The following is a 140390-nucleotide window of genomic DNA, read 5'->3' as shown; positions in this document are numbered from 1 at the left end:
TGTTTGTGAGCCTTTTTTGTTTTCTTTGTAGAATTTATTTCTAGTTTTATACCTTTGTGGTATGATAAATCGTTTGGTAGAATTTCAATATTTTGGAGTTTACTGAGGCTCTTTTTGTGGGCTAGTATGTGGTCTATTCTGGAGAATGTTCCATGTGCACTTGAGAAGAATGTATATCCTGCTGCTTTTGGATGTAGATTTCTATAGATGTCTATTAGGTCCATCTGTTCTAGTGTGTTGTTCAGTGCCTCCGTGTCCTTACTTATTTTCTGCCTGGTGGATCTATCCTTTGGGGTGAGTGGTGTGTTGAAGTCTCCTAGAATGAATGCATTGGAGTCTATTTCCCCCTTTAGTTCTGTTAGTATTTGTTTCACATATGCTGGTGCTTCTGTGTTGGGTACATATATATTTAGAATGGTTATATCCTCTTGTTGGACCAAGCTCTTTATCATTATGTAGTGTCCTTCTTTATCTCTTGTTACTTTCTTTGTTTTGAAGTCTGTTTTGTCTGATATTAGTACTGCAACCCCTGCTTTCTTCTCTCTGTTGTTTGCCTGAAATATGTTTTTCCATCCCTTGACTTTTAGTCTGTGCATGTCTTTGGGTTTGAGGTGAGTTTCTTGTAAGCAGTATATAGATGGGTCTTGCTTTTTTATCCATTCTATTACTCTGTGTCTTTTGATTGGTACATTAAGTCCATTTTCATTTAGGGTGACTATTGAAAGATATGTACTTATTGCCATTACAGGCTTTAAATTTGTGCTAATGAAAGGTTCAAGGTTAGCCTCTTTAGTATCTTAATGCCTAACTTAGCTCACTTATTGAGCTGTAGTATACACTGTCTGGAAATTCTTTTCTTCTCTCCCTTCTTATTCCTCCTGCTCCATTCTTTATATGTTGGGTGTTTTGTTATGTGCTCTTTTTAGGAGTGCTCCCATCTAGAGCAGTCCCTGTAAGATGCCCTGTAGAGGTAGTTTGTGGTAGGCAAATTCCCTCAACTTTTGCTTGTCTGGGTATTGTTTAATCCCTCCATCATATTTAAATGTTAATCGTGCTGGATACAATATCCTTGGTTCAAGGCCCTTCTGTTTCATTGCATTAAATATATCATGCCATTCTCTTCTGACCTCTAAGGTTTCTGCCGAGAAGTCTGATGATAGCCTGATGGGTTTTCCTGTATAGGTGACCTTTTTCTCTCTAGCTGCCTTTAAAACTCTTTCCTTGTCCTTGATCTTTGCTATTTTAACTATTATGTGTCTTGGTGTTGTCCTCCTTAGGTCCTTTCTGTTGGGAGTTCTGTGTATTTCCGTGGTCTGTTCGATTATTTCCTCCCCCAGTTTGGGGAACTTTTCAGTAGTTATTTCTTCAAAGACACTTTCTATCCCTTTTTCTCTTTCTTCTTCTTCTGGTACCCCTATAATATGGATATTGTTCCTTTTGGATTGGTCACACAGTTCTCTTAATATTGTTTCATTCCTGGAGATCCTTTTATCTCTCTCTATGTCAGCTTCTATGCGTTCCTGTTCTCTGGTTTCTATTCCATCAATGGCCTCTTGCATCTTATCCATTCTGCTTATAAATCCTTCCAGAGTTTGTTTCACTTCTGTAATCTCCTTCCTGGCATCTGTGATCTCCATCTGGACTTCATCCCATTGCTCTTGCATATTTCTCTGCACCTCCGTCAGCATGTTTATGATTTTTATTTTGAATTCTTTGTCAGGAAGACTGGTTAGGTCTCTCTCCTTCTCTGGTGTTGTCTCTGTGATCTTTGTCTGCCTGTAGCTTTACCTTTTCATGGTGATAGGACTAGTTTGCAGAGCTGGGACGAGTGACGGCTGGAAGAACTTCCCTTCTTGTTGGTTTGTGGCCCTCCTCTCCTGGGAGAACAGCGACCTCTAGTGGCTTGTGCTGGGTAGCTGCGCGCAGAAAGGGCTTCTGCTTCCTGCCGGGCTGCTATGGAGTTTATCTCCGCTGTTGCTGTGGGCGTGGCCTGGCTCGGGCAGCTGCTCCAAAGTGGTGGAGTCGCGTTGGAGGGGGAGCGGCCGGGAGGCTATTTATCTCCATAAGGGGCCTCCTTGCTCCCTGCAGCCCAAGGGTTATGGTGCCCAGAGATCCCCGGATTCCCTACCTCTGGATTAAGTGTCCCACCCTGTCCCTTTAAGACTTCCAAAAAGCACTCGCCAAAACAAAACAACAACAACCAAAAAAGCCACTCACTTATCTTTGTTCTCCAGCACCGGCCCAAGGACCCCCTCACCAGTCTTGCTGCCCTGTTTCCCTAGTATCTAGACCCCACACATGCACTGTGTCTGCGCTCTGGTCTGGATGGCTAGGGTTGGGTGTTCAGCAGTCCTGGGCTCCCTCTCCCTCCCACTGTGCCTCCTCTCCTCCTGCCAGGAGCTGGGAGGAGGGCCGCTCGGCTCCCATTGGGCCGGGGCTTTTATCTTACCCCCCTCGCGAGGCACTGGGTTCTCTCAGGTGTGGATGTGGTCTGGATATTGTCCTTTGTCCTCTGGTCTCTGTTCTAGGAAGAGTTGTCTTTGTTATATTTTCATAAATATATGTGGTTTTGGGAGGAGATTTCCACTGCTCTACTCATGCCGCCATCTTGGCTCTGCCCCCAAAGTCTATATTTACTAAAAGATTGTTTGCTGAACTGTTTAGAATTTCCTTAACATTCTAGTTTGCATTTTGCTTTGGTTTTTTAGCATCTCCCTCTATTTCTATCGCTACCAATGCCTCAGGCTTACCCCTGTCCCCGCCAGAGGCCATGAAACAAATACTGGAATTACTGGGGAAACAATCCAGCAGTGTTGCCACCAGAGGCAAGGAAGAGGCAGAGCCAACAACAGGAGTGGGGCATCACTGAGCAGCAAGCAGAGCTGAAGGGTCCATCTGTATTCTGAATACAGAACAGAAGGGTCAGCACAGGGTCAAGTGTAGATGGTGGAGGAGGAGTTGTTACAAGAGAACTGGGACCTAATGGAAACTTCCTGAATAGTTCATTTTCTTCCTACACATAATGGTTGGTGTATTTCCTCACAGTGGATTAGGAGAGGGGTGGAGTAAACCTACAGATTACTTCAGGTTCATTATGGAGCTAGAATGAGTAAGGGAATGACAAATAATAAGGTTTTTTTCCCTTAACTTCTTAATTATTTGAAAATACATTTAAGAGTTATAAAACAGGAGATAGAATAAAAGGATTAGGATACACAAATTAAAGGATTAGGATACACAAATTACTTCTTTGTACTTTATTGCTAGGAATTATGATTAATTTTAAGCACCCATCTAAGGCTATCTCACCCACATACTGTCATGCTTGCTTCAGCAGCCCCTCTTCTGCTTTTAGCAAATCTAGTCAGTTATTTTCTGATGTGCTCTCATGAACTGCTTGGCTTCTGTGCAGACCTGGATTGCAGGTTTTGAAAAGAAATGCATGCTTGTTTACTGGACTAAGAATAGATGCTCATCAACATGCACATACAGATGCATCTCTTACTGAGGCATACACTGTAGTATATAGGTTCTTTTTGTTTTAACTTCACAACTAGGTAAGTAACTCAGAATTAGCTCATACATATATGTATATATGCATGGATACATATTTTCACTGTTATCTAATAAGAAATATTATTAGTCACATTTAAGTGTTCTTTAACTGAGTTTCTGTGAATATCTTGTTTTTTAAACTTATAAATTGCATTATGTTGAGGTATATTATATAACATAAAACTATAAATAGTTAAAGTATATAATTTAATGTCTTGACATATGTATATGCCTATGAAATAAATCATCACCACAATCAAGCTAATGAACACACACCCATCAACGCACAAAGCATCCTTAACTTTGAAGACCCTCCTTCCTGCCACTTCTCACCACAGATGCCCCATCCGTCTTCTCAAGTAAATCCTGACAGTGCTTCCTATTATTATAGATTAGTTTGCATTTTCTAGAAATCCATACAAAGGAATCATATTCATTGGCAGAGGATCTGCACAGACATTATTCCAAAGAAGAATTACTGATCCCCAGCAGGTACTTGCAAAGATACTCAGCATGACTGATCATCAGGGAAATGCAAATCACTGTCAGCATGGAAGGAAGGGGAATCCTCCTACACTGCTGGTGGGAATGTAAACTAGTTCAACCATTGTGGAAAGCAATATGGAAGTTCCTCAAAAAACTAAAAATAGAAATACCATTTGACCTGGGAAGCCCACTCCTAGGAATTTACCCAAAGAAAACAACCTCTCAGATTCAAAAAGATACATGCACCCTTATGTTTATGGCAGCACTATTTATGGAAGCAACCTAAGTGTCCATCAGTAGATGAATGGATAAAGAAGAGGTGGTACATATACACAATGGAATACTATTCAGCCACAAGAAAGAAACAAATCCTACCATTTGCAACAACACGGATGGACCTAGAGGGTATTATGCTCAGTAAAATAACAGGTGGTACCTTTTAATCATTTATTCACACTGCACAAAATACCTATTGCCCAAGAATGCATAGAGACAATACCTGTGCCCTACATTTATATTTTATTATCACAATGCAGGTGAAAGAAAAGTTCTTAAAAAAGAAACATTTCTAAAAAACTATTTCTAAGATTCTATTTTTAATGGAAATAAATAAGATCAATGCCAGTAAAAATCATCTTTCCATATTTTAAAATATCTAAATTGATATTTTGATACTAAAGCAATGTTCATATTAATTGTATGTACACGTTCACTGCCTAAGGTAAATTAATCTAAGTTTGAAATTGTTTCATTTCTCTTTTTATTTTTGCATTTTTGTTAATTCGTTGTTATGTTTGTTTCATTAGATATTTCACAAGTGCCTTTTTGCTACCTGAACACATTTGTGTTCATCTGGTTTAGCAGCAGGCTTAAGTAGTCATCACATTTACTTGTGTGTTAATCCAGTACAGATGTGGTAGCCTCGTGACATTTTGAGTGTGAACTAAAGTTGCAGCATATCTGCATTGGATTTATGCACAAAACATTTCGTCTGAAATCCCCTGGGCAAATAGGATGGTTGAAATGGCAGGACACAATGTTCCAAAGAGGAAAACAACAATGGAATTTAATGAGGGTTTGCTCCAGCAAACCTGTGTCTTTGTGCCTGGGTACTCCTGTTCCAATCCTCCTGACTAAACAGTCTATAGAAATTGAGGTACCATCTGGATAAATCAACAAGGAGAATTCATACTGGCCATATAGCCCTTTACTGGGAAGAATTAAACTGGATCTCAGATCCCGGTGACAAAAAAAAAAATAGGCATCTATATTCAGATGATGGCTCATGGGTAGTAGATGTGCTTTAGTTTCACATGTAGTTCTTCGCTCTCATATCCAGGACTGGCCTCTTGCATGTGGAAGGCTGCCTCAAGGAGCGACTCTGATGGCGTGCTTCCATTCCCCGGTGCTGCACCTAGGGCTCCTTCCCTTTCATTGCGAGGAACTGCCTTCCCTTTTCTCTTAGTCATTGTCATTTGGTAACCCCCGAGTTTTTAATGCTAAGAAAGAAATAATTAGGAATCTAGCTGAGAAAGGAAAACTGGAGAAACTCCAAGGGATGGGTTCTTCCTCTACTTACTGTCTCAACAGTAAGGCACACCCTCAATCTCCCAATCGAGCTTTCACCAGACTTCCCCATCCTTCTCTTCACTGGACTTCTAATGCAGACTTTGCAGAGAATTGCAAATTCCTTTTACAAATCACCTTTTACATAAAGCAGACCTAAAATCTGTAATGTTTACATTAAACCTTAGGGAAATTGATTGCAACTGATTGCAAATGAGAGAAACCAACTTACATTATGCAGATTTAAGCAGAAAGGAAATTGCCAGAAAAGCTGGAAAATCAGACACAGGCAAGAATCAAGAGAAGCCAGACACAATGTCTGGGGCTAATACACAACACCAAACACCATGTGATGGAGCCACTGCTCTCCTTCCAGCTGGATCCCGGGGGCAGCATCCGGCACACGGCTCCATTTGGCACCAGGCTGTGTGCAACGCTGCTCCACAGGGGCTGTGGCCAATAGCCATTTACGCCGCCAGATGAATTCTTACTCCAGACCACGTGCCTGGGTGGCTGTACTCATCTCCCACTTCTAGGGGGTGGCCAAAGAGGGTATTTGGGCAGTGAGATTTTGTAGTAGGAAATGGGCCCTGCCTCCCCAAGTAGGAGGAGGAGAATTCCCCCAAACACATGAACCAGCTTCAATACCCAAACAGCCAAAGGAAACGAAATGTCCAGCAGAGGGCCATTTTTTAGATGACTTGAATTTTTGTGAATTTCCCCTTATTTGTTAGTTTGAAGCTATTTCTTCTTACTTTTATTATTAAAGTGTTTTAAAACTTTCAAATAGGAATTCTTCAAACAGACGTAACTTATAAATCAGTCATGAAATCAATTTAGTAAGCTATGATGAACATTTTTTTAATACACAGAATGGGATAGAATTTATCAATGTGCACACTGCGGAGTATGACATGGTGTTCCATACTCTGTGGAACTTTTGCCTCCTATGGGTCATGGTAAAACAAATCTTGATAACTGCTGCTCCAAAGGACTATACACATGGATTTGGAGACTTGGAGACTAGAGAGTGACGTTAGGTTTGCATGGCAGTGACCTGGGAGAGGAGACCAACTGTGGGCAGAAGGGACAGGTCAGGGTGGTAGAATATGTGGGCCACTCCCAGGGTCCTATAAAAAGTGTAATGAGGAGCTGCCGCAGAGCCGAGGGCCTCTGAGGCCACCCTGGTCTCTTCCTATTGTCCCAGCGATTGAGGAGAGAGCACTGACGAGAGTTCCAGCAATGGGGCATGGTTCTCGTCACACATATTAGAATCCACTGTGAATTTGCCCTAAGAGAGCTTGGCTGACAATGCTGGAGTCGACAGTGTCAACACTGCTATCTTTAGGCACATCACGAGTTAGGTAGGCTGCATGTATATTATTTTTATAGAAAATATATTCAATTTCTAAAGAACTGGCACAACTTTCTAATGATTTGATAACTTCCTCCAAAATTCTAAGTAGAAGTGGGGCTGGTGCAAAGTCATGTGGACAATAGAGGAAGTGCCTCTCAGTATAAACATATGAATGGGAGGGGGAAGCCATGCAGAAACTGCGGTGTCATTTCTTTCAGAGTGAAACAATTCTTTTTAAAAAGCTCAAGAAGTTTAATTTGGCATTTGCACAAATTGTAGTAATATTAGACATTCTTAATGCTGCCATATTCTGACATGACTCACTTTCAGGTCTTCCTAAAATGGTGTCATCATTAACGTGAAGATATTGCAAGCCAGTCTGATTTGTGTGTTGAGGGGGGTAGAGGGGAAATCCCATGATATTATCAGGTTGATCTTCCTGTGTACCATCCCACAGCATCGTTTCTTGGCATAGGAGAGTGCACTGGGGTGTATTAATTTATTTGCTGACTAAACATTGTTCTGTTACTTAGACTCGCATGGTGTGGTGTGGTTCACTGGACACAGAACTGCAAAGAGAATCATCCTCAAGAATGCAAACACAGTTGCCCTCACAGAACACTACACTGTTATCTTGTAGAGAGTAAGGAATTTGATTCATTTAACTCTCTGTTCCCAGGTTGAGTGCCCAAGCCACACTCACCTTCAATGTGATGGTCCATTTCTCTCGAACATTCACTGTTAGCTGCTTTACTAATTAATCTTCACAAAAATTCTATGGACTGGGTTTTTTCACTGTTTATATTTTGCAAGGAGGAAACTGAGAAAGGTTAAATAATTGCTCAAGGTCACACAGCTTGTGGGAGTACAAGCTGGGGTCCTAATCATATAGTCTGACTCAAGAGTTCACCCCTCTCATCACTGACCTCAACTGCCTCTCTTGATGTGAAAGTATTGTTGGAAGGAAAGAGGACTACAAGAAATGCTATCAGAGGCTTTACTGGAATTATCAAAATGAGCATAAAGTTAAAACTACAAAATCCCCCAGTAGAGTGCTATTTCCTTTGCTAGAGCAACTTTTCTCTCTGCCTCCCTTTAGTGGAACTCTACGGCCTATAGTGTTAGGATCTGATTCAGCTGTATAGATGAGAATATACCTGAATAATAAGGGTTTACATAAATTAAGTTTATTCTTAAGTCAAATAAATCTGGAGGCAGGAAGTCCATCTCATGTTTTTATCAGAAACCTCTACTCCTGTCTTTCTCTCTACAAAACTAGCACAAGGTTTCCATCTTCAAGTCACTTTATGTTTCAAGATGGTCTGTGGAACTCCAGCCATTAGACCTGAGTTGTGGGCCAAAAGACCAACAAAAGGCAGAATGGTAAAGAGAGACTCCTTCCTGTAACACAGCTACCTTTAAGCAACATTCACAGAAATTACACAGAATACTTTCGCTGACTTATCATTGGCCAGTGCTTGGTGCATGACTTAGTACATGACAGTACCTGGTTTTAAGGGAGGCAGGCTGGGGAAATGTAGTCTTTCTTTTCACGTATCAACGTGCTTAGCTAAAATTCAGGACTCTGGACTGAGGAAGTACAGGGGCCATAGATACCCAGGTAAAAAACTAACAATTTCTGCTATAGTGCCTCACCTACACATCACCTATTCCAAGAAATCTTTCCTTTCACTTCGAATTTATATAATCTCTCCTTACTTTGAATCCCACAGCATATTATCTGCTCTACATTGTCTTCATCTTACCCCTGCAGCTTGATGATGTCTTGAAGGCAGACACTGTCTTTGTGTATTCCATGAGATACCAAGGTGCCTTGCATTGTGTAGATGTTCAATGAAATGGCAACAGGAATCTTTTTGTTGTTGTTGTAAGGAAACAAAAGTATGGTCATAGTGAATGGGTAAAAAAACAAGACCCATCTATTTGCTACTTGCAGGAGACTCACTTTTTAAACCTAATGACAAACACAATCTGAACCTAAAGGGATGGAAAAAGATATTCCATGCAAATAACAATGAGAAAAAAAAAAACTGGAGTAGCAATATTTATATAAGACAAAATAGAATTTAAAACAAAGACTGTAACAAGAGACAAAGAAAGGACATTACATAATGATTAAGCTCATAATCTAGTGAGAAGATATAACAACTGTAAATATCTCTGTACCCAACAGAGGAGAACCAAATATATAAGGCAAATACTAATAGGCATAAAGGGAGAGCTTGACAGTAATATACTAATAGTGGGGGACTTTAATTCCTCACTTACATCAGTGGATAGATCAACCAGACATAAAATCAAAGAGGAAACAATGGATTTGAAGGACACACTAGGCCAATTGGAATTAACAGATTTATACAGAACATTACATCCAAAACAGAAGAATACACACACATTCTTCTCAAGCACATATGGAATAGTCTCCAGAACAGAATGTTAGGTCACAAGGCAAGTTTCAATAAATTTAAAAAGACATCATACAAGAGCCTTTTTTGACAATTGTATGAAACTGGAAATCAATTTCAAGAAAAAACAGAGAAAGCACAAACACATGGAGGCTAACCAGCATGCCACTAAACAACCAATGTGCCATCAAGGAAAAAAATTTAAAAATACTTGAAGAATAATGAAAATAGAAATATAATGGTTCAAAAATATTTAGGATGCAGTCCTAAGGTTAAGTTTATAGCAATACAGGCCTACCTCAAGAAGTGAGAACTATCTCAAGTAAATAATCTAACCTGACATATAAAGGAACTAGAAAAAGAAGAACAAACTAAGCCAAAGTTAGTAGAAGAAAGGAAGAAACAATGATCAGAGCAAAAATGAATGAAATAGAGACTAAAAAACAATACAAATATTAATAAAAGTAGGAGCTGGTTCTTTGAAAAGATAAGCAAAATTGATAAACCTTTAGCTGGACAGATCAAGAAAAAAATGGCTTAGATAAATGAGATCAGAACTGGAAGAGGAGAATTACAACTGACACCACAGAAATAGAAGCAATTATCACAGAGTATTATGAAAAATTATATACCAACAAATTGTACAACTTAGAAGAAATGGATACTTAGGTGCAACAATCTTCCAAGACTGAACCAATAGACTAAACCACTTTTCAAATAGAAAATTTGAACAGACCGATTACTAACAGTGAAATTAGATATGTAATCAAAGAACTCTCAACAAACAAAACTCCCACCCAGATGACTCCACAGGTAAATTGTACCAAACATTTAAAGAAGAGTTAATACCTCTCCTACTCATACTATTCCAAAAAACTGAAGAGGAAGGAAAGCTTCCATTCTATGAGGTCAGCATCACCCTGGTATCAAACCAGAAAAGGACACTACAAAAAAGAAAATTATAGAGAAATATCACTGATGAACATAGATACAAAAATCCTCAACAACATATTAGCAAACTGAATTAAAAAACACATTAAAGAGATCATTCACCACAATCAAGTGGGACTTGTCCCAGGGATTCACAGATGGTTCAGTATCTGCAAATCAATCTATATGACCCACCACATTAACAAAGGAAGGATAAAAACCATGTGATATCTCAATAGATGCTAAAAAACATTTGATAAAGTTTGACATCATTCATGATAACAGAACTCTCATCAAAGTGAGTACAGAGGGCACATATCTCAACATAAAGAAGGCCATATATGACAAACCCATATCTAACATCATGTTCAATGGTGAAAAGCTGATAGCTTTTTCTCTAAGGTCAGGAACAAGACAGGGATGCCTACTCTCACTATTATTCGACATAGTCCTAGAACTCCTAGCCACAGAAATCATACAAGAAAAATAGATAAAAGGCATCCAGATTGGTAAGGAAGAAGTAAAATAGTCACTGTCTGTAGATGACATGATACTATATATAGAAGACCCTAAACACTCCACCAAAATCTATTAGAATTAAATGAATTCAGTAAAGTCACAGCATACAAAATCAATTAACAGAAATCTGTTGCATTTATATATACAAGCAATGAACTAGCTGAAAGAGAAATTAAGAAAACAATCCCATTTACAATTACATCAAAAAGAATAAAATACCTAGTACTAAATCTGACCAAGGAAGTAAAAGACCTCTACTTTGTAAACTATAAAACACTGATGAAGGAAACTGAAGACAACACAAATAAATGGAAAACTATATCATGATTATGAATAGGAAGAATATTGTTAAAATGGCCATGCTGCCCAAAGTAATCTGTAGATTCAGTGCAATTCCTATCAAAATACCAATGGTATTTTTTTCACTGAACTAGAGCAAATAATCCTAAAACTTAAATATAACCACAAATGACCCCAAATAACCCAAACAATCTTGAAAAAGAAGAACAAACTTAGAGGTATCATGTTCCCTGATTTCAAACCTTGTACTACTACAAAGCTACAGTTATCAAAAAGTACAGTACTGGCACAAGAACAGAGACATAGACCAATGGAACAGAATAGACAGCCCAGAAATAAACCTGTACATATGGCTAATTAATATATGATGAAGGGGGCAAGAATATACAATGGGAAAAAGACAGTCTCTTCAATAAGTGGTGTTGGGAAAACTGGACAGCTATGTACAAAAAAGAATGAAATGATCATTATCTTATACCATACACAAAAATAAACTCAAAATGGACTAAAGACCTAGGTGTAAGACCTGAAGCCATAAAACTACTAGAAGACAACATAGGTAGTAAAATATTAAACATCAACATTAGATTTTTTTAATCTGTATATGTCTCCCCACACAAGGGAAACAAAAGCAAAAATAAACAAGTGAGACTACATCAAACTAAAATTCTAAGGCACAGCAAAAGAAACCACCAGTAAAACAAAAAGGCAAACTACTATATGGGAGAATATATCTGCAAATTATATATGATAAGGAGCTACTATCTAAAATATATAAATAATTCATACAACTCAACACCCAAAATCAAATAATCTGATTTAAAAATGGGAGGGGACTTGAATAGACAGTTTTCCAAAGAAGACATATTTATGGCCCACAGGCACATGGAGATGCTGAACCTCGGTAATCAACAAGGAACTGAAAAGCAAAACCATAATGAGATATCACTGCATACCAGTCAGAATGGCTAATATCAAAAGGACAAGAAATAACAAGTGATGATGATGATGTGGAGAAAAGGGAACCTTCATAGACTGCTGGTGGGATTGCAAATTAGTGAAGGGAAAACTTCTATACTAGGGAAAACAGTGTAGAATTTTCTCAAAAACATTAAAAACATTAATATCATATGACCCAGCAATTCCACTTCTGGAAATCTACACAAAGAAAATGGAATCATTAATTTGAGAAGATACATGCACTTCGATGTTTATTGCAGCATTAGTTACAATAGTCAAGCAATCAAAGTGCCCACCAATAGATGAATAGATAAGGAAGATGTGGTACACATATAGAATGGACTATTATTCAGTCATAAAAATAAATAAATCTTGCCATTTGCGGCAACAGGGTTGGACCTACAGGGTTTTATGCTAAGTGACATAAGTCAGTCAAAGGAATACCACACGGTTTTACTCACATGTGGAGTCTGAAAATCAAAACAAACACAACAGATATAGTCTCACAAACATAGAGACGGGGTTTGGGTTACCATGGGTTGGGGGGAATGGGTGAAATAGGTAAAGGAGATAAAAAGGTACAAACTTCAAACTACAAAATAATTTAGTCACAGGAAGGAAAATATAGCATAGGGAATATAGCTCATAATATTATATCATCTTTGTATGGTGACTGATAGTAACTCCATTTATCATGATGAGCATTTAATAATGTATATATTGATGAATCACTAAGGTGTTATCTGAAATGATTATAATATTGTTTGTAAACTATGTTTCAATAAAAAATGATTACTTAATCAACAAAACAAAGGCATTCTACAGTATATGGGAGAATATATTTGTAAATGACATATCTAACGAGGTTTTAACATCCAAAATATATAAAGAACTTACACGCCTCAACACCCAAAAAGCAAATAACCCGATTAACAAATGAGCAGAAGATATGAAGAGACAGTTCTCCAAAGAAGAAATTCAGATGGCCAACAGACACATGAAAAGATGCTCCATCACTAATCATCAGGGAAATGCAAATTAAAACCACAATGAGATCTCACCTCACACCAGCAAGGATGGCCAGCATGGAAAACACTAAGAACAACAAATGCTGGCGAGGATGGATGCTGACAAAGAGGAACCCTCCTACATTGCTGGTGGGAATGTAAGTTAGTTCAACCATTGTGGAAAGCAATATGGAGGTTCCTCAAAAAACTAAAAATAGAAATACCATTTGACCCCGGAATCCCACTCCTTGGAATTTACCCAAAGAACACAACTTCTCAGATTCAAAAAGACATATGCACCCCTATGTTTATCGTAGCACTTTCTACAATAGCCAAGATATGGAAGCAACCTAAGTGTCCATCAGTAGATGAATGGATAAAGAAGAGGTGGTACATATACACAACAGAATTCTATTCAGCCATAAGAAAGAAACAAATCCTACCATTTGCAACAACATGGATGGAGCTGGAGGACATTATGCTCAGTGAAATAAGCCAGGCAGAGAAAGACAAATGTCAAATGATTTCCCTCATTTGTGGAGTATAACAATGAAGCAAAACTGAAGGAACAAAATGGCAGCAGACTCAGAGACTCCAAGAAGGAACCAGTGGTTACCAAAGGGGAGGGGTGTGGGAGGGTGGGTGGGGAGGGAAGGAAAAGGGTACTGAGGGGTATTATGTTTAGTACACATGGTGTGGGGGATCACGGGGAGAACAGTGTAGCACAGAGAAGGCACATAGTGGATCTGTGGCATCTCGCTGCACTGATGGACAGTGACTGCATTGGGGTATTGGGGGGAACTTAACAATATGGGTAAATGTAGTAACCACATTGTTTTTTCATGTGAAACCTTCATAAGAGTGTATATCAATCATACCTTAATAAAAAAAATGATTACTTAAGAACCAAAAGCCAAAGTCATGGTCATAAATGGTGTTAATATTAATATATAACATGTAGATGATTTCCAATATGTCACAAAGACATTGATATGTCAATTCCAACAGGTAGAATTATTTGCATGTCTACTTTGACCTAAGGAGAGTACTAAGTATTAGAGATAATTTTACTACATGATGCAGACATGTTTGAATAACACAGAAAATGCACATAATGGACTTATAATCATTATCATTCCTGCATTCTAGGAGATTTTACACAAATGAAGAGGTTGGATAGTACATAGATAAATAAGAGCCATTTGAGCAAATTCCCCACTATATGTGAAATAGAAAAACAATACTTTTTTGAAAAATACCATAACAATGATGGAGAAGCTTCCCTCAGAAACTGATTTTAGAACTGAATACACTGAATTTCTTTTTTCTATTTTTAAGTTGAAATACAGTTGATATACATTTTGTCACTTTCAGATGTGATTTGATATGTGAATATATATATATATATATATATAGCAAAATGGTCATGATAAGTCTAGTTAGCACCCAATGCCACACATATAGTTATAATTTCTTTTTCTGTGATGAGAACTTTTGAGATTTTCTCTCTTAGCAACTTTCACATATACAATACAGTATTATTACGTATGGTCACCATGCTGTATGTTACATCCCCAGGACTTACTTATTTTATAGATGGAAGTTTGTATCTTTTGAACACCTTTACCCATTTCACCCATTCCCTAAGCCACCCTTCAGGCAACCATCAATCTGTTTCTGTATCCATGATCTCAGTTTTGTTTTGTTTTGTTTGAAAAATCTTTTAATCTTATTTTTATAACATTATTTTAATTTTTAAATACTAATATTTTTAATAGTCCACATATGCCTTTTAAGATTCCACAAAGTGAGTTCATGCAATATTTGTCTTTTTCTGTCTTATTTCACTTGGTATAATGGCCTTGATTTCCATCCATGTTGTCACAAATGGCAGGATTCCCTTATTTTTTATGGTTGAGAAATTTCCACTGTGTGCATGTGTATATATATACACATGTGTCCATAGAATATCCATCCATTTATCTATGGACACCTAGGTTGTTTCTATATCTTGGATATTGTAAGTAATGCTGTATTGAACATGGACTATAGATACCTTTTGGAGTTAGTATTTTCATTTCCTTCAGCTAAATGCCCCGAAGTGGAATTGCTGGATCACACGGTATTCTCTATTTAATTTTCTGAGGAACCTCCATACTGTTTTCCATAGTGGCTGCACATATTTACATTCCCACCGACAGTGCACAAGGGTTTCCTTTACTCACATCTTTGCCAATAGTTCTTGCTATTTCTTGTCTTTCTAATAATATCCACTCTAACAGGTGTGATGTGATATTGTGATTTTGATTTACATTTCCCTGGTGATTAGTGATATTGAGAATCTTTTAATGTATCTGTTGGCCCTCTGTATGTCTTTGGAAAAACTGTCTATTCCGATTCTCTGCCCAATATTTAATTGGATTGTGTGCTTTTTCCTATTGAGTTGTTGCAGTTCTTTTATATTTTGAATATTAACTCCTCAATTGGATATTGGATGTGATTTGCAAGTATTTCCTCTCATTCCTTAGGTTGCCTTCTCACCTTGGTGGTTTTCTTTACTGTGCAGAAGCTTTTTAGCTTGATATAGGACCACTTGTTTCTTTTTGCTTTTGTTGCCTTTACTTTTAGTGTCAAATCTGAAAAATCATCACAATGATGGATGTCAAGGAACATACTCCCTATGTTTTCTTTCAGGATTTTTATGGTTTCAGGTTTAACTACTTAAGACTTAGTTTATGTCTTAAATCCATCTTGTACTGATTTTTTGTACATGGTGTGAGATAGGGGTCCAGTTTCATTCTTTTACAAGTGTCCAGTTTTCCCAATACCATTTATTGAAGAGATTGTTCTTTCTCCATTATGTAATCTTGGCTTTGTCATGAATTAATTGACCTTATATGCCTGGGTTTATTTCTGGGTATCCTCTGGTCCACTGATTTAAGTGTCTGTTTTTATGCAAATGCCACATTGGATAGCAGGGTAGATGGAACTGAGGTAAAGAATGCATACAGAACTTGTCAGTTACTTTGATGTAGAAGGAGAGGTGAGATCCAAAATGGTTTATCCGGGCCTGGATATCTAGGAATATTCTCTACATACATAAAAGATGTTAATGTGCCATTTATCAGAGTTAACAAAATAGTAAATGTACTCAAGCATCACTTTCAAAACTGGTAGAGCTTACCTTAGTAGAAGGAAATAGAGGTCATCAATAGTTTAATAATGAAAAAAACACCATAGATTTCTATCTATCTATCTATCTATCTATCTATCTATCTATCTATCTATCTATCTATCTGTCTGTCTATCTATCTGTCTATCTATCTATCTATCATCTATCTATACACACACACACAGTATTGGAAAGAAAAAATTAATATAAAATGCCAAAATGCTGTAAGTCCTAAACTCAGAATTTGGTTCAGCTCTTCTTAGATACATGATGGATCATAGAATTTTCTTTTTATCCTTCATTCTTGGCTTGAACTCAGAGGTAGTTCTCTTGGCTTTGCTTACATGCTCATGATTTTGTCCTTTGAAATACAAAGTGGAAAACTATTAACAGTCGCTTATTTAGCCTGTATTTTTTCTCTTCATTTAGCAATTCATGTCCAATAGCTAAGGGAGCAGTGGTTTGTTATTACGTACCTTTCAAGAAAAACTACAAAATCTCTCTACTTTATACTAAGTGCAATGTTTCTTAACATAAAAAAGAGAAAACAAATATAATGAATTGTTAGATATATCCTACAGAGATAGCTCAACTATTTCTAGGCATCAAGGAAGCTCTTTAGTTAGCTAGAGTTTGGGGAGGGAGTGAAACAAATTCTCTATGAATGGCTCAGTCATTTCTGCAAAGAAGAGCAAATTAATAATAATATTGACCTCACTCTCTAAACCTCTTCCAGGAATTGCGGGACCATATGGTTAACTCTATGTTAAACATTTTGAAGAAATATCAAACTTTTATCGAAAGTACTTTCCAAATTTCAAATTCCCATCATCAGTGTATGGGGGTTCCAATTTCTCCACAACCTCATTGGCAATTGTTAATATTGGTCTTTTTTATTGTAGCCACCCCAGTTGGTGGGAGGTCAAATTTCTTTGTGGTTTTGACTTGGGTTTCCATGATGAGTAATTATGTTGAGAATGTGCTTTAGGAATATGTGTATCTTCTTTGAAGAAATATCTGTTCTGATCTTTTGCCTATTTCTTCTTTGGTAATAACAAAAACATTATTACAGTTTAATAAATAAGTATTTTCTTATTCATTTTTCCAGTTTCATTGAAGTATAACTGACAAGTACAATTGTGTATATTTAAAGTGCACAATGTGATGATTTATGTCTACATTGTGAAATGATTACCACAATCAAGTTAATTTTATACTGTAGCTTTTTAAATAGGCTTTTACCAACTTAATTTTATTTTCCTAGCTGGTGCTTTATTTTTTCTTTCAGCTTTTACTTTGAGCACTTGAATAATCTTCCTGTGTTTTATATAAGCTGTATATAAACTTTGTTCAGAGTCAAACTTGAGTATAAATAAAGAAATAATTAATTTAGGTACTGTATTGACCTAGATGACAAGTTCCTTACCCAGACCTGAGAATATTTTGACTTTATTCAAGGTCACATAACAAATTTTTCTTTTCCCCTTACTCTTAAATCATTTTATATTTTCTTGAAAACAGAGTAATTGTAAATAAACTGATCCAATGTATACATCTGATACACTCTAACCTACTAAATGGCACATTTTGAAAAGCTTGTTTTCGTTTTACAGTTCAGTGAAGCAGGCTTCACAGCTTTTATTCCTTAAAACTGTTAGCTGCTCACAGTAATTTTTAAAGTTTTATTCCCTCGAAAACAGAGATAATAAAAATAATCATTGGTCTGTGAAAACAAATACATTAAAAAATCTTTTTCAATTCCTCCAAACACCATGTACTAATACCACTTCAGAAAATAGAATTATTAATGTAAAAGGCTTAATGCCGTCCCAAATTTACATTTCAGTTCATTTCGATTATCTTTGAATTTTAGAAATTGAACAAGTGTCTTGAGGCATTATTCATTAAACAAGGGTAGTTGTTAAGTATGAATTATTTGCCTGAAGTGGTCATTTCTTTTCAAATTCACATGGCATTTCCTGAGCACTAAGTAATTTAATACACTATCTCATCTCATTTCTCTATTTCTGACATTTCCAGTGTAAATCCTGGTGACAGCTGGCTAACCGTGAAGAGTGATTCAGTACTTGAACACTCACTAGGGCTCTGATTTTCCTGGAAAGGAATCCTTAGGATCCTAAAAATGTTATCTATAAATCTATCAATCTGTTTTATCTGTATCTATATTTGTTTTTAAAAGTTGTATGTACATAGATCTCTATATAGCTCTACCTATATATGCATCTCTAAGCTGATTAGAAGGACTCTGTGGCAGCCTTAAATTGAATATAAACAGAGATCCTGGTAAGACAAGCAAGCACTGTAGCAGACTCTGTCCTGTGGGCAAGGTGTGAACCCTAGCACTTCATGCATCTACTTGGGGGTCACACAGGCAGAGGAAATGAAGACAGTCTAAGGTTTGCTCAAGGTAGGTGAGCACTGGGGTCCTCAAGGCCAGCTCCAAACAAAGCCAGTGAAGGATACATCCCCAGGGGAAGGGAGACTGAGAAATAAACCCCTTCACAGGTGCATAACCTCAATTAATACCTATTGTGTGCTCCATAAAAACCATCAAGCTAAGAAGTCCCAACTGATAATGTTCCTGGGTGACTGGCAAAAGCAAATTAAAAAATCTCTGTGTGTATATTCAGTTCAATCTTGGCCATAAAAAAAAAAGAGTTAAGGTACAAGGAAACGGATTACCCAGTGAAAAATACCAAAAAAATGCCAAAAAAAAGGTCAACAAAACAAAACATACACATACACTGTGAAGAAACAAAGCTCCATGGAAAGAACCAGCAGAAAGAATATAGTCAATTTAGACTTATGAAAACAACATGTATTATAAGTATTAGCCTCAGAATAAAAGACAGAATAGAAAATGGGAGAGGCAACATTCAAAGATATCATACCTGAGCATTTTCCAGCAATGTTGACAGGTGCCTACATTCAGGTTCACGGAGCATACACGTGCAGTGCATGTGCACGCACACACGCACGCATACACACACACACATACACACAATGCTCAAAAATGTAAATTAAAAGAAATCTACACCTAGATACAGAATATAGTAATAAAGTGCTAGTAAAACAGAGGAACACCAAAGATAAAATGATCCTAAAATAATCAGAAAAGAAGTTACTTTCAAAAGGCAGAAATTATTTGTATGAATTGATATTTTATTCTTTCTTACACGTCTTCCAAAAGCAAAGAGAAAATCTGTCCTTTAAAAAAAAATCAAATTTCTTCTATCTTATTGAGACAGGGACCATGGGCTTAGACAGAGTAGGGTGAGGGCCCCCAGGAAAAAACAAAGCAAGATAAATCCATTGCGGGATTTGCTTTGACCTACTGAGGGGCCCAGCTTGTTTTTCTGACTTTACCCAGGTGCTGCTTTTCCTCCTCCAGTCCTAAACTAATGATTTGCAACCCGGGCAATGTAGCAAGCAAGCCCAAAACAATGTAATAAAAACAGGAAGGATTCCATCTTGAAAATAAGATTGCATTTTAAAACCCAATTAGTTAAAAAGTAAGTTTCTTAACATTACTCTTTAACAAATAGACAATAACTCAGCCCACCTTGGGAGCAAAGCAGGCTGTCTTAAGTGAATTGTTCCCAGACCAAGAAGCTGCCATCCTGGGAGGAAATCAGAGCAATACATTTCTTGTAAATAAACAGGAAGACTAATAAGAACCTTAATAAATGTCTCTTCAAATACAAACATTTTGGGACCACTTAGCAGGTGTACATCCCTAGCCCTTTGTCTCTCAACTGCCTATAAATCCCCTAGACAACACGCCACCCTGTCCTCTTGCTTTATGTCTAAATAAAAGCCTCTGCCTTGCTCTCCTACCTTGACTGTTTGCGAAGTTCATTCTTCAGCTCCGTGAACAAGAACCCCAGCATCATTATCACTACCACATAGCACCAATGGATTCTTTTTTAATACATAATATGGGATCTTACTGATCTTATTTTCCTTTACCTTGTGATATTTTGCTACTTCACAATCCTAAGTTTCATTCATTATTAATCAATTATTTCCAACTACGCCAAGAAAATATTAAAATAAAGCCAAAGAATGATGGAATCATCTGGAAGGATAATGAAATCAATAATAATTATATCACCCTTTAGTTGCATTGTATTGTTTTTAAGATGAAAGTCTTTAAGATTTTTTTGCCTGGTCATTAACATCAGGCTGCCTGTATTCTGTACAGTATAAGTTGGCTAGGCATGGGTCCCGTGTACACACCCTGGTGGACCCATTTGCTTTCAGTTTCACCGCTCACCTTGGCCTCTGCCTCCGCTGCCAACTCTAAGCCCAAAAGCTCTTCAACACAACCACTGGCAGGCTGCCTCCCGACCCCCTGCAGGCTCTCAGGGCTGAGTCCATGCTGCTGCATCTGTTCATACACTCCCAGAACATTCCATCTTCCAGGAAACTGTTAAACACCTTCCTTTGATGATTGCCTCTTTCCCCATCTACCCACTACTCAACTGTTGGGGCTTATTCCTTCTTAAGTTTTGATACTTTTATTTCAGTGGGGTCTCGGAAAGGATGGGAAGTCATCTCACACCAGGAGATAAAACTATTACAGAAATCATGTTTGATGGTCAAATCAGTATGGGAACCCCCACTCCTTTATCCTTAAGATTTTTCCTTCTATACAGATGACTGAACAAGGAAAACAGATACACTCAGTTTTCATACTATTCTAAATGTTCAGTTACAAATTTTAAAAAACCACTCATCTATTGATCTATCAAAGGAATTTGGGGATAGTTAATTAAAAATGGGATAGTTCATGATCATAAGGTCCTTTGCTTTGCTGTTATTATTATATCCTTAAATAAAACTGTATGTCAAGACGGAAAAATTTCTCCCGATTTAGAGAATCGGCAATGCATCATGCAAAGAGCCCATACCGGGAGATGAGAAACTAAAATTCCAGTCTCATGCCTTTAACTAACATACTCCAGAAGTGAGGCAAGTTTCTTGCCCCAATGAAAACCCCACAAAAGAAACCCCAAGTTTTTTCCTCCATCTCTAGGATAAAAGAGCAGTGTGGGCCACCTTAGAATATGGTGTGCAGAAGGTACCATCTTCTCCTTCAACAAGAGGAAGAGCTATTTCTTGGAGCTAATCCACCCATTTCAAGAGCTAATCTGCCTGTTTAATGGGTGGGAAACTGAAGCCAAAGGGATGACCACAAGCTGAAGGGAGGAGGCAAGCAGGACTAGGTGACATCTAAGATTCCTGGGAGCTTAAGATGCTGTGGGTGTTAACCCTTCCTCAGGTTTCTGGCCAGAACAAGGCCGTCCCACCCAGCTCAGACTGACGGATGATGGGTCAGCGGCAGGATGGTGCCTGCTGATTAGTGCTGCTGGCACTGAACGCTGGGTTCAGATGACTCACGGTGAGTGCCATTCTAACTGCAGTTACATAGCTTCAAGGCCAAAAGCTACCAAGAAATGACCCCTCAGCTGGACTTTCATTCCACTTGGGACTGATAAAGCATCCCTCTCATCTTTGTAATGCTCCACCCAGCTCGCCGTGCCTGCAATTACAGTTTGGATATACAATTGGATCAACAAATTGGATGTTACGTGCACAGCAGGAGACAAGCCCTCCCAGTCCTTCAGCCACATCTTTCAAACCCTACATGTGAGAGTAGAAAATTCTAAGCTCAATTTGAGAGTCACTGTAAACTCCTCTCTGGGCCAGATGATTATATCTGTATATTTATATCCAAAGTACAAACAACTTAAAATGGTTACACTGAGTAGCAATGGAAGTCATGTGTCCAACACAATGGGAGGAAAAACAGTCACGCTTTCTTCAGAATGAAACGCCAAAGACATACAGTATCTGTGGAAAATCTGTCTTACAAATACAAATGCATTGTTTACCTATTCCAGGTAACTACAGAGAAGATGCATTTTTACCCTTTGCTTACAGTGCTTTAGTCTTTTGTTTTGGTTTGGTTTGGTTTCAGGGTTGCTTGAAACTCTGGAAGTCCCATGGCTCCATATGGAGTCCCAAGGAGCACAGCCACACACTTAGCTATATTTTGTGGTCCCCAAGTCTCTTAATCTCCCACTCGGAGGGAGAGGCAGTGAAGGATCTATCCACCATGCCCCAAAGCAGATCAAAACAGAAAGAGAGCCCTCCCCAGATGTGCCTGGGGCCTCCAGCATGTCAGCCTTTCTATGTGAGCTCTGCAAGGACTAGGAAAACTACTGGGGCCAGCCATGGGCTCCTGGCATCTTTCTACTGGGAGAGAGCCCTCTGAATTTATCATCCACTCTGAGCCCATGGCAACAGCTTCCCCTCAATTTCTAGTCAGCAATCTATACAGGCATCTGTCACCAAATTCGGAAAATGTTGGTCATTATTACTTCAGATATTTTCTGCATGAATCTCTTCTTCTGCGACACCTGTGGCTTGGCATGAATTTCAGAACTTTTGGTCCCCCACAGGCCTTGGAGCTACTCTGTACATTCCTTTTTATGATTTTCTCTTCTTCCGACTGAACTTCTCCCTCCTTACCTTCAGATTCAGTGTATGTTTCCTTTGCAATCACAGTGCTCCTGTTTGGCCCAATGTATGATTTTTAAAAATCTAATCTGTTTTAATATTCAAGTCTAAAATTTCATTTTCCTTCTTATTGTTTGTACATCTCTCTGCACTTTCATTTTCCCACTGGTTTCAAAAATGTCAAAAAAGGTCTACTCTAGTGAAGTCCAATTATTTTGTATACATATGTAAACCTTTTCAACACAGCTTCCTAACTAATCAAGATCAAAGTGTACACACCAAGTGTAAGTATATACCCCTTGTTTCAGTACAAACTCAAGAGGACTATAGTGTGCTACTCCTTTCTACCCTACACCATTTCAATGATTAAAAAGAGAGAAATTATCATGTTAAAGCTAATTTGCATCCGTTAAGATACATTAAATTACAAACAACAGTAAATGTCTGGCTAATCGATGCAAAACAATGATTTATTGAAGGGATAATAAGGATGTGTAATCAATTAAAGTAACAGCTAAAACAGCCAAGTCCTTCAAAAAAGAGGCGGTGAAAGGGCCAGTAGTAGTGGCTCGGTAGAGGCTGGCCTGCTTCACTTTCACTTTTCTGGGGCCTGAAACGTTTGTTTACTTGCAGGAGGATGTCTTAGTGCGAGAACGCTTTTGGTCTGGCAGGGAAACGTTCTCCTGATTTTCTCCTCCCAGCTCTCGGGCTCTCTTCTTGTGCTTGCTGAGCATCTGAGCAAAGGCACGGTTGAAAACGTGGCAGCTGAAGTGCTCACGGGCCGCATTCTCCACGTGCGCCTGCAGGACCTCCAAGCTGCGGAAAACCAGGCAGCAGCCCAGACACCTGAAGCCGCTGTCCAGGGTCCCCAGCCCCTGGGGTGTCTTGGCCCTGGAGCCCTCCTGGGCTGGAGGCTCCCCTGCACTGGCAGTCGGCTCCCTCCCCTGCGGGGCGTTGTTATCCGAGCTGAACTCCTTGTCAGTGAAGCGTTTTGGTGCAGACACATAAGAGGGTCTTCTCAGAAAAACCGCAGTCTGGCTTTTTGGTGTTAAAAAGGCCCCAGATATATAGTGAAAATATTGTAACAACTTTGTATGGTGATAGCTGGTAGCTAGAATTATCATGTATATAAATGTTGAATCATTGTGTTGTACACCTGAAACTAATGTAATACTGTATGTCAACTACCCTTCAATAAAAAATAATTAACTACCAAAAAAAAAAAGGCCCCAGATATTTTTTGGGCCTCTTGAGAAAAACACATGGCACCATTCTGGTCTTTTTAGAGGCGGGCTCCAACACTTCCACCCCACCCCACCAGACAGTCACATCTCTTTTCAGAAAGACACGCCTGTAATAAATTTCTCTGATGGTTGCTGTGCCCGCGTGTTGTGGGAACAGAGAGGACTCACCCTGCTGACTCACAGGGACTGGAGAGGAGGAAGAGGAGGAGGGAGAGGAGGAAGAGGTGGAGGAGGAGGAATCTTCCCTCTCCTCCCAGACCTGGGGTGGAGTCATCTCAAGGGCCCCAACATGAGAAAAAGAAGTTTCAAACAAGTAAACTAGAATAAGTGCGTGAAGTCTGTAGGAGTTGTGATGGTCTTGAGAATATTCCGATGTGGGTACATGGCCCCCAGGTACATATGTATGTGAAGTCAATGAATGCCGTGTGTGGTATATTTTACCTGAGCTATGTTTGTGGTGTGATTCTGTGGGAATGAGGGTGTTGAGGTCTATGTATGTTCTGGGACATACCTGGTGAGTGTTTCTCACATAGGTAAGGGGGTGGGGAATGACAGTGTACATGTGTGTGTGGTGAGACAATACACGTGAACAGGGGTGGTTCATGTTCTTATTGTGAAACAGTTAAAGACGGAGCGTGTTGGAGGAAGTGTGCTTGAGCTTCCCAGAAGCGCAGCTCCCTGAGGGGCTGAAGGCTTTGAGCTGAAGGTTTTATGGGTGAGGTGGTACATGGAAAAGAAAGACTGTACATGAAAGTGCATTCCCATCAGGGCATTAGGAGTTTTTGAGCGCAGACGCTGGCTCTGAGAGAGCTAAAACAAGCTACCTGTGTGAAAGGGTGTACATTATTCATGGGTTAGTCTGTAGACAGCAGAGTCTGAGAATGATGGCGTGAGGAGGGAAGACGCAAGTGTGTATCTGTAACGCTCGTAGAGAATGGGAAGGACGCATCTGGAATGAAGGCTTGTGCATATGAGAAAGTGAAAAGGAATAATGCGGCTGTACCTGGTATGGAGGAATATAGGGTGTATGTGTGTGCTGGTGTGCGTGCGTGCGTGTGAGATTGTGCTGACCTAAGGGAAGAGGTGGTAACTGAATTCCCACCCTGTTATCAGCACAGCCCACTACCTCACTCACAGCTCTCCCAGTGTTCACATGGGGAACTGTTCTATCCTTGAAAGCACACCCCAATTTGTCCCTGTGCAGAGGCTTCAGTCTTAGTTCCTCTGCCCTGAAGCCCTTTCCTGTTTTTGAATGGAAAGTGAAATAAGTAGGGATTGGGCTGAGCCACCCCAGCTGTTCATCCTGTCCAACCTTTGTGATCTCCCTTACAGTCCTCAGCAGCAGCACGAAGCTGTCCTGGAGACGACACGCGGGAGAAATACTCAGAGTCAGAGGACTCTTCTCCCGGTGTCTGATTGTTGTCTCCGACCACCACATGTGCCTCAGGCTCAGGAGAATCCTCTTGAGTCTTCTCGAATTCTGAGGAAGGAATATAAAAAAACAGATGAAGCAGTTTCTGGGACCTGTATCCATTCAAAAAAGATATGCTGAGTGAACAATCATGTTAGGCATTGAAACCCCCCATGAAATTAAGCATTTGAAACCTCACTTGCTCCCAAATACAAGGGAACAACAATTATGAAAATTGTGTGTAGTAGATGTCAGTATTTTGGCAATCTTGTATGTGATATTTCTAAAGATGTATACAGAATATCAAAAACTAGTGACTAAAATTGGCTATTAGCTCCTTTGTCCTCATGTGAAATTATGTAATTAGAGGACATGGGTGTATAAGTTTTAAAAGAATTCTGCATGTCTGTCTGTCTATCTATCTAGATTGGTATCTATATTGATATATAGAAAGATAGTGATGTCAATATAATTATGGAGAGGTGTGCAGATACAGCATTTTTGCAGGGAATTCCTGGGCAGCAGCCATGGTGCTGGAGATGTTCAAATGACAACTTTACACACTCACCCCAGACTCCTCTTCTGGGAATGGATTTCTGTATTTCTCCAAGACTCTCAGCCTCCCTATTCAGGTCTTTTAAAAATTCTTTCAAAGGAGGCAGACACACCCACATGATACATTTCTGCCCCTGGATTGGAAGCGAACACCCTGGGCAGGTCTTGGACAAGGGGTCATTTATGGCCCCTGCTGAGGGAAGGGACTCAGTTCTGAGCCTGGGCCACTGAGTTGCCTTGTCTCCCCACCTGGCTCCTCCTCAGCCCCTTCTCGCTCTCAGCCCACACCACAGTGAGTAAGACCATCTGTATAAGAGGTGGGGCAGCGGAGTGTGTGCCAGGCTGGGGAGCATGAGCCGCCAGTGACTGCAAAGAAGAAAAGCCTTTCTCCCAACCTGCCCTTTTCCTGGACTAATCTTGGTTTCATCGGTTCCAGAGGGGGACTCGGCCCTGGGCATGGAATGCCCTTCCCCCTGGAGCCACAGTAGTCCTGACCATGTGACTAAGTTTTCTGCAGTGGGAAATGAGTGGCAAGGACACGTGCCCCAACCAGGCATAGGCATGAAGTCCTCCTCTGTGCCCTGCCGTGCTCTTCCCTTGTCCAGCTAACTGGCATGTTGGTAACCTGGGGTCTATTTGAAAGCCGAGTGTTAATGATAAAAAGTTTCTATCAACAGGGAGACTTGCCCTGTTCCTTCACATATACTCATTGTTACATAAGAAATAGGTTCCTTCATGTATTAGTTACTCAGGCCTAATCTACTTCAACTAATGAGTCTACTCCATTAGTGATATAATGAGTTTTGAAAAGCAAATAATTGGACCTGGTACATATTAAGAAAGCCATTACATTAGAAATTACTGTCTTCCCCTTTGGTTATTTATGCTATATGTGTGTGTATGTGCAAATTGGTGTGAATGTGTTTTACATGTTTCATAGTTTACACAAAAAATATCTCTGAACATGCACTATTTGTATTGAAGCTGAATTGCAGACAGACTCACTTCCCAAGCCTCCCTCCAAGGCCCCACTGGGGTATGCTGAAATTCAAATGTCACGTTCCCTTCATGAGCCCCCACTGGGACCCTCGGTTCTGGTACTGATCTGTCCCCTCCCACTGCTGAGCACTGGCTCTTCCTCACAGGACTTGTTTACTTTTTAAACCTCACAGTCACCACAACTATTTCAGTTTCCCACTTTTTCTAGAAAGAACCGAACTTTCTCAATTCAACCATGTGGTGTGTGTGCGCCCTGCTGGTTTTTTACTTACATTTCATAAAGGAGCCTCACATTTACCTCTCTATGCTCTGAGACAATGAAAGAAAGCTCTTCATGTTGGAGACAATCTAAGAAATCAAGTCATTTTCTATCTGACTTCACACTCTCATCCCTGCACCTCCAATTTTAGGTTCCCAAACTTTTTTCCTAATTATTTACTTACCTCTATAGCCACACGTTCTTCATAAACTGGAAAAAGTATTATTGGAAAACGTATAACAATATCCACTTACTTAACAAATGCCCTCAGTTTTGTAAAAATCAAATAAAGGGAAATACATTATATAAGAAAAGTTTTAGTAATCAATCACTACATCTGTGATACAGTACCCAGAGTGGCACGATGTATGGAACACAGGTCCTATGGGCACAGAGACAAGGACCTAGTCACAGGAATCTGCTCTTGACCCTCAGATGATCGGATCCCATAGAAAGACCGGCGCATGCACACCTTTTCCTCCCTCCAGCCTTCCTGCCCTTTCTCTCCCATAAGTGGGAATCCTTGCTCTTTTTCTTTAGAAGACAATTTTTAGATCCCCAATGCTCAGAGAATATCACTGACACACACCTCCTGACATCCTGGCAGCTTTGGGGGAATGTGTGGTTTCAAGATGTTTCCTTTTCCATTTGTGCTTCATGGCTGAACACTTCAGAGAAGTGAGCCTTCCTCCCTAGAACTCTGCTGCCAGAGGTTCGAGTGATGGCAGCCAACAATCAAGTCAGTATATCCAACAACAAGCAACTGGAAAGGCTCTCTCTGCACTCACTATCCAAGAACAACAAGCAACTAGAGAGGCTCTCTCTGCACTCAGTCACTCACTGGCCCGGCCAGTGCTTAAGTACACCAGGAGGGCCATTATGATGTGACACAGGGTTCTGGAGCATTCTGACACATGCATCAGAGCAGACCACTGATGGGGGGGCCTTTTACCCAACACAAACTCTTATCAACTTGAATTTTTATCTTGCACTTCATATCAAAACTTGGGACCAATGATATGGATTAAACAAAAGATAATTACTTTATGTATCTAGGGTAACCACATTACTAAATCTCCCCAAGGGTGAGAATAAGGCATTACCTGAACCAGGCTTAGAACCTTCCTGACCCATATAACATGGTAACTGTCATATCTTAGCAGTACCATATAATATGTACACATGTAAGTTATATGTGAGGTGTATGTGTATAGTGGGTTTGCAAACACCTTGTGATTCCACAGCCCCAACATTTATTGAATTTTTCCCACTATAGGGAACAGGCTCATGTATTTCAACAACCCACTGTCTCTTTTGAAACTCTCTTCCCATCACTTCCCCAGAGCCTTCAGGGAAAGAGGAACCCCCTGGCTTTACCTCCCATGGCCCTCATCATGAATCCTGTTCTTGTCAAGCATGAAGGCTTCATTCCCCGGCTTCTGTTCTAGGCCCCAGTCTCCTGGAAACCAATGGGCTCTGTACAGGTTTTGAACTCTAGTTAGCTCCATTCTGCTTCCACCTTCCCACTGACTGTCTGCTCCCTGAGGGGCAATATGTATTTCCTTCAAACCGAGCAGTTGCTCTAGAGCCAGGCACTGATCCAGCCAGCTTCAGCCTTCTTTACTTCAAGTAGGTACTGCCTCACGCTGTTCCACGCACATGGGCTCGGACTCTTGCAGCCACTAAATGGTAGGCACATTTCCCAAGACAGTCTCAACCTTGTCAGCTATTGGAAAAACCCAAATCAAAAATTAGATACTATTTTACACATACCAAATTGGTAAAAATTAGATCAACCTATACAAATAATTGTAAGGATATGGATTAAAAAAGGAACCTTCATGATATAAAACAAAGTATCGACATATGTAGCTGTGTTGGAGAACAATTAGCCAATATTTAATGAAATTAAATATACATATAAACTACAAGTCTATAATCTCATTCTATAACATGATCTTTACAAGGGTGATATTCACAGCATTATTTATAATGGAAGTGAAGGGGCATTTTAGTTTCTAACTCAAAAAGAATGGATAAGCAACATATGGTTGATAAATACAACAGAATACATTTCCAAGAATAAAAGCCATGCCCATTATACTATATGCCTACAGGGCAGGGCATCAGGAAGGAATTGGAGATCAGGAACAGAAAGAAAATATAAATCAATGAAATAACCATAAGCTAGTGACTAAGGAGCATTCTTAAGTTAGTAGTCAGTAATTAACTAAAGACAGAAAAAAATCTTTCTCAAAAATAAAATGGTTCAGATTAGGTCTAGAACTAAGAGAAAGGATTATTCTAAAGATACCCTATAATATGAGCTTCCTATTGCTGTTACAGCAAATTACCCCTGTGTAAGTGGCTTAAAATACAAATTTCTTATCTTGCAGTTCTGGGGACCATAACTCCATTATGGGTCTTACTGGCTAAAATCAAGATGTTAGCAGAACTGGTCCCACCTGGAGGCTGTAGGGGTGAATCTGTTCCCTTTTCCAGGTTCTAGAGGCTGCCTACATTGCTGGCGCACCTTCATTTCCTTCATCTTTAGCATACATGACTACAACATCCACTTCCACTGTCACGTGGCCACTCTCTCTCTCTCACCCCTACCTCCCCCCATAAGGACTCTTGTGATTACATCATTCCCACACAGGCAATCCAGGATAATCTGTCCTTTTCAAAACCTTGAAATAAATCCCACCTGAAAAGGCTCTTTTGACACTTGCAGTAACATATTCACAGGTTCCAGGGATGAGGAGGTTGACTTCTTTTCCAAGGGGGTGAGTGGAGATTTTTTCTCAGCTCCCACACCAAGACGAGCACAGAGAGTGTCAAAGTAAATTCACCAGCAGTAAAATACAGTAGGCTGAGTGAGAATGGAAATCTCTAATTAAACAAGAGCAATAGGAAAAAAAGAGAGCATAGCAAATGGGTAAACATATTGAGGAAAACCAGGTTGAATGAAATAAAGAAAAAAAAAACCCTGTTTGAAAAATGTAACCCAAGGAATAGACAAAGAAGTACATTAGAATTCTTCATGCCATAGAACTGGCAACTGGCTTCAGTACAACAAGGGTGTCAAGACAAGATGACAAGCCAAAGCAAAGAAATAAAAATGGAAAGCAGAGGGGGAAATAAAAACCTAAACAAGGTCAAAACAGGATAAATAAATAACTTAAGACCAGAAAGAAACAGAATAACAGAATAAATCTTCCAACTGAAAAACTGACATATCCACTTGAGAGCAGTTACAAAGGGAAGGACAAATACACAATGAGAAGACAGATAAAAAAAGAAAGGTGAAATGATGTAACATAACAATAAAAAGGTTGGCCAATAAACCAATTATGCAAGATATGCCACAGTAAAACACCCCTTGCAATGAAGACCTGAAACCACAAATTTCCTAAATTGCAGTTATTTTTTTTTTCTTAAAGGATAAAACAAACAAAATTCTTCTGGTATCCTAAGAGGAAAAGCAAGTTATGGCAAGTGCTAAACATCAAGCTAGGTTTACTCTTCCATAAAGCAACATATATTGCTTGAAAATAGTAGAGTATCCTCAGATGCTGAGAAAAAGAAGGTGTAATACTGCAGTATGATCTGCAGACAAGTTGTTTTCAAGTGTAAAAGCAACTGGCAGAAATTGTCAAATGTGCATCAAAAAAAATTATATGAGAGTCATTCCTGAAAAAGCCACTTAACTCTGCCATAGAGCTAACTCAAAACATGGGAAATGCCATGGAAAAGAAACAGAAACAAAACACAAATGCAATGCTTCATGCCAAAATACAGTACAACATTGACGATAAGCACCTGAGGGTGGAGATTGGAGTGGGAATTGATTGACTCAACTGCGTTGCACTAATTCCTATGATGAAAGTTTGGCTCTCGGGACAAGGGCCAATGTAGGTCCCCTGCTCTAGACTTTGTCGTCCTTTTCTGTCTTTCCCTGTGCATAGCACTATCTAAAATCTAAAGTTCCCTGTGCACCATGTTTGTCATCTCTGTGCTTTTGCTCAGTCAGTGTTCCTGTCTCAAACACACAACAATGGGGGCTTAATTGTTATTGTATTCAGTACAGTGTATGGTTTATCAGTCAGCTTTAAAGTTTTCCAGGTCAGGAATTTCAATGTATACATCTCTGTATCCCCAGTCAGGCATGGTAGTGGGTCCTCAGAAGTTAAATAAAAGCCAAGCATGAGTAACCATAAAGTTTTAAGAGCAACAGAATTCTCAGCCTTATAGCATCCAGGATGAGCCTTACTTGAAAATGCCTCCAAAAAACTTGACAATGAAATCCAGGCAATCAAGAGGTGATTAAAAAAAAAAAATCCCTCCTATACTGCAAATATGGTAAAACGACCAGAGGAGCACTAAATCCATTTCAATACCAAAATAAAACGTAAGTACAGAGATTATGATCACAGAGGAGAGTACAGATTTTAGACATTTTTACAAAGTAGAAACAGCTACACAAAGTAGGAAATAGGGAGAAAGGAGGTAGATAAAAATGTGCTTGTTTCATCCATAATGGCAGCATTGCACTGATGCTACCTAAAAATGAAACTTAAAATTATACCCATCTGTTTTCTTCTATTCTCAATCATAAGGGGTGTTTTAAGTATTAATAAACTTCTATGAAATATTTAAAGTTCAACACTCTTAGTTTCATTCCTATTTTTCAGTAAATTTAAGTATAATTAAACTTAGTATTTTATTGCAGTATGATTCAGTTTCGGAAAAATAACTTTCTGTTTCTCTTTCTATACTCCATTCCTTTTTTACACCCATCTATTCATTTATCCTTCTCTTTGTATTTAGGCACCACTATGGGTATTCAACTAGGAAGACATCCAACCAAATGTCAAAAAATGGTTATATTTGAGTAATTTGGAATAATTTTGAAATATAACTCTTAAGAACTTTTGGGTTCCATTTTAATATGTATTACTTATATAAAAACACTAAATTCATGCTAAAGTTCAATAATGTAATCTGAGGAAAATAGTTTGAAAACTTTGGATAATCAGTTTAGCACTCCTTGAGTACCCCCTCTTTTAGAAGTATTTTTCTTAGTATTGTCATCACATCTTTGAAAGTTTCTGATTTTTAAAGGAATCTACTAGTCTTGATTAGTACTTTTATGATTGTCCTCTTAAAAGTACAAGGTGGAATTTATGTGATAGCTGATTATATTTATGTAAAATAACTTCAAAAATGACCTATGAAAGCACAAAAACACATTCAGTAACATTACTGATTCAGTGTGGTACACCGTCCAATGATAGTAAAGTACATATAAATACAGTTATTTAACTATGACTGCCCAGTGAGGTTCCTTTCCATGAAGACGTTCTCACAGGGTCAAGATTTTTTTTCTGACCTTGGCCCTTTAACATTTAGTAGTCACTTAGGCCATGACATGAGTCTAAATGGACAACTACAAGTATATACAAAGTTGGGCTGAGTCAATGATATATTTTTTACTACTGAAATTTTAATAGGAAAAAAATCCCCAGGAAACAAGATGCCCAATATGTAAACCCTCTAAAGGCTGGCTCCATGACCTACCTTGTGCATTGGTATATCTCTACCATTAGCAACAGTAGTTGACACCTGAGATTTATTGACCAAAACATTGTATATATATTCATTATATATAACATATATAAGGAATAAACATGAATGAAATCAGATAATCACAAGTATGTTGAGCTCTTCTCTGGCTTTAATTGGTTAATTTACATTAGCTGAAGAAACAATGAATCTCATAATAGAACACGTATGTACTCTAACAAAATATTTTAGCTTTAAAACTTAAAATTCAAAAAACTGGATATGTCATATTTTAGATAGAAGAAAGGTTGAGAAAGTCTCAGACTGTCAAGCAATCCTCTTGACCATATGACTAGTGAATGTGGAGTCTCGCTACTAAACGAAGATGAAATGAAATGAAAACGGTCTTTCCCGGACCTAGAGAAACTGTGTTCTGTTGTGAATACTGCTCTTAATTATACAGTGTATAATCTTACTAGACGCATTTCTTATCAGGTTTCTACGTCAGTGGAAATTCTGATGTCGTAAACTAGGTATGGAATTTTTAATAATGCTTCACTTTTAAACATTCCCAAACAGCACACTGTGTAAAGGTCAAAACACTGAGACCAGAATAACGTCTGCTTGATGCCTGCTCTCATGAGGAAGCTTAGATAACAAGACTTCACAACCTACTGTAACATCCAATTTCTACCAAGTCTCTCTATTAAAAGTAAAGCTGTCCAAAGAAAAGTGTGAGGCTGTGGACAAGGAAGGAAAACAGGACATGAAAAGGCGGCTGTGAGTTACCTTCTTGTTTTTTGGCCACTTAGCCTCTGCCTCTGACAACTGGTAGAAGGTACATAGTAGGTCAGATAAGCAAAGAAAACAGGAGGGGGCTGATATCCCAAACCCTTCCTCCAATCTTCTCTTTTGAACTCCATCATAACTCCATATTGAATGTATAGCTTGAAAGGAAGAGAAAAGTGAGATTAATCCTATGATAAACTGGCTTGAGTCAGATTTATAAATGTAACTCAGAGTAGTTTAAGAGCACGGACTTGGGAGAAAGCTCTCAGCGTGAATCCCAAATGTGTCACTTAGTACCTATTGGATATTAGGCAAGCAAGTTGAACTTTCTCTGTCCCAACCTTCATATTAAAGTGGTGGCTGGTGGGCAGAGCCAACATGGCAGAGTGAGTAGGACAGTGGGAATCTCCTCCCAAAAACATATGTATTTTTGAAAATACAACAAATACAACTAATCCGAAAAGACAGACCAGAAGACACAGGACAACAGCCAGACTACATCCACACGTGGGAGAGCCCAGCGCCTGGTGAAAGGGGTAGGATACATCCCCCGGCCCGGCGGGACCCGAGCACACCTCCCCCCTGCTCCCGGTGGGAGGGAGAGGGAGCGCAGGACTGCTAAACACCCAGCCCCAGCCACCCGCACCAGAGCACAGACACAGTGCATGCGTGGAGGGCTGGAAACTAGGGAAATAGGGCAGCAAGACCTCTGAGCAGGTTCTGAAGCTGATGCCCTTGTGACAAAGAAAAGCGAGTGCTTTTTGAAAGTCTTAAAGGGACAGGGACTTAACAGCTAGACGGAAACAACACAGGTCACAGAGCAGTGGCTGAAAATTACAGGGAAAACCGGGTGCACTAACCCCCTGGGGAACAGCTCTGAGACCCCTCACGGAGGTGAACAGCCAAACAGCCCCCTGGCCCATTACCCCTCTGGGCGCTGCGAAAGCAGAGAAACTGCCTAAAGCAAACCACGCCCACAGAAAGGGAGATCACTCCATATCCGCCGGGCAAGACACAAAGACCCAGCGGACATGCAACTACCCAACACAAGCCACTAGGGGTCGCAGTTGTCCCAGTAAAGAAAGGCCAGTAGCAAGTGAAAAGTTTGGACCTCCCAGCTGACAGTCAATAGCACCTGTCAACATGAAAAGGCAAAAAAATATGATCCAGACAACACTAAACCAGACAGTTTCGGCATCTGCAACATCTTCCCCTGAGAAGGAACCTGGGGAGATAGATTTAACCAGTCTTCCTGAAAAAGAATTCAAAACAAAAGTCATAACCATTCTGATGGACTTGCAGTGAAATATGCAAGAAATAAGGAAGGAGAATACAGAAATAAAACAAGCTCTGAAAGGACTTCAAAACAAAATGAACGAGATGCAAGAGACCATTAATGGACTAGAAAACAGAGAACGGGAATGCAGAGAAGCTGATGCAGACAGAGATAAAAGGATCTCCATGAATGAAAGAATTTTAAGAGAGCTGAGTGACCAATCGAAATGGAACAATATCCACATTATAGGGGTACCAGAAGAAGAAGAGAGAGAAAAAGGGACAGAAAGTGTCTTTGAAGAAATAATTGCCGAAAACTTCCCCAAACTAGGGGAAGAAATAGACTCTCAGACCACAGAGGTACACAGAACTCCCATGACAAGGGATCCAAGGAGGGCAACACGAGACACATAATAATTAAAATGGCAAAGATCAAAGACAAGGACAAAGTATTAAAGGCAGCCACAGAGAAAAAAAAGGTTACCTACAAAAGAAAACCCATCAGGCTATCAACAGACTTTTCAACAGAAACCCTACAGGCCAGAAGAGAATAGCATGATATACTTAATGCAATGAAACATAAGGGCCCCAAACCAAGACTACTGTATGCAGCATGAATATCATTTAAAATTGAAGGAGGGATTAAACAATTCCCAGACAAAGAAAAGTTGAGGGAGTTTGCCTCCCACAAACCACCTCTACAGGGCATCCTGCAGGGACTGCTCTAGATGGGAGCACTCCTAAAAAGAGCACAGAACAAAACACACAACATATGAAGAATGGAGGAGGGATAAGAAGGAAGAGAAATAAAGAATAATAAGACCGCGTGTATAATAGCTCAACAAGAAAGTTAAGTTACACAGTAAGATAGTAAAGAAGCTAACCCTGAACCTTTGGTAACCAGAAACTTAAAGCCTGCAATGGAAATAAGTTCATACCTTTCAAAAATCACCTGAAATGTAAATGGACTGAATGCACCAATCAAAAGACAGAGAGTAAGAGAATGGATAAAATAGCAAGAACCATCTATATGCTGCTTACAAGAGACTCACCTCAAACCCAAAGACATGCACAGACTTAAATTCAAGGGATGGAAAAAGATATTTCATGCAAACAACAGAGAGAAGAAAGCAGGTGTTGCAATTCTGGTATCAGACAGAACAGACTTCAAAATAAAGAAAGTAACAAAAGACAAAGAAGGACATTACATAATGATAAAGGGCTCAGTCCAACAAGAGGATATAACCATTATAAATATATATGCACCCAAACAGGAGCACCAACATACCTGAAACAAATACTGACAGAACTAATGGAGGAAAAAGAATGCAATGCATTCATTCTATGAGACTTCAACACACCACTCACTCCAAAGGTCAGATCCACCAGACAGAAAATAAGTAAGGAAACAGAGGCTCTGAACAACACACCAGAACAGATGGACCTAATAGACATCCACAGAACTCTACATCCAAAAGCAACAGGATACACATTCTTCTCAAGTGCACATGGAACATTCTCCAGAATAGACCACATACTAGGCCACAAAAAGAGCCACAGTAAATTCCAAAAGATTGCAGTCCTACCAACCAACTTTTCAGACCACAAAGGCATAAAACTAGAAATAAACTGTACAAAGAAAGCAAAAAGGCTCACAAACACATGAAGGCTTAACAACATGCTCTTAAATAATCAATGGATCAATGACCAAATCAAAATGGAGATCCAGCAATATATGGAAACAAACGACAACAACAAGACTAAGCCCCAACTACTGTGGGACACAGCAAAAGCAGTCTTAAGAGGAAAGTATATAGCAATCCAAGCATATTTAAAAAAGGAAGACCAATCCCAAATGAATGGTCTAATGTCACAATTATCGAAATTGGAAAAAGAACACATGAGGCCTAAATTCACCAGAAGGAGGAACATAATAAAGATCAGAGAAGAAATAAACAAAATTAAGAAAAATAAAACAATAGCAAAAATCAATGAAACCAAGAGCTGGTTCTTCAAGAAAATAAACAAAATAGATAAGCCTCTAGCCAGACTTATTAAGAGGAAAAGAGAGTCAACACAAATCAATAGTATCAGAAAGGAGAAAGGAAAAATCACGACGGACCCCACAGAAATACAAAGAATTATTAGAGAGTAGTATGAAAACCTATATGCTAACAAGCTGGGAAACCTAGGAGAAATGGACAACTTCCTAGAAAAATACAACCTTCCAAGACTGTCCCACAAAGAAACAGAAAATCTAAACAGACCAATTACCAGCAATGAAATTGAAGCAGTAATCAAAAAACTACCAAAGAACAAAACCCCCGGGCCAGATGGATTTACCTCGGAATTTTATCAGACATAACAGAAAAACATAATACCCATTCTCCTTAAAGTTTTCCAAAAAATAGAGGAGGAGGGGATACTCGCAAACTCATTTTATGAAGCTAACATCACCCTAATACCAAAACCAGGCAAAGACACCACCAAAAAAGAAAACTACAGACCAATATCCCTGATGAACGTAGATGCAAAAATACTCAACAAAATATAAGCAAACTGAATTCAAGAATACATCAAAAAGATCATATACCATGACCAAGTGGGATTCATCCCAGGGATGCAAGGATGGTACAACATACAAAAGTCCATCAACATCATCCACCACATCAACAAAAAAAAAGAAAAAAACCACATGATCATCTCCATAGATGCTGAAAAAGCATTTGACAAAGTTCAACATCCATTCATGATAAAAACTCTCAGCAAAATGGGAATAGAGGGCAAGTACCTCAACATAATAAAGGCCATCTATGATAAACCCACAGCTAACATTATATTGAACAGCGAGAAGCTGAAAGCATTTCCGCTGAGATCGGGAACTAGACAGGGATGGCCACTCTCCCCACTGTTATTTAACATAGTACTGGAGGTCCTAGCCATGGCAATCAGACAAAACAGAAAAATACAAGGAATCCAGATTGGTAAAGAAAAAGTTAAACTGTCACTATTTGCAGATGACATGATACTGTACATAAAAAACCTTAAAGACTCCACGGAAAAACTACTAGAACTGATATCGGAATACAGCAAAGTTAGAGGATACAAAATTAACACACAGAAATCTGTGCCTTTCCTATACACTAACAATGAACCAACAGAAAGAGAAATCAGGAAAACAACTCCATTCACAATTGCATCAAAAGAAAATAAAATACCTAGGAATAAACCTAACCAAAGAAGTGAAAGAATTATACTCTGAAAACTACAAGTCACTCTTAAGAGAAATTAAAGGGGACACTAACAGATGGAAACTCATCCCATTCTCGTGGCTAGGAAGAATAAATATCGTCAAAATGGCCATCCTGCCCAAAGCAATATACAGATTGGATGCAATCCCTATGAAACTACCAGCAACATTCTTCAATGAACTGGAACAAATAATTCAAAAGTTCATATATGGAAACACCAAAGACCACGTATAGCCAAAGCAATTCTGAGAAAGAAGAATAAAGCAGGGGGGATCTCACTCCCCAACTTCAAGCTCTACTATAAAGCCATAGTAAACAAGACAATTTGGTACTGGCACAAAAACAAAGCCACAGACCAATGGAACAGACTAGAGAATCCAGATATATATGGTCAATTAATATTTGACAAAGGAGCCATAGACATACAATGGGGAAATGACAGTCTCTTCAACAGATGCTGCTGGCAAAACTGGACAGCTACATGTAGGAGAATGAAACTGGACCATTGTCTAACCCCATATACAAAAGTAAACTGAAAATGGATCAAAGACCTGAATGTAAGTCATGAAACCATTAAACTCTTGGAAGAAAACATAGGCAAAAACCTCTTAGACATAAACATGAGTGACCTCTTCTTGAACATATTTCCCTGGGCAAGGAAAACAAAAGGAAAAATGAACAAGTGGGACTATATTAAGCTGAAAAGCTTCTGTACAGCAAAAGACAAAATCAATAGAACAAAAAAGAACCCTACAGTATGGGAGAATATATTTGAAAATGACACATCCGATAAAGGTTTGATGTCCAGAATATATAGAGCTCACACGCTTCAACAAACAAAAAACAAATAAAAAATGGGCAGAGGAACTGAACAGACAGTTCTCCAAAAAAGAAATACAGATGGCCAACAGACACATGAGAAGATGCTCCACATCGCTAATTATCAGAGAAATGCAAATTAAAACTACAATGAGGTATCACCTCACACCAGTAAGGATGGCTGCCATCCAGAAGACAAACAACAACAAATGTTGGCGAGGCTGTGGAGAAAGGGGAACCCTCCTACACTGCTGGTGGTAATGTAAATTAGTTCAACCATTGTGGAAAGCAGTATGGAGGTTCATCAAAATGCTAAAAAGAGACTTACCATTTGACCCAGGAATTGCACTCCTAGGAATTTACCCTAAGAATGCAGCAATCAAGTATGAGAAAGACCAATGCACCCCTATGTTTATCTCAGCACTATTTAAAATAGCCAAGAATTGGAAGCAACGTAAATGTCCATCGATAGATGAATGGATGAAGAAGATGTGGTTCATATACACAATGGAATACTACTCAGGCATAAGAAAAGGGCAAATCCTACCATTTGCAGCAACATGGATGGAGCTGGAGGGTATTATGCTCAGTGAAACAAGCCAAGTGAAGAAAGAGAAATACCAAATGATTTCACTCATCTGTGGAGTATAAGAACAAAGGAAAAACTGAAGGAACAAAACAGCAGCAGAATCACAGAACTCAAGAATGGACTAACAGGTACCAAAGGGAAAGGGACTGGGGAGGATGGGTGTGTAGGGAGGGATAAGGGGGGGAGAAGAAGGGGGGTATTAAGATTAGCATGCCTGGGGGGTGGGAGAAAAGGGAGGGCTGTACAACACAGAGAAGACAAGTAGGTATTCTACAACATTTTGCTATGCTGATGGACAGTGACTGTAAAGGGGTTTATAGGGGGGATATGGTATACGGGAGAGCCTAGTAAATATAGTATTCATCATGTAAGTGTAGATTAATGATAAAAAAAAAGGAGATCCTGTGTGGTGACCCCCAATGAGTTCTATACAATGGTATAAAGGGCATATAAAAGTGTAGGCAAAGGGTCTGTTTGTGTTTATACAGAGGATGAAAGCCTAATTTGGCTACCCTGAAAATGAACTAAGATAGGATATGAAAAAGAACTTCCAACAGCAGCACTCTCTGGAAGAGTCATGGCAGAAGATGATCATCAAAAAACCCCCACAAAGATCCACGTGCTGCTACAGGTATAGATGCACTCATCCCACCAGTTCCTGGACTTGCCATGGGAATGAAGAAGGAGATATCTAAGCTGGCCTGTGCATACAGTAAAACAACAAATTTGACTGGATCTATACTGTTGGCACTCAACCAAGAATTAGGAGAAGTGCAAATTGTAGCGCTCCAAAATCTTACAACTACAGACTATTTACTGTTAAAAGGACATATGGGATGTGAACAGTCCCCAGGAATGGGTTGTTTTAATTTGTCTGATTTCTCTCAGACTGTTCAAGTTCAGTTGGACAATATCCACCATATGATAGATAAGTTTTCACTAATGCCTAAGGTGCCTAACTGGTTTTCTTGGTTTCACTGGAGATGGCTGGTAATTACAGGTATGCTTTGGTTATGTAACTATACTCCTATTATGTTAATGTGTGTGCGCAATTTTATTAGTAGTTTAAAACCTATACATGCTGAAGTTACTCTACAAGAAGATATGTCAAAGAAATAATCAATCTTCCCATGTTTTCTTCCGCCTGCTACTTCTATAGCTTTTCTTCTTCCTTCCTAATTACAACCCTTTAGTAGAATTTGTGCCTCATATCGAATTTATCGAGTATCATAATTCTTCCAATTGGTAAAGATACCTCAAGACAAATGCTGGGCATAGAAGCCACAGGGCATACATATGCAAAGAAGTAAAAAGCTAACCTTTTCAAACAATATTGCTTCTGTCTCACTTACCAACTTTACATTTCCCTGTATGGCCCCGGAAGATGACTGGTTAGCCAGAGACGGGTAAGATTCCTTAAGGGAGGAACAACCTAAGACAGGCACAGTCGCAGGGGGGCCATCAGGTGAGAAATTGGGGATCAACAGAGGTGAGGCTTAGAACCTCACCCCCCCTGTTCTGAGAGAAATCTTCTGCATCCGTGGATGTTTTATTGCCCTTGTCTAGCTTGGATTAACACATAGTCTACAGGCACACACCTGATCATGTACATTTGCTCTCTTACAACACTAAACTTTGTTTTCTACCTTTATCTTGTATCTACCTACCACTTCATCATTTTATTAAAAATAATAATAATAAATAGAAACGTTGTATCTACATATAAATCAAGTATAAAAATCAAATGAATATTCATATTTGAACTGATTGTTTATAGTTCATAATGCATGAGCAAAACCGAAAGTGTTTGTGATGACTTCCCTTGTACTGTTCACCATGTAACTTATTCACTATGTAAGAATTTGTTCTCCATGTAAGAACTTGTTCGTTATGCTTCAGAAGATTGGAGACTGATGAAAATTAGGCTTGGGGTGAATTAATGATTGTTCATTGAGTATTGACTCCCCTATACAGAATTTTATTGTTGTTAACAACCATTTGATCAATGAATATGAGAGATGCCCTCACAAAAAAAAAAAAGTACACACTTCCAATTGTAAAATAAATAAGTAACTGGGATGTAATGTATGGCATAAGGAATATAGTCAAAATATTGTAACAACTTGGTATGGTGATAGCTAGCTGGTACCTAGAATTATTTTGTTATATAAATGTTGAATCACTGTGTTGTACACCTGAAACTAATGTAATCTGTGTGTCAACTACCCTTCAATAAAAAATAATTATCTACAAATAAATAAATAAATAAATAAAGTGGTGGCTGGCAATCCTACAATTGAAGATTAAGGGATAAAAGTCTGAATACACTTCATGGATGATCAGTAACTCTCCTCCATGTATCTATAAAGAGGATACACATATATCAAGAGTTGATTGCCTATTGATTATTTTCATGTAAGATGTGTATAAGAAAGGACAAACCTATGTCAAATGCAAATTTAAGAGTTTAGCAAAGAAAATTTAGTAAAACCAATGTAAAGATCTTTGAAATAGCTAATGTACCTTCAGTGCTTATTCTGTCAAAATATATTCACACCCTACTTAATCTTAATGATGTTAGTCATTGTGGTCTATTTCTTTTCCTTGTTCTCGGTTATTAGGCCAAGAGGCAATTCTTACTTGCTTTTGACAGTCTTATGAAATAATTTCTTTTCTAACATTCTCCTGAGAATTGGCATTGTGCCGCTTTGATGAATATGTCACTGTTTTCTTCATTTAAATTTACTTTAAATTTGAACGTTAAATTGTGTGTGCTGACAGGTTAGGAACAAAAAGTTATGTTTTCTGGGAATGGCTCCCTTTTACTAACTGTGGTGATAAAAATGTCTCTTCCCATGGTGATAAAAGGATATTTACCATTTCATTTTGTCAAATTACCTGTAGTTAAGTTTCTTTATGGGAGTTTGCATAATAAGAAAAAGTAATGTTCCACAAGTTTTTAATAAACTAACTCAGTCACCACAAGAGGAAGCAGTTACTCACCAACAGATGATATGCAAACATACATCTTTTAGAAGAGGCATCAGTGCTAGATGCCTAGTGCCACTATTTGAGATTTCTTGGGGTTCTATTTTACTTTATTTTGTCTTACTTTTTAAAGTATAATAAAATTAATTTTTATTTGGATAAACCATTATCTGCATGCCCAAAGTAAGTTTCTATCCTAGTTAACAAGAATAACTTTTAACAAAGATGAACTTTTTTAAATAGCTACAATTGCCTCATAATTTTCTATTATTAAATGTATCTCAACATTTAATTTCAAGGCAAAAAAGCAGAGCTGAAGCAGTGAACTACACTTCATGATTAGCACAAGTAAGAAATATGAGGCAAGTATAGTCCCCAAATTATTTCATAGAGAAAACATTTTGAAGCATATTATTGAAAATCACTTTGCAAGTATACTTGACTTGTGAAAGGTTTAGGTAAACATAACTTGAACTAACATAAAAAAGGAAAGAAAAAAACCCCACCTTATTTCTTATAACACCTCCACAGAGACTTAGTCAAATGCATGTTGAAATAATAGGCTAGTTTAGAAACAAAACAAAAAGACAAGGAACGTTTAAGATGGAAATGTTCACAAAAAGAACTTACTAATACATCACTGATGCAAATTTTCCCCCTGAAGCAATAATTGTAGATTGCTTATGTTTTCACCTCTTGTTTTCCTTGAAGGATGCCAGGCAGCTGCAATTGCTGTGTTTTAGTTTTAAAGAAACTGATTTCTTGATTCATATTGCTGAAAACGTGGAGTTTCATAGTCCGCTCTCTGTAATTGCTTCTAGAATTTTCTATATTCAAATAAAGAACGGAAGAACACTGATTCCTTCCCGGCTTCTGTCCTTGTTTTTGTCATTTCTCACATCGGCATAGATTTCACGTACATCTTTTCCAGATAACCCTTTGTGGGTTTATTTTTTTTGTTCCTTAACTGAAGAATGGCAACCACTTTCCTGAATTTATAATGAAGAAGTCATCACCACTACCACTTCCTCAGAGGAAAGACTGTGAACCTTTCTTTGTGTAATTCTTATCAATCATTCTTACTGCCAAGAATGTGTATCAGATGCCTCCCTACACTGTTGTTGTTGTTGTTGTTGTTTGACTTCATGTTTTCATTTTCAGGTCACACCTATCTTTTGAGATTCATTGGTAACTACGAAAATCCTTTTCAGAAGACTATGGTGGAGAATTCCGAATCCCACTACTTTGGGTTAGAGTTCCATCTTGCCATTTCCTATTTTGAATTATTTACTGGTTTCTTTGCCAGTATTTGGCTTCTTTCTGTTTTTGCACACTGATACGGTTACTTCATGCTGTGATTTCTCCTTGCATCACCACAGGTAATGAAGGGGACCATCACAGGGTTGTCTAAGTCACATGGAGAAGGGTGGTTTTCTGCATCAAGTTGTTTCCTAAAACACAAAAAGATGGGGTTGGGGGAAGGCACTATGAATCATCAGTTTTCCAGGAGTAGGAATCAGGTAAAGTACAACGTTGCCAAAACACATACAGACTTATATTTTACCTCATAAATATCTTTTCAGCTTTCCACTCTCATCAGTAATATGACTATGAGCCCAGCGCCCACTCAGAGGATCTTTGAAGTGATTGCCTTTAATCATATAACACTCCAAACTGATGCAGGTATGGAACCATACATGCTCGGGATAAATGACTGGCATTTCCTCCCTCTCTCTACCTTCTTCTTGCCAATAACTCCTACATCTATAATAACCCTCCACCTTGGAGAGAAGATTGAATTTAAAATACTTTTCTGTGATCAAATATCTTGGTCTACCAGGTACCATTCAGCATCCTCATAGTGTTCTAGACTTGCTTTTCTCTGGCCCAACCTCCTTACTCTTCTAGAATCCCCTTCTGGAATGCTGCATTGCCACCAACTCTCTCTGTGTCCCTGGCTTCTTTTCAGTATATGCCCTGTCCATCATCTTGATGTCACTGCTTCCCCTGTGGTCTCTCAAGTGGAGACTGCTTTCTCCCTCCTATCCAATGTCCAATTTTCAGTATATCCAGGGGGAAAAAATGAAAGAATTCTCTTGGTATATTTATTAGGTTTCTGTTATATTTATAAATAAACTTAAAGATAATGGACATCTTTTTCATGCTAAAATTACATATCCAAAATATTGAAAGCATTTCTATTTCTTCAAGTCTCCTTTTGATTTCTTCTGAAGTGTCAGGCACAAATAAATGAGCGGATGAAAAGAAGAGAGGGCCCCCCAAAGATAACTCAGGGAGTTGATCAAATAGAGCCAAAAAGCCAGAAATGACTCAGAGAGTTAATCAGATGCAGCCACAGGGTCCAAGAGTGACTCAGGAAATGTCCAGGGTCTCCCCAGATAAGAAACATCAGAAGCACAGGCACAGGACAGCCCCTGTCCTCATTTCACCAATCAGAACAAGCCTAGAGAGCTGACAGCTGTCAATCAAGGACCTCTCTGCCCTGCCAAAACCACATCAAAGAAGCCTCAGCATGAGCATCTGGGCCTGTCTCACCATAGGCAGGCCCCTCTGTTACTGTGTGAAGTGTTAAAACTCACTTTGCTTTCTTAACTTAGTTTCTCGTCTCACTTTATCTAACTTCCCTGCGACACAGAGCCGAGTTTTTTCCATCCTAACAATTTTGTGACATGGTTTGTCAGGATTTGTCATATGGGGCTTATTCTTGGATATGATATGGTGAATTTTACTACTACACTTTTTAATACTGAATACTTGTGGTTCTTTGAATAAATCCCACCTGGTCATGATTGTCTTTGCTGTGGGAGATTTACTTGACCTTTCCTCTTAGTTCATGTATTTGTTCTTCAGCTGAATCTATTCTGTGATTCATTTAGTGAGATCTGTTTTTTTTTTTAGGGTAAAAGTGAAATTAAATTTATTAGTTTACAGTAAAAGCATGATAGATCACCTCGCATTCTCTCTTTGCAGGCAGAGGTGGGAGTACACACCTTTAACTTACCAATCCGCCTTCAAATATTTATACCACTAATACATTGTATAAGATTCGTACAACTTACAATAGAATCTCATAACTTCCATGAGCCCTGTCCCAGCCTTTATCCTATTATTGTCCCTGTGGATAAAATGAAAGTTCCTGTGACCAGGATTCTCACCTGGCCCTGGTTGGCCACCTCATCATACACGTGTGGGCAATACATTGCTATTGACTTTATATAAAGAGCTCTACCCAGTGCTCTGGGGGACACAGTGGCATGGTTGCAAGGCTGCAGGAGAGCAGAGACTGGAGGGGTGGCAGTGCTGAGGACAAAGCCAGCTGTGCACGCCTATAGGCCCAGAGGCAGAGACCGGCTTGCTGCCTGCGGACTCGCTCTGAGTAAACGGGATTCTAGTGATTGAGCTGCCACCGTGGAAATAAAGTTGGGTATAATCCTTTCACCCCAAGAACATTTTACTGTCATTTCTTTGGCCACATTGACTCCAGGGTGAACTTGCCTGGGGCAGAAACCCATTGGCAAGAAGTCCCACAGTTTACTTTTTTTTTTTTTTTCAGTCTTCTGGGAAACGTTTTATTCATTATTACAAAAAATTGTAAGAGGCTCCAATGTATCCCTGCTCTTTGGTGAAGTTGTATGTGGACAGTTATCTAAGAGTGGGATATTTTGTGACCATGAGGATACAAGCTGGACAGTGATGGCCAGTGTGGTATACACAGCAGAGTGGAAATATGGAAAATAACTAGATCTTTGGTAATGTTGTCATATTACTGAGCAAACTAATTCTATAACCAGCTGCCTCTAGGCTCATTGTGGTTTGCAGCCAAAAGCACCAGTGAGTTCTGTTTTTTAACCAGATATATTATTATGCAGACTCAGCATTCCAGTCAATACTTTTAATATATAATTTTTCTTGATTCATGATTCCAGTATCACCCCCTATATTTCTTCCACCTGGTCCTATAAAACTACTTAACCAGTTAAGATTTTTCATTTTACTGTGTTTCCTTTATAGCAGTTACTGTGTTAAAATACACTTTTACTTTTCTGAGCTCTCTTTTTCTTGGGGATACTGGACTGTTAGCCTAGTGATTTGAATCTGTGTAGAGAAACAGTGTCCAAGTCCTAGCCTCCAAGCTGGGACAATGGGCATGGGAATGTTTCTCAGGGCAGAGAGCTCCGATGCTTTTTTTCCCATGAGGTAACCTCTACCCTGTAAACTGGAGTTTGATAGCTGGAGATTACCAGCTGGAGTTTGATAGCTGGAGATTACCAACAGACCTCAGCTGATATGCTGGTTAACTCAGAATCTGCTCTCTCCACCAAGGTGTAAATTTACACTGGTGGTGGGATGTGAGATGGTATCTGCTTCCTTTCATTCACAGTAGAGCTCTCAAGATAAAATTTCTGTCCACAAATAATCATCCTATTCATTCAAGACTTTCCCTCACGCTCTTTGACCAGCAAGTGCTGCTCTGTCAGGATCTCACGGAGACTTAAATCCTCACTAGGCCAGAGCTTAAGTTTATTTATTTTTTTGGTGTTGAGTCATATAAGTTTTAGTACCCTTATTTATCTTTAAAATTGTTAAATATTACCTACCTCCTAGGCACCAAAAAGGAAAAGGAAAAAAGAAAGAAATTACATGCTAGTTTCTAGATCCATTAGTGTTCAGCAGTAAATCCTTCTCTTTCATTAAATAGGAAGATTGCCTAATGAAACTAATGGAGTTGTTTGTAGCTTGACATGGTTTTCATTTAATTTTTTCAAAAGCCAAACACCAGAATTTGAATCACATCACACATACACACATACACACTTTACCAGTAAGCCAACCATTTATCATACTCCTTGCTTCTAAATAATGTACAATTTTAGCTACACATTACATTGCACTATTACACATTAAGAAACAACATATTGATGTGTTATAATTTAAAATAATAACAACTATATTATATCTGTATTATTTAAAACTAGTTGGTAGGTTTTAGTAATCTTATTTGTAAGATTTATTTATTTATTAGTGGTTATTATCATATTCCTTGAAGTACGTATTAACACATTGGTGTAAAAATAGACTTTTTCTGACAATAAGTAATTCTGGTTTGACTTAATGACAAAGATAGGTGTTAACAGATGGATTATAGAGCAGACATTTTCCATCTCTTAAATGAGCTACTGCCGTTCCAGAGTTAAGAAGAAAATACATTTATTGTGTGACAATTGAGAGAAACCTCATGGACAAGGTATTGGGGGGCCTGCAGGGGGAGCTCTCATGCCCACTACGCCTTGTAAATCTCTGACCTCAGGGAAAGACTGACGCCATACTGAATTTTGTACTTCAAAATTCAAAATTCATACTGTCATAGCTACTTTACACCCCAGCAAGAAGGAAAGTTTCTGCCTCCCCTGCAACAGCCCAGCCAAGGAGAGATGGTCACAGCTCAGCCAATGAGAAGCCACAACATGTATGCCTCCCAGTTTACTCCAATGGGCTTTTTGCTGAAAACAGCCCTGCCAACTTAGCCCTTTTCTCTATAAAAGAGCATTTCTCTACCTCTCCTTTGTTTTCTGGACATGCTTATCGTTTTTCCAGAGCTTGTTTGTCCTGGATTGCAATTCCTTGCTATTTCCAAATAAACATGTTTTTGCTGGTAAAATAACTTTTATTTTTAAGGTTAACAATAGCATGTGCCATATTTTTTAAAACAAAATAGCTTCCTCAAAAAATTAAACAACTTATCCTCAAAAAATTACCATATGACCCAGCAATTCCACTTCCAGGTACATACCCAAAGGAAATGAAAGCAGGGATTTGGAAGGTACACGTACACCAATGTTCATAGCAGCCGTATTTACAGGACCCAAAAAGTTCAATCAGCCCAAATGTCCATGGATGAATGAATAAACAAAATGTGGATTATTCAGCCTTTAAAAGGAATGACATTGTGATACATATTATAAATGGAAAAACCTTGAACATATTGGGCTAAGTGAAATTAGACACAAAAGGACAAATATTGTGTATTCCACTTACATGAAGTACTTTACAGGCAAATTATAGAGACAGAAACCAGGGCCTGGGGAAGAGGTGGTTGGGAAGTTATTGTTAATGGATACAGAGTTTCAGTGTGAGATGATGAAAAGTCACAGAGATGGGTAGTGGTTATGATTGTACAACAGTGTGAATGTACTTAATGCCACTGACCCATACACATAAAAATAGCTAAAATGGTATGCTTTTATGTTATACAGATCTTCCTTGACTTAGCTGGGGTTAAAGCTGTATAAACACATCTTAAGTTGTGTTAAAAATGAAACAACAGGCCAAAAACAGAGTCACTTATGTTAAGTTCTACCAAAAGACTTAATACCTAACCTAACTGCAGTTTTATCCTCTCCCAGTAGGACAATTTTGAACCAATTATTCTGAAATTTCCTGATCAGCAGTGAGGTAATCTGCGTTAGACTCCCTGCCTTTCCCCTTAAGTGAAGGTGACCTTGCTTGAAACAATCCTTTTCTTTTGCTGCTAATTTCTTTGTCTGGCCTCATTTCTCCCTACGAAAGCCTTCCATTTTGTACAACTCCTTGGAGCACCTTTCTTTTTATGATGGGATACTGTCTAATTCATGAATCATTGAATAAAGCCAATGAAATCTTTAAAGTTTCTCCTTTGAATTTTTGTTCTTTAGCAGTTGAAAATACTCTAAGCTGAAAGTGCATTTAATACACCTAATGTACCCAACATTATAGTTTAGCCTAGTCTACCTTAAAGGTTCTCAGAACACTTATATTAGCCTACAGCTGGGAAAATCATCTAACACAAAGCCTATTTTGTAATACAATGTTGAATATCTCATGTAATTTACTGAATACTGTACTGAAAGTGAGAAACACAATGGATGCATGGGCACAGAATGGCTATAAGTGTATCGGTTATTTATCCTCATGATTGAGAACTGCAACTTATGGCTACTGCCCACTTCATGAGGACTATTGCACTGTATATGGCTAGCCCAGAAAAAGACCAAAATTCAAAGTATGGTTTCTACAGACTGAATATCACTTTCATACCATTGTAAGGCTGAAAAATTATTGTTTTGCATTGTCCATATCTGTATCACCATAATAAAAAAAACTGCCAAAGTATGCTGAAATTAACTAACTTATTTTCCCAACACTTTCTGAGCATATCAGATTAAAGAGTAACGGGATAATTCACGGTCTTTCCTAAGTCTTGGTAAAACTTTTTGGTATGTTTCCCAGAAATGGAGATAGCAGATGACTCCACTCTGGTGCTGGCTGCCATCAAGATACTCAACCAGCATTGATGTCACCTCCTTCCCTCAAAACCATCCCTGAGGAACTACAAGGGAAAAACACCAAGACAGACACAGGAGAAGCTCCTGGGAAGATGAGGGCTGCTTGGCCAGATCTTTGCGAATAGTGGTAGCTAAGGAAGGAAGCAAGGACTGACCACTTCGCACAGGCACTTCCTCACCCCACTCCCAAACCCCAAAGACTGGGATTTGCAATCTCAGAATCACTTCCTTCTAATCTCCCTGGGGATAAAGGTGAAGCCCTGACCTGAGAAGTTGTTTAGTGGGGTAAGGAATATGATTTACTTTTCATAGAAGTGAACCAAGAAGACTTCTTATTCCTAGGTTAAACAATACTGGGATCAAGTATACTTTTGCGTTCCTGCGTTCAACAATACTGAGAATAAACAAAAATAACTTAGCTGCTTGCTCCAAGAAACACCTGCTCCCAGAAGACAAGACTGACCTAACAGAAACAGCTAACTTATAAGGGGGTAACACGTGCCCACTTCAAGCCCCTGCCTTACTGTGCCTACCAATCCAGAACTGTTAGGTCCTAAATTGTGCCCAATCCGAATTCCCTGCCTTTATAAATCTTTCCTAAATTCACCCAGCCCTGGCCCCAAAGCCTTATAAACAGGCTCCCAACCTCCTCCTGGAGAAGTACTAAAACTCTGCAAAGGAGGTATTCTATGTTACTACAATAGGTCTAATAATCCTAATTTTGATCAATTGCATTTTTCTGTCATCTTTTGGAGAGTCTACAGTTGACAAGTGCCTGAGGATCTCTGAAAGATAAAGGCTATAAATGCAAAGATGTTTATAACACTATTTACAATAGAGAAAGGCTGGAAACCACCTTATAAGAATAAGGAAAGGAATAAATAAATTACAAAGAAACCAATCACTGAAATGAACATTAGTCATCAATGACAAACATTTAGGAAATCTGGAAACTTAGGTATGAAAATAATATGTAGCAATGTTTAAACATATAATTATTTACCCTTCTGATTACATTAATACAAAATAATCATAGAAAGACTGGGTGGCACCATTGCAGATGGCAAATATTGTAATGTTTGGTTGGTGGACTCATGATTTTTTTTTGTATGGTGTGAATTTATTTTTAAGCATATAGAGGCTGTACAAACCACACTACTGTGTAATGAAAGGTTGAAACAGTGGGAGTGGTGAGGGTTTAGGCTCTTCAGCTTTCAGCCAAAGGTTGGGTATTGCTAACTCAGGAGGAAGGCTGGAACTAGGTCTGGCACCCCATCTTTATATTTTTTTGCAAGTTCATCATGATTTGGGGCTTACAATTGAGACACAGAGCAGCCAGATTTTCAGCCCAACAGCAGTAGACCTTGTGTAAGGAAACAAAGCAGATGCCAGGCAGAAGATGAGGGACGTTTTACAAGTTGTTGACCTGCAATTCTCTGAGACAGTAGAGGGAGAATGTGAGTATTCAGTGTTCATGGCTGGGAGGATAATCAACCACACAATTTTTAAAGAGTGCTGGTGCTATGGTAAGGGCAAAAGTTGGGTATAGTGTGGAACTTCACAAGCTCTATGTCCTGTGAGAAGAAACCACAGGAAACTAATGAGATGAAGTTCCTCAGGGCCACTAAAGGAATTTGAGTGAGGCACCACAGCACCCACTTGTGCTGATCAACCCACCTCCATCGTGTAGGAGGTTCATGCAGCAAGTGCCAGTCTATCAGTTCTGATAAAAGCTCATGCTGATCCCATCTTCCAGAGGCCTGTGAGCTGCTCTAGGAGTTGGAATGATGTCTCAGCCTACTTCCATAGCCAGTGTGGCCTGTTGTTAAGATTTGGAGATGGATAGCAGGTAGACCTAGAGTTGAGTCCAGCTTTGTCTCTTTCTGTGGATCTTGAGCAAAAGTGCCAGCCATTCACAACCTTGATTTGCTTCTCTATAAAATGGTATCACCAAAAAAGACCCCGAATAGCCAAAGCAATCCTGAGGAGGAAGAATAACGCAGGGGGGATCTCGCTTGCCAACTTCAAACTCTACTACAAAGCCACAGTCATCAAGACAATTTGGTACTGGCACAAGAACAGAGCCACAGATCAGTAGAGCAGAATAGAGACTCCAGACATTAACCTAAACATAAATGGTCAATTAATACAAGATAACGAGCCATGGACATGCAATGGGGAAATGACAGTCTCTTCAACAGATGGTGCTGGCAAACCTGGACAGCTACATGTAAGAGAATGAAAATGGGTACTGTCTAACACCATACACAAAAGTAAATTCGAAATGGATCAAAGACCTGAATGTAAGTCATGAAACCATAAAACTCCTAGAAAAAAACATAGGCAAAAATCACTTGGACATAAACATGAGTGACTTCTTCATGAACATATCTGCCCAGGCAAGGGAAACAAAAGCAAAAATGAACAAGTGGGACTATATCAAGCTGTAAAGCTTCTATACAGCAAAGGACACCATCAATAGAACAAAAAGTTACCCTATAGTATGGGAGAATATATTCATAAATGAAAGATCCGATAAAGGCTTGACATCCAAAATATATAAAGAGCTCATGCACCTCAACAAACAAAAAGCAAATGATCAAATTAAAGAATGGGCAGAAGGGCTGAAAAGACAGTTCTCCAAAGAAGAAATTCAGATGGCCAACAGACACATGAAAAGATGATCCACATTGCTAGTCATCAGAGAAATGCAAATTAATACCACAATGAGATATCACCTCACAGCAGTAAGGATGGCTACCATCCAAAAGACTAACAACAACAAAAGTTGGTGATGTTGTGGAGAAAGGGGAACCCTCCTACACTGCTGGTGGGAATGTTCATTAGTTCAACTATTGTGGAAAGCAGTATGGAGATTCCTCAAAAAGCTCAAAATAGACATAGCATTTGACACAGGAATTCCACTTCAAGGAATTTACCCTAAGAATGCAGCAGCCCAGTTTGAAAAAGACAGATGAACCCCTATGTTTATTGCAACACTATTTACAATAGCCAAGAAATGGAAGCAACCTAAGTGTCCATCAGTAGATGAATGGATAAAGAAGATGTGGTACATATACACAATGGAATATTATTCAGCCGTAAGAAGAAAACAAATCCTACCATTTGCAACAACATGGATGGAGCTGGAAGGTATTATGCTCAGTGAAAAAAGCCAAGTGGAGAAAGACAAGTACCAAATGATTTCACTCATATGTGGAGTATAAGAGCAAAGAAAAACTGAAGGAACAAAACAGCAGCAGTATCACAGAACCCACAAATGGACTAACAGTTACCAAAGGGAAAGGGACTGGGGAGGATGGGTGGGAAGGGAGGGAAAAGGGAGGGAAAAAGAAAGGGGGCATTACAATTAGCATGTATAATGTGGGGGTGGTATGGGGCAGGCTCTACAACACAAGAGAAAACAAGTAGTGATTTTACAGCATCTTACTACGCTGATGGAGAGTGACTGTGAAGGGGTATGTGGGGGGGACTTGGTGAAGTGGGGAGCCTAGTAAACATAATGATCTTCATGTAATTGTAGATTAGTGATACAAAAATTAAAGAAAAAGAACCCTAAAGAATCCACTCCAATACTACTAGAACTAATATCTGAATTCAGCAAATTTGCAGGATACCAAATCAATAAACAGAAATCTGTTGCTTCCCTATACACTAATGATGAAGTGGCAGACAGAGAAATCAGGAAAACAATTCTATTCATAATTGCATGAAGAATAAAATACCTAGGAATAAACCTAACCAAGGAAGTGAAAGACCTATACCCTGAAAACTACAAGGCACTCTTAAGAGAAATTAAAGAAGACCCTAACAAATGGAAATTCATCCCATGCTCTTGGGTAGGAAGAATTAATATTGTCAAAATGGCCATCCTGCCTAAAGCAATCTACAGATTCAATGCAATCCCTTTCAAAATACCAACAGCATTCTTCAACGAACTGGAACAAATAGTTATAAAATTCATATGGAACCACAAAAGACTCTGAATAACCAAAGCAATCCTGACAAGGGAGAATAAAGCAGGGAGGATCTCACTTCCCAACTTCAGACTCTACTACAAAGCCACAGTAATTAAGACAGTTTGGTACTGGCACAAGAACAGATGCATAGACCAGTGGAAGAGAATAGAGAGTCCAGATATTAACCCAAACAGATATGGTCAATTAATATATGATTAAGGAGCCATGGATATACAACGGGGAAATGACAGCCTCTTCAACAGCCGGTGTTGGCAAAACTGGACAGCTACTTGTAAGAGAATGAAGCTGGATCATTGTCTAACCCCATAAAGAACAGCAAATTCGAAATGGATCAAAGACATGAATGTAAGCCATGAAACCATAAAACTCTTAGGAAAAAACATAGGTAAAAATCTATTGGACATAACATTAGCAACTATTTGATTAACATACCTCCCCAGGCAAGGGAACCAAAAGCAAAAATGAACAAGTGGGACTATCTCAAGCTGAAAAGCTTCTCTACAGCAAAGGACACCATCAATAGAACAAAAAGGCATCCTACAGTAGGGGAGAATATATTCATAAATGACATATCTGATAAAGGATGACATCCAAAAATACAAAGAGCACAGGCACCTCAATTAAAGAAATGCAAATAAACCAGTTAAAAATAGGGCAGAGGATCTGAACAGACACTTCCCCAAAGAAGAAATTCAGATGGACAACAGGCACATGAAAAGATGCTCCACATTCCTAAACATCAGAGAAAAGCAAATTAAAACCACAAAGAGATATCACCTCAAACCAGTTAGGATGGCCAGTATCAAAAAGACTATGAACAACGAATGATGGTGAGGATGTGGAGAAAGGGGAACCCTCCTACACTGCTGGTGGGAATGTAAATTAGTTCAACCTTTGCGGAAAGCAGTATGGAGGCTCCTCAAAAAACTCAAAATAGAAATACCACTTGACACAGGAATTCCACTCCAAGGAATTTGCCCTAAGAATGCAGGAGCCCAGTTTGAAAAAGACATATGCACCCCTATGTTTATCACAGCACTATTTACAATAGCCAAGAAATGGAAGCAGCCTAAGTGTCCATCAGTAGATGAATGAATAAAGAAGATGTGGTACATATACACAATGGAATATTACTCAGCCATAAGAAGAAAACGAATCCTACCATTTGCAACAACATGGATGGAGCTAGAGGGTATTATGCTCAGTGAAATAAGCCAGACAGACAGAGAAAGACAAGTATGAAATGATTTCACTCCTCTGTGGAGTATAAGAACAAAGCAAAAACTGCAGGAACAAAACAGCAGCAGACTCACACAACCCAAGAATGGACTAACAGTTACCAAAGGGAAAGGGACTGGGGAGGGTGGGTCAGAAGGGAGGGAGAATGGGGAAAAAGTGGCATTACAATTAGCACACATACTTTATGGGGGGTACACGGGGAAGGCAGTACAACACAGAAGAGACAAGTAGTGATTCTATACCATCTTACTATGCTGATGGACAATGAGTGTACTGGGTTAGGTGTTGGGGACTTGATAATTGGGGGAGTCTAGCAACCATATGTTGCTCATGTAATTGTACATTAATGATACCAAAATAAAAAGTAAATAAAACATTTTTAAAAATCAGATTTTGGAAGACTCCTAGAGTATGAAGAAACTGTTTCCATGAGGGTCCTTATGAAGCAATGTTACCCCTGTGATGAAATAGGACCTTCTCTTTCCATTGTACTAATCCTTGCCTCCATCTTCTACTAGCAGAATCGGAGGATAGCAGAAGATAGGAGCCCATGGCATACTAAGTGACTGAGTTCACTTACAAAGAGCAGCTGTTTGAGGAAGCAAAGGTTTGCCAGATATTTCTGTGTGATAATTACATCTGACTCAATGGCATGTGAGATACATCTTTTGGGGGATTTCCTGATATAACTGGGGTTTACCCTGAAAAGTAAACTCTCTTGCCTGAGGAATGGTGGGGTTTAGAAGCATTGTAACATGACAGGACCTAACGTGTGAGTGTACATGGATTTACATAAGTCCTTTTTGTAGCCACAGACAGGCAAGCTGGCTGATCTCAGGATTATATATAAATAAACCAAAGAGAAGTAAGAGGTGCTTCAATATTGTGTACATTGATTATGACTGTGGAGAGTTACCCATTTTGGAAGTTTCTTGGTAGTATAGATCAAATTGATGCCCTCCAAATAACTTGATATGGAAAATACCAGGGAGTCCATGTCTGCCAGAACGTCTTGGTTTCAGACACCAAACTGAGATGGTAAAATGAACCCATACTTATTTTTCATCATAAATTCTTAGAATATTCTAAGAGAGCAAAGTTAACAATCATCAATTAAAATTTCCCAAGTCATAAAAATCCAGACCCTGCAGTCGTGAAAGAGGTCTGCCATCTCTCTTGTGGGATGGGGTATCCCTGACCTGCATCCACTAGAATAAATGATTCTTGCTTCCAGTCAGCATTCAAAACCTATCTGGGATGTCTTCACATTACATTTGGGATAAAGGAAGGAAAGTTACTATTTTGTTTGTTAAGACATCAATTTGTGCTTTATGGAGAAAAAATCCATACAAGCAAAGTATGCAATCTCAGAAGGAGACAGAAGAAGACAAAAACAACTTTGCATAATAATGTCAAGGGCCATCTTCCTAAAGGCAATATAATTTTCAAAGGTTTTCACTCCCCAAAATGAAGACAATGATTTATCTTAAACTGATTTGTACTGTTATTTCTTTGATATATATATATATATATATATATACACATACATATATATATATATATATATATATAGGTTTTCCTTGGGATTGTATGTATCTGAATGTACAAATGTGTTTTGTCTAAGAGCTATCCACAAGCAGGGGAAAATATCAGAAATATCAAACTTAGAGCAGGACAGGGGGAAGGACAGGACCCCAGAAACTCATTGTAAACTCAGGATTTCTGTGAGGCATTTTGTCCAATTCCCTCTGTTTTGCTCAAGCTCCTATCAAACCCCACAGGTTGCTTTTCCAGACTTCATAATTCAGACGCTGCAAGCAGACTGCCATGGAGTATTATCCCGCTGGCTTCGGGAGTGATGTATGCAATTCTAACAGAGGATAAGCAAGGGTAGCATTTTCCTGAGGTACACACTTGCACTCTAAGAAAAAGAAAGCAGACTTTCTCTTAGGGTGACTACAAAAAAATGGAAAAAATAAAATTGTATGTTCCTCACAGGAAGCTGTATGATAGGTACAGTTTCTTTTATCTTTATTCCTTAAGACTCTAGAAAAGTCATCTTAACATCTAATTTCCAAGTCTACTTCCCCCCACTCAATGTTGTAATTCCCTATGGCTACTTATCCCCCAAATTTCCACTACTTATGTTATACATTAAAATCCACTGTTAGTGGCAAAAATACCATGTTAATTCTATAGTTGCAGGCAGAAATCATGGCAAAGAGTTGAAGCAAAGGCTGGTTGGAAGAGTGACCACAAGGAACCTACTGTCTGGAGAGGGAGAGACGATACTCCATCCCACTTCAGATCAGGAGGAAGACAGACTCACTCTCCTTTGTCCAAATGCTCTGGAAGAAGTGTTGTCAAAGGAAGACGCAGGTTTGGGGTGGGTAGCTAGAACCCAGCATGTGGTGGCATATGGGCTATCTCATTAATACATATTTGGGTTACAAAAAAAGAGTTACATAAATGAAATATTTAATTGAAAAATGATTTATAGTAAGTGTACATATATTTCAACAGATATTCAATAAAACTAGGTATTAATTTGGAAAGCAAGGCATTTGAAATATCCCCCTAAAATCTTTATTTTGTAGAATATTTTGACAGAATTACATTAGAGGTAAAATCTTCTTGCACAGCTACATATCACCCTGTAAGAGTTTCATGTGGTTTCTCCTCCTGCTCCTACCCTCTCTGTAAGTCCCTTAGCACATGCCTATTACAAAATTATGTGACTGGATTTTGCTGCTGTCCCATATTTAAATGACATCCCATAGACACCAACAAGGTCCCGGTCTTCAGCCAACTGTTAGACATGAGTCACCCTAACTTTCTTATTTGGAGGGACAGCAATGCTTCATTTATTTTCACATCATTGGTAGTTCTGTGGTAGAATCAACCATGAGTAGCTCATAACATGTTGACTCAGTCAGCCTCAAAATACCCTCACTTCCTATAGCCTGGTTAAAACAGCTTCTTTAAATGTCCTTCTATGTGACTCAGGGCTCTGAAACAGCAGGCCAGCTCTAAAGCCAGATGCTCATCACACAGCAGTCACACTGGTCATCTAAAACCTCCCTGTTTCTCATTGGTAGTCTTAAAATTATCATTTATTATTTCTCTTGCTGTATCAGTGGGGAAGTTGTAGATTTGTAAGAAAAAGAAATGAAATGAGCATTTGGAGATGTGAAATTGAAAATCTCAGATTCTGAGGTCTGGGGCTTTAAACACATATAGACAGTCCCCAACTTACAATGGTTCAACTCATGATTTTTCAACTTTATGATGGTGTAAAATCGATACACACTGAACTTTGAATTTTGATCTTTTCCTCGGCTGGTGATATGCAATACAATACCTTCTAGTGATGCTAGGCATGGGCAGTGAGCCACAGCACCCAGTCAGCCCGCCATGCGATCACAAGGGCAAATGACCAGTATACTTGCGACCAATCTGTATCCATACAACCATTCTGTTTCTCCCTTTCAATACAATATTCAATAGATTGTATGAGATATTCAACACTTTATGACAAAACAGGCTTTGTGTTAGTTGATTCTGCCCAACTGTAAGTTAATGTTATCTAAGCATATTTAAGGTAGGCTAGACTAAGCTGTGATGTACAGGAAGATAAATTAAATGCATTTTGACTTAAGGTATTTTCAATCTATGATGGGTTTATCTGGATGTAACTCTATCATTAAGTGGATGATCTGTACTCTTAAAAATGAGTTTCTGATCTTTGCATCTCTTCTTTCTAGGCCAGCAAGCCAGCAAGGGTAAATGTGTGTCTTCATATCTCCCACTGCACCCACAGCAGTGCTAGTCCTACACCAGTTCTCAGTAGATATAAACTGTATAGACAGATCCTTATAATAGAATTTAATCTGTACCTATCAGATTGGGATTCCTCTGCAAACTTCTCCACAAAATAGGAAGTTCAATTTCTCCCAGTTGCCAAGAAAATAACATAAGACCATGAGACCACTGTCTGTGGGGTCAGGGTCATCAAGGTTGTCCACCCTCTCCAAATGGATAGTGTCAGATACCTATGTTCATATACAGAAGAAACTGCATCTTCTGTTCCAAACTATATAGGTCTTTTCAGTAAAGTTAATGTAACTAGAATAAAGGCCAAAATTATCATCATTAGCCCTCCAGATTTTAATGGTATGAAAATTTTAACTGAAATAAGAAAACTTTACTTTGGTCAGCCAATTGCATATGAATAAAATATAACACCATTGCTACAGGCTCACAATAGGAAATCTACAGTGAACTGGAAATCAATTAATTTATTAGTAAACTAAGTGAAGTCTTCTGAAGTAAACTCTTCTACTTCTCTTTTGAATTGTGCTGGGAATGGCCAAAACTCAGGTGAATCTTTTGGCACCAGTTTTTTATTATGCCTTCCCTTCCCAAAATCTCTAAATAAAACACAACCGATCTTATACTGTGTGTGAGAAGAGCAGGATTGTGTCTTGCTCCGCCATTCCCCCACCCACCTGCCATAGCAACAGAGCAACACAGTCATGGGTTAGCTGATTCTCTTCATTAGAAACACAGTTCTTGAAAGGAAAGGCAGCTTGTCTCTCTAGTAACATTACCAGTGGAAAGTTGATTACCTGTTTCAAGGACAGTTAACAGGCAGATTCTAGATTTGGAGGTAGTCATCTGATTGAGGAGGCAATTTGCTGAGTCTCATAGGACACCAAAACTAAATCTGAACTCTTACCTAGACAAATTCCAAAGGACGTTTGGGTTAATAAAAGGTACAAGGGGACATTAGATGTGAATATTCTACATCTTATTTAGCCATGGCACATATTAACCTCACGGACTTAAATATTTATGTTTCCAGCTGTTTGATTTTAAAATTAAAATGTTCTTTTCCCTTCTTTCTCTGCAGCTTACCCCCTTTTCAGACCAAATGCTACCTTCTTTAAGGCCTTCCCTGGTGTACTTCTTCATTCTCATCCCCCAACCAACACATTTTTCTGTAATTACAATCTTTTCACTTCCCATAGATCATATACCACAAACTATGATTATATATTTCTTTGTTAACTATTTACTGTCTTTATCACTAGATTGTTATTTTAGGTTCTCAAAAAATGTATGTTGCATGAATAAGTACACTGAAACATAAAAAGTCAAAGACATACTCATTTTTAACCTTTAACCCTTCTGTTGAAGATTAACCCTTAACATTCATATAATCCAACTTATATTTGAACATAAGCAGGAAAACTTAGAAAATGATATAATTAGGAAATAAAGACATACAAGCACACTCCATACATTTACAGTAAAATGAGTTCACACTTCCTACATATTTTCTGATGAAGTATAATATGAATTTGCTTTATTGTTTGAGAATATTCAAATATTCTCTTACAGAGTACAAAGCAAATAGAATGGATGAAACCCAGATATGTGTTATGAAAAGAAAAATCAGTTCATAACACATGGTAGATATAAAGGAAATCAGAGCACAACTGCTAACTATTGATAAGATAGAGGACCTAACCTGTAGTATAAATATATAAGAGGCTCTCAATCTTCAAGAGGTCTTAAATCATTGGTAAAAATCATTCTCATACTACATCTCCAAGGCAGGCTCACAAAACTGCAGGCTTACTGCAAGTTTCATTTCTGGGTCAGAAGTACGTGCCCCTGCTTCTCTCTGAGTAAGCAGTGTGTTGTAGTCGTCCCAGTTTTGTATGACCACATCTACCCACCTTCTTTTTTGAATATGGCAATTTTCTCTCAAGTTCTAAAGACCCATTTTCCCACCCATTGTCATACCCTAAGCAAGAGATATTAGAAAAGAAAAGAACAAGGTTAAAAAATGTGAACTGGATCACGGGAAGATGGCGGCGTGAGTAGTTCAGAGGAAATCTCCTCCCCAAAACATATATATTTATGAAAATACAGTAAATACAACTATTCCTAAAAGAGACACCAGTGGATGCAGTACAACAGCCAGGATACATCTACATCTGTGAGAACTCAACATCACATGAAGGGGGTAAGATACAAGCCACGGCCAGGCAGGACCCAAACACTCCCCCACCCCAGAACCTGGTGGGAAGAAAGGAGTCAGAATGGGGAGGGAGTGAAAGCCCAGGACTGCTAAACAACCAGCTCTAGAAATCCGCACCCGGAGCGCAGACAAAACTTGCACGGGGAACTGCATATTAGAGAAATGGAAAAGCAAAATCTGTGGGCAGGTCCCTGCAACAAGTGCCCCTGAGACAAAAGAAAAACGAGTGCTTTCTGCAAGTCTTAAAGAGAGAGGGACCCCATAGCTGGAAGAAATCGTCCCGGCACACTTAGTAAGCAGCTGGGAATCCCGGGGAACCTTAGGCACCCTAAAACCCGGGAAGGCAGCACAGCTCTGAAGCTCCTCATGGAACTAAGCAGCCTGCCAGTCATTCCTCCAACTGGCGCGGACCCCGACACACTGGCCCAGTAGTGGGAGTGTGGCTGCGCGTGCCGTAGGCGGCAGCCCCGGAAGTGACCAGGAGAAGAACATGTGCACCAACGGCACCAGAGGGGACTAGGAGAGGCTTGTGTGAGTGCACAGCGGCAGCAACCAAACAGCCCAGGTGTGGCTGCGCGCACTGGTGGCGGTGGAGCCAGAGGAGCCCGGAAGAGGCCCGCACGGGAGAGACCCGCACGCACCTGCAGTGGAGCCAGAGGGAGCAGCTGCGATCCAAGCAGGTGACCGGAATCCCAGACCAACGCACAGACGCCCAGGCCAGACCCAAAGGCCGCTGGTGGCATACAGCAGCCCGGCAGGGGAGCCACTATCATGGAGGAGTGCACCTGGCATGCCTGTCATTTCCGCAGAGCTCCGTGCTGCTCTGACAGCGACCCCACCCACAGCAGCTTAGGGGATTAGCCTGGTGGCTGCTCCAGGAGTGTGGGTAACTGACACAGGCAGCGGAGAAGGGCAAGGCATCCAGCAAGCAGGAAAGGACTTTATTCTCCCAGCTGACACACCCGCAACCTGCCTACAGCCACGGCTATCACCATGAAAAGGCAAAAGAATTTAGTCCAGCCCAAGATATTTCAGACAACACCTGAGAGAGGATCTGCAGAGGCAGACCTAACCAGTCTCCCTGAAAAAGAATTCAAAATAAAAATCATAAACATGACGACAGAGCTGAAGAGAAATATGCAAGATCTAAGGGATTAAGTCTGGAGGGAGATTACAGAAGTGAAACAAACTCTGGAAGAATTTATAAGCAGAATGGATAAGATGCAAGAGGCCACTGATGGAATGGAAACCAGAGAACAGGAACGCATAGAAGCTGATGCAGAGAGAGATAAAAGGATCTCCAGGAATGAAACAATATTAAGAGAATTGTGTGACCAATCCAAAAGGAAAAATATCTGCATTATAAGGGTACCAGAGGAAAAAGAGAGAGAAAAAGGGATAGAAAATGTCTTTGAAGAAATAATTGCTGAGAACTTCCCCAAACTGAGGGAGGAAATAGTTGCTCAGACTACGGAGGCACACAGAACTCCCGAGAGACGGGACCCAAAGAGGACAACACCAAGACACATAATAATTACAAAGGCAAAGATCAAGGACAAGGACAGAGTAGTAAAGGCAGCCAGAGACAGATAAAAGGTCACCTACAAAGGAAAACCATCAGACTATCACCAGACTTCTCAACAGAAACCATACAGGCCAGAAGAGAGTGGCATGTTATATTTAATGCAATGAAACAGAAGTACCTTGAAACAAGGATACTGTATCCAGCACGATTATCATTTAAATATGAAGGAGGGATTAAACAATTCCCAGACAAGCAAAAGTTGAGGGAATTTGCCTCCCGCAAACCATATCCACAGGGTATCTTAGAGGGACTGCTCTAGATGGGAGCACTCCTATAAAGAGCACAGAACAAAATACCTAACATATGAAGAATGGAGGAGGAGGAATAAGAAGGGAGAGAAATAATCATCAGACTGTGTCCATAATAGCTCAATGAGCGAGTTAAGTTAGACAGTAAGGTAGTAAACAAGTCAACTTTGAACCTTTGGTAACCACGAATCTAAATCCTGCAATGGCAGTAAGTACGTATCTTTCAATAATCACCCTAAATGTAAATGGACTGAATGAACCAATCAAAAGACACAGAGTAATAGAATGGAAAAAAAAGCAAGACCCATCTATATGCTACTTACAAGAAACTCACCTCAAACCCAAAGACACGAACAGATTAAAAGTCAGGAGATGGGAGGCGGAGCCAACATGGCGGCGTGAGTAGGACAGTGGGAATCTCCTCCCAAAAACATATATACTTTTGAAAATACAACAAACACAACTAGCCCTAAAAGAGAGAACAGAAGACGCAGGACAGTGGCCAGACTGCAGCTACACCAGCGAGAACCCAGCGACTGGTGAAAGGGGTAAGATACAAGCCCCGGACCTGCGGGACCCGAGCGCCCATCCCCCCAGTTCCCGGCGGGAGAAGACCAGGCAGAGCGGGAGGGAGACGGAGCCCAGGACTGCCGAACACCCAGCCCCAGCCATCCGGGCCAGAGCGCAGACACAGTACGTGCCCAGGGGGCCCTGGATACTGGAGGAACAGGGAGTAAGACCTCTGAGCGGGTGCCAAAGCTGATGCCCCTGTGACAAAGAAAAGCGGGGGCTTTTTGAAAGTCTTAAAGGGACAGGGACTTAACAGCTTGACGGAAACAACCCAGGTCACAGTACAGCAGCTGGAAATTACAGGGAAAACCGGGTGCACTAACCCCCTGGGCAACAGCTCTGAGACCCCTCACGGAGGCAAACAGTCAAGCAGCCCCCCCATCCATTACCCCACCGGGTGCTGCGAAAGCAGAGAAGCAGCCTGAGACAAATTCCGCCCACAGAAAGGGAAATTTCTCCCTTCCGGCCAGGCAAGACACAAAGACCCACTCTACACGCAATTACCCAACACAAGCCACTAGGGGTCGCAGTTGTCCCAGTAAAGAAAGGCCAGTAGCAAGTGAAAATTTTGGCCCTCCCAGCTGACAGTCAATAGCACCTGTCAACATGAAAAGGCAAAAAAATATGATCCAGACAAGACTAACCCAGACAGCTTCGGCATCTGCTACATCTTCCCCTGAGAAGGAATCTGGGGAGATATATTTAGCCAGTCTTCCTGAAAAAGAATTCAAAACAAAAGTCATAACCATGCTGATGGACTTGCAGAGAAATATGCAAGAACTAAGGAAGGAGAATTCAGAAATAAAACAAGCTCTGGAAGGACTTCAAAACAGAATGGACGAGATGCAAGAGACCATTAATGGACTAGAAAACAGAGAACAGGAACGCAGAGAAGCTGATGCAGAGAGAGATAAAAGGATCTCCAGGAATGAAAGAATTTTAAGAGAGCTGAGTGACCAAACGAAAAGGAACAATATAAGAATTATAGGTATTCCAGAAGAAGTAGAGAGAGAAAAGGGGATAGAAAATGTCTTTGAAGAAATAATTGCTGAAAACTTCCCCAAACTAGGGGAAGAAATGGCCTCTCAGACCACAGAGGTACACAGAACTCCCATGACAAGGGATCCAAGGAGGGCAAAACCAAGACACATAATAATTAAAATGGCAAAGATCAAAGACAAGGACAAAGTATTAAAGGCAGCCAGAGAGAAAAAAAAGGTTACCTACAAAGGAAAACCCATCAGGCTATCATCAGACTTCTCAACAGAAACCCTACAGGCCAGAAGAGAATGGCATGATATACTTAATGCAATGAAACAGAAGGGCCTCGAACCAAGACTACTGTATCCAGCACGAATATCATTTAAATATGAAGGAGGGATTAAACAATTCCCAGACAAGCAAAAGTTGAGGGAATTTGCCTCCCACAAACCACCTCTACAGGGCATCCTACAGGGACTGCTCTAGATGGGAGCACTCCTAAAAAGAGCACACAACAAAACACCCAACATATGAAGAAGGGAGGAGGAGGAATAAGAAGGGAGAGAAATAAAGAATCATCAGACTGTGTTTATAATAGCTCAACAAGCGAGTTAAGTTAGACAGTAAGATAGTAAAGAAGCTAACCCTAAACCTTTGGTAACCACAAACTTAAAGCCTGCAATGGCAATAAATTCATACCTTTCAATAATCACCCTAAATGTAAATGGACTGAATGCACCAATCAAAAGACACAGAGTAATAGAATGGATAAAAAAGCAAGATCCATCCATATGCTGCTTACAAGAGACTCACCTCAAACCCAAAGATGCGCACAGACTTAAAGTCAAGGGATGGAAAAAGATATTTCAAGCAAACAACAGAGAGAAGAAAGCAGGTGTTGCAATTCTGGTATCAGACAAAACAGACTTCAAAATAAAGAAAGTAACAAAAGACAAAGAAGGACATTACATAATGATAAAGGGCTGAGTCCATCAAGAGGATATAACCATTATAAATATATATGCACCCAATACAGGAGCACCAACATACCTGAAACAAATATTAATAGAACTAAAGGAGGAAATAGAATGCAATGCATTCATTCTAGGAGACTTCAACACACCACTCACTCCAAAGGACAGATCCACCAGACAGAAAATAAGTAAGGACACAGAGGCACTGAACAACACATTAGAACAGATGGACCTAATAGACATCTACAGAACTCTACATCCAAAAGCAACAGGATATACATTCTTCTCAAGTGCACATGGAACATTCTCCAGAATAGACCACATACTAGGACACAAAAAGAGCCTCAGTAAATTCCAAAAGATTGAAACCCTACCAAGCAACTTTTCAGACCACAAAGGCATTAAACTAGAAATAAACTGTTCAAAGAAAGCAAAAAGGCTCACAAACACATGGAGACTAAACAACACGCTCCTAAATAATCAATGGATCAATGACCAAATCAAAATGGAGATCCAGCAATATATGGAAACAAATGACAACAACAACACTAAGCCCCAACTTCTGTGGGAAACAGCAAAAGCAGTCTTAAGAGGAAAGTATATAGCAATCCAAGCATATTTAAAAAAGGAAGAGCAATCCCAAATGAACGGTCTAATGTCACAACTATCGAAATTGGAAAAAGAAGAACAAATGAGGCCTAAGGTCAGCAGAAGGAGGGACATAATAAAGATCAGAGAAGAAATAAATAAAATTGAGAAGAATAAAAACAATAGCAAAAATCAATGAAACCAAGAGTTGGTCCTTCGAGAAAATAAACAAAATAGATAAGCCTCTAGCCAGACTTATTAAGAGGAAAAGAGAGTCAACACAAATCAACAGTATCAGAAATGAGAAAGGAAAAATCACGACGGACCCCGCAGAAATACAAAGAATTATTAGAGACTACTATGAAAACCTATATGCTAACAAGCTGGGAAACCTAGGAGAAATGGACAACTTCCTAGAAAAATACAACCTTCCAAGACTGACCAAAAAAGAAACAGAAAATCTAAACAGACCAATTACCAGCAATGAAATTGAAGCGGTAATCAAAAAACTACCAAAGAACAAAACCCCCGGGCCAGATGGATTTACCTCGGAATTTTATCAGGCATACAGGGAAGACATAATACCCATTCTCCTTAAAGTTTTCCAAGAAATAGAAGAGGAGGGGATACTCCCAAACTCATTCTATGAAGCTAACATCACCCTAATACCAAAGCCAGGCAAAGACACCACCAAAAAAGAAAACTACAGACCAATATCCCTGATGAACGTAGACGCAAAAATACTCAACAAAATTTTAGCAAACCGAATTCAAAAATACATCAAAACCATCGTACACCATGACCAAGTGGGATTCATCCCAGGGATGCAAGGATGGCACAACATTCGAAAGTCCATCAATATCATCCACCACATCAACAAAAAGAAAGACAAAAACCACATGATCATCTCCATAGATGCTGAAAAAGCATTTGACAAAGTTCAACATCCATTCATGATAAAAACTCTCAGCAAAATGGGAATAGAGGGCAAGTACCTCAACATAATAAAGGCCATCTATGAAAAACCCACAGCCAACATTATATTGAACAGCGAGAAGCTGAAAGCATTTCCGCTGAGATCGGGAACTAGACAGGGATGCCCAATCTCCCCACTGTTATTTAACATAGTACTGGAGGTCCTAGCCACGGCAATCAGACAAAACAAAAAAATACAAGGAATCCAGATTGGCAAAGAAGAAGTCAAACTGTCACTATTTGCAGATGACATGATACTGTACATAAAAAACCCTAAAGACTCCACCCCAGAACTACTAGAACTGATATCGGAATACAGCAAAGTTGCAGGATACAAAATCAACACACAGAAATCTGTGGCTTTCCTTTATACCAACAATGAACCAACAGAAAGAGAAATCAGGAAAACAACTCCATTCACAATTGCATCAAAAAAAATAAAATACCTAGGAATAAACCTAACCAAAGAATTGAAATACTTATATTCTGAAAACTACAAGTCACTCTTAAAAGAAATTAAAGGGGACACTAACAGATGGAAACGCATTCCATGCTCATGGCTAGGAAGAATTAATATCGTCAAAATGGCCATCCTGCCCAAGGCAATATACAGATTTGATGCAATCCCTATGAAACTACCAGCAACATTCTTCAATGAACTGGAACAAATAATTCAAAAATTCATATGGAAACACCAAAGACCCCGAATAGCCAAAGCAATACTGAGAAAGAAGAATAAAGTAGGGGGGATCTCACTCCCCAACTTCAAGCTCTATTATAAAGCCATAGTTATCAAGACAATTTGGTACTGGCACAAGAACAGAGCCACAGACCAATGGAACAGACTAGACAATCCAGACATTAACCCAGACATATATGGCCAATTAATATTTGATAAAGGAGCCATGGACATACAATGGCAAAATGACAGTCTCTTCAACAGATGGTGCTGGCAAAACTGGACAGCTACATGTAGGAGAATGAAACTGGACCATTGTCTAACCCCATATACAAAAGTAAACTCAAAATGGATCAAAGACCTGAATGTAAGTCACGAAACCATTAAACTCTTGGAAGAAAACATTGGCACAAACCTCTTAGACATAAACATGAGTGACCTCTTCTTGAACGTATCTCCCCGGGCAAGGAAAACAACAGCAAAAATGAACAAGTGGGACTATATTAAGCTGAAAAGCTTCTGTACAGCAAAAGACACCATCAATACAACAAAAAGGAACCCTACAGTATGGGAGAATATATTTGAAAATGACACATCCGATAAAGGCTTGACGTCCAGAATATATAAAGAGCTCACACGCCTCAACAAACAAAAAACAAATAACCCAATTAAAAAATGGGCAAAGGAACTGAACAGACGGTTCTCCAAAAAAGAAATACAGATGGCCAACAGACACATGAAAAGATGCTCCACATCGCTAATTATCAGAGAAATGCAAATTAAAACTACAATGAGGTATCACCTCACACCAGTAAGGATGGCTGCCATCCAAAAGACAAACAACAACAAATGTTGGCGAGGCTGTGGAGAAAGGGGAACCCTCCTACACTGCTGGTGGGAATGTAAACTTGTTCAACCATTGTGGAAAGCAGTATGGAGGTACATCAAAATGCTCAAAACAGACATACCATTTGACCCAGGAATTGCACTCCTAGGAATTTACCCTAAGAATGCAGCAATCAAGTATGAGAAAGACCAGTGTACCCCTATGTTTATCGCAGCACTATTTACAATAGCCAAGAATTGGAAGCAACCTAAATGTCCATCGATAGATGAATGGATAAAGAAGATGTGGTACATATACACAATGGAATACTACTCAGCCATAAGAAAAGGGCAAATCCAACCATTTGCAGCAACATGGATGGAGCTGGAGGGTATTATGCTCAGTGAAACAAGCCAAGCAGAGAAAGAGAAATACCAAATGATTTCACTCATCTGTGGAATATAAGAACAAAGGAAAAACTGAAGGAACAAAACAGCAACAGAATCACAGAACTCAAGAATGGACTAACAGGTACCAAAGGGAAAGGGACTGGGGAGGATGGGTGGGTAGGGAGGGATAAGGGGGGGCAGAAAAAGAGGGGTATTAAGATTAGCATCCATAGCGGGGTGGGAGAAAGGGGAGGGCTGTACAACACAGAGAAGACAAGTAGTGATTCTACAACAGTTTCCTACGCTGATGGATAGTGACTGTAAAGGAGTATATAGGGGGGACCTGGTATAGGGGAGAGCCTAATAAACAAAGTATACATCATGTAAGTGTAGATTAATGATTAAAAAAAAAAAAAAAAAGCAGTTCCTATGTGGTGACCTCTAATGAGTTCTACACAATGATATAAAGGGCATATAAAAGTGTAGGCAAAGGGTCTGTTTGTGTTTATACAGAGGATCAAAGCCTAATTGGGCTACCCCAAAAATGAACTAAGATACGATATGAAAAAGAACTTCCAACATCAGCACTCTCGGGAAGACTCATGACAGAAGATGATCAGCAAAAAAAAAAAAAAAAACTCCAACAAAGATCCACGCACTGTCACAGGTGTAGATGCACTCATCCCACCAGTTCCTGGACTTGCCATGGGAATGATGAAGAAGATATCTAAGCTGGCCTGTGCATACAGTAAAACAAAAATTGGACTGGATCTATACTGTTGGAACTCAACCAAGAATTAGGAGAAGTGCAAATTGTAGTACTCCAAAATCTTACAACCACAGACTATTTATCGTTAAAAGAACATATGGAATATGAACAGTCCCCAGGAATGGGTTGTTCTAGTTTATCTGAATTGTCTCAGACTGTTTAAGTTCAGTCGGACAATATCCACCATATCATAGATAAGATTTCACAAATGCCTAAGGTGCCTAACTGGTTTTCTTGGTTTCACTGGAGATGGCTGGTAATTACAGGTATGCTTTGGTTAGGTAACTATATTCCTATTATGTTAATGTGTGTGCACAATTTAATTAGTAGTTTAAAACCTATCCATGCTGAAGTTACTCTACAAGAAGATATGTCAAAGAAATAATCAATCTTCCCAGGTTTTCTTCTGCCTGCTACTTCTATAGCTTTTCTTCTTCCTACCTAATCACAACCTTTAAATAGAACTCGTGCCACACGTCGAATTTACCGAGTATCATAATTCTTCCAAGTGGTAAAGACACCTCAAGACAAATGCTGGTCATAGAAGCCACAGGGCATAAATATGCAAAGAAGTAAAAAGCTAACCTTTTCAAACAATAAGGCTTCTCTCTCACTTACCAACTTAACATTTCCCTGTATGGCCCCGGAAGATGACTGGTTAGCCAGAGACGGGTAAGATTCCTCAAGGGAGGAACAACCTAAGACAGGCACAGTCGCAGGGGGCCATCTGGTGAGAAAATGGGGAGCAGCAGAGGTGAGGCTTAGAACCTCCCCCCTCATGTTCTGAGAGAAATCTTCTGCATACATGGATGTTTATTGCCCTCGTCTAGCTCGGATTAACACATAGTCTACAGGCACACACCTGATCATCTACATTTACTCTCTTACAACACTAAACTCTGTTTTCTACCTTTATCTCGTATCTACCTACTTCAGCATTTTATTAAAAATAATAATAATAGAGAAATGTGGTATCCACATATAAATCAAGTTTAAAAATCAAATGAATATTCATATTTGAACTGACTGTGTATAGTTCATAATGCATGAACAAAACCGAAAGCTTCTGTGATGACTGCCCTTGCACTGTTCACCATGTAACTTATTCACTATGTAAGAATTTGTGCTCCATGTAAGAATTTGTTCGTTATGCATCAGAAGATTGGAGACTGACGAAAATTAGGCTTGGGGTGGATTAATGATTGTGCATTGAGTATTGACCCCCCTATACAGAAATTTATTGTGGTTAACAACTATTTGATCAATAAATATGAGAGATGCCCTCACAAAATATATATATACATATATATATATATAAACACACTTCCAATTGTAAAATAAATAAGTAACCGGGATGTAATGTATAGCATAAGGAATATAGTCAAAATATTGTAACAACCTGGTATGGTGATACCTGGTACCTAGAATTATCATGTATATAAATGTTGAATCACTGTGTTGTACACCTGAAACTAATGTAATGCAATACTGTTGTCAACTACCCTTCAATAAAAAAAATAAAATAAAATAAAATAAAAAAATAAAAAATTAAAAAAAAAAAAAAAGAAGTCAGGAGATGGAAAAAGATATTCCATGCAAACAACAGAGAGAAAAATGTAGGTGTTGCAGTACTAGTATCAGACAAAATAGATTTTGAAATAAAGAAAGTAATAAGAGATAAAGAAGGACATTACATAATGATAAAGGGCTCAGTCCAACAAGAGGATATAACCATTATAAACATATATGCACCCAATACAGGAGCACCAATATATGTGAAACAAATACTAACAGAAAAAAGGAAGAAACAGAATGCAATGCATTCATTTTGGGAGACTTTAACACACCACTCAGTCCAAAAGACAGATCCACCAGACAGAAAATAAGTAAGGACACAGAGGCACTGAACAACACACTAGAAGAGATGGACCTAATAGATATCTATAGAACTCTACATCCAAAAGCAACAGGTTACACATTCTTCTCAAGTGCACATGGAACATTCTCCAGAATAGACCACATACTAGGCCACAAAAAGACCCTCAATAAATTCCAAAAGACTGAAATCCTACCAACCAACTTCTCAAACCACACAGGCATAAAACAAGAAATAAATTGTACAAAGAAAGCAAAAAGGCTCACAAACACATGGAGGCTTAAAAACATGCTCCTAAATAACCAATGGATCAAAGACCAAATTAAAATGGAGATCCAGCAATATATGGAAACAAATGACAACAACAACACAAAGCCCCAACTTCTGTGGGACACAGCAAAAGTAGTCTTAAGAAGAAAGTATATAGCAATCCAGGCATAATTAAAGAAGGAAGAACAATCCCAAATGAATAGTCCAATGTCACAATTATCGAAATTGGAAAAAGAAGAAAAAATGAGGTCTAAGGTCAACAGATGGAGGGACATAATAAAGATCAGAGAAGAAATAAATAAAATTGAGAAGAATAAAACAATAGAAAAAAATCAATGAAACCAAGAGGTGGTTCTTTGAGAAAATAAACAAAATAGATAAGCCTCTTGCCAGACTCATTAAGAGAAAAAGAGAATCAACACACATCAACAGAATTAGAAACGAGAAAGGAAAAATCACGACGGACCCCACAGAAATACAAAGAATTATTATAGAATACTATGAAAACCTATATGCAAACAAGCTGGAAAACCTAGGAGGAATGGACAACTTCCTAGAAAAATACAACCTTCCAAGACTGACCCAGAAAGAAACAGAAAATCTAATCAGACCAATTACCAGCAACGAGATTGAAGCGGCAATCAAAAAACTACCCAAGAACAAATCCCCAGGGCCAGATGGATTTACCTTGGATTTTATCAGACATACAGAGAAGACATAATACCCATTCTCCTTAAAGTTTTCCAAAAAAATAGAAGAGGAGGGAATACTCCCATACTCATTCTATGAAGCCAACATCACCCTAATACCAAAACCAGGCAAAGACCCCACCAAAAAAGAAAACTACAGACCAATATCCCTGATGAACATAGATGCAAAAATACTCAACAAAATATTAGCAAACCAAATTCAAAAATACATCAAAAGGATCATACTCCATGACTAAGTCTGATTCATCCCAGGGATGCAAGGATGGTACAACATTTGAAAATCCATCAATATCATCCACCACATCAACAAAAAGAAGGACAAAAACCACATGATCATCTCCATAGATGCTGAAAAACCATTCCACAAAATTCAACATCCATTCATGATAAAAACTCTCAACAAAATGGGCATAGAGGGCAAGTACCTCAACATAACAAAGGCCATATATGATAAACCCACAGATAACATCATACTGAAGAGTGAGGCTGAAAGCTTTTCCTCTGAGATCGGGAAGAAGACAAGGATGCCCATTCTCCCCACTGTTATTCAACATAGTACTGCAGGTCCCAGCCATGGCAATTTGACAAAAAAAAAGAAATACAAGGAATCCAGATTGGTAAAGAAGAAGTCAAACTGTGACTATTTGCAGATGACATGATATTGTACATAAAAAACTCTAAAGACTCCACTCAAAAACTACTAGAACTAATATCAGAATTCAGCAAAGTTTCAGGATACAAAATTAACACACAGAAATCTGTGGCTTTCCTATATACTAACAATGAACTAATAGAAAGAGAAATCAGGAAAACAATTCCATTCACAATAGCATCAAAAAGAATAAAATACCTAGGAATAAACCTAACCAAGGAAGTGGAAGACCTATACCCTGAAAACTACAAGACACTCTTAAGAGAAATTAAAGAGGACACTAACAAATGGCAACTCATCCCATGCTCCTGGCTAGGAAGAATTAATATCGTCAAAATGGCCATCCTGCCCAAAGCAATATACAGATTTGATGCAATCCCTATCAAATTACCAACAGCATTCTTCAATAAACTGGAACAAATGGTTCAAAAATTCATATGGAACCACCAAAGACCCTGAATAGCCAAAGAAATCCTGAGAAGGAAGAATAAAGTGGGGGGGATCTCGCTCCCCAACTTCAAGCTCTACTACAAAGCCACAGTAATCAAGATAATTTGGTACTGGCACAAGAACAAAGCTACAGACCAGTGGAACAGAATACAAAGTCCAGATATTAACCCAAATATATATGGTCAATTAATATTCGATAAAGGAGCCATGGACATACAATGGGGAAATGACAGTCTCTTCAACAGATGGTGCTGGCAAACCGGGACAGCTACATGTAAGAGAATGAAACTGGATCACTGTCTAACCCCATACACAAAAGTAAATTCGAACTGGATCAAAGACCTGAATGTAAGTCATGAAACCATAAAACTCTTAGAAAAATACATGGGCAAAAATCTCATGGACATAAACATGAGTGACTTCTTCATGAACATACCTCCCCGGGCAAGGGAAACAAAGGCAAAAATGAAGAAGTGCAACTATATCAAGCTAAAAAGCTTCTGTATAGCAAAGGACACCATCAATAGAACAAAAAGGTATCCTACAGTATGGGACAATATATTCATAAATGACAGATCCGATAAAGGATTGACATCCAAAATATATAAAGAGCTTACACACTTCAACAAACAAAAAGCAAATAATCCAATTAAAAAATGGGCAGAGGAGCTGAATAGACAGTTCTCTAAAGAAGAAATTATCATAGCCAAGAGACACATGAAAAGATGCCTCACATCACTTGTCATCAGAGAAATGCAAATTAAAACCACAGTATCACCTCACACCAGTAAGGATCCCCATCATTGAAAAGACAAACAACAACAAATGTTGGTGAGGTTGTGGAGAAATGGGAACCCTCCTACACTGCTGGTGGGAATGTAAATTAGTTCAATATTGTGGAAAGCAGTATGGAGGTTCCTCAAAATGCTCAAAATAGAAATACCATTTGACCCAGGAATTCCACTTCTAGGAATTTACACTAAGAATGCAGCACTCCACTTTGAAAAAGACAGATGCACCCCTATGTTTATCACTGCACTATTTACAATAGCCAAGATATGGAAGCAACCTAAATGTCCATCAGTAGATGAACGGATAAAAAACATGTGGTACATATACACAATGCAATATTACTCAGCCATAAGAAAAAAACAGATTTTACCATTTGCAACAACATGGATGGAGGTAGAGGGTATTATGCTCAGTGAAATAAGCCAGGTGGAGAAAGAGAAGTACCAAATGATTTCACTCATATGTGGAGTATAAGAACAAAGGAAAACTGAAGGAAAAAAACAGCAGCAGAATTACAGAACCCAAGAATGGACTAACAGTTACCAAAGGGACTGGGGAGGATGGGTGGAAAGGGAGGGATAAGGGGGAGGGGAAAGAAGGGGGCATTACGATTAGCATGTATAGTGGGGGGGGAACGGGGAGGGCTGTGCAACACAGAGAAGACAAGTAGTGATTTTACAGAATCTTACTACGCTGATGGACAGTGACTGTGAAGGGATATTTGGGGGGGACTTGGTGAAGGGGGGAGCCTAGTAAACATAATGTTCTTCATGTAACTGTACATTAATGATACCAAAAGAAAAAAATTAACACATGTTGCTGTTAGTGTAGTCATAGAATATACAACAGCTAGTAGAATATTGCCTAAGTATTAATTAAATGTCTAAGTATTAATCATGAATGAAATAAAATTAAAAGTGTAGAGCATTGAATTTCTCATGGAAAAGAGAAAATTTTAATAAATTATAATATCCATTTCTTAAAGAAAAACCTGTAAAACGTTCATATCCTTGACAAAGCAATTTTGGTTGTCCAAGGAATTGTCATGAATGCACAGATTTAGTTGCAAAAGTGTACGTGGTAGTAGGGTTTATAATAGTGAAGATTTGAAAACAGTCTCAAAATTCAGTTCTAACAGATCATTTAAGTAGCAATGGAATATTCAGCATTCATTACAAATGATGTAGAACAGCTTTTCACCAGAGATATTCTGTAAAATATTAATTTTCCAAATGTGACACTACAGAAGGATTCCGTGATTAAATATGTTGAATACTTAAAAAAAAAAATCTCTTGAACCTAACCATGAGCAATTTTTTTCTGGGCACACCTTCCTGGGCAAGGGAAACAAAGTCAAAGATCAACAAGTGTCACTACATTAAACTAAAAAGCTTCTGCACAGCAAAAGCCACCATCAACAGAACAAAAAGGTAAACTATAGTATGGGAGAATATATTTTCAAACAATTTATCTGATAAGGGGTTAGCATCCAAAATATATAAAGAACTCATATGGCTCAACACCAAAAAATAAATAACCCAATGAAAAAATGGGCAGAGGACCTGAACATTTTTCCAAAGAAGGCATACAAACAACCAACAGGCACATGAAAAGATGCTCCATGTTGCCAATCGTAAGGGAAATGCAAACCAAAACCACATTGAGATATACCTCACACTAGTCAGAATGACCACCATCCAAATGACAAGAAATAACCAGGTTGTGGAGAAATGGGAACCCTCCTACACTGTCAGTGGGAATGTAAACTGGTGCAGCCACTATGGAAAGCAGTATGGAGATTAATCAAAAAACTAAAAACAGAAATAGCATTTGATCCAGTAATTCCACTTCTAGGAATTTACCCAAAGAAAACAAAATCCCTGATTCGAAAAGATATGCGCACCCCTATGTTAATCACCTCATTATTTAGAATAGCCAAGATATAGAAGCAACAAAGCATCCATCAGCAAATGAATGGATAAATAAGAGGTGGTATGTATACACAGTGAAATATTAATCAACATGTAAAAGGAAAGAAATCCTGTCATTTGTGACAACATGGATGGATCTAGAGGGTATTATGCCAAGTGAAATAAGCCAGGTGAAGAAAGACAAATACCACATGACTTCACTTATTTGTGAAATCTATAAACAAAACAAAACAAAATGAATAAAATAGCAGACTTACAGACATGAAAAGTGACTGATGGTTCGCATGGGCGAGGGCTTGGGGTGGGTGGGGAGGGACAGTGAAGGGGATAAAAGGGCACAAAAATCTCAATCATAAGTTGGTCACGAGGATGGAAGTGCAGCATGGAGAACATAGCCAATGGTTCTGCAACATCTTCCTATGTTGACAGACAGTTACTGCACTAGTTGGGGTGAGGATTTAATAATGCGAATAACTGTTGAACCACTATGTTATGTACTTGAAACCAATATAATATTGCATATCAACTATACTTCAATTAAAAAAGAAAAAATAGATCTTAAAAAGAAAATAAGATAAGAAAATACAAGGATTAATCTAAGAGGTCCATCATTCAGTTAATAGAAGTTGCAGAAAAAGAAAATAAAGAAAACAGAAATGCAATTATAAAAAAATACAAGAATTGCTCCAGAACTAAGGGGAATATATTCCAAGATCTTAAAAGATATCCCAAGTATATTCACCATGAATCGAACTTTAACTTTTCTTTTTCTTTTTGAAATGATCCCAAGGAATAGCATCGTGAAAGGTAGAACAAAGAAGTGGAAAAAAGCCTAAAAACTTCCAAAGTAAATAAGCAGGCCACATACAAACCTCAGGACCTGTTAGGGATCTGATGTTTCAGTAACAAGGAAAGCTAGGAGACAATAGAACAATGCCTTCAAAATCCTGAGGGAAAATTATTTCCAATCTGGATTCAGCCACACTATCAATCAAATTTGAGGTGAGAATAAAGAGAAACAAGGATCTCCAAACACTTACCTCTTAGTCACTCTTTCTCAGGAAGTTACTGGAGAAAGTGTTCTCCCAAAAGAAGGAAGAATCTAAAAGAGGATGATTTGGGATCCAGGGTACAGGGCATGTCCTAGAAGAAGGTGATGGAAAGCTCTTGGCGGGTGTTGCCTATAGTCTGGACAGGATGTTCAGGCCACAGGCTGCAAGTCGTTAAGAGCTGTCTGAAAAACAGGAAAAATAAGTCAATTGCAGGGTAAGTTTGAAATATTCAGAGATTTCATGTCTGTCACGGAGTCTGGGATATAATTTGCACATACAGAACAAAATAAAGGCGAGGCAGTTGCTAACTTCTGGGAAAACTAAAACTTGTATAAGAAACTATAATCATAGTAATACAAGCAGTTCTCTGTGGATAACAGTTATACAATATAAACAATGAATTAGCATAAATTTAAGCTTTAGCATTCTCAGAAGAATAGGAGAAGAGGAAGCTGGTGGCATGGGTCAGGAGAGGAGGCCATGCAGGTAATAAAATGAAAAATCCCTTCCCTTCCATGAAAGAAAGTCAATAGGTCATACCTACCATGAAACAAAAATCAAGAAATAGCAGTTGAATCAACTAGTAAAGAAATATGGAGAAAATACCAGAAAAACAAGTTCACACATGGAAAGCAGCTGATTTCTGGGACTGGGAGCAGAGAGGATGGCAGGGCACTGCCATCTGTCAGTATAAGCCCACTCATTCTATCTGGGTTCTGGACTTACATACAGAGAATCTGGATTTTAAAAGTGCAAACAACAACAACAACAACAACAAAAACCCCAGAAAGTGTCTTCTGACCTCCTGGCATATGGGCAGGTTCTTCGTCTACTTCCGGGAAACGGTCAGCCAGTTGAGACCCTGGCACCTGACCTTCAGGGTTTACAATCCAGCTGGGACACAAAACCAGGAATGACAACAGGTTGTTTCAATGTTACACAACAGTGCTCTGCAAATATCACTGGGTCCGCCTTCCTGCTCAGGTTTGCACATATTTCTCTAGGCTAGAGATCAAGAAGCTGGGCGGCCAGGACTACTGGGGTAGATTTAATTTTAATGGGTACTGCCAAATTGCCCTCCCCAAAGGCCCACCAGCAGTGGGCATGAGTTCTTTCATCCCTTTTCCATTTTTGCCAAACTGTCAGGTGAAAAAGCTGGATCTTTTTTTTTTTTTTTAATTTACATCTTCATGATCACTAATTGTCTTACTCTTCTTGGGGTGCTATAACAGAATTACCATAGACTGTGTGGCTTATAAACAGCAGACATTTCTAGAGACTAGTAGTCCAAGATCAAGGCGCTGACAGATTTGGTGCCTAGTGAGGGCCCGCTGCCTGATTCATAAATGATTTGCTGTGTCCTATATGGTGGAAGGGGCAAGAGTGATCTCTAGGGTCTCTTTTATAAAGGCACTGATCTCATTCGTGGGGGCTCCACCTTCATGACCTAATCACCTCCCAAAGGCCCATCTCCAAATACCAGCACCCTGGGGATTAGATTTCAACATAAGGGTTTTGGGAGGACACATTCAGTCTATGGCAGCAGTATAAATTTGGTAATAAATAAACTCCTCCCTACTGCTGTCTGCCTACTCCACCTGGGTCTGTGCCTCCTCTGGCTCCCACAACCCACTGCCCATCTGTGTGAGTGGTGCTTGCTTGCCTTTCTGCCTTCCCCACCACACAAGGAGCTTGAGGGCAGAAAATGGATTTGGGTTATTCCCAGCACCCAGCAAAGGGCTTAAATTAATTAAGTGCTCAATAAATATTGGTTAGATTAATGGGTAAATAGAGGGAGGGAGGGAGGGAGGGAGGGAGGGAGGGAGGGAGGGAGGGAGGGAGGGAGGGAGGGAGGGAAGGAAGGAAGGAAGGAAGGAAGGAAGGAAGGAAGGAAGGAAGGAAGGAAGGAAGGAAGGAAGGAAGGAAGGAAGGAAGGAAGGAAGGAAGGAAGGAAGGAAGGAAGGAAGGATACAGTATGGATGGATGGATGACAGATGGATGGAAGGATGAATGGATGGGTAGATGGGTGGAGGCTGAGTGCTGGGACAGGGAGATGGATGTGACACTACATCCACCCTCAGGGAATGCTCAGTATATAGGAGGAAAGACAAGCCAAAAATCAAGATGCAGGGGACTCAAGTGGTGGAGCACGTGATGGCCTGGTAGGCCCAGTCCAGAGGCTGGTTCATGGGGCACATGCTCAAAAAGAACCCCCTCCTCAGACAGAAGCTCTCATAGGTAGAAGCTGAGTCCTCTCAACAGTTATGGCACCAGTGCCACACTGACTTCCTTTCTCCAAATATACCTTAGAGGGTTCAGAACAGTCTCTGAGCTGGAAAGCATACTCAGAGCCAGCCCAAAACCTGAGAAATAAAAGCAGCTATTGTGACTATCTTCAACCAAGTTTGTTTTCTAAACTGTGAAGGGGGATTATATTTGGGTAAGGGCCAGTGGGCCCCAAGGAACTTTGAAACAAGAACCCTTAAGTGCAGTGAAAGCACTCCCATTAAGGCCACTGCATGGGCAACAGCGCAGAGCGGGTAAATGCATTCACACCAGGGAGCCATGGCCTGATTCGACTGGGCATGAGACAAGCAGAGGTTACAGGGCTGTAAAGCTAGTTTGGGTCCGGAAGATGATTTCCAGAAGAAGGAATTCAGACATTGTTCTGCAAACAACAGGGTGACACTGACATCGCTGGAGCAGGGGTGAAATGCTTCGGGCTGCACCTCAAGACAGTGCCTCTGGAGTGTGGTGAGTGCAGGAGCTTGCCCGAGTGGGGACGGGGAGCCTGTCAGGCAGTGGGCATCTCAAGAGTTCTCACTGGTCACAGGAAAGCTGTTCTTTTGGCCTGGAGGGTCAGGTGCCCACAGCATGGTAAGAATCAGGAACTGCACTCCCAAGGAGCTGCTGCCATTCTGGCACAAGTTTGTAGAAGGCCAGAGATATTTCTGGGAAGGAGGTCAGGGGAGTCGTTGGTGGGTAGGAAAGGGTGGAATGGACTGAAAATTACAAACTGTAAGAGAAGTTTTCTGCCTAGTTACACTATAGGAATTTGGATCTCCAACACTAATTTGAATATTAATCATTTTGAAAAAACATACACATGCAAATATTTTTCCTTTTAAACACCTGTCACCAAGATCCTGATAAATGGCCTGCTCAGCAGCCCTGCTTGCATCTGCAATCTCAGCCCGGCCGGCCCCCCTTTCTGTACAGCAACTCTGACTTCTCTTGCTCTCGGATCCCTCCTACCTGGGCAGGTCTGGTCCCCCCCACTCTGTCCGGGAGCTCCCTAAAAGACAGAACACCCCAGGACATCCCACCGATGCCAACTTGGCCAGTGCTGGGTGCTTCCATGGACCATCTCCAAACTGAATCACCAACGCGCCTGCAAGGTGCAGAATCTCCCACCTCCCCCAACGCACCCTGTAAATGCAGCACATACATCCCTCCCCCTGCACCTTGTGCCTGCCTGGCCAGGCCTCCAGGGAAAGCTCTGCAGTTTGGGGCAGTGGAGACACACCTGGAAACCAGGGACCATGATCATGGGTACAACAATAGGGTTGCCGCGGTCAATGATGTTTACTGAGCCCCCTTTACGCCAGGTACTTTGCCAACCGCTTCCAGGGCTTTAGCTCATGGAATCCACACCACAGTGCCCAGAGATGAGTGCCATTATCACTTGCACATTGCAGATGAGAAAATGGAAGTATAGGAAAGTCATGGCTCTTGGCCGTGGTGGCACCAGGCCTGACCCCAGGTCTGAACCTGTGTCATCAACCTCCCGGCTGCGCTCCCGCTGACCAGTCCCCTGCCCTCACCCTCCCTGACACTCAGCATGGCCCTTGCAGCCCTGACCTCTCATCCTGTCTCCAGTTTGTGCCAGCTTCTTTTCCTACAGCCTTATTCCTCCACTCCTCTGAGGGAGCTCCGGGACCTCAGCCTCACCCTCAGCCAGCAGCCCTGCTCACCCCAGCCTCCCACTCACTCCCACCCCCACAGACCCCTGCCGGCTGCTCCCTACACTCCCCCTTAAGCTGAGTTCCAGCTGGGACCCATGTGCGGATGAGGCCCACATTATCCAAGCGGGATGAAGGGACCTCTTCCAAAAGGCCTTTGGTTAGCACCTGCTGTTGCCAGCATTGTGTGAGGCATGAACAGACATGCTGCCAGGCCACCCCATCCCCTGTTCCCTGGTCTCCTGTGCTCAGGCTGCTCCCAGATGGGGCCTATGGGCACCTTACTCTTCTGCCTTCACCAGCAGAGCTTCTCAGACTGTTACACCAGAGCCAGCTCTGTCCCCAGGGCAGGAAGCTTTGCCACCTCTAGCACAGGGGACCACTTGCCACAGCCAGAGCTGTTCTGGGGAGCCGCACACCAGGGGAGCAAGGACAGAGGGCAGGGACAGGTCCTGACACAAGTGATGGCTCCATAGGTGGGGAACTGGGCATGTTCTCAAACACCAGAACGGGTGCTGGAGAGAGAGCTAGAATGGCCTTTTTTCGGTATTTGTTGAGGAGGGATGCAGAGAAGCGCCTGTCTTCCAGGAGGCAGGCACAGAGTGACCTTATACCCCTGCTGCACTCTGCAACTTGCAGTTTTTGCACATCCATTACTTCATTTTCATCTCTCACAAAAAGCCAGTGGGGTGAGGCATCCTGGGAATATTGTGCCAAATGTACACATGAAGAAACTGAGGCTCAGAAAAGGAAAGGAAATTCCCAAAAATGACACATCTAGTAAGGGATGGTGCCAGGGCACTCCCCCCACCAAATAAAAAATCAGGTTTCCGCCCATGCCCCACCTTCCTGAGGGGAGTATATATATGGATGTTCAGGGCAAGGGGACTCCGTGTGTCTCACTGCCGCATGGCAAAACCAGCTGCTTCACACCCACTGATGGAGACTAGTCTGCGTTTCTGAGCAGAAGAGGCCATAGCTGTCTGCAGGGTTGCTGAGCAGCAATACACATCTCCAACCCAGAACAGGATCCAGGGGGAGCTGACTGTCATTTGTGACTGACCCACTCTGAGCAGTCACCAAGCTTCTCCATAACAAATCATGCTGCCCATTGCCCCTCACACCCAAGGCAGAACTGGCCTCTTGAAGCCAAGTTCTGAGTGCCATGTTGGGCTAGACCCCCACTGCATGGCCAGCACCTCCTCTCCATGCCCCAAGGGAGGGAGAAGCTAATTTATTCTGATGTGTGACCACTAACAGGCTTATCTAACTACAGTAAAATAATTGTTTGAATTATTCATGTGATATTTGAAATCATGATTGTAGGAACAAATTAACTACCCAAAAACTGGAAATGAAGGCCACTTCATTAATAATGCATCGGGCAGAGCAAGCTGGATAGCAGGAGCTCAGAGGACTCTGAGCATGCAGGTGGGAGAGCCCATGCCCAGGGTCCCTCCTGTGACAGGCAGCATGCATGAGACCCAGTGAGGGGAGGGGGAGGGGGTCGACACCAGGACACCTCTGTCGTTCCTCTTTGAGGACAGGTCTGCTTAGGCAATTCGTCTGCCAGGGCGGCTGCTTCTCTCTTCAAGTATCCCCAAGCCTTGCCTTCCATGTCTGGCCAGGAGAGCTCCATCTGCCCCTCTGACCCCTTCATCCCTATCCAGGTCATGAGCCAAATGGCTTCACAGGGGCCAGGAAGCCTTGACACCGGCTTCTGGTCCTCAGCACTCCAGCAGGTCTGACTGGGAAGCCGTCACATTCACTGCTGGGCAATTCAACCGTTCTCTTGTCCTGGGAAGTCTGCATGCCGGCCATGGAACATGTAGGACCCCAAAAGTCACTCCTGCCTCTCAGGCAAGATCTTGAAGTGGTTCTGCCGGAGCAAGGTGGCACCAGCCTGCCACTCTCTGCGACTTTGATGATGGGAAGCCACGAGGGGAGGGGAGAGGAGGGGAGGAAGCACCTCCCTGTGTGTGTATTAGATCTGGTTTCTACAGGTGAGCAGCCAAGAATGTAGGCAAGAGCGTGCAGTCAACAGGGCCTCACAGCCCCACCTGGAACGGACAGGAGAACCTGGGCAAACCAAGCGGCCTCTCTGGTCTCAGTTTCCTCTTTGGGGAAATGTGATTAGTAGTTCCTATAAGTCATAGTATACTATGACACACAGAATTATTTTAGAGGGAAGTAAATGAACCAGAGAAGCATAAATGTAACATAGTAAAATCAGCATTGTGCAATTCCCTGGTTTATCTAATCACATTCTACTTGTTCCACAAAGGGTATCAGTAATATTAGTAGTGATGTCTTTAGCCACACCCCCAATGCCACGTTTTAGCCCTTAGAGATCTGGAGATTCCCCCCCAGCTCTCATCCTAGGTCTTCCAGGGGCTCCTGGACTAGCAGAACTGGGGAGGGCTTTGGAGGCCACCTCCCCAAGGCCAGTTTGGAAGGTTGAGTGTTTCCACAACTAGGCTGGGTGCAGTGTGGGAAATGACTGGCAGGTGGTGGGGCCAGCTCCTGTGTGAGGAAGCTACAGACCCCTTTGGACCTACATCGCAGGTGAGGTCCCTTCCAGGCCGGCACAGAGCTGACACGTGGGCACCCATTAAAATGTGGGAGGATGGGAGGCGCCATCACTGACCAAGGCATTTATGCCAGAGCATAACCTCCAGGTATGACGGCTGGCCTTCAGGAGGGACATACGGGTCCTCTGTGCTGCCTTCACCTTATCGCTGTGACCCCCTCCCAGGGTATGCAGAAGCATCACAAGGGCTCCTCCGGATGGTAGCCCCTGTGAGCCCACTGGCCTCCTCCCAGAGCCTCCTCAGGCCAGCCCCAGCCCCAGGGAGCACGCTGGACACCCACAGCCCAGACAGCAGAGCCATCTGATGTGAAAGAGTGGATTCTGAGCCATATTATGACCTCAAAGAAGCTATATAAACTTAGAGGGCATAAGATTAATAGAAAAAGTTAGAACTGCTCCTGAATTCAACCCAGCAAAGGCTTGCTGTATACCCACTGTGTGCCCAACTGCTGGAGGCAAGGGTATTAAAGGAAGAGGATGAAGGGGAGACAGTCCTGGTCACTAGCCCTTACACACTTCAGTGGGAGCCAGACGCAGCCCTGGTGAGGTGTCCCCAGGGAGGCTTCCCCAGATGACCTCTCACACTGTTTCATAGCCCACTCCTCCCCGACCTGGCTTACTCCCCCTCATCTTCAATCTCAGCAACCTTATCACTTCCTCCAGGGAGCTATCCTTGACTTCCATGACTAGGTCAAACCTCCATGCTGTAGACCCACCCAGCCCCACACCATGTGTGTTCCTCCCTTTCATGGCATGTGGAGTGTGTGTGTGTGTGTGTGTGTGTGTGTGTGTGTGTGTGTACCTATCTTTATCAGTACCTGTCTATACAGATAGTTGATTGGATATAGATATACAGATATAGATACCACACTTGTTGAACAAATGAGTGAAGAGCAAGCAGATATGTCTGTGTCTTTGGGCTCTCGACCCAGGGGAGGCCCCAAGGCAGGGGGTCTCAGAGTGATCACAGATGCGGGAGGAATGAGAACAAGAAGAGAGCCCCATTCTGCCAGGTCCTTAGCACCAGGCACATGAAAGGGAGATCACACACCTGGGAAGGCCTAGTTCCTCACGCCAGGGGCCCGAACCCCTGACAGTGAGTGGAGACAGGAAGAAACCCAAGGATGCCCCACTCAGATGCCCAGGGAACCTGTGTTCTGGAGCGCCTTGCTGTGTAGACAGGAGCCGAGCATGCATCCATGGAACATTAATCCATGAAAAGCACACTGCTTAGAGGCTTCCAGCTTCAAGAAGAGCGATCAGCCAGAGACCATGGGTTGTTAGGAATTTAAAAACTGAATGAAGGCCTGGACTTTACCTCTACCAATTTAGTGCCAGTCCATTAGGTATAAAGTAGGTCACTTGTTCCCTGGTGCGGAGCTGCTGTATATTTTTATAACTAGGTTTGAACATCATCAGGTGATGAGCTTATAACATTGCTGTCCCGTGAGGCATGGCCTCAATTTGTGAGCCTTATTTTTAACTGGAAGGGAACAGTGCTGGATCAAATGCCACTACTATGTTATGCTCCCCTGTGGATCAGTATCCAGCTCAGAGTGAACAGGTAAAGAGTCCAGGTGGGTGGCCTGGCCCTGGAAGACAGGGAGCACCCAGTGGATCATGCACATCGGGCCCCGGACATCCTCGGGGCTGGGCATCCACAGTCTTTCTGTGGAGTGTGCCCGACTATGACCTGCCTCCTTTTCCCCTCCCTCCAGCACTTTATTGTGTCTGGGTGCCTCCACTTGCTTCTCGGACAACTCTGAGAGGCAGGCTGGGCTCATCAGGTACTGGAGGCATCACCCATGGCCACCCACACAGCAGTGAGAGTAGGCACCCAGCCTTCACCACTCAGGGCCCCTGATCCTGCAGGGGCACCAGAACCTTCAGCAAGGAGTTCACCCAGCCTGAGCAATGCCCCAGGGAGCAGCAGGGAGACACACCAGTATCCTAACGCTACAGTCCGCTCCCAAGTAACAAAGCCCAGCCTTATGGCTTGTTTCCCTCTCGCAGCTGGATAGATTTCCCAGCTGCCCCTGTGGCTGAATATGGCTATGCACCAGAGTCCTGAGCAACGTAGTGTGGACACAAGTGATGTGTGCCCCTTGCAAGCCTGGCCCATATGAACCTACCAGAGGAGATTCACCTGCTGCTTCCATTCTGACTGGAGAGGAGATGACCACTGAGTGTCCTTGGGTCACTGAAGTCAGCCCAGTCATGACACGGAGGGGCCAAGGTCCCTCAGTCACCGAATCAGCTGCCTGACCAGGGCCACCCCTACTAGACCAAGTATGAGAGACAGACTTTATGGCATTACTGGTCTCAGTCACTGAAATGACAAGGACTTCCTGTCTCTGCAGCAAGTGTAGTGTTTGCCCTGGTAGACCCCAGGGACCTCAAGAGACTGTGACCAATGCCACCTGGCCTCCTCTCCCAGCTTAGCAGGCTACCGGGGTAGGTGCACAATGACAGTTTAAGGATCAGCCACTCAGAAAGGGAATGCAGACCCCGGTGGGCTTGGTGCTGAGAACCTTCCATGGGCAGGCACAGCCTGTCCCCAGACGGGGCCTGCCAGGGCACACCCCCACAGGAGGCAGGAGGGCCTGGCTGGGGAAGCTGGCTCCCAGTGGGGGCTCGGCACACTTCTGTGTCTCAGATCCCTCACCTGCAGAAAGAGAAGCACCCATAGCCGCTCAAGGTGTTCCCAGGAGAACTGAATGATTCACCAAAGGTAAAATTGCTTTCAGAAGACAAGTAATTAAAGAGCTTTGACCTTTTGTAGGAGGGAACCTGTGGCCCAGAGGACTGGCTCTCCCCGTGCCCCTGCCTTGCTTGGTGTAGACCCACGACAGGTGGTCAGCCTAAATTGGTAAGGTATCTGAAGCAGTCCTCACAGGGACTCGGCGCGGCCCCTCTCCGCGGGACGACAGAGAGGCAGGAGCCCGCGGGTGGGGGGTGGGGGGCGGTGGGGAAGCCCTGGCTGGGGCCCTCAGGCCGGGCCGTTCCCGCCCAGCTGTTCCGGGAAAGAAGACCCTTGAGAGTGATACTAGGCGCCCGTGCGAGGCGCTATGCAGCAATTAGCCTTACTAAGAGTTGCCAAATATTCTTAGAGGGAAGTGGGGACGTGGGAGGGGGCTGAGGGCTCCTGGTGAGCCATGGACGCCCCTGAGCCTCCGCCTTCTTCCACCTGACGAGCCCCAGAGGGGCAGACCACCTGGGCTCAGAGGCTGAGCTTGGCAGAGAGGGCGGCCTTCCAGCCCTTGAGTGCCCAGCTCCGGCAGCCATGCTGGCAAAGGGAACCCCTCACCTCTGGCTGAGGGCTACAGGCTCAGCGTGGCTCCACGCGTCCAGATGGTCGGGCCAAGTGCCGGCAGGCAGATGGCGTGGAGAAGTAGCTCTCAGGGTGGTCAGGAGGGCCGCGCCCTGAGGCGCAGCCGTGGCTGTTACTGAACTGCCCCAACGGCTGCAACCGCCAGGAGCGCTGCGCGCGGGGTGGGCCGGAGCCCGCGAGACCGGCGAGCACAAGGCAGGCCCAGGGCGCACGCGCGGGACGTGGAAGACTTCTGCCCGCCCCGGAGGCGGCAGCCGCTTCCGCTCGCTGCAGGCAGGCCTGGGGCCACCGGCGCGGGTGGGAGAGGCACCTGGGCACGGCCAGAGCGCGGGGAGCTGCTCTGAAGGAACCGCCTCTCCCTTCGCCTCACCTGGTGAAGCCCCAGCACGGATCACCTGGGGCCCAGGGGCAGTGCCCTGAGGGTTCCTGGAGCTTCCCCTTTGCCCCAGGGCTTTCCCTGGGTATGGAGAACACTGCCCCCGACAAAGAGCCTGGTCCCCCTCCTTTCTGTCCAGCCCCCTCCTCTCAGGAGCCTTCCATCCTCAGGCACTCTTCTCCCATCTCAGTTTGATTCAGGAAATGTTTAATGGTGCCCACATCCAAGGACCCCGTAAATAATTCCCCCTTCGCTGTCTGAGCTCTGAACCAACTGACAAATGAGACCCTAAGGAGGGTATTGAGGACAGACCAAAAGGCTACCTTTATTTCTGAACAGGCTGAATAGGGGGCATGACTCTCTCTTGCGGGCAAGTGCTTCTGTCATACTCTATCTCAAAATTAGGGGGGCTTCCTCCTCCCCCATCAGGTGGGGCACCCACAGGGCTGCAAGCAGTTAGGAGCAAGTGCGGTCTGGGTGCAGCCTGGCTCCCAGGACCAAGAGAATGGAAAGGGGCAGGGCAGGCACACCCACATCCTCTCCCTGACCTGTCAACCAGGTGCAACCACGGTGGGGCAAGGGGCAGGAGCAGCAGGGGAAACCAGAGGTGTGGACAAGTGGTGTTTCCCCCATTTCATGGTGAATGAAAACAAGCCAGGAGGAGGCGGCATAGAGTAGGAGTGGTAATGGGCACAGTGTTTGGAGTCAGAACTGGGTCTTTTGCCCCCACCACTTACCAGCTGCCTGACACTCAGTAAAGTTCATGGCCTCTGTGAGCCTTAGTTTCCTCCTCCATAAAACGAGAATAGTCACATACCTACCTCATGGGGAGACTGGGAAGTCAAATGGGATCATCCACATCAAGCACAGACCCCAATGCCCAGCACCTGAGGTGGCCATCACAGAGGCTGAGGAGCTTTCTCAGCCTTTCCCACAGGGCCTCACAGTCCAGCAGGCTGGAGGTCTCAGGACATCAGGCCGCAGGAGCAGGGCTGGGCTGCAGGGAATGCTCAAGGTGCTGTGACGTGGGTTAGGCCTATGGGAAGCAAGGTAGGGGTGGGCATCTAAGAGGACATGACATTTCGACTGAACTTTGAAAGCTAGGAGCTGGGGCAGTGGGGTTAGGAGCGGGGATGCTGGAGATGACAGGAAGGGGAAGAAGGGAGGGAATTCCAGGCAAGGGAACAGTATAAGTGAGGCAGGAGGGGTCAGAAGGACTAGGAAGTAGTTGGTGGCAAATGGCAGGTACATGTTGGGTGGATTGGAGGAGGTCTGGGCCCAGCTAGAGAGGGCCCAGGATTGGATTCTGAAAGCCACAGAGAACTAATGATGGGCTTTAGGCAGGAAGTAGGGACATTCACTCAGTACACACCAGGCGCTAACTGACTTAAGTTCCTTGGGGTCAGAACTGGGTCTGACATTCACCTCCGCCACTTACTAGCTGTGTGACATTCAGAAAGGTTCTTGGCCTCTGTGAGCCTGTTTCCTGGAACTGAGCATAGAGACCCAGTACACACACAGATGATCCCTGCCTCATGGTGCCTACACTCTACTGGGACACATGATAGTAAGCAAAATATGTTATACATGAAAAAGAGAAATAGAGCAGGGAAATGGAATAGTGTGTATAAGGAGAGGGTTGTCATTTTAAGTAGGATGTGCAAGGAATGGCTTCCCAAAGGGTGACATTTGTATAAGGCGTGGCCAAATTTGCATGCTCAGGAGTGGGGCTTGTGTGGCAAGTGGGAAGTGGGTGGGAGGGGAGAAAGGCTGGATGCCTGGGACCACTGGGGGGCCCAGACCATGGGCAGGGTCAGGGAGTCCTGTCCTCCTGCAGCTGAGCCCTGTGGCTCCACCAGGGGACCCCCCGGGTTCACACTGGCAGGGTAGGACTAGACCCTCTTCATTCTTGGGCACATCACTCCCTGAGCTGAGCTGGGAAGGTTCATTCCAGCAGGCCTGGAATTGGCCTGAGCTGTTACTGAGATCAGAGATGTACCTGCATAGTGCCACCCCCCCATCAATGCAGGAAGCTCACTGCTTTGCAATCACGGGTTTGGAGGAGTTTCAAGGCACTTGTACTAGCACAACAGCATTATTTGTTGATAACAGCAAGATCAATGATAAACACCTTGTCTCAATGAGACCCCCACACACAAAGGTTCTACCACTAGGCCAGTAGAGCCACAGGAAATATGCCTATGTGACCAGCAGGGTGTAAGAAGACTCCATTTCCAGTTTCCTGTTTCTGAGGTGTTCCAGGCACATCTTGGAGACTCCAAGAGAGGTCCAAGAGAGGATGTACATCCAGGATGGCCTTTCACAAAGGACACCTGGAGCTCAACCCGGACTCTGAGGCAGTGCCGAGAAGCAGCCTTTGGCAGGGATACATTCTCTTTTTATAATGCTGCTGCTGTATGATATCCTTGTCCTACAAAAATAAAACAGAGATTCTTATAGGTCCTGTGAATCTTCTTTAGCAATCGAACCCTGTCTAACTGCCATGTTCATGCTCAACCTGGTGCTTCTCCTGTTTCAAGGTGTTGGTAGAGTTGACTTGCCATTCTAAATTAGATCTTAGATCCAGGCCCCAACTGCAGCCCCTTTCATAGGGCTCTCCCTCTGAATTCCACAACAGTCACTCGCTTACTTGCAGGATGGGGATAAAAAATTTGGCAATGTTTCCACATTCTAAGGAATAAAAAAAAAAGGTTTTTTGAATTAAACCTTGTGGTCGTGGAAACTAATTTAAAATCAGATTTTCTAACTGAATTGAAGGCTATGCAATTAAGAAAATGAATGACTAATGTGATGATTATAAAGCACTTTGCAGGAATGTTATGTAAATACAGGCAGAAAATAACAAAATGTGATGACGTCCACATTGCTATTGCTCCTGATTTGGGAGAGCACAGTTCTGGGTCCTTCTGCAGCAACACCCAAGCACTGGTATTCAAGAAAATACATTAACATCTTTACAGCTCTGAAGCCAGGCCCTTTGGAAGAAGTTGAGTATCCTGACCACAAGGTTTGAGATCTATGTGTAGCCTAGGGGCCTATTGCATCCCACTTGGTGGGCATTTGGGGTGACCTTGGGCAGCACAGCTGGGAGAAGTTCTGCAGTGTGTCAGGAAATGGTCCCTCACACACCCCTTTCCCCAGAAAAGTGACCTGTAGCCACATAGATATATACTGTCTACCAAGGCTCAAGAATATCTGCATATACAGCCCAGCCAGGCGGGAGCAAGGCCTCTACCACCCCATGTCCTAGGTCGGTCCATATTCGTTACAGATGTGGCCGAGGCCCACGGGGTCACAGGGCACACAACATTCAGGAACGGAGCTCCCTGTGAGCAGCAGGACAGAGCAGTGCACCAGGCAGAGCTGGTCCCAGATCCTTTATCCAGAGAAAGCTTCTCAGGGAATCTGGGGCAGTCAAGGAGGGCCTGTTGGGGCCCACACCAGCTGAGCACCTAGGAGGGCCGCTTCTGGGGAAAGGTGGGGGTGAGAGCAGAAGGCCCCGTGAGAAAGGTCCTGCCCACACGGCTTGCTTCCAAGTGCAGGTTCCCATAGCTGCAGGGGGATGCCTGACATTCCCTTTCTCTGCAGTTCCGGGCTGACATTCAACCTCCACCGTGCAAGATGGTCGCTACCTCTTCAGTGGCAGGTTCACACAGTGCACAGGAGTAGAATCAGTGCAGAAGCAAGTTCTGGGCTCCCCCATCTGATTTCCTTCTGCTCTACCATTATCTGTGCTTGAGGGTGCCTTGAAGCAAGCAGTCATTTCATAGACCAACAATGCCTGGCCAAGATCATGGAACTGCTCTCGTACAATTAAATTTTCTAGACTGTAGTCACAAGTTGTCTATAAACACAATGCCATCTTAATTAAGTTTGCTCTCCAAGGGGCAAAAAGCACCCGGACTCCAGTCAGCATGGGTAGAACCACTGGCTTGTTCACAAAGGCTCCCGCAATAACGTGGAGCCCTTTCTTAGGAAAAGTATCCACTCAGAGGGGGCCTTGGCCTTACTTTCGGAGCTTTTACAGACCCTCAGTGAGCATGATAATGAAGGACTTTGGCGAGGCTCAGAAGAGATAAGGACAGTAACAGATGCTGTGGAGTCCATGCCCGGCTACAGACTGCAGAGAGCCTCATCCCAATTGGGACGATAATTGCTTCACTGGGTCATCGCTTTGAAAACTAATGTGGTAGGGGGAGCAAAGGCAGCTGGCTGTGAATTCCAAGCAGGAGAGCTCAGAACTGCTCCTGTGCTGCAGGCAACACCTAGAGCCAGAGGGCCCCTTGCCCCAGCAGGAGGGCAGCCCAAGAGCAAGTCTTCTCTCCTGACCTGGAGTGTGGTGCTGGGAATGTCCCAGTAGGCCCTGGGCCTGGGGCTGCCCCAACACACAGCATGCTTGCTCGTCGTGGCGGCCACCGCTAGGGAGGACTCACTCCCCAGCACCTGCACCAGTCCCTGAGCGAAGCCCCTTCTCCGCTGAATCCTGTTTTGTCCTCCCACTCTGTGAAGTGGCCATTACTGTCCTCATTTGACAGATAAGGAAACTAAGGTTAAAGGGAGATGAAGTAATGTGGCCAAGCCTGAGGCCTCGACCAGCCCAAGACAGCCTGTCCTGGATGGGTCTTGGCAAGACCTGAGCTTGGGATCTTTCTGGAGCTTTGTGGTGGGCAATGCATAGATCAGGCCAGATACCCTACCCAAGCCTGAAGCCCCCCTGTCCTGTCTTGACACCCCTGCCCCACCAGGCACCCAAGCTGCTTCTAGGTTTGGTGTCATCTGGGAGACCTATGGGAACACCTTGGAGCTGTGCCAAATTCTGGGCAGTTTTGTTTGTGTGCTTGTTTGTCTGGTCAACTGATACTAATACAATGGTGATAAAGCTAGCCAACAATGTGTGTTATGTGCCAGCTGCTGTCTTATATGATCCTCCTCATCGCCCTTTGAGTTAGATACTGATATAATCCTCATCTCATGGGTGAGGAAGCTGAGGTTTCTGCAGCAAGCCGCCAAGGGGAGGGACAGCCTGGAACCCGGGGGTCCACACTTTCAATTCCTGTGCTTTCACGGTCATCATCAGAAAACCCAGTTCACAAAAAACTGCTACTTCAGGGACAAATTATTCAAATACTGAAAGGATCTTTTACTTTGGGAAAAGATTCACCTCGCGTTTGAGCGAACATCCTAACTGCCTTTAAAATGTGATCTGATTTATGGTGTTCGGGGTCCTGCTGTGACTGGGTGGGAACCTCTGTCTGCCTCTGGGTGCCCTCAGCTGCTGCCCTGCTAGCCTTCCCTGCAGGGAAGGAGGCCAACTCCACCCTGAGCCTGGGACACTGGGCCACGGCCAGCGGTGCCCAGCTCTGCCCTGGTTGGGCTTTGGCTTCTACCCTTGGAGACGGGTCCAGATTCTGCTTTGGGGCCACACTCAGGCCCAGACCTGCTTGGTGACCTTGAGTGGGCAGCGCAGCTTCTCTTGCTCTGCTGGAGGTAACCCTGACCACAGTGCCTCGCCCTTGCTGGGGTTCCTGGGCATATCTAATTAACGATGTAAAGCACTTAGAGACATAAGTGCTCAATGACCGGGACCCATAAATTACCAGGATGGAGCCCTGAGTGTTATGATACTTCACCTGTGCTTATTCTCGTAATGAATAATTATCTTCTCAGACCCACAGTCAAACTCCACATCCAAACACCTCCCACCCCAAGCCTGGGGGAGTCACTGATCCTGGCTGCTGAGCTTCTCAGAAGGTCATAGGCAACAACCACATGTGATATTTGGTCTTTGGACACTAGTCTAAAAAAATTACTCTATAAGGTATATGTGGGAAAATGGGAATGTAGTCAGCACATTAGATGGTGTTACGCTACTATTAACTTCATTCGGTATGATTATGGCTGTGAAGGGTAATTTTCTGTCAACTTGACTGGGTCACCAGGCACTCAGACATTTAGTCAAACATTATCCTGAGCATATCTGTGCAGGTTTTTGGATGAGATTAACCTTTGAATAGGTAGACTGAGTAAAGCAGACGGCCCTCTTGCATGTGGGTGGGCCTCATCTGATCAGTTGAAGGCCTGAATAGAACGGAGGCTGATCCTCTCACTGGGGAAAGGGTCCTCGTGCCTGGTTGTGTGAGCGGGGACATTGGACTGAAACATTGGCACCTCCGGGGGCTCGAGCCTGCTGGCTTCAGCCTGGGGCTCTCCTCTCAGCTCTCCTGGGTCTGCAGCTTGTCAACGGCAAATCGCGGGACTTCTCAGCCTCCATAATCAGATGAGACAATTCCTTATAATAAATCTCCTTCTTTGTAGCTGCATGCATCCTGTTGGTTCTGTTTCTCTGGAGAACACTAATTCATATAATGACATTATGATCATGTATACGCATTACCTTATTTTTTGGAGGTACATAATTGAAATAGGTATGAGTGAAATGTCATAATGTCTGTAATTTATTTTTAAGTTATTCAGGAATAAAAAACAGGTGAGGCAAATATGACAGGATGTAAACAGTTGACTCTAGCTGATCGGCATAAGGCTGCCCATTATACTGTGCTACACTATACATTTTACTATATATGCCCACTGTACACTCCCTTCTACTTTTCTGTATATATGTTTTCATAATATAAAATTTAAGAACAAAACAAACATGCATGCCATGGTGATGAGGAGATATGATATGGTGATGAGACCTGCTCTGGCCAAGGGCACGATTCTCCCTCGTAAACAAAAGGCTGAGGGAGATGAGCAGTCACTCAGAAAGCACAGCCTGGTAGGGGCTGGAAATGGGGGTGGGGGGTGGCCTCATGCCAGGTCACAGATTGGAGAGAACAGACACCCAACAAACAGACCTAAATATGAGTAAAGATTCAGCACAATAGTAGCTGATTTCTTGTTCACATAATAGCCTAAAGCAAGGGTCCCAGGCAGGTGGACAGCATTCCTGCACACCATGATTCAGGGACCCAGGATCTTTCTATCTGTGGCTCCTCTCTCTCCTTGGGCTTTGTGGTCAGCTAATGAAAGGAGAAAGACTCTGGACCTAGAAGCAATACACTTCCCTTTCACTCACATGCTATTGTCAAAAAAACTGGTCAAAAAAAGGAACTAGGCACACAGCCCTGCTTAGATGCATGGATTGGAGGCAGGGAGTGGGAGTGGGGCTGGAAAATGTCCCTGGATGGGCTTTCCAGCCACTGCTCTTTGCTATAGCCAGGGAGGGTGGGTCTTAGTGGGCAGCCAGGCAGCTCTGTCACATGTGGCCTAGGCTTAGTTGTTGATCGACTGTGACAGAGAGAGTCCCTGTAGTTGAGAGGAGGCAGTGAGTCCCCTGGAAGAGGCAGAACCAGTCAAGGGGGAGCCTCAGCTCTGAGCCTAGCTCTGTGCTCACATGTGCTGCAGGGGACCATAAAAGAGGCAGGGAGGCCCCAGCCTCTAGGAACCCTCATGGCTGCTGGAACTCTGATGCATGAAATCAGCCGGCATCAGCCCGGGGCAGGGGCTAATCAAATGCCTTCTGGGCCTGGTGCAAAGATGAGGGTGTACATTTTTTGAGGAAAGGAACCATATCTGCAGATTGAGGACTGAATCCTCGGTGCTTGTCACAGGGACTGGTATAATGCCAAACCTCACGAGATCTCCACCCATTCAAACAAACTGCCTGCAGGAGATGGGGCAGAAAAGGCTGAAGGGGTGGCCCTGAGTGTTCTGTGACCTTTCTTTGAAAGGTTATTGGAGGTAGGAAGTTAAATAAAGGCCTGGGGCAGAACCAAATCCATCAAGTGCGATGAATTGGGGCGGTTTCTGGCCAGAGGGTAGCAGAGGTGCTGGAGAGCTCTGGGAAGCTGACTGGGCTCTTTTGCTTTATGACACTCAGCATTGGTAGTTATATATTTATTTCCATGCTCACTTCTTTGGAATCTGCTCCTGCACCAGACTGAGCCCCCTGAGGGCAGAGGCCGACTCATCCTAGGCACCACTATGTCCTCAGGGCCCTGGGCAGACCCAGGCCTGTGCTAGGTGCTCAATGAATGAATGCATGAGTGAATGAATGTCAGGCCAGCTGGTGGGGCAGCAAGCCACTGTCTGCACCATGAGGCTGCCCAGGGGAGGGAGGTATCCCCCCACAAGTGTGGAGCTCGACTTGATTTCCAGTCTGAACTTCCTTTGTTTACTCACTGACTGAACATTTACTGTGTACCATCAAGGGGCCTCAGAGGCCTGTGAGTTTTCCTTCTCTATAAAAGCAAACTCTTTTTTGTCTTAAATGACCTAATTTACCTCACAATGGACCCCATCCTGGTGCCCATACTGTCTCCTACCTCCCTGCACCCCTGGAAGCATAGCCTGCTATGGGTAACCCTCCATGTCTCCAGAGAAAATACAGGGACTTACCTGGTAGTGACTAGGGAACGAGGGGAAGCCAAGGAATCTGGGGTTCCTCTGGGGACCAGCGCTGCCATAAGGAATCCCTCAGGGCATGTCTGACCCAGCTGTGAGCCACTGGTCTGCTCTCTCATCTCTAGAAAGCAAATGTGGGAACATGATGTGTTTAGGAATCATTTTTTTAGTTTAATTAGAAAACATATAGTCAAACATTCATGATACTTGCAAGGGGGTCACTTATAAACAAACTTATTTAATCAAAATATGGCTGTGCCCTCTCTGTGTTGGGGGTAGGACTGTGTTGTCCCCCACATCCCTCTGGGCTGGTCAGTGAGGAAAACACCCTGCAACTACGTTCAGCCAGGCTGGCCTCTGGACCAGGCCCTGCAGCCGGCTTTGCCATTGGGCCAGGGACTCACAAGCCTCTCTCCTCTCTGACAATGGACTTTCTTTGGTGTCCACTTATCCTCCTATTGATTATGCTATAAACCCACACAGCACTCTGCTCCCAGGCCAGAGGGAGAAACCTCCATTGATTAGATTGGAAGAAGGTTTGTTGTAAAAAAGCAAAATGCCTAAAACATCAAAATGAGGTAAGCTTTTTGAGGGTCCATAAATCACGCAGGATAATACCTCAAATGAACAGGGCTTCTTAAACACCCGGAAAATATGACACCATAAACCAGTTCTGACAAGAAAATCACAGCCCCTCTCTCTCTGTAGCTGCCATTTGAAAAGCACCATCAATAATGGTTATTGCTATTTGGTAAGCAAAAGAGGGAAGTTGTGTCAGTCTTCTTTAGAAAGTTCCCTCAAAGTCACTTTGTCCAAATGACAGTGTGGCGTTTTTTCATGCAGTAAATACATCCCAATTATGAGCATGTCATGTTAGCTTTTACAGTTCACTAATCCCAAACTTCTTTGTATGGCATTGCCGACCAGCAGCTTTCCTTAATAGGGATTCACGGTTCTGCTGGGCTGCTGGTGGAGATCGGAGGGTCAGAGCAGTGGTGCTGGAGGGCCCAGTTCAGCCCAAGGGCATTTCCCCCTGCCCTTCCGGGGTCTGAAGGCCTGGGCTCTGCGTGTCCCAGGGACAGGGCTTGGCAGCTCCTATGGACTACTCTGGACTCCCCTCATTCCCATAGCCCTGGCCACAGATCCCACTTAGGTGCCCTGGCCTGGATCATTTCTGAGGACCCACCCAAGGGGCTAGGACCCATGCAGGGTGCAGAAACACTCAGCAAAGCTGACACCAGGCACACCTCGACGGGATTAGCTTGGGCTCTTTTCGCAGAGAAACACCGAGCCCGCAAGGACCCATCTCTTTCCTGGGTCAGACCAGGCAGCCGCCAGGGTGGGTTTGCCACAAGCCTGCCTTCCCGACCCTTTGCAGCTCAGCACCAGGCCCTGCAACCGATACCCCTCACCACATCTGTCAGGCGTTCTGGGCCTCTCGGCACCAGGCCTTCTCGCAGGTGCTTTCTGGCTCTCCAGCTCCCACTGGCTTTGCAGTTTAACCCACGAGCCTGAGCAATACGGGCTGCTCCCCAGCCATTTTCAGATGTAGCAGGAGAACGTACAGCTCTAGACCAGCACAGGGGTGTCATCTCAGTGTTGCCCCTGGGCCCAAGGCCTTCTGGGTTACCTCTCCAGTTCTGTGACCCTGGGTACACGGACCAGGGAACAGGCGAGGTAGTCCAGTACGAGGTGCCCTTCTGCACCACGGAGGGCTGTCGGGCTAGGGCGGCAGCCCCCAGAGCAGACTACCCCACACCTGGGCAGGGGCTGTGTCAGCCATTCTGCAGAGCATGGCAACCACCACAGAGCCACGGCCACAGAAGCAGCCATCAGCAACACGGGGCAGAGCTGGGCCCAGGCCATGGGGGATCCGAGCAGTGACTCCAGTTATACTGGAAGCGTGAGGCGATCCAACACCTCCCTGGTTCCCCAGGTTACCTGCTGCAATGACTTTCCAGCTTCACCTCCCAGCAGGGCACTGGGCCCCAGCGGGCAGGGCCCTGACTCGGCCACCCCCACCGGCTCCAGGGCTTCTTAGGCGTTTCCTGCCACTTCTAGGCATTGAGGAGGCTCACTCAGGGCCAGGAGCATTGGGCATCTCTGGTCTTCATGGCAGAAAAGTGACTTTTTGCCGTGCAATTTTCCTGAAAAGGACACAGAACAAGAGTCCCCTTCTGGGCCAGTAGAAAAGGAACCGGAGAGCTTGGGGCTGCAACACGTGGGGCAGCTCCCCCACTTCACACCCTCTTCTTCCCTCCCAGGGCCACCTCACGTGTCTCCCTGGCTCTCCTGGGGAGGACACCGTCTTGGCCTCTCTCCTCTGTCCCCTAGGGCATGGGCGCCCCAGTCCTCGGGGTGGGGAGGCAGTCAGCCACGCTCTTCAGCCTCAGGCGCAGGCAGCATGGGGTCTGTGTCAGGAGGGACACTTGGCCCAGGAATGCATCTTGCCTGTCCTCAAATGCAGTTTTTCTGCCTCCTATAATATTACCTCAAGGCTTGGGGCCGGTTCTGCCTTGTTCAGGCCTCGGGGCTGAGGTAGGGCTCATGTTTTGGGCAGTACCCCATCCTCCCAGCCCCAGACAGAGGGAGCAGCTGCTGTGTGAGACCGGGTCTGGACCATGATCATTTGTGACTTGTAGTAATATTTACAACAATAATATTTTTCATGGGTAATGTTTTTTTTTTGTCACTGCAAGAAATGAAATGCAAATGAACAACTGTAAAGATTATGACATAATGAAATAGGGCATAAATGATGAAGAACTAATGAATTAAGTGGCTTCTAGGCCTGGGGGGACAATGTCCTTCAAAAACAAAGACATAGAGATTAATAGTATGGGGAGGGGGTCTCAGGGGCCCAGGTCTGGATGGGCCCCTCCCAGGGCCACGCGCTCTCTGTTCACACAGACGCTTTTGTCAAAACAGAAAACAAAAATGAACAGGAGCCCTTCTTGACTCCATCTCCCTCCAGCCCCTCAGGTGCCTTCATCCAAGCTCTTAAAGCTTCCCAGTTCTCTTGACTCTCTCATCCCGACTGTTCCTGGGTTCAGCAGCTCATCCTCCTAACGTCATTCCCCAGCGCTCCCGGGAGGCTCAGCCCCTCCAGTCCACCTGTCGCAGTCCTTGGCATGGTAATTACAGGTACAGCCTGCAATTCCCCCTCTCTAAAAAATTTAAATAAAGAAAGAAAATAATAAAAATAAACATTCTAAATTAATAAACATTTAAGATACGAATTAATAATAATATCATAAATAAAATAAAACAAAATAAAATAAGCAAGTAATAAGCCAGCAAATAAAGAAAAAATCCTTGCCAGTGATTCTCCATTGCCTTCCCCTCAGTTCCCCTTTGTTCAGCCTCAGACAAAGGTGACTGCTTTGTAAGATGTCCCTGTGGAAAGAAGACACCATGCCACATGGATAGGTGCTCCCCTTGGGGCAGGGAGGAGCCTCAGAATGGCGGCGCAAGAGTGTGCCCCTCATGGGTGCTGTCAGAGTGTGCAGGCATTATCACTTTGGCCAGAACTTTCGTTTGCAAATGACAGAAATCCAGCGCAAATGGACAAACAAACCTGGGAAACTAAGTCCCAGGGGTTTCAGGCATGGTTGGATCCAGAGCATAAATTATGTCACCCAGGCTCTGTCTCCCTCTGTGTCTCAGGGGTTTTGTTTCTGTTCTGGCTGTGCCACCAACAGCCAGCCTCACCCCCCAGCTCAGCACCATGAAGCAGAAGAGAATTTGCTTCTTATTCTTTATGAGTCTAATAACAGCCCTGAATATACTCCAAGTAGACTGGCTTGGATCACGTGCCTGAAGAAGGCACTGTGGCCAGAGGAATGAGAAGCACTCTATGGTCCTCCTCCTTAAAATGCGTGTCCTTGCTGAGCCCTTTTCCCCTTTCCCATGGCTTACCATCGCCAGCTCGGAACACAAGCTTTGGGCCTCTTCTTCCACCAACCACCACCCACTTGTGATATTGTCCCGTCTCCCTCTGCTGACCTTCCCAACTTTACATCGCAGCCCAGATTCACCCTGAGCTCCAGGCTCACTTGCCTGCCTCACTTGGCTTTCTGACGGACCTCCCAAACCTCACGTTTCTAAGATGAGAATCCTGTCTTTTTGCTGCAAGCCTATTCCACCATCTGTCCACCTCTCAGTTAGTGGAAATTAGTCCTTCCATTTGCTTAAGTCAAAAGCAACCGAACCCCTCATTCTACAGCGAGATGGTCAGCAACTATCTTTAAGTCCAACCCCTTCCACTGCTTCCTCCGTGGTCCAGGCCACCCACTGCCCTTTCGCCATCTCTCTCCTGGACGACACCAAAGCCTTCTGACAGGCCTCCCTGCGTCCGCCCCTGCCTCCCGCTGTCTGTTCTCAGCACAGAGGGCCCTGCACACGAGAGTGAGGCATCATTGCTTCTCAGCTCAGACACCCCAGCAGCTTCTGGCCTCCCCGGGAGTCCCCTTGCTGTCCCTCCTCCAAACCCTCTCCCCCTTTCCTGTGGTTGCAACCCCCTGGCTGCTCTTCAGACCCACCCTCCCGCTCCTGCTGCAGGGGCTGGTGCCTCTAGGGCCTGCTGTCCAGGTGCTCTCACCAGACCACTGCAAGTCTTTTTCTCACCTCCTTCACTCAAATGTCACCTTTTTGGCCTGTCACCCCATTTCAATTCCCAGTCCACAGACGTCCATCTGCCTGCTCACCTTTATATTTATGCCAACCACTCCTCATCTTCTAGCACAGTCATTGTTGTTCTTTCCCCGCAGGAGCAGGGCTAGTTGCCTGTCTGTTCGCTGCTCTATCCCAGCACCTAAGTAGTATTTGCCACATAGTAGAAGCTCAACAGGCATTTGCTGACTTGGGCCTAAAGCAGTCCTGGGGGTGGGGAGGCCCTTCTGAATCCTACAGACTGAGAGTGAAGGGTGAGGTTTCCCAGGGCAGGGCCTGCTCTGAGCCTCATGGCAGAGTGGGTCCCCGTCCTCAGGGTGGGCGTCCACATCCCCACCCTCAGGGTCCCCTCCGCAGCCTGGCCTTCCTTGCAATTCCCTGACCCAATGCACTGTGCAAAGTTTGGAATTTGGAGCTGCAAGACCAGGCCTGTGTGCCCTGGGGCAGGTAAACCTTCTCCTTCTGCAAGCAGCAGTTCTCACTGTTAGTTCAGCTCAGGCTGCTGTACCAGAATATCACGGCCTGTGGGGCTTAGGCAAGACCCTTCTCACAGTGCTGGGGCTAGAGGTCTGAGCTCAGGGCACCAGCATGGCTGGGTTGTAGTGAGGGCTCTCTTCCTGGCCTAGAGATGGCCTCCTGTGCACTGTGTCCTCACATGTGAGGTGGAGAGAAAGCTCTGATCTCTTCCTCTTCTTGTAAGGGCACTGATCTTAGCATGGGGGCCCCACCTTCTGACCTCATCTAAACCCAATCACTCCCAAAGACCCCCTCCTAACACCATCACATTGAGAGGTGGAGCTTCAACATACAAATATGGAGAGACCCCATCACTAGCCCATCACACCCTTCCCGAAAACACCAAATGGAGGTGAAGGTACTTTGTGATGTTCCATGCCCCAGTGGACAGCGAAAGAGACGCCCTCACTGTTTCTCTTTGCTAGCTCTCACCTGGGCCCTGGCACCTCCCTCAGCGAGCTCTTCAGAGCTCTTCTCTAGCCCTGGTGTCCTGTTTACAGTCATTGGGCCCCAAACTCCCCACTGGCCCTTCCCAGCCCAGCAGACTAGCCCCACCCTCCAGCCAAGCACTGCACTGTGCAGCCTGCAGCCCTCAACACAACCTGCATCCCACACAGCCCAGGCCCAGGTCTGGACGTGTGCTTGGAGATGGAGCGATGGTGTTTCAATGTAGAGGCAGATGCTCCTGTGGCCCAGGGAGGCCCACTCAGGCCATAAATCCCAGCCGATGGCCTCCCCCTCTCTCAGAGGCCAGAGAAGTCTTGCTCAGGGATCCAGGGGCTGCGTGGGTGGGTGACAGGCTGGGCACAGGCCCCCCAGTGCCTCCTCACCAGGCAGCCTGAGCAGATGAGTCCTTAAAAACATGGATTCCATTTTCATACAAATGTCTGTGGTTGTGGCAAATACACGATAGGGAGACAGAAATGTTACATGAAAGCCAAGTCAGTTCTGCAGAAGATGTCTCCTTGTGTTTGGGGGCTTCTGAGAGCCATGTTAGCCACCTGTCAGAAATGGTTCTGGAACCAGATGGAGCTCTTTGGAGAAGCATCATACAAGTTGGAGATGAATCTGCATGGAGACAAATAATGTGATCAGGCCCAGGGAGCTGCGGGTTGGGGCAGGCAGTGCTGTTCAGGAGAAGCAATAACAACTGTAGACAGCACCTCTCAGCTCTAGGAGGGCGGCTGCCCCCCAGAAGTCATTCTTGCCCTGTCCCCATGCTCCCCGCTGCCCCCAAGGCACCCACCCTCCCAGGGGGCCCAGCCACCCTTCCCAAGAGGAGCCCAAGAGGATTTGTTACCAGATGGGGGGTGCTAGTCCTGAGGTTTCTGCCTCCCGCCCTCCTCTCCTCTGTGTTCACCTGAAAAGAGTGAATGACAGCTGTTCCTATAAGGAAGAAAACAAAGAATTGAGGGCACCCAAATTGTCTACTGCAGGATATCTATTTATTACTAGAAACAAAGGGAGGGAGAGAAGGAGGCTTCTAAGGTCCAAAGCCACAGGGAAACACCTGCTCACAGCAGTTAAATGGGCCCCCTTACCACAGGGCTTCACAGAGGTCCTGATCTATGCATGTTTGACATATTCCCTTTTACCCACTACAAGAGGGACCAGAGTTTGCAGATTTTTCACAAAGCTTCTTGAGGGCCTATAGTTTTTAGGATGTATTTTGGAAAACACTGGATGAGCCAGCTGTTTTCTTTTTAAATGTCAAAATTAATAAGTACTATTTTGGCACTCCTCACAGATCCAGGCTACCAGGCAGGGACTCCAAGCAGGAGAACCAGGTTCCTTCACCAGCCCTACCCCAAACTTGATCATTGTAAGCCTGTCATTTCAGCCTATGGAGCCTCAGTTTCCCCATTGGGGACATGGTGATCATAACACCTGCTCGACCCTCCTTATGCTGGTGAAGTTGCTTTGAAGAAGTTTAAGGCACTGAGAGTATACAGTATTGATTATTGTTTTATTTTGAAGAAAAGCATTTGTGCCCTCCTGTCCCCTTCCACATGGAGCTGAGCTCACAGTCAGTATGTGTCTCTGTAAAGCAACAATCATTTTCTAATTCATTAGTTCAATAAATATTTTCTGAGCACCCTCTATGTGCCAGGCATATTCTAGGCACTGGGGGCACAGCAGTGAGCCAAAGAGAACAGTCTCCTGCCCTCCAGGAGCTTACAGTTCAGAGTGGACACACACAATGAAAAAACCATGCAAGTAAATAAATGGTGTATCAAGGCCAATATGTTCTGAACTCTAAAGAAGATGGAGGGTTTTCCTTTTTTTTAATATAAAGTTTACATATTATATTATATTAGTTCAGGTGTACCACAGAGTGGTTTCATAATTACATACATTACAAAACGCTCACCATGATAAGTGTAGTAACATCTGTCACCTTACAAAGTTATTATGATATTATTGGCTGTATTCCCCATGCTGTACTTTTCACCCCTGTGACTTATTTATTTTATACCTGGAAGTTTGTACCTCTTGAAGGCGGCTTGAAAGAATTTCGAACAATGGCAAATGGCAAAATAAAGAAGGATAAAAACATGTACGCTGAGCCACATCATTCGGGCTAGTGGCTGACTTGGGGGAGGCGTAAGTTCTGTCCTCACACCCCTGCTCTAACTCCCTCTCCAGTCTGAGCTGGCTGAGGCTTTGAGGATGGTGTCTGTGAATCCCCGCGGACCCAGCCCAGGCTTCCTCTGCAGCAGTACAAGGCACAAACCACCGGGGCTTCCCCGCCTGGCCAGCTGCTCCTGGTCCCTACGTGCCCTTTGAGAGTGGGAGAGGAGGGAGAGGAAGGAAGGGCCGTGAGGGCTGATGGTGGCTCCCCCATTCAACGATGACTCTGACTAATTTGACTTTCTGGGTAAGAGAGAAAAAAAGTGCAGGGTTGAGGGCACTAGACAGGAACATAGAGTCCCTTGTACTGATAAACAGACTTAAAATTCTAGTCAGAAATGTCTAAGATGATCTAAAGAAAATTATTTTATATTCTCAGGTTTGGGCATACGGAAATCCAACCTCAGTCTTTATCCCAGAACATACGCAAACTCCTCTGCCAGACCAGGCCTCAGACATCAGGTGAGTGTGGCCAGGCCCAAGTAGGGCACAGCGTCTGCAGAGAAAGGGAGACCCCGGGGAGAGAGCATCAAGACTGCCCAGGGTGTGAGCCAAGGGGCCCAGCTCTGAGGGTGTCTTCTTCTGCCTGGACTCATGGGTAGGAAACCCTGCCCCAGAATCACCTCCTTCCACCCTCATGGACACCTCTCCAGCCTCCGGGAACGGGAGTGCCTCAGCGGGTGCAGCGCCTGAGTCAGCCCCTGGCTTAGTGTCCTAGGGCTACCGTAACACGATGCCACACACTGGGGGGCTCACTGCAGCAGATGTTCATTCTCTCACAGTCTGGGGGCCAGACATCCAAAACCAAGGCCTCGGCAGGGCCGCACGCCTGCTGAAGTCCCCGGGGGAGCCCTTCCTTGCCTTTCCTCGGCTCCTGGCGGTTGTTCTGTAGCTGCATCACTCCGATCTCTGTCCCCATTGTCACATGGACATTTTCCCCGTGTGTCCCTCCACATGGCCTTCTTATAAGGACACCAGTCTTTGGATTTAGGGCCCACCAAAATCCAATTACCTCACCTTAAGTAATTGTATCTGCAAATTATTTCCAAATAATATCACATTCTAATTTACCAGGGGTTAGTATCTTTTGGGAGGCACAGTTCAACCCCCAATAACTCCCAAGCACTCTGCTTTTTCTTCATTGGCACCTCAGGCTTTGGCAAGAAGAACATTCTAGAAAGGTAGCCCAGAAGCCTTGCAGGATCCTGAGACCGGGGAGAACCCAGAGTGCATGGGGGCAACTGAGGACTTGCAAGTGCCGCCTGCAGGCTGGATCTCTCCTCAGAGCACCTGTGGGAGAGGCTGTGGGGCCTGGTCCCCTGGGACACCACAGGGGGCCTCGCAGGGGCACCATGGGGTGCCCTGGAGGTCCTTGAGGCAGGGCCTTGGGCTCACAAAGTTCTGTTTGCCCAGTGACCCCGCCACCCTTGCCAAGGAACATTTCCAGAGGTTCAGAGTACAACAGTGAGTCATAGCAGGTCCCCCACGAGAGAGAGTGACGCTCCCACTCCGGTGGCATTTTCTAGTTTCCTTCTCACAGCTTCAGATGTGGCAGGTGGAGGTGGACAGCAGCTTTGAGCTAAACAAATGCAGAGGAAGCATCAGGCTCAACAGTACTGAATTGAGAGTGTTCTGAACAGCCACCAGAAAGATATGATGTGTAAAACTCGAGGCAGAGCCAGTGAAGCACAGTGGGTGGCTGCATGGGAGCTGGGCTGCGGGAGCCGACTGGATGTGCACTCAAGCCCAGGCCCCTCTCTGCACCCCAGGGTCTGCTCTTGTTTGGTTTGTCTTTAAGTCCCAGCAATGCCACTAACTGACCATGTCCTGAAGCAATTAACTGGCATCTGCCTGTGCCTCAGTTCCCTCATCTGTCAACTGGGGACAGGGAGTGTGTCCACCTTAAAGGCTGTGGGAAAGGCTTGATGAGGTCATGGAGGTGAAAAAAAGTTCAGCTCTAATCACCCTCTCTGAAGGGAAGAGACTCTGAGAATGGGGGCTTGACTCTGGCTTTGGACCTCTGAGTCTGGAGACCCCTCTACTCCCGAGGGGTCTTTGTATGGTGACCCTTGACAAATCACGTTACCAGAGACACACATAAAGATTGATGTGCAAGGATGCTTACTGCAGCATTATTAATAATAGCAAAAATCTGGAAACAACCCAAATAACCCCAAATAGGCAAAGTAATCATATGATTGCAGACACATAGTAGAATATTGTGCAGCTGTTCAGTCAAGGGCAGCAGGCAAAGCTCTCCCATCCTGTAACCCAGACATACCCACATCTAAATACATGTAAAGTATGCCTGGAGAGAAAGATACCAGAATGGCAACAGTGCTTATTTCTGAATGCTGGGGTTCTGGATGAGGCTGGTCGTCTTTGTGCTTCTCCATATTTTCCAAATTTCCTAAGACAAAGTACTTAGAAAAAAATGAGCATGCAGTATTTCAAGAGCATGCTCTCACCAAGGATGTTGAGAAGTCCAACATCTGGCGGGTTTGAGGGAGGCCTCTTTCCCTCCCTAGAGTCAGGCACTATTCTTTGCCCTGGACCGAGTGCAATACTCAGGAAGGATCCTAAATGTTGTGGCATCAAGGGTGGACTCTGCCAGGCCCAGCAAGCAGCCACAATCCCTACAGTCCTGCCAGATCTTAGGGAGCACTAGGCCTGGGGCACCGGTCTCTACTGTTTGCAAAACCTGCAAACCAAACCATCAGCCCCTTCCGGATTCAGGAAAAGTGCCCCAAATTTTCCAGTGAGAGCTAAAATGATTCATATCCAAATACACTGTGCTGTGCCTGCCTCGTGTGATTTTACACACAATTCAGGAAGGGCAGCAGGGACATCATGTCTTTGCAATGAAGATGCTCCAGTTCCCAGGGAGCTGGAAAAGGCCCACGGAAGGGCGGAATACACTGCTGTCTGCTCAGCCTCGGCCTCTGTCCATTACCCTGCACGTGACGCAGGAGCTCTAAGGCCATTATCTCTTTTGTGGTCCGAAGACTACAGTTAAGGCCTAATATAATGTGCTGCCCAACATCTGGTGAAACCGGGAGGGCCTCAAGTGGCCTAACCACAAGTTCTCCTCCACACCCAGCACCCACAGACGACGTCCCCGAGCCAAACAGCCCTCCTAACCACAGAGACCGGGTGCCATCCCTGCTCCTCCCTGAGTAGTGGGTTTTGGTTCCCTGCCAGTCCACTGACTTGTTCAACTAAGCCAACCACCTCCTTCAGCGAGAACCTCGCCCTCTTGATACTACGAAGTCTGCCTCTCACAAACCCCAGTCACTCCCTCTATTCCCACATGCGGCCGCGTGTGGCGCTGCGTGGTGTGTGTGCCTTGTCCTCCTTCCCCAGGCTGTGAGTGTGTGACTGGCCATCTGTGGCCACTCTCCTGTCCATGTCAGGTGTTGTGCGCTTGGCCATCCCTCTCGCCCCAGCATGAGGATCCCTCCCTTGCCCATGGGGTGAATAGAGGCAATGCAGATACCCTTAGGATCTGGCGGGAGGGGTGGGGTGGGCTGGTGTCCTGGGTGGAGCTGGGCACTGCCTGCAAGGTGAGACACCCAGTGAATGTGCGCAGGCCAGGACTGGGCCCAGGGCGCCCACAGCCAGGCCTCTGTCCCTGAGAAAGGCCCTCTCAGCCGGGTTGCCCCCAGCCAGGAGGCCTGCACCATGTCCACTTTCTTTGGCCTCTGAAAGATTAAAAACCAAGGACATGCCAAGACAGAGCTGTGAAACCTGTGGCAAGTTTTAAGTGCTTACATTTAACAAATTGCTGCTTTTAACATTAAAACGTTACTTGGAATAATTCCTGAAGTCTGAATGTGAAGAGGTGATTTTGAATGTGGGGCTTGGGCCAAAAGGCTCCCTGCTGGACAGGCTTGGCCCTGCATGTCCAGGGGGTCACAGGGGCCAGGCGTGTGCCTGACCGGGGCCTGGCCTGGAGACCCTGAGGGCAGGTGCCTCTTCCCTGCTTCTCCTGCCCTCCTTCTGTCCCCCAGCCTCCGCTTCTCAGACGTCTGAGCCCTGCAGGCTGTGGCCACCTATTGCCCTGGACGGACCAGCTGTTCCCTGCTAGCTGGTCCTCTCCCTTGCCCTGGCACTGGCTAGGCTGTGACTTGCCCAGGAGTGCCAGACCCCTAGCTCCCAGCAGAGGACCTAAATCACTGTGTTACTGTGCTGCCAGAGATTTCTGGGGAGGACGGAGGAGGTCTCAGCCGTTGGGGTGTGGGTGCTTCAGGATCTAGAGAACTGTGGGCTTGCTCGATTCTCCTGTCACTTATTGCACACTCACTGCATGCCCACTGCCAAGCCCTGTGCTGGGGCAAGGGATACAGGAGGAACAGCCAGGTGCTGCCCCACGCTGGTGCCACCTGAAGTCTCACAGAGGAGACAGATGTCCACCAGCCGCACCACTGAGTGCTTAGTCCCTGCTGGAACCTGAGGCACCAGGAAAAGCACAGTGGCTCCTGAGTGTCACAGTTCCCCCCTTACGCCAGGGCAGCGGTGCAATGGGCAGGGCAAGTCCATCCACAGGGCTTCAGCTGGTACGTGAAGGCGGGTGGAAGGGATTGGTCAGAGGAGCGAGAAGAGGACAGGACTCTGGGCAGGTGGAGGGGCCCAGTGTGCAGCCTGGGTTCAGTGCTTGTGAGGTCCCCAAAGAAGGCGCCTGTGACCACAGTGTAGAAAGAATGTGGGGGGCAGGTTGCTGACAGCAGGCCAGAGCCAGACCGCCCAGACCTGGGGTGCAGTCCTCTTTCTAGGGCTGAACTTCTTAAGTGGGAGCTTCCAAGCAGGGTCCCAGGCCTGATCCTGGATTCCAACCTCTCCCCAGACTCCCCCTGTGGCCTCTGCTATCTCATGGTCTCTGAGAAGAAAGCCAGTCAGGACAGAGGACCCAGAGATATCTCTCTGGTTCAGACAAGGGACGGGACTGGTAGATCCACAAGAGGGGGTTGCCGTGCTTGTCTATGTGCAGCCAAAGGCTACTCCCAGAAGCCCCATACCCCACTCCTTCAGGCCAGTCCTGGTGATAATGCTCAGGGCATGAGGGGTACCTGGAGCCAGCGCTGACCAAGCACACTTCAGACCCTCTGCCCACCCTCACCACCAGTTCCACTAGTCACACTCGATAGACTGACAGCTCTGCCATGGGGTGATTAAGCTCCCCAGGGTGCTATATTTGAGGTTTTGTCACCTCGGCTATAGGCATGCCACAGACATCACAGTTCCAGTCCCAGGCCACTGCAATAAAGCGAGTATCACAATAAAGTCAAATGAACTCTTTGGTTTCCTAGTGCCTAAAAAGTTACACTTGCACCGCACTGTAGTCTATTCATTGTACAAAGCATGATGTCTAAAGAAATGTACATACCTTAATTTAAAAGTATCTTATTGCTAAAAAATGCTCACCATCATTTGAACTTTCATCAAGTCATCTTTCTGCTGGTGGACAGTCTTCCTCAGCTGCTGACCGATCAGGGTGGTGGCTGCTGAAGGATGGGGCAGCCGTGGCAATTTCTTAAAATAAGACAACAGTGAAGTTTGCCACATCGATGGACTCTTTCTTTCCCAATACAACCCATAGCATGTGATGCTATTTGGTAGCATTTTAGCCACAAGTGGACTTCTTTCAATACTACAGTCAATCCTCTCAGACCCTGCCACTGCTTTATCAACTAAGTGTATGTAATTCTAAATCCTTTGTTGTCATTTCAACAATCTTCATGGCCTCTTCACCAGGAGGAGATCCCATCTCAAGAAACCACTTTCTTTGTTCATCCATCAGAAGCAGCTCCTCTTCCATTAAAGTTTTATCATGAGATGCAGCCATTCAGCCACATCTTCAGGCTCCACTTCTAATTCTAGTCCTCTGGCTACTTCCACCACGTCTGCAGTGACATCCTCCACGGAGGTGCTGAGTCCCTCAAAGTCAGCCAAGAGGACTAGCCTTGACTTCCTTCAAACTCCTGTGGCTGTTGATATTTTGACATCTTCCCATGAATCATGAATATTCTTAATGGCCTCTAGAATGGTGAACCCTTCCCAGAAGGTTTTCAATTAACTTTGCACAGATCTATCAGAGGAATCGCTACCTATGGCAGCTACAGCCTTATGAAATGTAGTTCTTAAATAGTACAATATGAAAGTCAAAATTACTTCTTGACCCATGGGCTACAGAATGGATATCGTGTTAACAGGTATGAAAATACCACTCATTTAATTGTACATTTCCATCAGAGCTCTTGGGTGACCAGGGGCACTGGCAATAAGCAGTAATATCCTGAAAGGGATCTCTTTTTCTAGGCATCAGTCTCAATAAGTGGACTTAAAATAATTCAATAAACCATGTTGTTAACAGATATGCTTCATAGTTCCATCAAAAGAGCAGGGGCAGAGTACATTTAACATAATTGAGAGCCCTCGGATTTTCTGAACGGTCAACGAGCACTGGCTTCAACTTAAAATCACCATTCGCATTAACCCCTAGCAAGAGAGACAGCCTGTCCTTTGAAGCTCTGAAGCCAGGCACTGACTTCTCTCTGGCTGTGAACATCCTAGAAGGCGTCTTCCTCCCTTAGAAGGCTGTTTCACTGACATTGAAAATCTGTTGTATGGTGTAGCCACCTTTGTGAATTGTCTCAGTTGGATCCTCCAGGTAACTTGCGGCAGCTTCTACATCAGCACTTGCTGCCTCACCTGGCACTGTTATGTTATGGAGTCGGCTTCTTTCCCGCAGCCTCATGAACGAACTTTCAGACTGTCCTCTGCAGCTTCCTCACCTCTCTCAGCCTCGCAGAACCGAAGGGAGCTAGGGCCTTGCTCCGGCTTAGGCTTTGGCTTAAGGGGATGTGGTGACTGGTTTCCTCTTCTATCCAGACCACTAAAACGTTCTCAGCAGTAAGGTGGTCTCGCTTTTTTATTATTCGTGTGCTCCCTACAGGAGCATTTTTAATTTCCTTCAAGAACTCTTCCTTTGCATTTAGCTTGGCTAACTGGCACAAGAGGACCAGCTTTGGGCCTGTCTCAGCTTTCAACATGCCTTTCTCACTAAACTTAAACACTTTTAGTTTTTTTATTTGAAGTGAGAGACATGCAATTCTTCCTCTCTCTCGAACACTCAAGAGACCATTATAGGGTTGCTAATTGGCCTAATTTCAATACTGTTATGTCTCGGAATGAGGAGGCCAAAGGGGGAGAGAGACCAGGGAACAGCTGTGCAGTGGAGCAGCTAGAACACATACATTGTCAACTAAGTTTGACACCTTATATAGATGCAGTTTTTGGCATCTCAAAACAATTACAACAGTAACAAAGATCACTGATCACAGATCACCATAACAAGCACAATGATAATGAAAACATTTGAAATATTGTAAGAATTGGAAAAATGGCACCAACAGATTTTGTCCATGCAGGATTGCCACAAACCTCCAATTTGCAAAAAACACAGTATCGGCAAAGCACAATAAAATGATGTGTGCCTGTATTTATAAAATGCTGCTTCTCAGGCATGGATTGGAAGCTCAAGGCAAGTTGAGGGGTGGACATGGTGCTCCTCCAGAATTTTTTTGTATGTTTCTTTAATTGAAGTATAATTGACATACAATGTTATGTTGGTTTCAAGCATACAAGTAATTTGACTGTTACATATATGCTCACCCCAACTAGTGTAGTTATTATTTGTCAACACAGACAGATGTTACAGAAGTATTATCTATAGTCTGTATGCTGTACTTTCATTCCCGTAACTAATTTATATTATGATTGTGATTTTGTGCCTTTTTATCCTTCTCACCCTTCCTACCCACCTACCCCAACCCCTTCCCCATGGTAACCATCAGAGATACCTCTCAGCATCTATGGGTCTACTGCTGTTTTGTTCATTTTGTTTGTTTAGAGACTCCACATACAAGTGAAATCATATGGTTTTTGTATTTCTCTGCCTGGCTTACATCACTGAGCATAATACCCTCTAGGTCCATCCATGTTGTCACAGATGGCAAGATTGCATGTTTGTTTACGTGTGAGTAATATTCCATTGCATAATGTACCACATCTTCTTTGTCCATTCATCTATCAACCCACACCTTGGTTGCTTCCATATCTTGGCTATTGTCAATAATGTGGCAATAAACATAGGGGTGCATATATCTTTCTGAACCTAAGATTTTGTTTTCTTCAGGTAAATTCCTAGAAGTGGAATTACTGGGTCATATGGCATTTCTATCTTTCGTTTTTTGAGGAATCTCCACACTGCTTTCCATAGTGGGTGCATTCATTTACATTCATTCCAGCAGTATAGAGGATTTGCTCTTCACCAACTCTTGTTATTTCCGTCTTTTGGATAGTGGCCATCCTGACTGGTGTGAGGTGATATCTGACTGTGGCTTTGATTTTCATTTCCCTGATGATTAGCGATGTGGAGGTGCTCCTCCAGATTTGTAGAGCCACTAGAGGCCTGGGATCAGGGCCATGGAGGCCAGTGGGGACATGTCAGTGTACCAATGGCCCCAGGCACATGACCACTGTCCTGGCTAAAGGGAGGCAGGTGTGCGTGCTGAGGTCAGCCTTCATTCACACTGCTCTCTGCCTTGTGTCCCCCACCCCACTGCCATCTTCAGTTGTTCAGATCCCACCATACAGCTCAGACACCCCTTCCCCTCCAAGCCCCCTCTGTTTTGGGCCCCTCCTCACCTTGATGATGTCACAGCTCTGCAGCTGGCTGTTCTCCTGGTTTAGAGGAAAGCTTTATCTTTTCATTTTTCAACTTTCAGGGCCAGTTCTCACCATAAGGATGATCTCTTCAAGTACTAAAAAGTCCTATCTTGTCCAGTTTAAATCAAAACTTTATACAACAATGTGAATATGCTTAACCCTGTTGAACTATACAGTGAAAAATGGTCAAGATGACGAAGGGAGCCAAGATGGTGGCGTGAGTAGAGCAGCGGAAATCTCCTCCCAAAACCACATATATCTATGAAAATATAACAAAGACAACTCTTCCTAGAATAAAGACCAGAGGACACAGGACAATATCCAGACCACATCCACACCTGAGAGAACCCAGCGCCTCGCGAAGGGGGTAAGATACAAGCCCCGGCCCGTCGGGAGCCGAGCGCCCATCCCCCCAGCTCCCGGCGGAAGAATAGGCAGAGCGGGAGGGAGACGGAGCCCAGGACTGCCGAACACCCAGCCCCAGCCATCCGGGCCAGAGCGCAGCCACAGTGCGTGCATGGGGGGGCCCTGGATACTAGGGAAACAGGGCAGCAAGAACAGTGAGAGGGCACCGGAGGCCTGGCGCTGGAGGGTACCAGAAAAACGTGTGACCATTTTTTTTTTTTTTTTGCTGTTTTGTTTTGGCGAGTGCGTTCGGGAAGTCTTAAAGGGATAGGGACCCCAATAACTAGCAAAACAGGGCAGCAAGAACAGTGAGCGGGCACTGGAGACCTGGGGTCTGAGGACACCAGAAAAGCATGTGACCATTTTTTTTGTGTGTGGTCATTGTTTTGTTTTGGCAGGTGCTTTTTGGAAGTCTTAAAGGGGCAGAGCGGGACACTTAATTGAGAGGTAGGGAATCCAGGGATCTCTGGGCACCCTAAACCCTGGGCTGCAGGGAGCAGGGAGGCCCCTTATGGAGATAAATAGCCTCACAGCTGCTCCCCCACCAATGCGACTGCACCACTTTGGAGCAGTAGCCCGAGCCAGGCCACGCCCACAGCAACAGCAGAGATAAACTCCATAACAGCCGGGCAGAAAGCAGAAGCCCTGTCTGCGTGCAGCTGCCCAGCACAAGCCACTAGAGGTTGCTGTTCTCCCAGGAGAGGAGGGCCACAAACCAACAAGAAGGGAAGTTCTTCCAGCCGTCACTCGTCCAGCTCTGCAAACTATTCCTATCACCATGAAAAGGCAAAACTACAGGCAGACAAAGATCACAGAGACAACACCAGAGAAGGAGACAGACCTAACCAGTCTTCCTGACAAAGAATTCAAAATAAGAATCATAAACATGCTGACAGAGATGCAGAGAAATATGCAAGAGAAATGGGATGAAGTCCAGAAGGAGATCACAGATGCCAGAAAGGAGATCACAGAAATGAAACAAACTCTGGAAGGGTTTATAAGCAGAATGGATAGGATGCAAGAGGCCATTGATGGAATTAAACCCAGAGAACAGGAACGTATAGAAGCTGACATAGAGAGAGACAAAAGGATCTCCAGGAATGAAACAATATTAAGAGAACTGTGTGACCAATTCAAAAGGAACAATATCCGTATAATAGGGGTACCAGAAGAAGAAGAGAGAGGAAAACGGATGGAAAGTATCTTGGAAGAAATAATTGCTGAAAACTTCCTCAAACTGGGGGAGGAAATAATTGAACAGACCACGGAAATACACAGAACCCCCAACAGAAAGGATCCAAGGAGGACAACACCAAGACACATAATAATTAAAATAGCAAAGATCAAGGACAAGGAAAGAGTTTTAAAGGTAGCTAAAGAGAAAAAGGTCACCTATAAAGGAAAACCCATCAGGCTAACATCAGACTTCTCGACAGAAACCCTACAGACCAGAAGAGAATGGCATGATATATTTAATACAATGAAACAGAAGGCCCTTGAACCAAGGATACAGTATCCAGCACGACTATCATTCAAATATGACGGTGGGATTAAAGAACTCCCAAACAAAAGCTGAGGCAATTTGCTTCCCACAAACCACCTCTACAGAACATCTTACAGGGACTGCTCTAGATGGGAGCACTCCTAGAAAGAGCACAGCACAAAACACCCAACATATGAAGAATGGAGGAGGAGGAATAAGAAGGGAGAGAAGAAAAGAATCTCCAGATAGTGTATATAACAGCTCAATAAGCAAGCTACGTTAGGCAGTAAGATACTAAAGAGGCTAACCTTGAACATTTGGTAACCACGAATTTAAAGCCTGCAATGGCAATAAGTACATATCTTTCAATAATCACCCTAAATCTTAATGGGCTAAATGCACCAATCAAAAGACACAGAGTAATAGAATGGATAAAAAAGCAAGACCCATCTATATGCTGCTTACAAGAAACTCACCTCAAACCCAAAGAATGTACAGACTAAAAGTCAACAGATGGAAAAACATATTTCAGGCAAACAACAGCTAGAAGAAAGCAGGGGTTGCAGTACTAATATCAGACAAAATAGACTTCAAAACAAAGAAAGTAACAAGAGATAAAGAAAGACACTACATAATGATAAAGGGCTCAGTCCAACAAGAGGATATAACCATTCTAAATATATATGCACCCAACACAGGAGCACCAGCATATGTGAAACAAATACTAACAGAACTAAAGGGGGAAACAGACTGCAATGCATTCATTCTAGGAGACTTCAACATACCACTCACCCCAAAGGATAGATCCACCGGGCAGAAAATAAGTAAGGACACAGAAGCACTGAACAACACAGTAGAACAGATGGACCTAATAGACATCTATAGAACTCTACATCCAAAAGCAACAGGATACACATTCTTCTGAAGTGCACATGGAACATTCTCCAGAATAGACCACATACTAGGCCACAAAAAGAGCCTCAGAAAATTGCAAAAGATTGAAATCCTACCAAACAACTTTTCAAAACACAAAGGCATAAAACTAGAAATAAACTGTACAAAGAAAGCAAAGAGACTCACAAACACATGGAGGCTTAACAACATGCTCCTAAATAATCAATAGATCAATGACCAAATCAAAATGGATATCCAGCAATATATGGAAACAAATGACAACAACAACACTAAGCCCCAACTTCTGTGGGACAAAGCAAAAGCAGTCTTAAGAGGAAAGTATATAGTAATCCAAGCATATTTTAAAAAGGAAGAACAATCCCAAATGAATGGTCTAATGTCACAATTATCGAAATTGGGAAAAGAAGAACAAATGAGGCCTAAGGTCAGCAGAAGGAGGGACATAGTAAAGATCAGAGAAGAAATAAATAAAATTGAGAAGAACAAAACAATAGCAAGAATCAATGAAACCAAGAGCTGGTTCTTCAAGAAAATAAACAAAATAGATAAGCCCTAGCCAAACTTATTGAGAAGAAAAGAGAGTCAACACAAATCAACAGTATCAGAAACGAGAAAGGAAAAATCACGATGGACCCCACAGAAATACAAAGAATTATTAGAGAATACTATGAAAACCTATATGCTAACAAGCTGGGAAACCTAGGAGAAATGGATAACTTCCTAGAAAAATACAACCTTCCAAGACTGACCCAGAAAGAAACAGAAAATCTAAACAGACCAATTACCAGCAATGAAATTGAAGCAATAATCAAAAAAACTACCAAAGAACAAAACCCCCGGGCCAGATGGATTTACCTCGGAATTTTATCAGACATACAGGGAAGACATAATACCCATTCTCCTTAAAGTTTTCCAAAAAATAGAGGAGGAGGGGATACTCCCAAACTCATTCTATGAAGCTAACATCACCCTAATACCAAAACCAGGCAAAGACCCCACCAAACAGAAAACTACAGACCAATATCCCTGATGAATGTAGATGCAAAAATACTCAACAAAATATTAGCAAACCGAATTCAAAAATACATCAAAAGGATCATACACCATGACCAAGTGGGATTCATCCCAGGGATGCAAGGATGGTACAACATTCGAAAGTCCATCAACATCATCCACCACATCAACAAAAAGAAAGACAAAAACCACATGATCATCTCCATAGATGCTGAAAAAGCATTTGACAAAGTTCAACATCCATTCATGATAAAAACTCTCAGCAAAATGGGCATAGAGGGCAAGTACCTCAACATAATAAAGGCCATCTATGATAAACCCACAGTAAACATTATAATGAACAGCGAGAAGCTGGAAGCCTTTCCTCTGAAATCGGGAACTGGACATGGATGCCCACTCTCCCCACTGTTATTTAACATAGTACTGGAGGTCCTAGCCACAGCAATCAGACAAAACAAAGAAATAAAAGGAATCCATATCGGTAAAGAAGAACTTAAACTGTCACTATTTGCAGATGACATGATACTGTACATAAAAAACTCTAAAGACTCCACCCCAAAACTACTAGAACTGATATCGGAATACAGCAAAGTTGCAGGATACAAAATCAATACACAGAAATCTGTGGCTTTCCTATACACTAACAATGAACCAACAGAAAGAGAAATCAGGAAAACAACTCCATTCACAATTGCATCAAAAAAAAGTAAAATACCTAGGAATAAACCTAATCAAAGAAGTGAAAGACTTATACTCTGAAAACTACAAGTCACTCTTAAGAGAAATTAAAGGGGACACTAACAAATGGAAACTCATCCCATGCTCATGGCTAGGAAGAATTAATATTGTCAAAATGGCCGTCCTGCCCAAAGCAATATATAGATTTGATGCAATCCCTATGAAACTACCAGCAACATTCTTCAATGAACTGGACCAAATAATTCAAAAATTCATATGGAAACACCAAAGACCCCGAATAGCCAAAGCAATCCTGAGAAAGAAGAATAAAGTAGGGAAGATCTCACTCCCCAACTTCAAGCTCTACTATAAAGCCATAGTAATCAAGACAATTTGGTCCTGGCACAAGAACAGAGCCACAGACCAATGGAACAGACTAGAGAATCCAGACATTAACCCAGATATATATGGTCAATTAACATTTGACAAAGGAGCCATGGACATACAATGGCGAAATGACAGTCTCTTCAACAGATGGTGCTGGCAAAACTGGACAGCTACATGTAGGAGAATGAAACTGGACCATTGTCTAACCCCATATACAAAAGTAAACTCAAAATGGATCAAAGACCTGAATGTAAGTCATGAAACCATTAAACTCTTGGAAGAAAACATGGGCAAAAACCTCTTAGACATAAACATGACTGACCTCTTCTTGAACATATCTCCCAGGGCAAGGAAAACAACAGCAAAAAGGAATAAGTGGGACTATATTAAGCTGAAAACCTTCTGTACAGCAAAAAACACCATCAATAGAACAAAAAGGAACCCTACAGTATGGGAGAATATCTTTGAAAATGACACATCCGATAAAGGCTTGACGTCCAGAATATATAAAGAGCTCACACGCCTCAACAAACAAAAAACAAATAACCCAATTAAAAAATGGGCAGAGGAACTGAACAGACAGCTCTCCAAAAAAGAAATACAGATGGCCAACAGACACATGAAAAGATGCTCCACATCACTAATTATCAGAGAAATGCAAATTAAAACTACAATGACGTATCACCTCACACCAGTAAGGATGGCTGCCATCCAAAAGACAAACAACGACAAATGTTGGCGAGGCTGTGGAGAAAGGGGAACCGTCCAACACTGCTGGTGGGAATGTAAGTTAGTTCAACCATTGTGGAAAGCAGTATGGAGGTACATCAAAATGCTCAAAATAGACCTACCATTTGACCCAGGAATTGCACTCCTAGGAATTTACCCTAAGAATGCAGCAATCAAGTATGAGAAAGATCAGTGCACCCCTATGTTTATCGCAGCACTATTTACAATAGCCAAGAATTGGAAAGAACCTAAATGTCTATCGATAGATGAATGGATAAAGAAGATATGGTACATATACACAATGGAATACTACTCAGCCATAAGAAAAGGGCAAATCCAACCATTTGCAGCAACATGGATGGAGCTGAAGGGTTTTATGTTCAGTGAAACAAGCCAAGCAGAGAAAGAGAAATACCAAATGATTTCATTTATCTGTGAAATATAAGAACAAAGGAAAAACTGAAGGAACAAAACCACAGCAGAATCACAGAACTCAAGAATGGACTAGCAGGTACCAAAGGGAAAGGGACTGGGGAGGATGGGTGGGTAGGGAGGGATGGGGAGGGGAGAAGTAGGGGGGTATTAATATTAGCATGCATGAGGGGGTGGGAGAAAGGGGAGGGTTGTACAACACAGAGAAGGCAAGTAGTGGTTCTACAACATTTTGCTATGATGATGGACAGTGACTGTAAAGGGGTTGATAGGGGGGACCTGGTATAGGGGAGAGCCTAGTAAACATAGTATTCGTCATGTAAGTGTAGATTAGTGATACAAAAAAAAAAAAAAGGCAGTTCCTGTGTGGTAACCTCCAATGAGTTCTACACAAGGGTATAAAGGGCATATAAAAGTGTAGGCAAAGGGTCTGTTTGTCTTTATACAGAGGATCAAAGCCTAATTTGGCTACCCAGAAAATGAACTAAGATACAATATGAAGAAGAACTTCCAACATCAGCACTCTCTGGAAGAGTCATACCAGAAGATGATCATCAAAAAACCTCAACAAAGATCCAGGCGATGCTGCAGTTGTAGCTGTATTCATCCCACTGGTTCCTGGACTTGCCATTGGAATGAAGAAGGAGATATCTAAGCTGGCCTGTGCATACAGTAAAACAAGAAATTTGACTGGATCTATACTGTTGGAACTCAACCAAGAAATAGGAGAAGTGCAAATTGTAGCACTCCAAAATCTTACAACTACAGACTATTTACTGTTAAAAGAACATATGGGATGTGAACAGTCCCCAGGAATGGGTTGTTTTAATTTGTCTGATTTCTCTCAGACTGTTCAAGTTCAGTTGGACAATATCCACCATATCATAGATAAGTTTTCACAAATGCCTAAGGTGCCTAACTGGTTTTCTTGGTTTCACTGGAGATGGCTGGTAATTACAGGTATGCTTTGGTTATGTAACTATACTCCTATTATGTTAATGTGTGTGCGCAATTTAAGTAGTAGTTTAAAACCTATTCATGCTGAAGTTACTCTACAAGAAGATATGTCAAAGAAATAATCAATCTTCCCATGTTTTCTTCTGCCTGCTACTTCTATAGTTTTTCTTCTTCCTTCCTAATTACAACCCTTAAATTGAATTCGTGCCTCATATCAAATTTACCGAGTATCATAATTCTTCCAAGTGGTAAAGATACCTCAAGACAAATGCTGGGCATAGAAGCTGCAGGGCATAAACATGCAAAGAAGTAAAAAGCTAATCATTTCAAACAATAAGGCTTCTCTCTCACTTACCAACTTTACATTTCCCTGAATGGCCCCGGAAGATGACTGGTTAGGCAGAGACGGGTAAGATTCCTCAAGGGAGGAACAACCTAAGACAGGCACAGTCGCAGGGGGGCCATCAGGTGAGAAATTGGGGATCAACAGAGGTGAGGCTTAGAACCTCACCCCCCCTGTTCTGAGAGAAATCTTCTGCATACGTGGATGTTTTATTGCCCTGGTCTAGCTTGGATTAATACATAGTCTACAGGCACAGACCTGATCATCTACATTTGCTCTCTTACAACACAAAACTATGTTTTCTACCTTTATCTTGTATCTACCTACCACTTCAGCATTTTATTAAAAATAATAATAATAAAGAGAGAAATGTAGTATCCACACATAAATCAAGTATAAAAACCAAATGAGTATTCATATTTGAACTGACTGTTTAGAGTTCATAATGCATGAGCAAAACTGAAAGTTTCTGTGATGACTGCAATTGTACTGTTCACTATGTAACTTATTCATTATGTAAGAATTTGTTCTCCATGTAAGAACTTGTTTGTTATGCCTCAGAAGATTGGAGACTGACGAAAATTAGGCTTGGGGTGGATTAATGATTGTGCATTGAGCATTGACTCCCCTATACAGAATTTTATTGTCGTTAACAATCATTTGATCAATAAATATGAGAGATGCCCTCACAAAAAAAAAAAAAAAAAAAGGACAGACTTCCAATGGTAAAATAAATAAGTAACCGGGATGTAATGTATAGCATAAGGAATATAGTCAAGATAATGTAACAGCTTGTTAGGGTGATAGCTGGAACCTCGAATTATGTATATAAATGTTCTACCACTGTGTTGTACACTTAAAACTAATGTAATGTAATACTGTGCGTCAACTACCCTTCTATAAAAAGTAATTATCTAAAAAAAAAAAAAAAATGGTCAAGATTTATGTGTATTTTTTCACAAATGAAAATAAATTTAAAAAACTTTGAACCTTTACTCTCACAACGAATTTTAGCCTTTCCATATCCCCTGGCTCAGGCCTGTGCCTCAGCGCATGGACCAGCAATTGGGAGCTAAACATAAACTGATATCATAATACCCTGTGAGGAGAAAATGACTGTGTCAAAGTTCTCCAGAGAAACAGATTCAACAGGAGATATATATGCCCCATATATACCTCTCCATATATACATGGAGAGATGGATTTATATAAGGAACTGGCTTGCATGATTATGGAGGCTGGGAAGTCTGCTGAGTCAGTGTCTTGGTTTGAAGGTCATCAGGAAGGGGAATTCTCTGACTCAGAGCAGAATCTGCCTTTTTTTTTTCTTTTTAATCTAGTCAGTCCCACATTAGGAAGGGCAATCTGCTTTACTCAGTCTGCCGATTCAAGTGGTGATCTTATGCAAAAACATTCTCACAGAAATACCCAGAATAATGTTTGAGCCAATATCTGGGCACCTGTGGCCCAGTCAAGTCAACACATAAACTTAGCCATCACAGTGGTAATGAGCAAAAAGGCTAGAAGCAGTCAGGAGTCTCAGGCTCCCCTCTGTGTCCAGCCCTCACTGCTGGCTCACCTGTCTGCAGCTCAGTTTCCCCACCTCATCAGATGGAATAAGGCCTGTGACCCCCTCTGTCAGCTGTAAAATGCTCTACAGATGTGAGCTGCAGTGGTGGGGCCAGTGATATTGTTATAATTACTTTAGCTGCTCTTGGCAAATGACTAGAAGGTTGCCGAGGACCTTGGCAGGATTCCCACATGCAGCTGGAGTTGGGGTGGGGGTGGAATAAGTGCCAAATACCTTCCTGGCATGGTGATTTTTGGAGGGGATTTATGGGCCCTGATAGTCATTATTTCAGGGCGACTTAATCAAAAAAAGTGCCTGCGGCCTCATCATAAGCACTTATTCCACAGGAAAGCTGTTTGCAAAACACAACAGACATCGATAATGATGTTCTGAGAGTTGTAAATCTTCTAAGCCTGCCTTGCCTTCCTGGGGACTGAGGCACTTGATTTGGTTCTCCAGGAGCTCAGAAGTTTCTAAATAGATAACAGAATCCCAAACTCCATTAAGCAAGGTAATTTACAATAGTGGCAGGCCAAATTCAGGGAAATACATTAAAGCATTTTCCCATTTGGCTTGTAGAAAAGACATTATTCTAAGAACACACACAATGAATGCTGTCAGGTGTCAATGAGGACATTGATTAGCTCTCCTCACAAGCTTATTCATCCCCCTCACCACACCATGCATTAATTTTGAGTCAAAGTTGTACCACCAGTTAAGATTCTGAAATTCCTGACATAGATACCTGGGACTTCATTTCCAACCCATTAAATAGGTATCACTTGGACACTGTAACAGGGAGAAGGGGGGAAAAAGCAGCTTCTTGCAGACTCTGATTCAGACCTTAAGCTGTCCCTTGTCAAAGACATGAAGTCAAGAAGCAGTTTCAAACTTTGCACTGCAGAATCTTTCAGAGGCTGTGGGAGTGTTTTGGGAGATGAATTAAACACAAACTGATAATTGTGAAATTGTGAGATTTGTTTCATTTTTCACATTTTAAATGATAACCAAAAGTTTGGCTCCATTCTCAGCTGTTTTTTCCAAGAGGCACTCACCCCCCTGGAGGGGACTGCATTTCCAAGTGTCATCAAAAAAGGAAGCCCCCACAGGGGTACAAACATGAATGATATATGCTCTTCTGTGGCCTAGTTATGGTATAACCCAAGGAGATCGAAGAGAAACTAACATAATTCAGTAGTTATTGAACTCCTACTGTATACCTTTGTTGCAAAAGACAGAAGATGAGCTCATACTAACTTGAGCAAAATAATGAATTTATTGGTAACTGGGATCAGTCTTCCCAACCAGTATAGTAAACTCCTTTGCCTGTGGGCTCAGGGTCCTGAGAAGCCCAAAGTAGCCAGGTAGCAGACTCAACTTCTAATTCCCTGGTGTAGTTTTTGGGTTTCCTGGTGTAAGAGCCCCTTCCTTAGAAATCTAGACTTTAAAATAAGCTGAGTCCAAAGTTGCAAGGCCATGAAGTAAAAATCACCCAAGAGGGTTATTGAGTATAGCAGTAAAGGGAGCTGCTCCTACACTCCCTCTCTTCGTTTCCAGATCCCCGTATTCTGGCTATAGGAGAAACAGCAGCACAATTAGTCATTGTTTCAAAGTACACTGCATCCTGTAAGACAGAACCCCAATCTTTCAGTATGTTGTCTCCCGACTGGTGTCACACATGAATCTTCAGTAGGTCATTCCACTGCTACACTGAGCTGAATCATTGAAGTTGCTAATTTCTTATGTCAAAAGCAATTGAATATTGGTAGTTTCACCACTGAGCAAACTTCTGGGTAATGGAGTACATGGTAAGACTTGGTAAGTACATGGTAAATCCATTGCTGTGTTTCTCTTACAATGAAATCAGTTCCCTGGTCAGAAGCAGTGCTGTATGAGTGAATAAGGTGACCCACTATCCGGATACCTTACTGGAATAAGGTATTCTGTGTGTTCATGAGTGGCGGTGCTGGCAGAAGGCAAGGCAGGCAAATGCATATCCAGAATACCTGTCTATTCCAGAAAGAACAAATTGCTGCTCTCTCCATGGTGGAAGGGGTCAAATATCCTAGGGAATGTTGCCATATCAGGGGCTCAGCACTGGTCTCTGTTGCTGGCAGGTGAAGCACTCCCCAGTGGGGGTGATAATGGGATCAGCCTTGGAGAAGACAAGTCCAAGTGTTGAGCCCATGTGCGGTCTCCATGCCTTCCCCTGTGGGCTCTTTGTTCACGGGCCCACCGAGCAAACACTGGGAGCACTGGGGAAAAGGTTGACTGACTCTATAGAGATGTCATTATGATCGCCTGACTACCGAAAGCCTCCTTTACAGTGGATGCAATGTGGTGAGCATTCTCATGGAACACAAACATCATGCTCTGCACCGTTCCTGAGAGGTATGTATATATCAAGCAGACCTGCACCAATTTCTGATCCCGTTCTTTACAAGTTCCTGACCATCCAGCCAAACTAGCCATTGCCCAAGTTAAAGTAGATTCCTACTTTTGGCCCCCTCTGAGTCCGGAGACAGTGGACAGTCATGGGCGGCTCTTGCAGTCCGGCCCTCTTGCAAACTCTTCTTTACCACCTTCCTTCAGAGATGATCCTGATTACGACCTCTGTTGCAGCGGTCCTCTTCCAGGATACACCGGCATACCCCACAGAACCTTCTATAAACTAGGTCCAGTTGTTTTTCCCCCTCATTCAACCAGTGATAAAAAACTCCCCAGTTGACCATAGGTGTGGACTGAGGAGAGGTGGCAATGTATCTACTTACTTACTTAGGCGATTCAACCTGTACTCTCCAATTTTATTTTTAGCGACCATTCTACTTGAGTGGTTTCTGCTATGTAAGCCCGGCCTATGGCTGGCAGGTCAGGTAATACCCAGTGTGTGATGGTAGCTCAGGTCCTCTCCATGCCTTAGGTTCCACCTTATATAATGGGGGTACTACATATATATAGTATATTAAATACATATATAGTATGTATTATTCAAGTGATGTCAGGCATTTAGTCTATCAGGGCCCAGGAGGAACCAGTAGCTGTTTCTCAAGTGGAGAACAGTTATTTGCATAAGAAAGCATGGTTTTTCTTCAAAATTCTAAGGGTTTATGCTCTGACTACTGTTGGGGCTTACTAGGGTCGTCACACAATGTCCATATATACCCTTTACCACAGATACCTCAAATATCAGTTGACCTGGTGTGTTCTAAAGTTCTGTGTCAGAGCATCTTACACTACTTCCTGGACTGCCTACAGTCTTATCTTCCTCTAGGCTCTCTGCAAAACTGTAAGCCCGAGAAATCAATCAGTTGGTCAGAGAAGTACACTCAGATGTAGTATATATTGCTTCCAAAATCCAAAGAGGCACCTAAGCCTGGTTCCTCTTTAAAGGTAAAGAGTGCAAGATGCAGCAACTCTACTTTGGAGGGAATATCCCCATATTCCCCAAACCACTGGACTCCGAAAAACCTCAAAGACTTTTCATGGTGTTAATATTTCATTGGCTGGCATGTATGTGCCTTCTAAAGGCTTCTAAGAAATGACTTCCTGTTCATCAGGTCCAATCAGTAGGCTGTCACCAGTACAGTGGATCTGTGTGAGGTTCTATGGAATGTTAAGAAGATCAAATGATCTACAGTCTATCCTATGGCAAATAGCAGAAAAGATGACATAATCCTGAGACAACAACATGAAGGTGCCCTGTCAACAGTGTACCTGACAGGTAAAAGCAAAAGTTTTTCTGCTTTTTGTCAGATACAAAACTTGCATACCAGATGCCCAGGGTTGATTTTTTCCAACAGATAAACCACAACTGCAAAATGGTTGCAATTAGAATAACCAAGTAATCTATGTTTATGATAATCCACAGTAATTATCCAAGGTCCACCACCTTCCACACAGGCCAAATAGATGGATTGAATGGCTACGTGACAGAAACCACTTCCTCAACATCTTCCAAGATTTCCTGACGCTAAAATCCTCCCCTAACCCCCCGGTCCCACCAAGGATACAGTACTGTTTTGGGCTTACTGTCCTTCTCGGAAGGGGAAATTCCGTAAGAGTTCTCACTCCACGGGTCAGGGAGTCTAAGAATTGCAGTGTATGTCTGTGCCGATTATACATTTAGAGACTAGGGAGGTATCACAGATTAGGGACATGGACACCCGGGAAGTGAAGTTTGTCCAAATCCCCATTTATCACCTGACTATCACACACCTTTTCTTTGGTAGGCTACCGTGGCATTTTGAGTCCCCAGAAATAAGAAAAAATTAAGAGTCAACAAGTAGCCCCCAAAAGACTACCTAATTTCCTCAGTCTACCGTCACCTTGTAAATGACTGTGGATCCCATTGGGGAAAGCTTGGGAGCGTGTTTACAGATGTACTTGAATATATTTGTGGTCCTGTTAGAGATTTCTTCCTCAAGAGGGCCAAGCATTCCCTTACATCGTGGCTTCAGGCATGTGGACTGGCTTTGGCCTAGAAACCAGGTTCTCTGGGTTTGTGGATTCTCTGGAGACCCCGGCTGTGGAACACTGAGTTGTATTTTCCTCTGGATGGCTCTTGGTTTCCTCCCGTTCTCAATCTCTGGGAATTTGGGAGTCTATCTGTGCTTAGGGTTGCCTTCCCTTCTGGGCTACCTTTTTAGGCCAGCTCCCTGACCCTTGTGGCCTATATCTGGTCTCCAAGAACATTTATGTGTCAAAGGCCTTGCTTTTGGCAAAAGCACATTTCTCTCTCTCTCTCTCCCTTTTTCTCTCTCTTCGTGTGCTCTCCTCTCCATGCCTCAGGTTCCATCTTATATAATGGGGGTACTATATATAGTATATTAAATACATACATATTATATGTATTGTGTTATATATAGCAGTTATATCACTGAGTTCTTGTAAAAATGCAATCAATAATCCACGTGAGAATGAAGCTAGTGCTAAAGTGCTCTAAACTGCCAGATATTATGATTATTTTCATTCTTATTATTTTAAACCAGGGTATACATATGACCCTAACCCATCTACCAGGCCAGGAATGAGGGAATGCGTCTTCCTCAGCTGCAACTCATGCACTGAAAGACAAATTACTTAAAATGGGCTTGGGGTGAGCATGCACACATATATACAACTTCCTTGAACTTGAGAACTTTGTACCGCAAAGGCCGATTCAGGGGAGGCCTGGAAGAGGGGAGCAGGAGGCCTCAAGTGTGGGCCTTGCCTTGAATGCCCAGGCATCATACAGTTTGTACCCTCTCTGACTGACGCCTTCCTGCTGGCTACCAGTAGGTGGTGGCTGGGAGGTGGGAAGAGCAGGCAGTCAGAATGGCTTAGAATTTTTGTTTCACAGGCCTAGAGAACAGGGAAGGAATTTGGAGAAGCTACAAAGATAACTCCAGGCTACTTTGAACATCTGAACTCAAAGCACTTCTGAAGCCAAGAGGCTGGGCAACACCATCGATCTTTCAGTTCATCAGAGCTAGAGCCTCAGATGGGGGCTGTGCGGAGGTGCCCAGGGTCTGAACTCCCCACGCAAGTTAGTCAGAGATCTCCAAGCCTATCCTTGCTAGGGACCAGACACCAAAAATCCCTCCTAAAGGAAAACCACAGCCTTCAGAGTCCTGAGCAGGCCCTGGTGTTATCAGAAATATCTGTGGAGTCGTTTCTGGGGTGCTCTTGCCTGTCCCCATAGCATGAGACCACAGCCAGAGCTGGGTCAACAGAGACTGCCCGGAGCTGGCGCCAGCCGGGGTCGCCTTCCCACTGAGGTTCTCGCAGCAAGAGAGGTTGGGCCTGACAGCCACATCCCATAACAGTCCCACCCCCTCCCCTCCGTGATGGCACCATGGGTACAAATGGCTCCCAGGCTATGAGGAAAATAGGATTTATCACAACTTCTGCCTAAGAAGCTCTAGATAGCCCAGGGATTTGCCTACTGAACCAACTGTCCCAAATGGCCAACTGGTCTCTCAACAGTGGTGCCATCTACTACATATAACACATCTGGGGATCAGTGCACCCCCATCTCTAGTTTCTACCAAGCAGCTCTCTGGTTTGGGAATCACCAGATGCAAGGACCTGTCATGGAATCAGTATCACTGACTGACGCCAAAGCCATTTCTCCACACCTATGCCTGCCCTTTGCCCTCCATGGAGTCCAGGGAGATGGGGATCAAACACACAGAATGACCTGAGGTTAAGACTCATGGGCCCCAAGCACCCGAGGTTGGGGGAGGAGGGGTGATAACTATGCATCCTTTGGCCCTCACCGTCTGTCGGAGCCGTGGACACACTGCCAAACACGAAGTATTCTTCCAGAACCCGCAGAAATTCTGAGACTTCGCTTTCTCCAAGAACACAGGTAGAGCATGTGGGCCCCCTTTATGTGTAGTCACACTACCCCCTGTTGGACAGAAGTCAGAATGACGGCGAGGCCTGCTGCAGCCGACAGTGGAACACCCTGCCATGGGCAGGGCACCAGGTCTACAGTAAGCGCTCAGTACCTGTTAGCGACCTTTACTGTTGTTGATTTGCTGGCGCTCTTGCCAGTACTGTCATGCAGTGAGCACCACGGGAGGTCAGTGTGGGCTGAGAGGGCTCAGGGATGAAGGGGTCGGGAATCGGGCTCAGATGTGAGAGACTTAGAAAAGCAGGACAGTGAGCCAAAGGAGAGCTGGAACATTAGGAGAGGCAGAGGGACGTGATCACTCCCTGGCTCGACCTCAGGCTGTCTCTCTCCCAGGAAAGGTAGCTTCTCAAAGTGTGAGGCCTGTGCACAGGGCCCTTCCTCAAGGGTGGAGGGGAAGGAGCCACATGCAGCCCCCCCACTGCCTACAACAGCTTCTCCCACCCCCACAGAAAGCCTGGCCTGACCGCCCTGGGACAAGCACCTGTGGGTGCCAAGTTCTTCCAGCCCCTGTTCCAAAAACAGACCCCCTGCAAACCCGCCCATTCCCTGCACTGCAAACATTTGCTGAGCTGATCCAGCCTAATTTAAGCGGTAGCAAACCAAAGCCTCAAATGGCTAACATGACGTTGCTGTTTTCATTTTCACCAAGATAAGAAAATGCCAAGATAAGTAATTGTCAGAGTTAATAATTTAACAATGAAATAGACCTGGTAATTAAAAATAAACTCAAGGAGGCCACAAAGTGATTGTAATAGTGTTTCGAGGGCCAATTATACAAAAGCCTCCTCTTGCTGTGCCAGGAGAGTGCAAAGGGAGGATTCGGAATCATTAGGGTTTAGAGCAGTTTACACGTCATGAAAACCCTTCCTCCAAAGAAGCTTAGATTTGGCCAATACTGGCTCACGTCTTCATGTATTTTCCCTATTTATTTATTTTTCTGTCTGTACTGGTTTTTGTTTTGTTTCATTTGTTGTGCTTGAGTCAGGCATGACTGGGAACTCCCATTTCTGTGCCTGCCCCTGCCGCTCCTCCCCTTCTCATGCCTTTCCGGGGGTCTAGGGCACCATGTCTAAGCCTTGGACCTGTTGCTCCCTGGTAAGCCTTCATTAGTACCACCAAATGGCTTCGAGAAGTTGACAGAACTGTCCCGTCCTGCCTGGCATCACACCTACACCCCTAAGAGGACAGAAAGAGCAAGCATTATAACCACCACCTGGGAACATCCCAGCTCAGGTTGCTCACCGCCTTCAGTGGTGGTTTTCTCTAGGCAGCCCTCTGCTTCTCTGGCAGGCTCCTGCCTCCTTCCTGATTCAACAGTCCCATTCCAACCTCAAAACAGAGCATAGTCCACGTATTTCCACTTAGAGAACCTCTTCAAAGGTATCTTTTCCAGACCTAATTATTTTATTTTCGAATTTATAAATTTCCATCATAGTTAATTCTGACCATCATGTCATGGACTTTATCTCCCTCAAAAAAAAAAGGCTGTTTCCTCAAAAATCTAAGCTTGTCCACGGGCAAGCACTCTATATGTGAACATCATCATCACACCAGTGACAATGGATAGGAAGACAGGGCTAGGGGGAGGGAAGAGAGAGGATGGAGACACCAGGAAAAGAAATGGTCAAGGGCATTGTCCAGGCGCATGGTCCTGGGCAATGCCAGACCCCAAGCTGGAGGCTTTATCCACCCACTTGGCCAAGGGAACCCCAAAACTCTACCCAGAACACAAGATTCCCTTCCTGCCTGCCTCCCCTCCCCTTACTCTATGACTCCAGGCCCCTAATCCAGACAGAAGCCTCACAAGAACACGATCAGGAAAAAAATTAGAGCTGTATTTGTGAGACTAGCCAAAAGAAAGCCCGGAAGGCATTTAGGGGGACCCAGGAAGTCTCGGGAGTCTCAGGAGCATCAGGCCCGGCAGAGACCTCCCTATAACAGACACTGAATTTTCAGAGAAAATACCAAGACTTTATTTGAGGGTGGTAGATTCACTTATCCAAAGATCACGCAGACCCACAAATCTGGCTAGCAGTCTCCCTACTCGTGAGTGAGGTTTGTGGAGCCTGAAATAGAAATTCCCCTTTTCTACCTACCAAAAACTTTCCCCCACAGACTGAGGGCGCCATGAGGGTAAGAAAAGCGGGTCTTGTCCCAGGAGTAACCCAGGAAGGGAGTCCAAAAGTCCACACTTGATCCTATAATGTGGGCTGCACGGTCTCAAGCCCAGACACCTAACCCTTGGAAAAGGAGCCGGAACAGGAGGAGGATGGAAACCAGGAGTCCTCAGCCCTCCAGGAAGGCCAGAGCCCATTCAAGTCTTCAGCTGTGGACACTCAGCGAGGTAGGGCTCTTGGGACACCCTATTCTAAGAGCGTGTGTGTGGGTTAGACAAGGCCGGAGCTCCACCTCAAAGCAGTGCCCCAGCCTCCAAAATGAAATCTCTAGGTCCCTTTCCAGAAAATAAGTTCAGTTGGTATGTTCTTTTATTCAATCAGAAATATGGAAAAGATGAGCTCGTCATAATTTTTCTTCAGTTTTCCTTGGAACCAAGATTTGGCCAAGTCAAACATCAAATCCTTGATCAATCTTCCCCTCACCCTGTATCGCCGGAACCTAAAACAGGACCTGGCTCAGTATATGCGATCATTAAGTGTCCGTTAAATGAATGAGTTGCCTGTGGGCTCCTGGAGCACGGAGAGATGCCAAGCTTCATATTTCTTTATAGGTGCAGCAGGTCTCAGAGTAACTTCTCTGTTTTGGTGTTTGGCTTGGCTGTGCTTCCTTCCTAATGGGCTGAAAGACATCCTTGTGTGTCCTCGTCTGCTGGAACATGGTTTACTACAAGGCTTTCTGCCTGCAGGCCCAAGGCCAGGGAGTCTGGTCCATGTACTAATGACTTGCAGCAACAAAGAAGCCAAATAGACCTGAGAAAGTGTTCTGCTCCTCTCCTCCCTCAACCAGGCAACAGAGCAACTGAACTTCCTTGTTGAAAAAAAAGGCAGGCTAATAATACAGTCAGAACTGGATTTTTAATGAGCGATGAACACATCCTTTATTTACTGGGAACAACATGTTGCATGACTTCCAGGATGCAAGAGAATCTTGCCGTCATGCTCATGGAGAAGTCCCTTCATCTGGAGTATGCTAAGGACAGGGGTATGCAAAACATCACATCTATGCACTATGATTGCCCTACTGCTCAGAGACCTGGCAAAGGCAGGGGGTCAGAAGGTGGCTCTGCCTGACATGTCTCAACATCTTTGCCAATACATAATCCACTTCTTTAAGAAAGAAAGAGGGAAACTCATGCCTCTAATTATTATGGAGTAGCTAGTAGCAGTCTAGCCCACCCATGATAAACAACTATAAACTGGAATATATATGACAACTATTCAGGTAGGGCAGCAGACAGTGTAAGACTGTGATCCCTGAGAGAAGGGAAATTTGTGATGCAAGCTGTACAACTGCTCAACCATCCAGCTCTCTGACTGAAGACCATTTCTCAATCATGTTTCAAAGAGCTGGAGTCCAGAAAAGACTAGGAACAAATGCTGGTGAGGATGCGGAGAAAGGGGAACCCTCCTACACTGCTGGTGGGAATGTAAACTAGTTCAACCATTGTGGAGAGCAGTATGGAGGTTCCTCAGAAAACTAAAAATAGGAGTACCATTTGACCCAGGAATTCCACTCCTAGGAATTTACCCTAAGAATTCAGGATCCCAGGTTCAAAAAGACAGATGCACCCCTATGTTTATCACAGCACTAGTTACAATAGCCAAGATATGGAAGCAACCTAATTGTCCATCAGTAGATGAATGGATAAAGAGGACATGGTACATATACACATGGAATATTATTCATCCATAAGAAGAAAACAAATCCTACCATTTGCAACACCACGGATAAAGCAAGGGGGTATTATGCTCAGTGATATAAGCCAGGTGGAGAAAGACAAGTACTAAATGATTTCACTCATCTGTGGAGCAAAAAAACAAAGCAAAAACTGAAGGAACAGAACAGCAGCAGACTCACAGACCCAAGGATTGGACTAACAGTTATCAAAGGGAAAGGGACTGGGGAGGGTGGGTGGGAAGGGAGGGAGAAGGGGAATAAGGGGCATTACACTTAGCACACATAGTGTAGGAGGGGCACGGGGAAGGCAGTACAGCACAGAGAAGACAAGTAGTGACTCTTTAGCATCTTACTACGCTGATGGACAGTGACTGTAATGGGGTATGTGGTTTGGACTTGATAACGGGGTGAATCTAGTAACCACAATGTTGCTCATGTGATCTTATATTAATGACCCCCCCACTGAAAAAAAGAGCTGGAGTCGAAATAGACATCACTGAGATGAAGAGGGAGAGATCAGACCTCAGTACAGCTAAAGCAGCTATAATCTGAGAGGAAGAACTGTGAAGAGAAGAGAGCTGTGCAGTAGGGGCCCAATAGGTCAATGTAGGGGTTCCTTATAAATCTGTGGCTGGTGAATAGGCTGCCCATGTGAAAGAAGAAACCTTCTGAAGCCTGCCAGAAAGTAGCTGGTACTGCATTGAGAGCAGAAGTCCTGAAGGAAATTGGTGTTATGGCCCTGCCAGATGAAGAAATCTCATTAACGCCACATCAGTACTCCTGGCGCTCAGCTGACACACCCAGAAATTCTTGAGCTGGAAAGTATAATAACTGAAATTTGTTTGAGAGGTTCAACAGCAGATTTGGGCAGGGAGAAATTAAATCAGCAAACTTGAAGATAGGAGACTGAAAGTATCAAGTCTAAAGAGCAGAAGGAAAAAAAAATTAATGAAACAGAGTCTAAGGGAAATGTGGAACACCATCAAACAGACAAACACTGTGGGAATCCCAGAAGAAGAGAGAAAGAAAGGGACAGAAAGAATATTTGAGGGAATAATAGCCAAAACTTCCAAAACTGATGGAAAATTTGAATTAATAAATCCAAAAATCTAAGAAGTTCAACAAACACCAAGTGGGATAAACTGAGAGAGATACACACTGAGACACATTATAATCAAACTGTCAAAAACAAAGGCAGATCTTTGAGAATCTTGAAAGCAGTGAGAGAAAAACAACTCATCACATACCAAGAAATCCTCAATAAGATTAAAAGCCAATTTCTCATCAGAGACCAAGGAAGCCAGCAGACAGCAGGATGACATATTTAAGGGCGGGAAGAAAAAACTCTCAACCAGAAATTCTAAATACAGCAAAACTGTCCTTCAAAATGAGAGAGAAATTAAGACATTCCCAGATAAACAAAAGCTGAGGGAGTTGAGTATTCAGACCTGCCCTGCAAGAACATCTAAGGGAGTCCTTTAGAATGAAATGAAAGAACATTAGACAGTCACACAAAGCCATGTGAAGAAATAAGGATCTCTGGTAGGATAAATACATGGGCACATAAAAGCAAGTATTGTACCTTTGGTTTATAACTCCACTTTTTATTTCCTCAGGATTTAAAAGACAAATACACACAAAAAGATTATAAATCTATGCTATTGGACACACAATGTATAAAGATGTTATTTGTGGCAAGAATAACATAAAGAGGGAGGATGGCTTTGTAGAAGAGCAGAGTTTTAAAATGGATTGTAAATTTAGGATGTCAAATGTAATCCCCTGACAATCACAAATAAAATATCTATAGGAATATATACAAAAGGAAATGAGAACATAAAGCAGTTCACTACAAAAAATCAACTGAACACAAAAGAAGGCAGTAATGAAGGAATGAAGGACAAAAAAGTATGACATTCAGAAAACAAACTGCAATATGGCAGAAGTAAGTCCTTCCTTATCATAATTATTTAAAAGTAAATGGATTAAACTCTCCAAGTGAAAAGGCAGAGACTGGCAAAATGTATTTTTAAGAAGAACATGGCCCAACTACATGCTATATATACAAAAGATTCATTTTAGATCCAAAGATACAAATGTTGAAAGTGAAAGTACAGAAAAGATATTCCATGCAAACTGTGACCAAAAGAGAGTGGCATGGCTATAGTAACAGACAAAATAGACTTTAAGTAAAAAACTGTTGAAAGAGACAAAGAAAGGCATTATGTATTTAGAAAAGGGCCAATTCATCAAGAAGATATAACATTCATAAATATATATAAACCAAACAAGCCTCAAAATATATAAAGCAAACATTAAAAGAATTGAAAGGAGAACTACACAGTTCTACAATAATAGAGACTTTAATACACCACTTTCAGTAATGGATAGAAAACAAGGCATCAGATCAGTAAGGAAATAGAAGACTTAAACAACAATATAAACCAACTAGTCATAACAGACATATATAAAACTATTCAACAGCAGCATATACATTCCTCTCAAGTCCACATGGAACATTCTCGAGGATAGACAAAATATTAGGCAGCAAAACAAGTCTCAACAAATATTTTTAAATTGTGATCATGCAAAGTATGTCTTCCAACCACAATGGAATTAAACTAGAAGTAAATAATTCAGAAGAAAAACTGGAAAATTCACAAATAAACAATATAATTAAACAACATAATTTTAAACATCAATGGGTCAAAAAGAAAGCACAAGAGAAATTTTAAAAGACTCAACTACAAATGAAAATACCAAAACTTATGGGATGCAGAGGAGACAGTGCTTAGAGAGAAATTTACAGCTATAAATGACTATACTAAAAAAAAAAAAGATAAATCTCAAATTAATAACTTGACTTACACTTTGAGGAACTAGGAAAAAGAAGAGCAAATTAAACCCAAAGGTGGCAAAAGAATTAGAAAAGAGATCAATAAAATAGAGAATAGAAAAAAAAATAGAATCAATGAAACCAAAAGTTAGTTCTTTGAAAAGATCACAAAATTGAAAAATATTTAGCTATACTGACAAAGGAGAGAGAGAGATGCCAATAACTAAAATCATAAATTAGAGAGATATTACTACTGACCTGACAGAAATAAAAAGAATTATATGAGAATACTATGAACAATTGCATGCCAACTTAGAGAACCTAGATGAAATGGAAAAATTCAGGAACACACAAATTACAAGTAAATTACTCAAGATATAATAGAAAACTTCTATAAACTTATAAGCAGAGACTGAATCAGTAATCAAAGAACAACAAAGAACAGTTTAGGACCAGATGGCTTCATTAGTGAATCCTCACAAACATTTAAAGAATTAACACCAATCTTTCTCAAACTCTTCCAAATAATAGAAGAGGAGGGAACACTTCTAACTCATTCAATGAGGCCAGCATCCAAAACATATAAAGAACTCCTAAAACTCAACAACAAAAAGGCAAACAACTCAATTTAAAAATGGACAAAGAACTTGATAAGACACTTCTCCAGAGATATGCAAATGGCCAAGAAGCACATGAAAAGATACTCAACATTCTTAGTCATTCGAGAAATGCAAATGGAAACCACAACAAGATGCCACTTCACACCTATTAGGATATAAATGAATGAATGAATGAATGAATGAATGAATGAATGAAAATAACAAGTGTTAGCAAATATGTGAAGTTGGAACCCTCATACACTGTTGGTGGGAATGTAAAAAGGGTGCAGCTGCTGTGGTAGTTTGCAGTTCCTAAAAAAGCTAATTGCGTATGACACAGCATTTTCACTCCTAGGTATATACACAAAAGAATTGAAAACACAGACTAAACAGATATTTGTATGCCAATGTAAATTGCAGCAATATTCACAGTAGACAAAAGGTGAAAACAACCTAAGTGTCCATCAGAAAATGAATGAATAAACAAGATGTGGTATATACATACAGTGAAATATTACCCATAAAAAGGAAGGAAGTTTTGGTACATACCACGACATGAAAACATTATGCTAAATGAAATATGCCAGACACAAGTGAACATATATTGTATAATTCCATTTATAAATGTGAAATATCTAGAATGGGCAATCTGATGGAGACAGAAAGTATGTCAGAGGCTATGAGGCAGGGTGAAGAGTTATTGCCTAATGATTGGGGAGTTCCTGTTGGGATGATGAAAAAGTTTTAGAAACAGTGGTGACGGTTGCACAAGAGTGTGAATGTAATTAACGCCACAGAATTGTACACTTAAAATGATAAATTCTGTTGTATTTTACCACAGTAAAATAAGTTTTAAAATAACAACAGCAAGAAAGCAAGCAATCTAATTATAATATGGGCAAAACACACAAAGAGACTTTTCACTGAATTGGTTATACAGATGGCAAACCCATGAAAAGATGTTCAACATCATTATCTATTAAGAAATTAGAAATTAAAGCACAATAGGGTATCACCACATGTCTAGCAGAATGGCTAAAGTAAAAAATAGTGACAATACAAATTGTCAGTGAGGGTGCAGAGAAACAGAGTCACTCGTATGTCACTGGTAGGAATGGGACAGTCACTCCAGAAAACACTTTAGCACTGTCTTAAAAAAGTAAATACACAACTACCACATAACCCAGCAATGGCAGTCCTCGCCACTTATCCCAACAAAATGTAAACTTACATTCACACAAAAAGCTGTACACAAATATTTATAGCTGCTTTATTCACAGGAGCCAAAAACTGGGAACAACACAGATGTCCTTGAACAGGTGTTATGTTTAAAGAATATGTTGTACATCCACACCATGTAAAACTATTCAGCAATAGAAAGGAAGCAACTATTGATACTTGAAACAACCTGGATGAATCTCTAGAGGGTTATGCTAAAAAAAAAGCCAATCGCAAAAAGCTGTATACTGTATGTTTCCATTTATATAACATTCTTGAAATGACAAAATAATAGAAATAGAGAATAGATTAGTGGTTGTCAGGGATTAAGGAAGGGTTAAGAGTGGGAGGGAAGTAGGGATGGCTACAAAAGGGTAACAAGGAGGACCCTCAGGTATCCCGTGCAAACGCTCTGTATCTCGACTATAACAAGGTAATATCCTGGTTGTGACACTATACCACAGTTTTTGCAAAATGCAATTGAGGGAAATTGGGTAAAGGATACACAGGATCTCTACATTATTTCATAATATTGCATATTAATCTATAATTATTTAAAAATGGAAAAGTTTACTATGATATAAATTTATAACATATTTACTATTTTATTAAATAGTATTAAATTATTAAAATATTATTTAAATACATATTAACATGTATAATATATATTAAATCCAGATATAGATATATATATGCATATATCTAGAACCAATACAAATGTCCGTTAACAGGAGAATGAATAAGCAAAGGGTGGTCTATGGCTCAATGAATACTACTCAGCAATAAAACATAATGAACTGCTGATAGTGCAACAATATGAGTGAATCTAAAAACAAAAATAAAACCATTATATTGACCAAAAGAAGTCAGACATTAGAGGATATGCACTTTTTATTCCATCTATATAAAATTCTAGAACAGGTAGAACTAATCTATGGTGCTAGAAACCAGAACATGGTTACCTCTGGAAGGTGGGTAAAGAAGTGCCTGGAAAGAAGCACTAGGGAACTTTCTGGGGTGATGGAAATATCATATATGGTATTCGGGGTGGCAGATACACAGATACACACAATTGTCCAAACTGAACTGAACACTTAAAATCTGTGAATTTATGTATTTTAGTAAAGTATATGTAAATAAAACAGAGCTATAATTTCCTCAAAAAATTTTAAGAACTTCCGTTCATCAAAAATCACCATTAAGAAAGCCAAGGCAAGCCAGACACAGTAAGAGAAGCAATCTGTCACATACAGAACTAAGAGCTCATACCAAGAGTGGAGAACTTCCACAAAACAGTAAGAAAAAGGCAGACCCTCCAACAGAAAAATAAGCAAGTGAGTTGAACAAGCACTTCACAAAGATGATTTTCAAATGTCCAAAAAACATGAAAAAATAATCAATATGATTAATCACCAGGGCAAGACAAAGTCAAACCACAATGAGATACCACTACATATCCACCAAAATAGCTAAAATCAAGAACACTAATAATGCCAAGTGTTAACAAAGATGTAGAGCAACAGGAACACTCACACACTACTAGGAGTGTAAACCAGTTCCATCACTTGAGAAAATCGTTTGGCGTTAGCTATTCAAGTTGAATGTATGCACCCAGCAATTCAGCTCCCAGGTAGATAGCCACGGGAAATGCAAACACTCCTGCAAGCCACAAACGACATGTACTGTGTGAGAATGTTTCTAATAGTATCATCCATAATAGTTTGAAACTAGAAATAACTCATCCATCAACAGTAGACTAGATAAATATTTTGCAGTGCATTTCTACAATAGAATACCACACGAGAATGAACTACAGCTAGACTGAACACGATGAATCTCACCATAATGTAGAATGAAAGAAACCACTCACAAAAGAATATATACATGTTGTATGATCAAATTATATAAAAGCCCCCAATATACTAAATTATAGTGGTTAGGGATATATACTTTGGTGGTAAATCTAAGAAAAGCAAGGTAGAGATTGCCATAAAGATCAAAATAATAGCTCCCTAAGGAGGGAGGGAGAGGGTAGTGATTGGGAAGGGGAGCTTGAGATGTGGGCAAAATTCTGTTTATCTACCTGGGCAATAACCATACAAACATTTGCTTTGTAGTAATTTGTTAAGCTGTGCATTTCTTTGATGAATTTTCATAGAGTGTGTTATGTTATATTCATAATAGTAAAAAACAATTTTAAAAGGAAGAAAAGAGAATATACCTAAATGTTTAGGACCTAAATGGAGAAACCCTTCAGAGAATTTTTCTTCTTACTTTTCTGTAGCTGTCTCGTTTTCTGTAACAGGCAATTAGTGATTAAAAAACAGGGCATCTATAGAGTCAGACCTTACCTTAATTCAAATCCCAGCTCTCTTTTATCAGCTCTATGACCTCAGGCAAGTCCCTTAACTCTGTATGCTTCTGTTTCCTTTCCTGTGGAACAGGGATAGTAACAGTGGCTGCTTTATTGGCTGTTGTGCACACACAGAACAGTGAGAACCTGGTCCGTAGTAAGCCTCACTAACTGCTAGCTGCTACTGCTATAAATCTAAGTCTAGTAAGTTACCTTGAAGAAACAAAAATGAATTCCAGGTTTTGGCATGTATAGTCCATCACACTTCACTGTGTTGCTTCTTTTTCTTCTTTGCCTGACAACAGGCACCATGGGGACAGTGTCTGTCCTGATCTACTGTTAGCCCCAGCTCGCAGCATAAGTGAGTTGCTTGTAACGTGCTGCTGTGTGATGGCAGTATGTGGACCCAAAAATTAATTTCAGCACCAAGTCCTACCTTCGTCCTTGCTTCCCCAGAGAAGCAAGCTCCCTTAGCTCAAGCATGCTAAGTAGCCCTAAAATAGCACTCTCTAGGGTCCTGGGTCCCACTGCCTCTAGACAAAGGTTCTTAGAAACAGCCCAAGGCATGATACAAAGAACCCTATGGACTTGTTTCAGGGAAAGATGAGGATGGGGTACAGGGAATAGGGTTGGGAGGCTCCAAGAAAGCCCCATCTGTCACCTAGCAGACCACACATGCCTGGATAGTGTGTGAGGACAAGCTTCATGCCTCAAAGAGCCCTAGGGAAGCTGGGAGGGCAGTGCCAGGACCGGGGGCAGCTCCTGCAGACTCTCACCCCTCGGTGGGCCCAAGGCTCAAGCTGGCTCTTCTGTGGTTGATAAATATTAGAAACTCCTCCCCATTCACAAAGTCCTTTCACAAATATAAATCCGTTTTCCCTTCCTGACAAACCTGTGAGCTAATCAATTGCCCATTTTATAAGATAGAGGCTGATGAAAACACAAAGAGTTCAGACCCAGGTCATCCAGTCTTGACCTCACTCCACCCTCCTCCTTCCCCACCATGTCCCCCTAGGTCTGTCTTTCTAAAGGAGTAGACAGGTGCAACACAGACCAGGATATCCTTAGCCCCAGCAAAAGCCCAGAGCATTCAAGTCAGCCTTTGAGACCCCAGACCCTTCCTCGCTCCTGAAGGGATCAGGAAATGTGTTTGGCCTCTCTCTAGAGGCTGCTGAACAGTGTAGGGAGCACCCTTGAGCCTAGGGGTCAGTCCCAGAGTGGGAAACCAGCACAGAGCTGTCTAATTCCAGGCCCCACAATAGCTCTAACCCACTACAAGGTATTGCCTCCTTTCAAAGGGTCTCAGACAGGAGTGATGTCCAAACCCACATGCGAAGGGGTGGCCTGGGAGAGCACAAACAGCCCTATGAGGAGGGGTGGCAGGAAGTCAAGGATTCCCAGAATATGGCATCTCTGGGATTCCCAGCAGAGGCAGAGGCAGTTTGGGTGTTGTGTGAGAAAAGAGCATAGG

General features: G+C 42.7%; 2 long non-coding RNA genes across 3 annotated transcripts; both read right to left on the bottom strand.

Annotated features, from left to right (window-relative positions):
- Positions 1 to 22718: 22718 nt before the first annotated feature.
- On the bottom strand, positions 22719 to 87570 carry LOC130680327 (uncharacterized). 2 transcript variants are annotated; one of them, XR_008993282.1, is made up of 7 exons: positions 87377 to 87570; positions 77506 to 77699; positions 43199 to 44019; positions 33647 to 33804; positions 30000 to 30184; positions 28670 to 29018; positions 22719 to 25548 (listed from the first exon to the last, which is right to left on the bottom strand). It is a non-coding gene; the product is annotated as an uncharacterized LOC130680327 (long non-coding RNA). The 2 variants fall into 2 exon arrangements; XR_008993281.1 differs by lacking the exon at positions 33647 to 33804 and having other exon boundaries at positions 30000 to 30164.
- A 2318-nt stretch (positions 87571 to 89888) lies between these two features.
- LOC130680364 (uncharacterized) lies at positions 89889 to 99366 on the bottom strand. Its single transcript, XR_008993352.1, has 4 exons — positions 98145 to 99366; positions 96198 to 96324; positions 93966 to 94150; positions 89889 to 90207 (listed from the first exon to the last, which is right to left on the bottom strand). It is a non-coding gene; the product is annotated as an uncharacterized LOC130680364 (long non-coding RNA).
- Between the last annotated feature and the right edge of the window lie 41024 nt (positions 99367 to 140390).

This window comes from Manis pentadactyla, chromosome 13, assembly GCF_030020395.1.
Source record: "Manis pentadactyla isolate mManPen7 chromosome 13, mManPen7.hap1, whole genome shotgun sequence".
Taxonomy (NCBI): Eukaryota; Metazoa; Chordata; class Mammalia; order Pholidota; family Manidae; genus Manis; species Manis pentadactyla.
This window is presented reverse-complemented; position numbering and strand designations above follow the sequence as displayed.